At 37.2% G+C, this 139,952-nt stretch overlaps 3 protein-coding genes across 4 annotated transcripts; 2 read left to right on the top strand and 1 right to left on the bottom strand.

Moving 5' to 3' along the window:
* The first annotated feature begins 3,915 nt into the window (after positions 1 to 3,915).
* Positions 3,916 to 4,395, top strand: LOC105219097 (fibrinogen C domain-containing protein 1-like). Its single transcript, XM_029044764.2, has one exon. It carries the CDS (start codon positions 3,916 to 3,918, stop codon positions 4,393 to 4,395), a length of 480 nt encoding a protein of 159 aa, XP_028900597.2.
* Positions 4,396 to 12,682: 8,287 nt separating this feature from the next.
* On the bottom strand, positions 12,683 to 13,805 carry LOC105219099 (fibrinogen C domain-containing protein 1-like). The gene is made up of 2 exons (XM_011195024.2): positions 13,056 to 13,805; positions 12,683 to 12,972 (listed from the first exon to the last, which is right to left on the bottom strand). Exons 1-2 carry the CDS (start codon positions 13,712 to 13,714, stop codon positions 12,819 to 12,821), a joined length of 813 nt encoding a protein of 270 aa, XP_011193326.2. The 5' UTR covers positions 13,715 to 13,805; the 3' UTR covers positions 12,683 to 12,818.
* A 31,489-nt stretch (positions 13,806 to 45,294) lies between these two features.
* Positions 45,295 to 131,047, top strand: LOC105219100 (putative uncharacterized protein DDB_G0282129). Of its 2 annotated transcripts, none has more exons than XM_029044768.2 (8): positions 45,295 to 45,523; positions 59,471 to 60,211; positions 69,829 to 70,133; positions 71,924 to 71,996; positions 76,076 to 77,289; positions 99,480 to 100,128; positions 123,981 to 124,366; positions 128,477 to 131,047. In XM_029044768.2, exons 2-7 carry the CDS (start codon positions 60,124 to 60,126, stop codon positions 124,145 to 124,147), a joined length of 2,496 nt encoding a protein of 831 aa, XP_028900601.1. In that variant the 5' UTR covers positions 45,295 to 45,523; positions 59,471 to 60,123; the 3' UTR covers positions 124,148 to 124,366; positions 128,477 to 131,047. The 2 variants fall into 2 exon arrangements, with proteins under 2 accessions (XP_028900601.1, XP_028900598.1); XM_029044765.2 differs by having other exon boundaries at positions 59,378 to 60,211.
* The last annotated feature ends 8,905 nt before the right edge of the window (positions 131,048 to 139,952 follow it).

The following is a 139,952-nucleotide window of genomic DNA, read 5'->3' as shown; positions in this document are numbered from 1 at the left end:
AAGGTAAAGTAGATATAACAGCGTTAACGGCAGAAATGTTAAATTATTTGGTGCGGATAATGTAGTTCAATTTCTCACTATAATCTAGACATTTCGATCCCTTGAATTGGCAATAGAAGTCAAATTTTAAAAAAATTTATTTCCATAAATCGAACTTTTCGGCCAGGATATAATACAAAATTTGAAATTTTACTATAGAGAGGCAGGATTTTAAAAGAACCCCAAATATCGTATGGAAGCGAACAAAAAAATATGATATTAGCAAAGGAATGCGATAGAACCGTCAAGAGTCAAACAATAGCCTATCACAAACTAAATTACTGAGTACATACATACATAAAACAAATTATTTTTATATTCTCGCAACATGTTGCACAGAGTATTATAGTTTTGCTCACATAACGGTGGTTTGTTTCCCACAGATATAAAAGAGTTAGATATGGAGCTATACATATACATATATATAAATGATTAGCATGTCGAGTGGAGTAGAAATCCGGATGTCTGTCTGTCCGTGCAAGCGATAACTTGAGTAAAAATTGAGATATCTTAATGAAACATGGAACACATTGGGCGAAATCGGACCATTACCACGCCTACAAATGGCGGAAACCGAAAATATATAAAGTGCCATAACTAAGTCATAAATAAATTTATAAAAGTAAAATTTTTTACAAAGGATCGTACTAGGAAGGGGCATATCCGGATGTAATTTTTTTGGGGAAGTGGGCGAACCCCAAAATAGGTTTTTTGTACATATCTTGTACACTACTAAAGCTATATGAACCAAACTCTCTACAGTCGTTTCTTTTATAGGTACCACCTTATACAGTCCAAAAATGGAGGAAATCGGATCATAACCACGCCCACCTCCCATTCAAAAGATATGTTGAAAACCACTAAAAATGCTTTAATTCAGTAAGGATCATCAGAAAACTTAAATTTCATCATAAAAAAGGTACAGAAGGGCTGCATTCAAATTGGTATCGCCGAAATCGGACCATAAGCCTTCAAGGCCTCATATATCGAACATGACGACCTCAGTGCTTCTAATCTGTTTTTACCGAAAATATAGGAAAGTCTCTCAGATATTTTGAAGAAATTCAGAGCGAATATGTTAATTCTATGTCTCCGTGCCAAAAATGGCTGAAATCGGGTCATAATTTCACCTAGCTCCCAATTACATAATATTAGGGTTTCTCACTTTCAATGGACTTTATATCATATATACATATGACGAATATGTTGGTCAAATTGTGTATTATATTAATAAAATTAAATAAATAAGTTGTGAGAGTTCGGTCACAACCGAACTTTGCCCTTCCTTACTTATTTCGTTGTAATTTTATAACTTAAGAACGGGCTCACCGATCCAAACCAAATGTTTAGGCTTTGTTCGGACTATTTAGTAGATATTTATGTGAAGTTTGCACAAAATCGGTGGAGCGGTTCTTCATTTATCTAGGTATATATCTCCCTTCCGCCTTTTTGTCTTTTGAATTTCGTGGCTATGTATAAAGCGCTACAGAGATCGTATCTGGAAGGTCTTGACATAACCTACAAAACGACGCTATGTATGATTAGTTTGGATATTTCGTTTAACAGTTATAGACGTGTAACCATGGAGTCCACTAACTCCGAAATTCGCGCTATTTGAAAGTTTTCCTTCGTTAAAGGCAAATCCGCTAGAGAAACGTTCCGTGAGATTTATGGTGTTTTGGGGAATGGTACTCTATCACTTCGAACTGCGGAGGAATGGTTTCGACGATTCAGAGCAGGTAAAAACGACAACATGGATAATAAGCCAGCGGCGGAAGACCTATGGCGACGAATACCGATCAAATCATGGAAAACATCGAGTTAGCCCGGCATGTGATATCTCGTGATATCGCCCAGGAGATGGGAGTTAGTCACCAAACCATTTTAAACCATTTGCAGAAGGCTAGATATTCAAAAAAGCTTGATGTTTGGGAGCCGCATGATTTGACGCAAAAAAACTTTCTAGACCGAATCAACGCCTGCGATATGATGCTGAAACGGAACGAACTCGTCCCATTTTCGAAGCGGATGGTGACTAGCGAGGAAAAATTTATCACATACGACAATATCAAGCGAAAACGGTCGTCGTCGAAGGCCGGTGAATCGTCCCAAACAGTGGCCAAGCCGGGATTGAGGGCAGGAAGATTTTGTTATGTGTTTGGTGGGATTGGAAGGGAATCATCCACTATGAGCTGCTCTCATATGGCCAGACACTTGATTCTACCATCTACTGCGAACAACTGGACCACATGAAACAGGCGATCGACCAGAAGCGTACAGAATTAGCCAACATAAAGGGTGTAGTGTTCTACCAGGACAACGCCTCACCACACACTTCGTTGATGACTCGTCAGAAGCGGATGGGAGGTTTTATCGTATCTACCATATAGCCCGGACATAGAGCCAAGTAATTACCGCCTGTTCCTGTCCATGGTGAACGCCCTTGGTGGTGTGAAGTTGTCAAAAGAGACTTGTGAAAAGTGGCTGTCTTCGGAAATAAGGAGGGGGGGCTTCTACGAGGGGGGTACGAAGAAGTCGCTGTCTAGATGGAAACAGTTTATCGAACGAAACAGCACATATTTGAACTAATTCCGATCATTGTAACACTTTTTATGAAGAGCAAAGAAGCGGAAGGGAGATATTTGCCAATCAATATCAGGACCCAATGAAGATAGTGGAGTAAAACTTTACACAAAAACAGTATTTGAGCTGTGGCATCACTTCTGGAAAAATTGTCGAAATCAAACCTATTCAAGATCCCCGATATTGAAAATGAAGATCAAGGTTTACAACAACATAGCATTTTGTTACCCCTGCGACAACAACAACAACAAGCGAAAGCTTTTTGTGTGAAACATGTAAAAAAACTACCTTTGACTACCTCAGTATGTGAATATGTATCAGAGTACTTTTTAAAATATTAACGAAGTTCGGGATGGTTTGTGTTCTTATAGATTTGTCGCACAGCGTTATTTATTCATTTCGCTTAGCTTTGGTATTACCCAATTTATTCATAATGCGATACGTATGACCATTGCTATGTTTGACAGAATTTTTAAGCAGTTGTGTAAACTTCATAATAACATCTGATTGCTTTTCAAAGATACCCATTGTATCTCTATATCCAATCCCTATTCGCATAATCACTTAATAAAGTATTTGTATTTGTATTAAATAAATAAAATTTCCCGAAGCTAAAAACCTACACCATACTTATAACCACCATTCTAGAGAACGATATCAGAAGCATCAAATATATATGTATCAGGAGTGGATTGAATAGCGATAATGAAATTAATGTGTGAGGGAGAGGCAAAACTAAAATGGCTCAACAAATTTCGGTTCTCTTCCTCATGTGGTCGATAGGCACTGACAGTCTATCGAGATCAAACTTCTTAACCGGAAATTACCAAACATGTTGTCATCTCTCTGGTTAGTTTTCAGACACACACGAGCTCTACACATTTCCTGACCAAGATCGTAGTGCACTCTGAGCACTACCTAAACAATTTAAGACAAGTTCTAAAGTCCAACGAAGAGGCATTCACATAGAAACCATCGCAAATGAAAAGCTCTATATACCCCGAAAAAGTAGAGTTTATTTCCCCTAACATATTGTTGAAGTTCCGATAAAAGCATAATACCAGGTGTGTTTAATTGCAATGTTTATGCAGAATTAAATAATGGCTTTCCATATCTAAAGCTAAAGTTCCCCTCTTGAGGGCACAATAACAATAAAACCCTTTATATTCTTTATATTTCAAACTCATTCAACCTCTCTCTCTATTTGTACGCGTTTGTAATTTATCAAGAGAACATATAAATAGCGCTGTTGAATGTCTCTGAAAGGTTATTTTGGAAAGTAAATTTGCGAAGATGAGTAGACCGGAACGTTTCAAGATGTTTGCAGTTGCACTGGTGCTTTGCGGTGCTTTCGGCACCAATACGGCTAGCGATATGGTCAACACCTTCGATACAAAATATTTACCGGCGAATTGCAATGAAGCGATTTATTTGGCTGGGAGCAAAGCTAAAAGTGGAATATATAAAATACAATTGCCTCTACCATATGGTGATGGAAAATCGTTCTACGTTAACTGTTTGCTAGATCCATTGGGTGAAGAAGCCTGGACGCTAATACAATTACGACGAGACGAATACATGGACTTTTTTCGAGGCTGGGAGGAGTATAAGAACGGCTTCGGAAACTTGAATAGGAATTTTTTTATCGGGCTTGATAAATTACATGCATTAACGACTTCACAATTGCACGAATTATGGATCGAGTTGAGGGATTTCGATAATGTAACGAAACATGTCAAGTACGACAGTTTTGCCATTGCCGACGAAAGCTAAAAATATGCGTTGAGTATATTGGGAGAATATTCGGGCACAGCAGGTGATGCCATGTTAGGTAGACACGATGACGGCAAATTCAGCACTCACGATCAAGATAATGGTGAACGTGGTTTTAATTGCGCAGAATATTATAAAGACGGTGGTTGGTGGTATGGCTGGCATGGTTGTCACGACAGGTGCATTTTTTATTTTATCTCAATTTGCAGCCACTTAAATGGAGTCTATCTTAATGGTGTCAATAACAAATATGCTGAAGGTATAGTTTGGAGGACTTGGCATGGATATTACTATTCGATGAAATATGTGCATATGGCAATCAGACCAAAAGATTTAAGCATCAACAACAGATTCGTACATTAATATTGGATTAAAAAATAAGAATGACACCGGTTTAGCCATACATTGTATAAAGTTTAATTATTCTCCTAATAAATGAGAGTAGAAAATAAATAGCTTTTGTGTAGACTATACGCTCACTTAATAAAGATTCCCTCTGTTTAAATATAAATAGCTGAGAGCTTTACCGATATTTCGGTGAAAAATTACCACCCTTAGGCACTGAGTTCTTCAAGTTCGATATCCGCGGAATTGAAAAATTATAGTCCGATTTCGACAATTTTCCACATTTGCAACAGTTATATCCGTGCTGCGACGGATGGACATTAGGATTTACATATTTTTAGGTAAGTGGACGTGGTCACAGCGCAAAATTGACGTTTTGTATATATGTTCATATATAGCAAATCTATAAACCTAAAGAAAAACAATAAAGAGATATACATTTAGTAGAAAGGATGGTAGAGAAGAGCTGAAAGCAGTATACAAATGATATCATTACGGATATTAACGATTATCCAATAAATTGTCGTAGAAATGCTGGGAATGGTGGCCACACATTTAAAAATCGATTGTCAATTGTCAAAATGGGTGGTAAAAGAGTTTATATGCCTTTGAAAGTACAGACGTTAAGAGCCCAACAAAAACAAAGTAAATAAATAAAACTGGGTATATATCTATATTTTACAGCTTTTTGAAAAATTTTATGTTTTAGTGAAAATTCTATAATTCGAAGTTTCTCTAACTCCAATTTTTTTTTGTGGATTATGGTAATTCGAGTTAGAGAAGTTCTACTGTATGTAAGTGTAATTCAAAAGGTATAGAAAGAATCGGCTAAGGATCGACCAAATATGGCCGATGCCGATGCTGAATTTTGTGGCCGATACTGGACGATGGCGATGCCAAGCCGATTAATCGGTCGGACTCTACTTGGTGACTCAGCATATCCGTGCACTTCATACGTAGTCACTTCCTACAAAGATAATGGGCAAATGACACATGACCAGAAGCTCTTGCCTTTTTTCATGTACTCCTCTTTCTGCTCTATCCTCTTTGCGCTTCTGCAGTCGTTTTTTTAGCCACTTCCTAATACAGTCTAAAAAGGAAAGAAATCGAATAATAACCACGCCCACCTCCCATACAAAGCTTAGGTTGAAAGTTACTAAAAGTGGGTTAACTCACTAACGAAAAACAGAACACTAGATGGAAGCTGCACTCAGATTTTTTTTTGCAAAATGGAAAATGGGCGTGGCGTCGCCCACTTATGGGTCAATAACCATATCTCAGGAACTACTCGACCGATTTGTAACAGTTTCCTTACATCCCAATAATATTTTGTGAAAATAGGCCAAATCGCTTCACAACCACGCCTACTTCCTATATATCAGAACTTTGAAGACGATCAGAATCGTTTACAATACAATATATAAAGTAAGCACTAGTGAAGATATCGGTGCAGAACTTTGCACAAATACTATGTTTATAGTTCAATCATTATTACACCGTAGAAGCGATGTCAGGTCAGTTGCTTGGTGACTTCACAGCAATGGTCTATAAATAGTGACTGTGTAGGTGAGCACGAAATGAAAGATACCCTGTGAGAACTCTGTAACCTTCCATTTTAGGAATGTTAAGACAGACTTTGCTTTGTAATGTTTTTTTTAGTCAATTGACACTGTCGATGATAAAAATAAAATCCACCATAATCTTAAGTTAAAGATTGGGTCACCTATTATTGTTCTTCGTAATTTGTATCCACGTCGTGTTATGCAAGGTTACACGTTTGGTCATCAAAAAGATCATGTAAATATATTGAAGCAATAATCTTGACTTGAAAGTTTAAAGGGGAATTATTTTTGTTTCCACGTATACCAATGATACCGTTTTTACTTAAGTTACAGCTTGCCTAGACTGGCGGACAGACGGATGGACAGACAATATATATTTCCACTCTACTCGTTACCCTGATCACTTTGTTCAATAAACCACAATAAGCAAATTCATTATGCCCGGGCACACGTCCATGTTGAAAGTCAGAAAGCAAATACGCCTTTTTTGTCAAGCATGAGTGAAGGCTTCACTTTCATAAGAGCTGCCGACACCAATACTCTTTTACGCCACGTCCAGTGTAGAAAGCGGCTCAGGCGGTACGATGCGTTAAATGCGGGCTGTTCACAAATCCAAACATATATTGGCAAATATGGATGTCCAATGTAAGCAAGATTTTGCGATAATACGTGTATTTCGTAGTGATGAGCGATATTCTTCTTCTTCTTGAATGGCGTAGACACCGCTTACGCGGTTATAGCCGAGTCCACAACAGGAAGCCACACATCTCTCCACCTGGTCCTTCCATCGGAGTGGAGGTCTCCCCTTTCTCGGCTTCCACCAGCGGGTACTGCATCGAAAACTTTCAGAGCTGGGGCACTTTCGTCCATTCGAACAATATGACCCAGCCAGCGTAGCTGCTGTCTTTTTATTCGCTGGACTATGTCTATGTCGTCGAACAACACATACAGCTCATCATTCTATCTTCTGCGGTATTCGCTGTTGCCAATGTTCTGAGGACCATAAATCTTGCGCAAAACCTTTCTCTCAAAAACTCCTAGTGTCGTCTCATCGACACCGTGCACGCTTCTGCACCATAAAGTAGGACGGAAATGATGAGGGACTTGTAGAGTTTAGTTTTTGTTCGTCGAGAGAGGACTTTACTTTTGAATTGTCCATGTATAGCACCTGTTGGCAAGAATGATTCTGCGCTGGATTTTAAGGCTAACATTATAATCGGTGTTTATGATGGTGCCCAGGTATACGAAATTACCTACAACTTCAAAGTTATGACTGTCAACAGTGACGTGGGAGCCAAGACGCGAATGCGCTGACTGTTTGTTTGATGACAGGAGATATTTCGTCTTGTCCTCGTTCACCACCAGACCCATTCGCTTCACTTCCTTATCCAGGCGGGAAAAAGCAGAACTAACGGCGCGGGTGTTGTTTCCAATGATATCGATATCATCGGCGTACGCCAGTAGCTGTACACTCTTATAAATAATTGTACCTTCTCTGTTTAGCTCTGCGGCTCGAACTATTTTTTCCTCGTTTGGTATCGAACGGCTCGGAGAGGTCCTTCCCAATCATGACGGAGCTTTTAGTGTTGCTCAAAGTCAGCTTACACATCCGTATTAGTTTTGCAGGGATACCAAATTCAGACATCGCATAACGGTTATTTGTAAGTCCTAAAACTAAATGAGTTAGATATGGAGTTATGTATCACTTTGGTATAAAGGTGACAAGAAGAGGTATCGTAAATGGCCGCCCTTACTAAGCTTTTATACATATCTCATAAACTACTAAACCTATATCAACCAAACTCTGGAATCGTATCTTTTAAGCACTTCTTATACAGTCTAAACATTGAGAAACTGGAAACTGGAGCACTTTCTTCAATTCGAACAACATGACGTAGCCAGCGTAGCCGATGTCTTTTTATTCGCTGGACTATGTCTATGTCGTCCATACGCTTCGCTTCCTTATCCAGTCTGGAAAAAGCAGAACTAACTAACGGCGCGAGTGTTGTATCCAATGATATCAATATCATCGGCGTACGCCAGCAGCTGTACACTATTATAGAAGATTATACCTTCTCTACTTAGCTTTGCAGATCGTATTATTTTTTCTAGCATTAGATTAAAGAAGTAAGACGATAGTGAGAAAACTCGTTTTTTATCGAACGGCTCGGAGAGGTCTTTCCCGACCCTGACGAAGCTTTTGGTGTTACTCAACGGCAGCTTACACAACCGTATTAGTTTTGCACTTCTTTTGTGCTGTCGAAAGCAGCTTTAAAATTGACAAAGAGATGATGTGTGTCGTCCTCTTTTCATGGGTCTTTTCCAAGATTTGGCACATTGTGAAGAACTGGTCAGATGCAGATATTCCAGGTCTAAAGCCACATTGATAAGGTCCAATCAGTTTGTTGACGGTGGGCTTTAGTCTTTACACAGTACGCTCGATAAAACCTTATAAGCGATGTTGAGAAGGCTTATCCCACGGTAATTGGCACAGATTGTGGGGTCTCCCTTTTTGTGGATTGGTCAGAGTACACTGAGATTCCAATTGTAGAGCATGATTTCTTCCGACCATATTCCGCAAAGAAACTGAAACACCTTATCAGTTCTTCACCGCCGCCTTGAATTTCGATGTTGAAGAACCTGGCTTTGATGCGGATTGGCCGCTGTAGTAGATGTCACAAGGACCTACCTTCTTCCCTCCTTGTCCCTTCCATCGCATTTCTTGGAGGGCGGTGATGTCACCTTTATACTTACGAAGACATCAACCAGTTGAGCAGAGGCACTATGCCAATTAAAGGTCCGGATATTCGTCGTTTGCAGTGATCTTCATTGGGGTTTCTCATCCGAGGCTGTTGCTTCCTGCAAAAGAATCGTTACTGGCCCAAGTGAATGACAGTTCAAAACTTCCCTCACTTACGGGAACTTCTACATATGACTCCATCCTCCAAGACTTGAGTGAACGTAAAATCTTGGACACATGATTTTCGTTATTCTACTGGTCAAATTGTGTGTTATCTTAATAAAATTAAATAATAAAATTGCGAGAGTATTTAATGATCGGTTACAACCTATTTAGGTCTTCCTCACTTGTTGAATCGAAGATGGATAATGATATTTGACAGCGAAATATTTGTCTGTTGGCAGACTTATAGCGTGTAAGTCATTTGGCTGACTCAACCATAAATCAAAACCTATTTGTTTACATTCGCTATAAGCGCTGCATTTCAAATAAGTAAATTCTTGATCCTAAAAGCAAATCGTAAAGTCCATACATCGATAAATGCTTGAAGAGCTCACGAGCGAGGCACACAAATTTTTATAGGGCAACTTGCAATAATATTTACTTTATGATTTTTTTTGCATTTTTTGTTGGATACTTAAGATTTCCTCACGTGCGCCCCACAGATTACGCAGTTCGGCAGCATTATGGCTATAAAAACCTATGTCTTTGGAATTTGTGCTCCAGAAATGTATCAAAACAGCCGCCGCGAAATATAAAACGCAGACTTGTTTATGGACAGGTGCATGCGTGTGTGCAAATATAATTTAATATTATTATATGCGCCTATATGTAAAAGAGTGCAGCAAAGAAGCTAGTGATAAAAAGAGTGATTTACAGTCATTTCCACAGCGAAAAGGAAATGAGGTTTTCAACTCACTTTACTTATGTAATAAACTTGTATAGGCAATAAGTGTTCATATGCAGCAGGGTGTGGTGTGTATATGGGAGCGGTTAGATGAGGTCTGTAAATTACGAGAAAACTCTTTAAGAAATTTTGTAAAGCGGTCAAAAACAAAAAAGGAACAAAAAAAGAAAAATTGCGTTTTGATTATATTAAAGCCGTTAAACAAACTCGCTCAATTCTTCAGAGAACACTTCTTTTATATAATCTTGGATTGGGTTTGGTATTAAACTTCTACATTGTTTCCAGAATTGTTGTTGGAACCAACCGACTATATGTACTAATACTACTAGAGCACCTTTTAAGAGCTCGATCATAGAATGGAGGGAATAAATTTTAAGTTATCAGGAAAAGGAGGAAGAATGCGATTTTAACAAATCAACAATAACGAGGACAGCTAAATCAAAAAATGTCCTATACAGGGTTGCTGTGGAATCTGACAGTTGTCGGAATCAGAATTCAAACCAACAAAAAATTCTGGTTCGTGTCATGAATTCTGATATTATTGGTTTGATGTTCGAATCAGAAATTCTATTGGTTTAAGGTGTCATGGAAACCAATTTTATCGGTTTAACTATCAGAAACAAACCAAGAGCTTCAGGGCTGACAGATTTGAGATATTTTGTTCAAATTTATTTTGATTTGCCGTTAAAACGCTTTGGAAAAAATATAATTATTATTAAAAAATAAGATAAGAACGCTAAATGGCGTAATTATTGAATTCAACGGAAAAAAAATAAAATATTTTAAGAATTTTACAAAATAAGTAATTCAGATTAGATCATGGAAATATCTAACTTTTTATATAAAAATCAAATTTCATACAAATTTCCTTCCATAACTAGAAGTTCTCCATAACTCGAACTCTTGAAGTGACATTGAAAGGCGATTCCATACAAATTTCCTCGAAGTGTTTTGTGGATTATGGTGATTCGAGTTAGAGAAGTTGCACTGTATACATAGACTTAAATATGTACATTTTTACATAAAAATAATTACTATTTTTGACTTCCTTTGAGCATAAAGCGAATTACTGTGATTCCTTAAAACTTTCATTTTTTCGCGCTACTTTCATTGCCAAATAAAATAAAAGCTTAAATAATTTCTCATTTTAATTATATTTTTTCGGTTTAATGAATATTTTGAACTAATTATATGATTACAATTCCAAAAACATGTCTTGCTAATTTTTCCCCATGAATAAATAGCAGAACAGCTGATTCGAATATTGGTTTGTTTATATTCGAAAAGACGAAAATCCAATCATATTCTGTGACACCAATGAAAATCAGAATTGGTTTGCCCTTCTGACATTCAGCAAATCTGTCTTGGATTCCACAACACCCCTGATAGTCACATGATGCTCTGAAATGGCGTTGCCCTCATTTGGGTCCAAAACATATCTCAGGAACTACTCGACAAATTTAAGCCAAATTTCGTACATACTATTTTCTTGACACCTTGAGGTTACGGATTGAAAATGGTTTACAACCACGCCTACTTCCCATATTACTCAATTTTGAATTCATTCTGATCCTTTCACTGTGCAATATTTTCACAGTGAAGATGTCTGGAATAAAACTTTTAACAACTTTGTGCACTTGAAGACCTCAGTGGCCTGTTAGCCACACCTGTTGTTGATTACCGAAATATAGGTAAATTTTGGTAGACGGCTGATTATTGTATAAAGCGGAGCGCTCTCTGAGCGCACACTTAGTGTACGTGTGAAACACACATACTTGCAATTATTATTACACCATAGAAGAAATGTCAGGTTAGTTGCTTGCTGACTTCACAGCGAGCAAGACGTATGGTGGGATTGTACGCATGCATGTATCAACTCAAAATACAATGTTTTTATATATTATTTTATTTCTATTTTGATTATTAATTACTTTCATTATTTTTGCAAGTCAGTTCGTAAAAACACAACTAATAATTTTCCAACTTCATTCGCCATTTAAAATGTTAATAATAATTAATAATTGTGTTGTTAATTGGAAGTAGTACTACCGATTTTTTTTTGCAAAAATTTTCATACACATTTCTAAGCATTATTAACAATTGATTGTATGTGTAAAACTAAAGTAATTTCACTAGTTCTAATAAAGTTCGGGACCAGTAGAACATAGCACTTGGTCAGTTGAGTAGCTCTCAACACGCATACACTCTCACAAAATAAATTGTTTGATTGTATAAGTTTGCCGACCACTGGTATAAAGGCTACTAGAGAGAGAAATAATTTTGTGATTATTGGAATGAATGTAATGTTGTTGCTTACAGAGAAAGTCCTTGATGGAAAGATCAGTTAGCAATGGAATTAATAACGAAATGGAAATAATAGAGGTAAAGAAAGAATGCAGTTATAAATGTATATTGTTAGTAGTGGGAGTATTGGTATATGACTATATGTATGATGGCCTCCCAGTTTCTTAGGCATAAATGTCGAAATGGCATCAGGAGAAAGGAATCGAATTTGTTTCTTCATTATGAAAAATTTTTTAGAGTGGATAGATTAGGGTCTCTACGAGGTCGAGTTTACTAGATATTGTTACTGTAAAACTGTCGCTAAAACTTTTATTTGTGTTTCGATATTACAGCGGATCGGAATTGGAAACACATTTTTTCAATATTCTACCCATTGAGGAATGATTTTGAGAGCATACCCTATTAATCAGCATTTAACAACAAAATGGGTTTGATGTCTACTAGAAGCTATTTATTTATCTTAATTAATAATTACTTAATTAAATGTATTCTCATAGAGGTGTTTAATTCTACTCTCTTTCGCTAAATATTTTTTAACACGGCGCTCAGCCGTTCTAATCCCATATTAATTCACTAATTTATTATTGATGAGCAGATTTTTAGGTCTAATTGCCATTTGCACATATTTCAGCGAATAGTGATAGCCATGCCAAGGTTCCCAAACTACACCATCAGCAAACGATTTAGTAACACCATTAAGATATAGTCCATTTAAGTTGCTGTTAATTGAGAGAAATGCCAATTAATTTTTTATTTCCCTATATGCATGTAGGTTATTATAAAATAAGTTTACTTTACTCACCTTTTGTGGCAAGCACGTTTGCCATACCACCAACCGCCTTTATATAATTCTGCGCAATTAGAACCTCGTTCACTATTATCTTGATCGAATGTGGAGAATTTGGCGCCATCGTGTATGGTTAACATGGCATCACCTGCTGTGCCAGAATATTCTCCCAAAATACTCAATGCATATTTTTGGATTTCGTCAGCAATGGCAAAACTGTCATATTTGGCATATTTCGTCACATTGTCGAAATCCTTCAACTCGATCCATAATTCGTGCAATTGTGAAGCCGTTAGTGCATGCAATTTATCGAGACCAATGAAGAAATTCCTATTTAAGTTGCCGAAGCCGTTCTTGTACTCCTTCCAGCCACGATAAAAGTTCATGTATTCGTCTTTTCTTAGTTGTATTAGCGTCCAAGCTTCTCCACCCGATGGATCCAGCAAACAGTTCACATAGAACGCTTTACCATCACCGTATGGTAGAGGCAATTGTATTTTATATATGCCACTTTTAGCTTTGCTTCCTGCCAAATGAATCGCTTCATTGCAATTCGCCGGTAAATGTCTCACACTGAAGATATCGTTGCCCGATAAGGTCGCTGTATTGGCATCGAGACCACCGAAAATTACCAGAAAAACTGAAAGTAAGGCGAAACGTTGCGTTCTACTCATCTCGACAAATTTGCTTTAAAGACTAAATTTCTGAGACATTCAAGACCGCTATTTATATGATATCTATATACAAATTATTGTAATTGTATTCGGAGGCGTTTAGTCCGGAAACTGCATATGAACAAAGGTAAGTAAGGCCATGCATAAGCAATTTCTATTATAGCACAGAGTATTAATATTGTTTCTGTGCTAAAACTGGAGAGATAAGAAGAGTATAAATATTGCAAATATACACATCAGACCCTAAAGTCTGTTGTCGGTACTTTGGCTATAAATTAGGGCTGTACGTAAGATATATGAGGAGGAAATGTGTATTGTTAGGAATTTAAGGCGTAACATCTGCTTTTTCGTTAGGGAAATAATTACAGTGTTACCTTACCCTAACTCTGAGAAATCCAACGTATACCTGCAAATTAATTTCCTTATCGCTCTACAGTTTACCCCTGAAAGCATTTATAAATATTTGCTTATTCCCTTATCTTCCATTAGAATTGTGGTCATATGTTCCAGATACATATGATACAAGTATCATATGTATGTGTATAAATCAGGTTGTACTTTATAGCTCCCCACAAAATGTGTTTATTTGATACAAACAAAATTATTTATCAAGTATTTGTGCAAATATAGGGTTGGATATTGAAACACAATGGGTGTTTTCAGCAGCAAGCGGCTGTTATTATAAAGTTTACACAACTGCTTCAAATATCAATTAACAAATATAAGCGAAATGGATAAATAAAAATTTGCGACAATTGATTAGGGGAATTCAATGACGGACTTGGTTAATATTTTCTGGAAGTACTTTAATTATCTTATTATACATATTTAGGGTACACACAAGTTGTCAGAAATGAACATGTTAAAAAAATACGTTGGTCGTGAGCACCTCCTTATAATTATGTTGTGATAAATCTGAAAGAAAAACTGATTGACTGAAATACAAAAATCAATATACAACGAACAGAACACATCACTCACTGAGTCGGAATTGTGTAAATTTATTGTGTAAGCAATCCAAGAACAAATTTTTTAAACAAATGTAAAAGTTTCAAACTTTATAATTTTTAGACACTTTACAACAACTTGTCAGTACACCAGTTATGTTTTCGAAATCTCTATTAACTAGTATGGTCTATAATGTTTTGATATATTTTATATTCTATGCCAAGACATACACTATATTTCCTTATATTAAAGGTTGGCCAAAGTGAGTATCGGTCTACTGCATTCATTACTGGATGATATTCGACCGAATGGAACACGTCCAGTACGCAGTGAAGAAAATATAGCAGCCGTGGAGAGTTGATTCAGCGCCGTTCGCAGTAACTCGGAATGCCGTATGAAACGACTTGGCGCATTTTACTTTGAGATCTTAATTTGAAAGCGTACAAAATACTGCTTATGCAAGAACTGAAGCCGTTCGTCCTCCCCAAGCGAAATAGCTTCGGCCAATGGGCTCTCGAAAAGTTCCCAGAAAATCCGACGTTTTCGAGCCAAATTCTGTTCAGCGATGAGGCCCGTTTGTGGCTAAATAGGTATGTAAATAAGCAAAAGTGTCGCATTTGGGACGAAGAGCAACCTGAAGAGAATCAAGAGCAGCCATTTCATGCAGCAATGGCGACCGTTATCGCGCCATGATAACCGACTATGTGATGCCTGAAATTGAAGGTCGTAATCTCGATCATATTTGGTTTTGATTTAGGCCTTGGAGAAAAAAGTCACGCATGTCATTCGCCAGTTACCAATCAAAATGTTCGAACGAGTCATCATAAAAAAAGAATTAGAAGCTCTGAGGTCCTCATGTTCGATACATGGGGCAAAGTTCTGTTCCGATATCTTCACTAGTGCTGACTTTATATATTGTAAAGTAAACGGTTCAGATCGACTTTAAAGTTCTGGTATATGGGAAGTAGGGGTGATTATGAACCGATTTGACCTATTTTCACAACATATAATTGGAGATATGGTTTTTGACCCATAAGTGGGCGGAACCACGCCCATTTAAAATTGTGTGTACAATTTTGAATGCAGCTCTTCTGCGCCTTCTTTATAATGAAATTTAAGGCATTTGGTCTGTTGTTTTTAGTAGTTTTCAACGTAACCTTTGTATGGGAGGTGGGCGTGGTTATAATCCGATTTTCTTCATTTTTAGACTATATAAGGAAAAAAACGACTACTGAAGGTTTCGTTGATATAGGTTTGATAGTTTACGAGATATGTACAAAAAACTTAGTAGGGGGCGGGGCCACGCCTACTTTCCCAAAAAATGAAATCCAAATATGCACCTTGGCTTAGTTATAGCTCTTTATATGTTTTCGGTTATCGCCATTATGTGGGCGTGGCCCATCTTCGAACTTAACCTTCTTATGGTGCCAAGCAACACGTGTTCCAAGTTTCATTAAGATATCTAAATTTTTACTCATGTTACAGCTTGCAAGGACGGACAGACGGATGGACAGACAGACATCCGGATTTGAACTTTAATCTTCGCACTGATCATTTTGATATACATAACCCTATATCTAACTCGTTTAGTTTTAGGACTTACAACCAACCGTTATGTGGACAAAACTATTTTACTCTCTTTAGCAACCTTTGTTGCGAGAGTATAAAAATAAATGCGAATGATAATAAACATTTCCCATTGTAATTGAATTTTCTGTGTTGTTTTCTTCAAAAAATTAGGGAACATCAAAAGTATCACTATAAAGAAAGATTCTTTGATAAGAACGGTTATGTTTTTGTCTCAGTTAAAAGCTCCAAACTCCTTCATCTACATTGGCTCGATTATCGCCATTTCTTTTAGAATGAATTGTTCACAACGTATCGTAATATCTGGAGATCATGCAACTTGTCACAAAAATCAGTTTAGAAAGAATTCTCGTAGTATTCTATTCTATTCTAAGTATTCTCGTATGAGTTACAGTTTTGCTCCGCTAGCACCTGAATTGTATATTTTTGGTTCGCTATTTACTTATATGCTATCAAAACCGCCATTCTTATAAAAACTAATTAGTCCTAGGATATATAGCGAGCGTTTAATGGGCTGTTAGGAAATTAAAACAATATATAAGTATGCGTGTACAACATCTAATGAGTACACGTGTCAGGATATTAGGCAAATAATACAAATGTAAAAATAGACTTGTTTTGCATACCTTTTTCGTGGCGGCCATTACTCTAAGTAGCAACAAGCTAAACACACCTGTTTATTGAGGTTTTGAATAGTGTGTTAACAAAAAATAATTAAAAATTAAATGTAGAACAACAAAAACTACAAATGTCCGAGAGCAATAAAACTGTCAACATTGTTGTGCGGCCTGCCAACTATTAAGATTCGTAATTAAGATTGCGCATCTAATGCCTAATTCAACAGTCCAGCGACGAACGCGCTGCCAACAACGCTTCACCGCCTCGCTGTCTCAGTACCGTGTAACAGCTGATGGAGATGCCAACTCTGCCGCTTTGTAGAACTGAAAAATTCCCCACAAATGGCAGCCGTCATTAAGTCTGAAAACACAAATGCTGGGCGAATTACTGAAGCGCGAACGGACCGAACTTGTTTAAATACAGCTCAAGTGGCTAGATACAAATCTTATGAGGCACACAAAAATAAAGCAAACAGAGAAATTAAATAAACTTCAAGCGTTGGAAAGTGACAATGGCCATTAGTGGCCCACTTCCGGACCGTCAGCGCTGTGTGTGTGTGTTTTGGCGTGTGTGGTGGGCATTATGTTTTCTGGCTTAAAACGTGCGCTTAACGCCTGCGGCAAGTGGTGAATTGCGAACGGTGAATGGCACATGGCCAGTGGGTGTAGCACCGTTGAGGCAAATAAATCAGAAAACCACACATATTTTAGCAGCAGCAACACGAGTAACGCCACAGAGAGGACGCGCTTCGCAACGCCTGGTGAATTTTTCGGAGCTCCCCAGAGTCAGCGTTCAGGCCAAAAGCCAATTGGGACTGTTTGGCTTTGGCGAGTTGGAGGCGTGCGGTTTCATTTCAATACGCCACACAGCGACAAGCATGAAATTATTTCCGGTGACCTAGGCACTTGTTAGCGGCATTTTGTCAAACCCCTTTTGGCACACTTTACTCAGCGTTTTTTATTAACACTTTGTATATGGACATGGAGGCTTACAGCGCTGTGAAAACCTTCGATTTAAAGTTCAGTTATGTTGTTTTCTAAATGAATCGGGTCAATGTGGGGAATTCGTAAAAGCAAAACAAACAAATTGCTAAGATACCACTTTATTCTTACAGCTAACGAAGTATGTAAGCTAAGCAAAGGGTATTTCAAATAGAGTTTATTTCGTGTCTTATTTTGGAAGTACTATCCGTTAGTGTTTGATAAAAACGAGGGTTGTTATATAGATAATGTCCTTATATTGATTTACGAATATTTCGTTCATCCGACCATTATTCTCTCAAAAGAAACCATGAAAGGTCCACTATACAAGTCTCCAATAGTCTTCTTTATGTTCGATACACTTGACCCAGCTATGTGCAAATTTCTCTACACCGTTTCAAAAATACGTTTTTTGAAAGTAGGCTAAGTAGACGAAAAAGAAGTCACACGGAGCCAAACCTCAAGACCACGGTGGCTCATAGCCCAGTTCGACCAAAATCCTTGTGGGACGGTATGAACCGTTATAATGCCATGGTGAATGCCTTTGAGGTCATATGGAACGACCTAGTAGAGCCCTGCTCTCTAAGTATTCGATATAGATACAACTTGTGGAGTTAGGTGGTTGGAACCATAAAACTATGGACATAGTGATGTCCTGAATTATCTCAAACTAAACGTTACAAATCAGACTACATTCTCCCAAAGTTCTATTTCAATAGCTACTTCCATGTGAGGATAACATCTAGAGAATGAAGAAGAGGCTTAATAGGGGAGGAAGACACCATCTCAGTCTATACCGACGATCTTGATATTTCCCTCTATAACCGTCTATCGAACTCGACTAGCATCTTATAACCGGAACCGGCTTATAGAAGGTCTGTAAAGCTCTATTGAATAACTACGAGAGGATACCTAAAGCAACAATATACACAGATAACCAGGCGGTATTCCTAGCATTGTCGTCGCGCATAACTAATTCCAGCACAGTCCATAACTGCAAGAAGGCATTGAGACACTGGAAGACAAACTCCACCAAAACTTGGGTTCCCGGCCACAGAAACATTTTCGGTAACGAAAAAGCAGAGTTGGTAAAGGTAAGAGCTTTTCTAGATGAATCCGAGGCAATACACAATTTGAACAATTAGCTCAGAACAGCACATGCAAAATAACTAAACTGATATGGCCAAAATATTACAAGACAAAAACTAGGGACTTATTAAATACGTCCAGGAAAAGTATTTTCTGCCTTACAACTACTCTAACGGAGTATTGGCCATTTGGAGATCATGCGATGAAAATGGGAATGCCCTGCAAGAAAATTTACCATGGCTGTGGACTAGAAGGAGATAAGGAAACAATTTTCCACTTTCCATTGGAAGCCATGAGGTAGCAAACATTGAATGGATGTCCACAAAAATATTTAACAATATTCCAATAATCGACACATTTATTTTCTATTACAGACTTGAGGCCATAGCAAAGTTAAACAATCAATTAGTCCTTATAAAACATATAAAATATAATACAAAAAAATTTTAGAAAACATACATATAAATATATATTTATACAAATAAATATGACACTTTCATAGAAATTACTAAGTACTTTAACTACTATTAACTACATAGTTTACTTTAAGGCAACTATATGAAATTGAATAAGTAAAATCCTGTATAAATTATATTTTTTATGCTTACACGTGCGATGGAACCTCATCAATAAGCAATATATATGTCTGTAAACCCGTGCATTTGTAAACAAATTTGTATATTTTAATACAAAAACCACAGTCGTAAATGATGCGAAGCAAATAGCACATAAAATGAGATAAAGCTCTCACACGAAGGCCAAAGTAATTGGTTTGGTTTCACAAATACACAACCTCTATCCAAACAGGCAATAGAATGAGAACGGAAAAACAAACCGAATTCCAATAAAATGTCAATAAATCGTAGAATGTTCGGTCTTTCAGCAGCCACCAATGACAGTCGTAGACATGACAGCAACACTTGTCAAGCAAATTGCGGACAATTTGTGGTTCAATCAAGAGTTTGTTTTTGTGGAAAATGCCGCTCCACTGAGAGACACCGGTGCAAATAAATATGTGTAGTTCTTGAATAATTGGACTAGCATGCTTGTGACTTTAGTATTGAATATAAATTTAAGCTGGTATTCTTTCACACCTTATTTCAGCTCGGTATTTGACACAATCACATACATTTGACTCAGAAAGAAACTACATTTCGACTCAAAGAAAATTCTTTATAGATATTTGTGTTAAATCGATAATATATATAATAATTTATATATATTTATAATTTTCAATTAATTAATACGCTCTGGCTTAATAGTAGCCATTAACCGCACATCGTTTATAATTTTATCAGTACCGTTAATAGCCTACAACACTGTTGATTAATATTAACTTGCAAATATATGGATTTACATGCATGCGAACATTGCGGTTTTGAAATTTTATAAGCAGTGATCGATATCGCAAAAACCGTTATATTTTGCTACTGAAGCTAAAGCCTCGATTGTGTGGTCGCCACATAAGCGTTATCTGCAAAGAGATTCAAGGCATAAAGCTAAAGTTGAAGTGATTCTGTGGCAACATGTCATTGAAATATTAAAAAGTAATTTGCGAAATTGCTTTATAGAAAAGTAATTCGATATTAATTATTCGTTGTAATACTTTCGATGATAAATTTCTGCCAATTTTCTGTCATTATAAATTGACGGCTTGAAATGCAACAAGCGAATCAATAACTACCTAATTTTTTTTCATTATTGTGGCAGAAATATTTTATAAGACGTCCTTCCCTAGAAGCCAACCATATGCCAATCAAACAATAACATTACTTTTCAGATCTCTTCCGGAATATGTGAGTTTTCTCCTCAGAAACAACTTTGTGTATTTTTATCCTTGCCGTCAAATGAAAAGAGCTTACCTTTTGTACTGAAAAATCATGTTGCCAGCTCTGTTACTGAGTTCATCATTTATATATATCTAACGTTTTTCAAAACATGATTTACTCGCTATTACTCAATATCATTAATACCTGTATAGTCTCGAGTATAGTCTGATGTGCGTCTTTCCCTCTTGTTTTCTATTATATGGCTAGTTAGTATTTAGAGTAGAACCTAGTTTACTCTCAGATATACCTTTACAACGCCACCGCAGATGAAAATCTCAGATGAAAATCTGTTGATCTAGAACATATTGAATAGAACATTTGCCATGGTACGGTTTCGAAGAATAATGTGATGTATGCAGTTTGTGTGATAGTGGGGCAGACGCTTATTGAAGAAAACGAAATTAGTTTTAAAATTTTTGGAAAGCTGATCTATATGGCATTGGAAGCTATATAAGGTGCTTTCGAAGTGGAAGCCACTTTGAATAAAATTGTTAAACAAAACCAAAAATAAATTTAAAATCAACCAAAGTCAACATTTCAGCGGTCTATTAAATTTAAAATGTTTAACAAAGTTGCAACAACTTCGAAATAGTTAATTTTAATACGTACGCACATTAAACATTTCAGGCTTACCTTGCCATTTGATGTTTATTTCCATAATATATTTGTAAATTAACCATGCACAATTTCCCTTCAAAATAATCAGCCATAATTAATAATAGTCTTATGCGTACACAATGATTACATTACTCGCCATTAATTATGCATGATAATTGAAAGGTTTGCAACAATCGATGAACACTGACCCAATTTGATGAATTTGATGCGCCCATTAGCATGCAAACATATAAACATATGTATTAATATGAATATATAGTAGAAAATTGAAGGGCCCGGAGATATAGCTACATATATGTATTGTATGAAATTGCTTACTGCAGGCGTATCTATGTTATTTCTGTTTCTATTGTGACTTTATTTGCATATTGTATCAATTAACCATTACATTTGGTATGTCCTTCAGGCGACGCTGTTAAATGATGGATGATCGAAGTCGATATAAATATCCCATCTTAAGTATCGTTTATTTTCGTGTAAACCCGAACATGACACTTCAGTACAGTAGCGAGAACTTTACGTTATTCAAGGACCCGATCTTTAAAATGTTAAGTACAACAGTCTAAAACGACGCGAATAATATTCTCTTAGCGATGCACTGGGTCATCGGTTAGCTCTAAGCTTAAAAGCAATTATCAATTGCAAATAGTTTGGAAATTCAGTGGAGACTTAAGTATTATTAGCCAACATTTCTTCTAAATAGGCTCATCTCCCCATATGCTTGACACTTCTAAGGATATATTGGTGTGATTTGCTGATTCATGTTGAATCTAAGAGAGTACAATATACGTTATAAGATATTGTAGGGTTACATGATAGTCTGATTAATTTACAGACCTAGGTACACAAATAAAAAAAGGTTTATAGAACTTTCAATATTCAAAACCTTACTAATCTTTATCTCCGATCTCTGTACTCTACCGTAATAGTGGACTGAGGGCTGAAACTATCACATAACTCTCCACTACAACGGTATATTAATGGTATTCCTGTCGATTGCTACAAATTTCATTTCCCTCACTAAGATTACGTTAAAGTTGGCATACCATTATACAACTCGCAATGCCACTCTCACGATTTTTTTAACCGAACAACAATATTTTGGAAGCTTATTAAGGTAAACCGTGCCAAAGCCACATTTCACCAATTCAGCTGACGACGACCTTATCTCAAAGCGATTCAGGCGTAACGTATTCGTACATACACTATCACTTAGCACAACGAGCGGCACTGAGTTTGAATTGGTGTGAGCTAAATTGTGTGAGGCGCTGAAGTTCACACTTCAAGCCGACTGTTAGCTGAGTGATGAGGCGTTTCATTGTGCTTGGAGGCGCACAAAAGCGCCTAGCAAATATGTATAGGGCAGCGCCAAAAATTCACAACAATACACAGCACACACCGGTAAAACACATACACACGACACGATACAACGACTTGTGTACAACTTAAAATTGATTAAAATCGATCGCAAGCGAGCCAAGAAAATACCTAGGTTTGATTAAGACCCTGTTGGAATTTGGAACACAATTAACTTAAAGTCGTTTGCCGAAACGCTACAAATTGTGAAATAATCATTGCTTCAGAATCTAACGTATTCCTCGAGTCTGGACCTAGACCACAAGCTAGGTAGAGTAAGATACAATTTTGAACACAAATTTTTAAAATAAAAAACATCTGGTACCAAAAGCTAATAACTTGTAAGATGAATTTAATCGGGGTATTGCACTCGTTATTAACTTGGTTGAATAAAGAAATCTAATTTCGTCTAGAAAATATTTAGTTTTTAAAACGATGGGAACTGTACAGCTAGTCTGGTTCAACACTCACCCATCTAATGGGAGGCCAAGAATCGAACTCTTTCACTCCATAATTTACGACCTGCCTGCCGATTCACATGATTCCGACAAGTTGTCAATAACGTTTATTTACTTCTTCTCCAACTTCTGAAGGCTAGCAATTTGAGGACCTTATCACGGCTTTATACCTTGGTTATAATCTCGACCATGTACGTAGTAATGAAGTGCTAATTTTGGGGTTGTTAGTTGTCGAAATTTTAGTAGAATTTTATGATCGTTCAGCCAGCAATGTTGAGCAAGGTTGCTTTGGATTTAGCTGAGGAAAGTTTTACGCTTTAGCCGAAGATATGTCTAACATAATAGATCCAGCTACTCATTTCGAAGTTCATCCATTTCTAGATTTTTATCATAATCAATTGCTTTTCACCATTATTGAATTAGCAGAGTTTTGGTCAGAAAAATTTTGTACCTTTACTATGAAGCTTTCGGAAGTACCAACATCAGCGCCACTTAGGGAACCATTTTATTTAACAAATTAATTCATAGACTTCAAAGGTTGAGTCATAATATATATATATTGTCGATCCAGCTTATTATCCGCTGGATAGTTGCCGGCAATGGTTCGAGATTTTTTACTGAATCAAAACACCAATCACCGATTGCTGTGAACTTTAGAGTGCAACTGCTTATTTTCCCTACTGGGTAAGTAATCTATGTATTACCATTGTTTAGGTAAATCCATACATATTTGTACAGGATTCTAAAACTGACTTATTGATATACTATATCTGTGTTACTCGTGCCAGCTCACAAATATTATTACAACCAAGTTTAGGCGCCGCTTAGACGCAACTGGCGTTGTGTCCTTTGTTCAAGCATAAAAGCTGTCTATTTTCTGTTCACCTCTCCGCTTTGCTTGCATAATTTAAATTCAATTATCGAAAAGCAGCTGTGAAGTGCCTTTATTCACCTGGAAGTTTCACTTTATTTTTTTATTCCCTCTCCAACATCAGCGCATCGCTTTATCTGGCACTTCCTGTCATTTGCCGACAATCTTCAATTCATTTCGTTTCGTTTCACTTCATTTGCATAAATTATATATGACAAACAGTTAATTTAACTCATTGTTGAAGCAGAAAATGCGAATAAGTGCGCAAATATATGTAGATGTTTGTATACTTGCTGGCTTTTATATTGGTTTGTCTCTTTTTGAACAACGCAAAACATGCCTCAATCTGCTTAATTCGATTCTAAATCTGGATTTTTCTAATCGATGCCGAGCTTAAGTGATTTTAATTTGTAGGCACGTGTTTTATTAAGCAGTTCAATACAATGGCGATTTGTTTAACTTCCTTATTTCCAATTAGTTCTATAAGTTACTATACTGTTAGCGAAACTATTATAAACTTTAATCTTATACACTTTATTCGTCATCGGGGCGCTATTTCTCTACTCATTGTATTTAGGCGATGTACTCTTGTCAAATAATTACATTAAAAAGCAAAAACAAAGTTTGCCAACAAACAAAGAAGACACAGTTGAACCGTAGGATAGACAATCTGTGTAGACAGTTGACATAGTTTGTTTGATTCCCTACTCTCTAACGCTTGGCAAATCAAAGGAATTCTATTTGTTAGTCGTTGTCGAGACAGTGATAAAGGGATGTCTAATTTAAGCGTTTTTATAACATTCTGCAGTCCTACCAGAATTAAATGATTAAATTAATTTTATGAGATCCGAAGAGACTTTAGAAACTGAGGGCAACAAGAATGCATAATTGAGTTGATTTTTTTTAGATTTTCCTGAAAATATTGAAGATCTTGACAAATATTTTTCAATATATACTATTAACCACTATAGGAATCTTCTTGCTGCCTTTGTGGATTCTCTGGAATATGGCTTAAGACATTCATATATTATAATGATATATAAGAAAGACGGAAAAAGATAAAAAGAAGAAAATTACATTTCTAGCACTGAAACGTCTTAGACATAACACTCTATACCGGTAGATGTGCAATGGTAGAGAATTGGAGAGTGCTAAGTACACCGTCCTTCTCTGACCACAGGTACATCTACTTCTCTTTAACATCTGAACCGAAAATTAAGGTAGACGTTAGGAGAAATCCCAGAAATACAAACTGGGATCTCTATGTTCAAATACTAGAGCACAAAAGACTAAGACCTTGCGTGTTCAATTCTCATGAAGAAGTAGAGGCAGGCGTGAATCTATTAACAAATACTCTCAATAAAGCATTTCATTCCGCGTGTCCAACTATACGAGTAAAGCGCAAAACGAAGCCTCCTTGGTGGAACAAGGAGCTCGGATTGCATAGACGAATGGTACGTGATATGTTCCACTGGGCCAAACTAGCAGAAAGTGAGGACTGTTGGAACGAGTACAAGGATCTTTTAAGGGACTACAAAAAGTTGGTGCGCAGGACCAAACGACAGTCCTGGATAAACTTTTGTAGCAGCTTGGAAAAGACCAACGAGGTAGCGAGGCTCAGGAAGCTACTATCCAAAAGCCCTGCCCCGCTCGGTCTAATTCGCAAAGAGGACGGGGAGTGGACGGATAACTGTAAGGATTCGTTAGAAGACCTGTTCAATGTGCACTTCCCGGGCTGCAAGAACACGGCTAGTCCCATTAACGAAGGGAACAGGGGTGTAAGTGTACCCGAAAATATTATAACAGAACGGAGGATAGAATGGGCAATCCAGTCCTTCGACGCATTTAAATCACCCGGTACGGATGGAATTATTCCTGCAATGCTGCAAAAAGCTCAATGGCTAGTTGTGCCGTGGTTAAAAACGATTTTCAGGGGGTGCTTGAGGTTCGGCTATGTACCGCATTCATGGTGAGAGGCTAGGGTTGTGTTTATACCAAAGGCAGGTAAAAACAACCCAACCTACTCGAAAGAATTCAGACCCATAAGCTTAACTTCCTTCCTCTTGAAAACGCTAGAGAAAATACTAGATGCGCATATCAGAGATGCAGCGCCTCCCGGCAGCTTGTCTAAAGCGCAACATGCTTACACAAAAGGCAGATCCGTAGAGACTGCACTCCATTCGCTGGTACTCAGCATCGAAAAAGCCTTGGAATATAAGGAATATGCCCTCGGAGCTTTCCTGGACATCTCTGGAGCTTTTAACAACGTGTCAACGGAAGCCATTCTGAACAGTATCGAGTCAATAGGCGTTGAGACTGCAATACAACGGTGGGTCAAAAGCCTCTTGACTTCAAGAAGGATAATAGCAGAATGGAATGATGCCAGAATGACCAAGGAGGTCCGCAGAGGTACCCCACAAGGTGGGGTGCTATCTCCGCTCCTATGGACATTAGTCGTGAATAAACTATTAAGGAAGTTGGACAGCAAAGCCCCTAAGATAGTAGCATATGCGGACGACATTGTCATCTTAATAACGGGCAAGTGTCTACACACTATTAGCAATATCATGACAACAACTCTCAGTACTATACTGAACTGGGCAACTCACGCAGGCTTGGGGTTGAATGCGGAGAAAACTGACTTGCTTGATAGTGGACGAGATTGCCAAACGAGGCGTAGAACTGTCATACGAAAATACGATGAAAATTAATAGACCTATACACTGTCTATATGATAATCTAGACAGAAACTTGGTAAAAAAGTTCGAAACGCGCTGACTACTCCTCATTAACCAAGTGACGACACTCCATCTGGTTTCACAAAGGACCAAAACTGGTCTATGTGTGGCGTTGTAGCCTGCCAGAGTAACCTAACCTAACCTAACCTAGCACTGAAACACTAATTTCCGCCCACCAGCCTTTAGTTTGCGGAGGCAATTAGTGCATATGCCCTTATTCGACTATGGTTTCTAATTCAATGATTTCATTGTAGGTTGTTCATGTAGTATCGAGCTATATCGAAATTTTGATCTTTTAAAACTTGTGATCGCGTTCTTTCAGACCGATTTCTACGCTAGTATTTTCTCAAAATAATATTCACTTTCTAGCTAATAATTTTTCTAACATTTCCATACCCACATTAAACAACTATCGCGCTTTTCACCGTAAAACCGCCCGAAAATGATAACCGACAACAATTTTCCACAAATTTGCATAAATATTTATTCACACAACATTGCCGGGTTAAAGCAGGTGAGCTGTCGCATTACCATAAAGTACACACTTGGCAGGCGCACGACAAGATTATGCACACAAAAATGTATATGAAACACAAACAAGCAAACACACACACACACATGCAGTGCCGGCCAACAAACACAACGAGGTGCGAAAATTAACACACAATCCGAGCTAACTGCCGCTGCCGTGAGGTGCACACAAAGGCCGTGGGGTCGGAATAATGCATAATTTTGCGAAATGAAATGAACTCTTGACCCACAGCGTTGGCGACCTTATTAACATTGCATGTTGAATGCAAGATATAGCTTGAACTTGTTGCTGCTGTTAACGCGCTTAGCAACACGAAGTGGAAATCGGTCAAAGAAAGTGGGGAAAACAAAGCACTCAAATATGCGTGATTTGCTTCAAATTTAAAGTGAGGTCTTCCAACATATTGGGTGTGCGTTCAAATGGAAAAACAACAACAAGTATTTGTTTAGTTTAATAAAATTCACAAAGCACTTCAATAAAGTGAACTTGGAATTTATTTTTTAAACTTAAATTTTTTATTTAAATTTGTAAAATTATATTATATTTAATTTCAGTATAGCTTTCTCATACGCACTGGCTCACCACATTCTTAAATTGTGTTCTAATCGCTTCATGTAAAACCGCAAATAAGAATTTACTCTAAAACTGAAAAGTTATCTTACTTTTCTTCGGAAAAACTTTTTATAAATAAAATTAAATAAAATTTTTAACATTCGTAAGTGAAATTTGTATTTAAGTCTGCATACATTTCTGCCATATTTACACGAATTCTTTACAATTCAAAGCACTTCAGACAATTGTTTACGAATTTCTTACTAACGAGCAGAACACTTTTTTGCAGTTATGTGTTATGTATGTGTTGAAACATGTGGTCACAAACTTTTACGTTCATATAACGGGTGATTTTTTTGAGGTTAGGATTTTCATGCATTAGTATTTGACAGATCACGTGGGATTTCAGACATGGTGTCAAAGAGAAAGATGCTCAGTATGCTTTGACATTTCATCATGAATAGACTTACTAACGAGCAACGCTTGCAAATCATTGAATTTTATTACCAAAATCAGTGTTCGGTTCGAAATGTGTTTATCGACAAATTTTGTTCAGCGATGAGGCTCATTTCTGGTTGAATGGCTACGTAAATAAGCAAAATTGCCGCATTTGGGGTGAAGAGCAACCAGAAGCCGTTCAAGAACTGCCCATGCATCCCGAAAAATGCACTGTTTGGTGTGGTTTGTACGCTGGTGGAATCATTGGACCGTATTTTTTCAAAGATGCTGTTGGACGCAACGTTACGGTGAATGGCGATCGCTATCGTTCGATGCTAACAAACTTTTTGTTGCCAAAAATGGAAGAACTGAACTTGGTTGACATGTGGTTTCAACAAGATGGCGCTACATGCCACACAGCTCGCGATTCTATGGCCATTTTGAGGGAAAACTTCGGAGAACAATTCATCTCAAGAAATGGACCCGTAAGTTGGCCACCAAGATCATGCGATTTAACGCCTTTAGACTATTTTTTGTGGGGCTACGTCAAGTCTAAAGTCTACAGAAATAAGCCAGCAACTATTCCAGCTTTGGAAGACAACATTTCCGAAGAAATTCGGGCTATTCCGGCCGAAATGCTCGAAAAAGTTGCCCAAAATTGGACTTTCCGAATGGACCACCTAAGACGCAGCCGCGGTCAACATTTAAATGAAATTATCTTCAAAAAGTAAATGTCATGAACCAATCTAACGTTTCAAATAAAGAACCGATGAGATTTTGCAAATTTTATGCGTTTTTTTTTTTAAAAAGTTATCAAGCTCTTAAAAAATCACCCTTTATATATCCTACAGTAGGATTTCGAACTAGTCAGGAACTAGACATTTTATCTCACATCTTACACAACTAACTAGACACATAACATCAAAATCGTATTATTTTTTTGAAATTGTGGTCTCTTACGGAATCACATTTTCATGATCTAAAGAAATTATCCTAAACATAATAATTATGTATGCAATTCTATTGAACAAATTAGTACAAATGTGATATATTAGAAAATATCAGCTTTTTCTTCCGAATCCACAACAGCGCGCGACGTATCTTTCCTTTTGGCAGTTTGGCGCCTGGTCCTTCCATCGGAGTGGAGGCCTCCCTCTTCCACGGCTTCCACTGCTTTCATCAGCGGGTACTGCATCGAACACTTTCAGAGCTGGAGCACTTTCGTCCATTTGAAGAAGATGACCTAGCCAGCGAAGCCGATGTCATTTTATTCACTGGACTATATCTATGTCGTCGAGTAACACATGCAGCTCATCATTCCATTTTCTGCGGTATTTGCCGTTGCCAATGTTTAAGGGACCATATATCTTCAGCAAAACCTTTCTCTCGAAAACTCCTAGTGCCGTCTGATCGGATGTTGACATCGTACACGCCTTTGCACCATAAAGTAGGACGGGATGATGAGGGACTTATAGAGTTTAGTTTTTGTTCGTCGAGAGAAGACTTTACTTTTCAATTGCCATATCCGAGGCTGTTATGTGGTGGGTCCCAAACCCTATGCACAACCGCATAAGCGGGAATCGCCTTCTCACTTTAGCTCGCCTTCAAACGGATGTCTGTTGGCTACCCAGAGGATACTTGGTCTAAGACCGGAAGTCGTGAGCCACTTGAGCCACATGCAAAAGAATCGTTCCTAGCCACTCCCAAGTGAATGGCGGTCAGAAACTTTCCTCACTTACGTGAACTTCTATATATGACTCCATCCTCCCAGAATCAGCTGCTTGTTCAAAAATGGTTGTTCGGCTGATTAGTTGGGGTTGCAATCCGTATTAATTGTAAAGCAGTTTTTTACTTGTTGTTTTTACTACAAGATTTATTTGAATAGCAGCTCTCTGCTAATAAAACTTAGTTGCATATGAACATATAAGGCTAGGAATTAACTCAATTGGCGATTTTTATACTCTCGCAACAAAACTTGCTAAAGAGAGTATTATAGTTTTGTTCACATAACGGTTGGTTGTAAGTCCTAAAACTAAACGAGTTAGATATAGGGTTATATATATCAAAATGATCAGGGGTCATATTTGGATGTAATTTTTTTGGCGTGGCCCCGCCCCCTACAAAGTTTTTTGTACATATCTCGTAAACGACTAAAGCTATATCAAGGAAACTTTCTAGAGTCGTTTGTTTTCGGTACTGCCTTATACAGTCCAAAAATGAAGAAAATCTGATTATAACCACGCCCCCTCCCATGCAAAGGTTATGTTGAAAACTACTAAAAATGCTTTAATTCAGTAAGGAAAACCACCAAAAACCTTAAATTTCATTATAAAGATGGTACAGAAGTGCTGCACTCAAAATGGTATACAAAATTTTAAATGAGCGTAGTTCCGCCCACTTATAGGTCAAAAACCATATCTCAGGAACTACTCGACCAATTTCAGTGAAATTCGGTTCATAATATCTTTCTACCTAATACCCAATGATATGTTTTGAAAATACTGTAAATCGGTTAACAACCACGCCTACTTTCCATATACCAGAACTCTGAAGTCGGTCTGAATAGTTTACTTTCTTAGTACTGTTAAGATATCGGAACAGAACGTCGCTGAAATACTGTATTTAAAGAGTGCCAACACCCTTCTAAAAATCGTCGAAATCGGTCTAAAAGTTTTCAAGACCCTATACTATATATCGAATATGAGGACCTCAGTACTTCTAACAAATTTTTTACCGTAATTATAGTTAAGTCTCTCAGATATTTTGAAGAAAGTTTTAGAGAATATCTTTCTTTTAATAATATGTCTCCGTGCCAAAAATTAGTGAAATCGGGTCATAACTTCATCTATCTCCTATATACCTAATATTAGGGTTTTCAAACTTTCAATGGACTTATACCATATACATGCCGAATATGTGAGTCAAATTGTTTGTTATATTAATAAATTAAAATATATAAACTGAGAGAGTATAAAATGTTCGGTGACACCCGAACTTAGCTCTTCCTTACTTGTTTTATTTCTACTTATCACTAATTCAGTTTGATACATAAAAAAACAGGGGCTATTTGTTTGTTGGGCCAATTTAAAGTAACAGAGAAAAATGGTGTCTTCCGGTCAGCTGGTTGGCATACCGCATACCGCTCGGTCACTCAAGCGAACTAATGTCACACTTACGAATTCAAATCACACCGGCTGCCGCAAAGTCAACATACCTTTTCTAGCTGCACGGTAACCCGATCACCTAAGTACACATATCCATTTCAAAAACACTCCTCACAAAATTCCCTACCGAACAAATAATCAATCACACAGACACATACAAACTGGTGCATGAGGGGTCCTCAATATCAGCAACGAACTTTAGTAAGCCCTCTCCCCCCATCTCTTCAAAGGTACTGCTTTACCTGCGCACATTTTGTTTACTCACCATTAGCACAATTTATGCAAATTTGTACGTGCTCTCGCACTTGTTTAGCAGCAAAACCACATGTGGGCGTATGTGTATCCATACTCTTGCCAATACATACCAACAACAAGGAACTTCAAAAAACCTCAAAAATATAAAAACAAAAAAATTGAAAATCTAAATTCGTTTGATTACCCTAAGTTAACGGTGAGATTTGCATTTGTTTGTTTTGAACTCATCGACAGACATTTCGGTGGAGCGCTGAGCAGCTCAAAAGAGAGAGGAGAAGAGGGTGTGTGTGTTTCTAAAGGAATGGCTGCCTTGGCGTGCTCATGCGTGTGCAGCTATGTAGTTAGTGTTTTTGTAGTTGTTGTTGTTATTGTATTTGTTTGCTGTTTCTGATTTAAGTTCATCTTTAAAGTAACGGAAATGCTTGATTTCATGCAAATTGAGCGACAGCAAAACTTTGCGGTGATTACTCAGTGCAAAAAAACACACGCGAACTCACATGCAAATGAGCTGAAGAAACACACACGTATGCATACGAGTACGTATGTATGTATATGTTTAGTATATGCATTATACATCTCATATACTATTTGACTAAGTACTTGGGGTCTGTGCAAACTTTTACTTTCTCTTATTATTATTTTCTCGGCAAATTATACACACTTTCCATTTAATTTCTGTGATGGGCCGCAGATGTCTGCTGATTGCTGTGCTGCCTGCCTAAGGCGTAATTCTACTTTCGGATGCCATTTGTGACTGTCTATGCTAAGGTTTATATTTATTAATTTTTTGTTACTTCTCTTCATTGTTTTTTTTGTGTCTATGTAACTTCAAATATTAATGAGGCTTTGAAGTAGTTTTAAGTGATTGAATTCATTGAACTATGTTGGATATCCTTCAGTCAATATTAATGGATAAAGTTTTTAACAATATCTTCAGATTAAATATTAGTATAAGGTACGAAGGATCACATTTCATTCGGGTGTTGCTAACCAATTCCAAGAGGTGCGGTCTATAACAAAATGAAAAGCAAGATTGTGAGGGTTGAGATAATGTATAATTTTGCGATATGAACTAAATATTTCTGTGTTAATAAAAAATTCTATGAATTCTATGCAGAAAATAAAATAATACAGAAAATTCAAATACAAATAATGTGTTTAAAAGTTTACATGTTTTCTCTGTCGGGTGTTTGGTTTAGAAATGTGTACATTCAAGTAGCAAATTAACAACAAATAGTCTTGCTGATTATTTAAATTCAATAACTTAAAACAAATGTCTATTAAACCAGTAAGGAAAGGGAAAATTTCGGGTGTCACCGAACATTTTATACTCTCGCAATTTATTTATTTAAATTTATTAATATAACAAACAATTTGACTCACATATTCGGCATATATGTATGTATGGTATAAATCCATTGACAGTTTGAAAACCTCATTCTAGGCAGGGACACATATTATTAGAAGAAACATATTCCCTTTGAATTTCTTCTAAATATCTGAGAGACTCACCTATATTTTCTGTAAAAAATTTGTTAGTAGCACCGAGGTCCTCATATTAAATGTAAAGGATCTTGATCCAATAATATATAGGATAATATAATCAGTAGTACTAACTTTATATATTCTAAAGTAGACTATTCAGACCAACTTCAAAGTTTTGGTACTTCCCATAGTAGGCGTGGATTTGGACTATTTTCACAACAAATCATTGGGAAGGTAGGAAGATATTATGAACCGAGTTTCATTGAAATTGGTCGAGTAATTTCGGAAATATGGTTGTTGACCAATAAGTGGGCGGAACCACGCACATTTCAAATTTTGTATACTATTTTGAGTGAAGCACTTCTGTACCATCTTTATAATGAACTTTAAGGCTTTTGATGGTTTTCCTTACTGAATTAAAGCATTTTTAGTAGTTTTAAACATAACCTTTGTATGGGAGGTGGGCGTGGTTATAATCCGATTTCCGATTGGTACACGTGTTCCTTCATTTTTGGTCTGTATAAGGTAGTACCTAAAAGAAACGACTCTAGAAAGTTTCCTTGATATAGCTTCAGTAGTTTGCGAGATATGAACAAAAAACTTTGTAGGGGGCGGGGCAACGCCCACTTGCCCAAAAAAATTACATCCACATATGGCCCCTCATAGTGCGATCCTTCATACAAAATTTTACTTCAATAGCATAATTTATGGCTGAGCTATAGCTTTTTATATGTTTTCGGTTATTGTCATTTTGTGGGCGTGGCAGTGGTCCGATTACGCCCATATTCGGACTTAACCTTCTTATGGTCCCAAGAAATACGTCTTCCAAGTTTCATCAAGATATCTCAATTATTACTCCAGTTACAGTACAGTACAGTTGGAGGATGGGATCATGTGTAGAAGTTCACGCAAGTGAGGAAAGTTTTTGATTGTCACTCACTTGGGAGTGGCCAGAAACGATTCTTCTCCACATGGTTCAAGCAGCTCACGACTTCCGGTTTTAGACCAAGTATCCTCTGGGTAGCCAACAGACATCCGTTTGAAGGCGAGCTAAAGTGAGAAGGCGAAGCCCGCTTATGCGGTTGTGCGTAGGGTTTGGGACCCACCACATAAAAACACCCCCCAATGAAAAATCTACGAAAGCCTCGGATGAGACACCCCCCTTTTGATGACGACCCCTGCAAACGTTTTAAGGATAATGATATAAGGGCATGCACCTGGAATGTCCGGACCCTTAATTGGGAAGGTGCCTCTGCCCAGCTGGTTGATGTCCTCATACGACTTAAGGCTGACATCACCGCCATCCAAGAAGTGCGATGGACGGGACAAGGACGGAAGAAGGTGGGTCCTTGTGACATCTACTACAGCGGCCATATAAAGGAGCGCAAATTTGGTGTTGGATTTGTGGTGGGAGAGAGACTCCGTCGCAGAGTCCTGGCATTCACCCCGGTGGATGAACGTCTGGCCACAATCCGCATCAAAGCGAGGTTCTTCAACATATCGCTGATTTGCGCCCACGCCCCAACGGAAGAGAAGGACGATGTGACCAAAGATGATTTCTATGAGCGCCTAGAACGCACCTATGAGCGCTGCCCCCGCCACGATGTAAAAGTCGTGCTTGGTGATTTTAACGCCAGGGTGGGTAAAGAAGGTGTCTTTGGCACAACAGTCGGAAAATTCAGCCTCCATGACGAAACATCGCCAAACGGCCTGAGGCTGATCGACTTCGCTGGGGCCCGAAATATGGTCGTCTGTAGTACCAGATTCCAGCAAAAGAAAATACATCAAGCTACTTGGCTGTCTCCTGATCGAAACACGCGGAACCAAATCGATCACGTTGTGATAGACGGAAGACATGTCTCCTGTGTTTTAGACGTGCGTACGCTCCGAGGACCAAATATAGACTCGGACCATTATCTGGTCGCAGCGAAGATACGCACCCGCCTCTGTGCAGCAAAGAATGCCCGTCAACAAACACAAGGAAGGTTCGACGTCGAAAAGCTGCAATCGCAACAGACAGCCACGAAATACTCTACTCGACTTGCACTCCTGCTCTCTGAGAGCACTCATCAGCATCTCGGTATAAGGGAACTGTGGAACGGCATCTCAAACTCACTGCGTACCGCTGCAGCCGAAACAATTGGTTTTCGGCAACGACAAGAAACAAGCTGGTACGATGAGGAGTGCCGTCTCGCAGCGGAGAGAAAACAGACTGCCTACCTCGCAACATTGCAAACGACCACAACACGTGCGGGATGGGATAGATACCGAGAGCTGAAGAGGGAAGCGAGACGCATTTGCAGACAAAAAAAGAAAGAGGCCGAAATGCGTGAGTACGAAGAGCTTGAGAAGCTGGCAGACAGAGGGAATGCTCGAAAATTTTATGAAAAAATGAAGCGACTTAACGAAGGTTTCAAGACCGGAGCATCCTCATGTAGAGACCAAGGTGGTAATCTGGTAACCGATGTCCAGGGCATACTGGGATTATGGAGGGAACACTTCTCCGACCTGCTGAATGGCAGTGAGAGTACAACACCAGGAGATGGCGAACCCGATCCCCCAATCGATGACGATGGAACAGATGTTCCATTACCCGACCATGAAGAAATTCGAATAGCAATTACCCGCTTGAAGAACAACAAAGCAGCGGGGGCCGATAGATTACCGGCAGAACTATTCAAATACGGCTGCGAAGAACTGATAAGGTGCATGCATCAGCTTCTTTGCAGAATATGGTCGGAAGAAAGCATGCCTGACGATTGGAATCTCAGTGTGCTCTGCCCAATCCATAAAAAGGGAGATCCCACAATCTGCGCCAATTACCGTGGGATCAGCCTCCTAAATATCGCATACAAGGTTCTATCGAGCGTACTGTGTGAAAGACTAAAGCCCACCGTCAATAAACTGATTGGACCTTATCAGTGTGGCTTTAGACCTGGAAAATCGACAACTGACCAGATATTCACCATGCGCCAAATTTTGGAGAAGACCCGTGAAAAGAGGATCGACACACACCACCTTTTTGTCGATTTTAAAGCTGCTTTCGACAGCACGAAAAGGAGCTGCCTTTACGCCGCGATGTCTGAATTTGGTATCCCCGCAAAACTAATACGGCTGTGTAAATTGACGTTGAGCAACACCAAAAGCTCCGTCATGATTGGGAAGGACCTCTCCGAGCCGTTCGATACCAAACGAGGTTTCAGACAAGGTGACTCACTCTCGTGTGATTTCCTTAACCTGATGCTGGAGAAAATAATACGAGCTGCAGAGCTAAATAGAGAAGGTACAATCTTCTACAAGAGTGTACAGCTTCTGGCGTACGCCGATGATATTGATATCATCGGAAGCAACAACCGCGCCGTTTGTTCTGCTTTTTCCCGCATGGATAAGGAGGCGAAGCGAATGGGTCTGGAGGTGAATGAGGACAAGACGAAATATCTCCTGTCATCAAACAAACAGTCGGCGCATTCGCGTCTTGGCTCCCACGTCACTGTTGACAGTCATAACTTCGAGGTCGTAGATAATTTCGTATACCTGGGAACCAGCATCAACAACACGAACAATGTCAGCCTCGAAATCCAGCGCAGAATAACTCTTGCCAACAGGTGCTACTTTGGACTGAGTAGGCAATTGAACAGTAAAGTCCTCTCTCGACGAACCAAAATCAAGCTCTACAAGTCGCTTATCATTCCCGTCCTGCTTTACGGTGCAGAAGCTTGGACGATGTCAACATCAGATGAGACGACACTAGGAGTTTTCGAGATTTTGCGCAAGATTTATGGTCCTCAGAACATTGGCAACGGCGAATACCGCAGACGATGGAACGATGAGCTGTACGAGTTATACGACGACATTGACATGGTTCAGCGAATAAAAAGACAGCGGCTACGCTGGCTAGGTCATGTTGTCCGAATGGACGAAAACACTCCAGCCCTGAAAGTGTTCGATGCAGTACCCGCCGGAGGAAGCCGAGGAAGGGGAAGGCCTCCACTCCGTTGGAGGGACCAGGTGGAGAGCGACCTGGTTACACTTGGGATCTCCAACTGGCGCCGAACTGCGAAGGAGAGAGACAGGTGGCGCACTATCGTCGATTCGGCTATAACCGGCTAAACGGTTGCAACGCCAATCACATACATACAGTTCAAAGTTCAAAGTAGGTGATCAGGATGCCGATTAGATTTGAAATCCGGATGTCTGTCTGTCCGTCTGTCCGTGCAAACGGTAACTTGAGTAAAAATTGAGATTTCTTAATGAAACTTGGTACACATGTTCCTTGACACCCAGATTGGTATTGTATATCAGCGTAATCAGTATTTATTATAAGCAATAAAAATATTTCACTCGCTATTGTAAAGGGTCACAAATGATCTTAAGCCAACAAAAAGATAGGAAACAATTATATTTTTTTGACACCGTTGAGGATTAAGATATATACAACACAACTATGTGTGTCACAAACACGAATTAAGATAAGGTAATTCCGTAAATAAAATAGCTCTGGGGAAACCAAAGCTGAGTACTATTTGAAACACGAAACTCGACTTAACGATTATCATGTCGTTTATCACATAGTGTCACCTAGCCCGAACTTAATTATTTGCTAGCCTATGTCATATTGGTACGAGGGCTGCTATATATATTTCTGGCCTAATAATGAAAATAGGAATATTTATCAACGAAAATGGTTTTATTGTTTTTCAAAATATTCTCCATCAAGATTTATACACTTTTGCATGCGCTCAAACCTTTTTTTGAGCGAATTGTGCAGGATCCAACGAGAACAAACCTTTTTTACGGCCAGATGTTCATGCAATATCGAATGTATGCTGGTGGGAGAAATGCATAGGCATGCCTCTATCTTAAGGTATATTACATGACGGTCTTACATTATCAGTTCACGTACGGCATCGATGTTTTCTGGCACAACGGCTGTTTCTGAACGACCTTCACGGAATTCGTCTTTGAGCGAGCGTCGGCCATGATTGAATTCGTTGTACCAGTTTTTCACAGTGCTATAGGATGGTGCTTCATAGCCATACAAAGATTTTAGTTCATCGATGCACTCTTGTCGCGATAATCCACGTCGAAAGTTGTGAAAAATGATCGCACGAAAATGTTCACGAGTTAATTTTAATTTTTGGCCGAGATGATTTTTTTAATTCCCTGTAAATAACGTTCTGAGTGATGTTATGCTAAAAAATGACAAACTTTCCAATGGAAATGTCAGATTGCACCTGGCAACACTTAGTGTTGCCTAGGCCAGAAATATATATAGCAGTCCTCGTACCTCTTGAGCGTAATAAAAGCACCAAAGATGATATAAGGTTGAAAAGGAATTTGTACGACTAGAATGGTGTAAAGTGTCTGAATATGGATTGCATATTAACCATTTATTATTTAAAGTATTGAATAAAATCTGTACGTGAACAAAATTAGTCTTACTCACAGCTCTCTACTCTTACAATAACAAATTTACAGAACACTATACGCAAAATCACATTCACAACCATTCAAAATTTTCCAAAATTATACCAGTAATTTTCGAAATATAAAGCTTTTATTTTTTTCGAACATTTTCGAATAGCAATGAATTAAGAATAAAATTTGAATTATCTTCATCTTTGTAATTTTTTTGTAACTAAATATATTCTTTAATGAAAAATAATTATTTTTAATAAACCTTTTTTCGAACTTGGGAGGCAAATATTTCGATTTCAGAGGCTAACTTCGGAAATCGAAGAACTCACGGTTTTTATTTATGATTCAAAAAAAGAAACAGTTAATTTGGTTTAATTTGGCCAGCCAAGTGTGGGACAGTGTAATGAATGAAAGTATATTAACACATAATTGATAAATTGACAATCAGGAAATAGCCATCACATAACATCTGCTAAACTATAATGAGCTATACACATCGCAGAATTGAATTTTTGATATAGCTTTGAGTGAAATGTTCTAAGAAGAGTTATCAATAAAGGTACACAGTTCAGTTTAGTTCAGTATGGCTTGAGATTAATTCCGCTAGATGGTGTCAGTAATTATAGATATCTCAATAATGTATTCGTGGTCCTACTTCGCTTGAATACTTTTATTTGAAATATCTATTGGTCCTTCAAGTTATTGCCCGTCTGGGATCATATTCACAATATATGTATGTACATCGCCAATGTTAAGTAAAAAGTTAAATTTCACCAGCTGTACAGGCAATTGAAAATGTACTACCATTAAAAATATTATTCTGTGGTCCACCAAATTCCAATTTTTCAGCAAAGTAATAAATAAATGGAACAGGTTGTATCAACTCGATCATATAGTATTGAGGAATTACGGATTATGGTTAGATCATCACTATTAGGGCATGAATTGTACTGCAGATAAGAAATTAAACATTCCACTTTTGTACTTCGTAACTCGAACTTTAATTTAGAATGATTTTACAATATAACTATTAATAGCAATGAAGGTAGTATTTTTTCTACAAAAATTTCAATAATCCATCTTGAAGTTAGTATTTCTTTTTTTACAATGAAGCAAAAATAGTGAAAATAGGTCGTTTTATACAGAACCTATGTAACCCTGTAAGTAACACTTTATGTGACTCGTCCAAACAGTTTCGTGTATATAAGCTTCATTTTCCTTCAAAAAGAAATACACTTCACAGTACCTCAACGTTAAAATAGATCACGTGTTATGCTGTTGTTGCATCTGTATGTTGTTGTTGCTGTAATATCGAATGCATTTGCTATTGCATTCCCCGAATTGTTTATAAAAACAGTTGCCGTTATGAATATTAAGTTAGCGCAACGGCTGCGAGTTATGACAACCGAAGCGCGGCTACAACAGCACCACAACAACACGTCTATCTACTCTTTTACCCCCACATGACAAGCTATGATATCCTATGCGGTTGCATGCGGAAGGAAAAACTGCGATTATGAAGAGAAACTGCCGAGCAAATCAAAACAGCAAATGTGATGCTGGCAAGTGACTCAGCTGGAAGCCTTAACTGATATATAATGCCATTGAAAGTGCAACTGTAGCAGTTGTTTTGGTCTCGTTGTTGTTGTTGTTGCCGTCATCATCTTTAGATGCACATTTGCCAAGCGAAAAGTGCAAATGTCAACAAAGCTTTCCGTCACGTGCGCGTCGTTACGGCACGGCGGAGCACGACACGGCAGCTTGCCAGGGACTCCTTGGCGACGGCGCTCAAGAAAAGATTTGAGACAAAACAACCAGATAAGCGCGGGAAAAAATTAAATAACAGAAAATGGCAGATTTGCTGGCAACCAACGCCGGCTGCAACGGAAGACGCAATACATAACCTCAGCGGCGGCATCAGAATTAGAGACGACAGTTGGAAGTGATATGCTGCAGCCCTCGGGCGATGAAACTGCTGCTGCTTGCGATAAGACAACACATCATAGATCCACATTGTCCCGTCGGTGGTTTGGTGAGCAGCGGACGTCAAAACAGCGCACAGCAAGCGCAATAACAGTTACGATTCAGTGACAGCACAAACAACACTGACAGTGGCAATGACAGCGGCTGTCGATGGTTGAAGGCTGCAAGTAGAGCTTCGGCGCTGCTGCTGCATCTGTGCACTTGAGCTGTTACGCCGGAAATTGCTAGCAAAATATTTGATTAAGAAAATGCAACGAATACAAATTGCTACAAAGGGGCCTTGGAGGGAGCATGCAGTGGCAACAATTGCGTTGAAAAGTGTTACTGGAGTGGTAGTGGAATTCTGTCTGCCATTCGTCACTCGCATTTCCTCGTCTATGTCACGAAGTCAAGCAGCCACAGACGTCCATGCAACAGAGCAGTGACTGCCACAAACAGATGCCGCTTGTGACTGAATTTGTAGATTAGTCTCAGTGTGAATGTGCTTTGCCACTCGTTTGCCAGCTGGAAGTGCATGTTTTGTTTGACAAACAATCGAGACGTTTGAAATTGATAGATAAATTTGGGAATTGCAATACTGTGACAATCGACTTCAATAATATCCGAAACGTGTTCGAGGTAAGAATGTATTTATAGCATTTTGGTTGCAACGATTGTGCCACAAGTAGTTTTACCTGTGCAAATAACCTGAGATATGAAATTCAAAGTTTTCATTTAAATATTGAGGGAATTATTGAAAGTTTTCGATGCAATTATGTATTAAGAGTATGAGAGAGAACAGATTATAAAATACGTAGCAATCTGGGGCTTAGTAAATTTTTACTACGTTGGCCATGTTATATACATAGTTCTGAACTATAGCTACATTGGCAATGACATACCTGCGTGTACATAACTCATAGACCGTATTCCTGTTTGTGGTTTCTATAATCATGTGGACTTACGATGGCCCCCAGGCTGATACACGGGCAACAGAATTTCCTTTGTGTGGGTTGACGGATACCGCATATGTGCTCGGTCCGCAGAGACTCGTTAGCGGCAGGGATCTTTAAGTCTTTACGGGCTGTGGGTGAGCTTGTCTCTTGGAAAGGAGAGGTTATATATTCACATCACTCCCCCATTAGATCACCCCTTTAGTGGCCTTATGTATATATAGTATAAAAAATCCCTAAACATTTTTAGATTCATTCCTTGGAGGTCTCCTAGAGCAAATACATAAAATTTGACAGTTTTTTAAGAAGGTTTTCTTTCTAATATCTCTCAGTTCAAAGCAACACTTGTTATATGTTGAAATTCATTCTGCTGCTCGAATTATATTTTCCAACACTGGATTAAAAGATCTCTCGTAGGTCAAATTGGGTCATAACTTCCCTTTGCAACCACTATTACTAATTTTCACATAACCTTTATTTTTTTCAAGATTAAGCTTCGCCCGCCCATATAATCTGTCATATAAGCTTGATCGAAAAATGTTATACATCATTTGAATAAGAAGAAAAGTTACTGTTTTGGTATCATATATACTATAATTAATAATGGCGGTTTCTGCAAGTTTTACCTTTTAAGAAACTTTACTACGATCTGTTGAGTAAGTTTTTAGGAACATATACACATAGCCAATAAAATCTCCGTTCACCCATTTTTTCACAATTTTTGTTTTTAAGTGAAGTAAAAACACAATATAAATAATTAATTATCTTGCTCTTATGAATGTAAAAAAAAATTAATGTAAACAATTTTAATTACTTATTTAAATTGTGTTTTTACTTCACTTAAAAACAAAAATTGTGAAAAAATGGGTGAACACGGAGTTTATTGGCAATGTGTATATGTACAGTACTATGTGTACGAGTGCTTACATTATAGTTTAAATTACACGGTTTTAAGTAAGTTTTAATCAGAACTCTTTATGCCTTAAATAGGTAAGTATATGTAAATTGAACACATTTGCATTGAGTTTGGTAACAAAAAATCTTCACCAGCGGCATTTATGACACTTTCAACTTATTTATTCATAGTCGGCTGCAACACCCTACACACATGCACTCAAATATATATATATATAAATAAAAATGGTACAACGCTTCGTTGCGACCCGACCATAATATTTACATTTAACGGAAGTGTGCCAGCCGTTAGGGTATTTACATGGCCAATGATGTCCACGAGCATTTTCGTGTTAATTAATGGAGTGAAACAAACCCAAAATAGCGGCGTTGCATTTTTACACCCGAAACCGACTGTGTTGAAATTACTAGTTTACACAAGCGCAAGATTCACAATTACGCAAGTTCATGTACAGGGTATGACAGCTTTTATGACGATAAGGAGACATTGAGGTACTTTAAAATATAGAAAATTCTTGTTAGCAGCAACAACAAAATTCCATTCCATGGACATCAGATATTGACACTTTGGTTAATTTACCGACCGTAAATGAGCCCAAGTCTGTATGGAACCATAGACAATGTTTAAAAAAATAATTGAAAATACAACAGAAAAAGTGCAGCGTTGAATTTATGAAGGCCCAAATTCAATATTTTGTTTCTATTTAAGTTTATATATCGACTAAGTAGATGGCACACCCTATCTAAGGTGGTTCTATATATTCAGGTATTAATTTTTTATACTTTTTTTTTTGGAATGGTGGTTGATATTTCAGATGCATTGAGGTTTTTATTCGATGCATCAATGTTTTTTGTTATGGGATTTATCTTGATGGGAACTTGCTTTAAAATGACAGCTTTAAAATACAGGCAATGCACTTCGATAATTCTCTAACCAAGAATATGCAAAAAGATTTACTGAAAGAAATTCATAAAAGAATGAGTGTTGTAGAATGCGTGACCCCACTGGCCATTGCCACCATTTTAGATCCTACATTAAAAAAAAAAAATGAATTTTTCTGCATGTATGAATGCGATTAAAAAAATTATGAGCGTTTATGGTATTGCAGAAGGGATGGACATGGACTCTTCAGGCAATTCTGATAATACAGAAAACTCGTTTAGTATTTGGACTGATCATCAAAAGTTAGTCCAAAAAATTGGAAAATAAAAAGAAACAATTTGTTGGATATGCCAGACAAGATATCCACATATTTGCGCATCCAGTTGGAAGGCTAGCAGAAAATCCATTGGAAATTTGGAAAGATTTACAGACACAATTTCCAAAATTATATAAAATAAATCAGTTCCATCCGAACGATTATTTTCGAAAACTAGTCAAACAGTATGCAGTTAGCGGAATAGAATAAGTTTTTTTTACCTTATACTAAATTTATTTTTATAAACTTAATCTATTGAATAACATAATTTTTAAATTCTTTAATAATAACTGTTCTACTTAAAATCTATTTAGTTTTCTTTAATAGTATTATTTCAAGACTTAAATAATTTTCAGTTTTACTGCTGTAAAAGAAATGTTTAGTAACTTTCGGTAGAAGTGATACTTTTGATGAGAATTTAGGACTCTATTTTTGTGTGCAGTCTAACGAAGAAAGATTTAGTAATTTAGTATAAGTTAAAATACATTTGAACTTCTTTAAACCAAATAAAATAATATCGATTCTGTCGATAAAACTCTGACTGCATGATATAAAAACCCCATAGTGCAATTGATATAATGGAAAGTGAGGTACCCATCAGCACTGAATTTTTGAATATTGTTACTTCCATATCAATACAAATTTCAGGAGAACTCTCCAGAATCTAGACAAATGACGTGAAACTTTCGGAGCAAAATACGAAGTTGATACGAAAGAAAATCGTTTAAACTTAGTATCAACTTCAAACAATGTGAAAATAAGATTTAAAGCCGACGATGATGACAATATATAGAAACGCCTTAAATTTAATCTGTCAATTTCAATGTATCTGTCAATAGCTTTATGAGTTACAACTCCACCAGTTTTTAAAAATATTATACAATTTAGAGATAATTGTAACTCTCCCAAGATTCGCGATTGTTTTCCTCTTGTCAGTACATGCTCAGAATTCTAGTTTACCAAAAAAAAAAAATTTTGAATATTCTGTATGAATTTCTCTTTTATATTGCTAGTTCCGTAATATTTAGCCTTAGTAGGGTCAATAGGTCTATAAAAAATATTTTCTTCCCACAAAAAAATATCATTTCCTATTTTTTACTTCCTTTTTATTATATACTTTCATAATTTACTATACATATTTTTGTTATATTGCCAAATGTTTAAATATAAATTTTAAACATTTAATCAACTATCAAATATTATTGAAAACCAGCAACATGTTGCTAAACAATATTTATGATTGAGCGCAGTCTTTCTCTCTGCAGCAGCTGTGTTATTCACGCTCTCTCGCAATCTCTACATTTCTCTCGCATACGCTCGCTACACACACAGCATCCGGAAGTCATTCAAAAGTAGCCACACGCAGTACGCTCGTCTGCACACTAAACACAGCTGAGCGAATGTCACCGAACAAACGAGACGAATACTAAGTGAAGCTGGCTATATGTACGTGCTGTCGGCGATAACCACGCGTTGCATCTCATGAGAACCAAACAGCCGACGCACACACACAGGCACATAGGCTATGCTGTAGAAAATCTGCGAGACACTACTCAAATATTCACCGGTCATTCGGCAAACGGCTGTTGCTACCACAAAAGTGCAAAGCATTGCCAGCATTTAGGCGCTCAAGCAGGCGACAGCCAGCGAGTTCAGCTGTGTGTAAAGGCTGCTGTGTGTTATCAGTGAACGTGCAACTGTCAACGGCGTCAGACGTCAGCAACGGAAGCTGAAAAAGTGAAAAAGTGTCTAAATGAAGAAATAAAATTGTGTGTTGAAACACAGAAATTCATTGATTTTCAGAGGTCAATTTGTGAACGAAATAAAAACAAAAGAAACGCAAAGTAAGCTCTGCAATTCTTAGCATTAAACAAGAGAGTGTGTATAACTGCAAATATTCAGCATACGGTGTGCAAGATTTCGTTGTGAAAAGAAACCGAGACGCCACTGCTACTTAATGTAGACAACGCAAACAGCAGTGTGTATGTAAATGTGAAATGTGTAAAAATACATGAGGGCAACCGAAAATGCGTTTTAAAGGGCACTGTGTGTGTGTGGAATGATACGCAAAAGCTGGTGACATGTTACGGAAATTAATAACGCCCACAAAGCGCACAAAAGCAAAAGTGTACTAAGAAATTAAGCAACTAAGCATTTGAGAGCAATAAAGCAGCTGTGTGAAAGCTTACTTGCAAACAAAAATATTGCAGGACAACAGCTGGAAGCAACCCACAGGGCAGCTTCCACCCCACATTATGACCACCCCTGCCTGTTGGTGGCCTAATCTCTCACACACAAAATTGTATATTGCAGTGTGTGTTGGCAGCTGTCAGTATTAAAATGTAAAAGTCCCTGCATTGGTAGAGACAAAAGCCACGGGCCGGCTGTTGTGGTCTCCAAGTGAAACTTTTGAATGTTGCTCATACGCCCCGTCGCGCGACTTTCAGAACTTGTTTGACCATTTCCCATTGCTGGCATGCAAATATTGTGCACAGTCCCGCTTTTAGCATTGCATAAATAGATTTACTTTTATTAGTAAGCACATAAATAAACTGCAAAAACAAAAGAAAAAACAACAATAAAAACGAAAGCCAAAAAAGTAGAAATGAAAACTTTGGCTTGACGTTGATGAGAAATTGAAATCGAAATGGTCCGGAACAAGTGGGAGGCAAATAAACGACAATGCCAACGCAAAGCTAGCGCAATCTTGCACATTTTGCTTCCTCTACTTTGTTGTAATTTTTTATTTATTTTTTCACTTATTTGCTGTGCTGCTCTGTGGGAATGGACAAGTTTATTTGACACTTGACAAGTTGGCTTACTCGGGGATATGTAAATCATTTTGTATTTTCATTTGGATTAAAAATAACTGTGTCACTTCAAATTAATGAGCGAACGGAAGTCAGGAAATCCATTATGTGTTAAGAGGTGTTTTTTTGTTTTTTATTTTTTTTTTTTTTTGTTATAGCGGTAGCATGTTTAGAAGTAATAAGTATTTTCGATTTACTTTGCTACTTCTCACGCGTCTAATTTGTGATAAAAAAAGCTTATTTTTTCTTTTAATGAATACCATAATGAATGTAATTTAATGCGAGGTTTGCTTATTTACAGCTTAAGTCATTTAAAAAAAGAAAACGTATTCTATTTTGTTATTAGTTTCCGAATTCTTCACACAGACTGAAGATGATCGTGTGATTGAGATTTCATTAGATATGTCTGTGGTTTGATACTTAAGTACAGCTATCGGACAATTGGAACTTAAAATAAAGATTTTGAGTCAGGCATGGTTTGGTATTTTGAAATAGTTAAACAGCATGTTCACTTATTAATGAAACGCTCTGACTTTTTGGAAATAATTTTACTCCTGACAAACATCATCTTCGTGAGTGTTGTCTGAGGTTGAAGCCAGCTGAAGTCACCTAACGTGAGCGGTTTTCAAAATTCTGCCCAGATCATATAATCTGTGATGACGACATTAATATTAACTTTAACTTGTAGCATACTTCGAACAGTATTTACTTTACTTTTCTGTAGATCCTTTTCCATGCAGAGATTATATTTTTTCTTAATTTCGTGTCTATTGAAAATGTATTTTCAATTTCGCTATTCATTTCATTTTAGCATCACAAAAACTTCGAAAACGAGTCAGATATTTGAAAACTTAATTTTGAGATGTTTTTCTGTCCGAATAATTACACATTACGGTACATCCATAGCATTTAAGAAAGTCGCTAGTCGAAACTTCCATTTCCTTCAAAAGTATCAGGGAATATGAGTATCATTATCATGTCCATCACGTCCAAATTTAGATTATTTAGAGCGGCAATCAACGAAAAAACATAAAATAATAATAAGTAATGAATAAATATAACTATACTAAATATAATTAGCCTGCAGAGCTCAGAAAATTTGGTACATGAGGGAGAAGTATATAGCAGTAAGGCATTCAGTTCAGAATCCATTCAGTTTAATTAGGGAATGTTTCACGAATAATTTGAGTAGTTTTATTGTTTGTTTTCACCTACTTCAACACAACAACACTTCTTTGGTACCACAAAAATTATAATTTTAACAACAACGTTATCGATAACAGCTACGTTGATTATTGGATGAGTTATGTTATTTAAATAGCATACTTCAGCTGGGATTTTTTGGGTTTGTTTTAGACGAGTAGTTTGTAATGAGGCAATCCTTTTTTCGGAGTTAGTCCTTTTAAACAGCTGTTACTTAATTTATAGTGAGTTTGGTTTTTCATGTCATAATGAACAGACATATTCAGAAACAACGGAACAAGGAACGTTTATTGCTTACATACGGTCCCAACCATATCAGGCCTCTCGGCTGAAATTCGTGCCTCGACGGTCACTTGCCCGAAATCCTTTTAAAACATAATGGCAAACCCTTATCTTATCTTATCTTATTTATATTAATAATTTTATATTAAAGCTAAAGTCTTGGCCATTTCATTAAATTATGCCTTTAATTTCTTCTTGAAAAACATATATCTAAAGAAACACACTTTGTATTGGGAAATAACTCAAACTTTCTCCTTCTTCTTGACTGGCATAGAAACCGCTTACGCGGTTATAGCCGAGTCCACAACAGAGCGCCACGCATCTCTCCTTTTGGCAGTTTGGCGCCAATTGGTAACCAAGTAAAGACAGGTCCTTCTCCACCTGGTCCTTCCATCGGAGTGGAGGTCTCCCTCTTCCTCGGCTTCCACCAGCGGGTACTGCATCGACAACTTTCAGAGCTGGGGCACTTTCGTCCATTCGAACAACATGACCTAGCCAGCGTAGCCGCTGTCATTTTAATCGTTGGACTATGTCTATGTCGTCGAAGAACACATACAGCTCATCATTCCATCTTCTGCGGTATTCGCCGTTGCCAATTTTTAAGGGACCATAAAGTCCGTCTCATCGAATGTTAACACCGTCCACGCTTCTGCACCATAAAGTAGAACGGGAATGATGAGGGACTTGTAGAGTTTAGTTTTTATTCGTTGAGAGAGGACTTTACTTTTCAATTGCCTACTCAGTCCATAGTAGCACCTGTTGGCAAGAGTGATTCTGCGTTGGATTTCAAGGCTGACATTATTATCGGTGTTGATGCTGGTTCCTAGGTATACGAAATTATTATTATGTTTGATGACAGGAGATATTTCGTCTTGTCCTCGTCCACCACCAGACCCATTCGCTTCGCTTTCTTATCCAGGCGGGAAAAAGCAGACTAACGGTGCGGGTGTTGTTTCCAATGATATCGATATCATCGGCGTACGCCAGTAGCTGTACCAAACTTTCTCCGAGTAAGCATTTTATCAACAAGGTCGCAAGTCTTCAGCGAGTAAAATAGACAAATAGTTTTAATTCCACGTAGCAACAACACAAATGGGAACTCGAATAAAAAAAGTTTTAAAATAAGTATAATGGGTTATTAAACAGCAAAAAAGAACGCAAAGGGTGTTATATTGTCTTAGTAGCAATATGATCCTTTCATATTGCTTCAAAAGTCAAAATAGTTACCTTGACAATAGAGAAAACAACCTTGATTTGGAAACTAAATGTGGATTTTAAAATGCCTCATATCTTGTTTTTTTAAAGAAATTTTAGACTTTTTATTTGAGAACCTTAAGGTCTTCAATGTTATACAAAGGTAATATAATCTTTCAATAATATGGGTTACAATTTTCAGTAAGCAATTTTAGAATATATTATAATTTATGAATAAAGTTGATCTAAGAAATGGTATATAGGACATATATAGATATATACCAAGTAGATCAGAAGATGTACCTAATGAGGCATGTTACATATCATATTCATACACCTGTTTTAACCTGAAAGTTTATATGTAGTAATTATCGTTGTAATATTTCCTAAATAATATAATTTGTAGTCCTCACTGGATATAAGTCCGGGTTTTTTACGGTTTCGCAAACCCGACTAATTCTGCCTATTATATCTCTCATCGCTCAAAACCGTTCCGATACGAACCTTTCTCAAATGATAACAGTTTCTAAAAAAAATTTTAAAGCAGCCAATTTAATTTTCACCTGTCGTTTTTATTGGCAGTTCATGAAAGTAATTGTAATCTCAGTAAGCCAGCTGAGCCCAGCGCTACAATGTTCTCCTCAGTTGTGTACATAAATATTATAGACTTTCATAATTTATCTTTTGTCGCTTTATTTTAATCAACACTCGCTAACTACTAAAGTAAGCAATAAAATGGCGCATGAAAAAAGCACGAATAGAAGTGAGCACAACGCGGAGCAGCAGCGCCACAATGCGCGGCGAACGAAGACAATAACAAAGAGAGCTGGAAGAATGCAATAAAAGGAGACTTAAAATGAAATTAAACTCGAGAACTGGCAGCGGTGACAAAGATGGCGGTTATTGTTGTCGTTGTTGTTTGTTGTTGTATGTTTTGTGTTATTTTTTGTTGTTATTTGTGTTTTCATTTGTATTTGACTGCTTGCTTTTCTTATTAGTTGTACTTGCTGTCGTTTGTTTTAGTTGTTGTTCTTTTTTGTTCTGCTCTTCACTGCTTTCTATGAAGATAGTAGCGCAAGTGTAATACAAAACTTTTGCAACATTTTGCAGAATGTATGTAAGATTATGTAATAACCATAGTTTCGCAATTACTTTGATCTACGATAAGCGGAGTGGAGAAAAGTGAGTGGTAAGTGAGGGTGGAAGCAAAAAGCAAACTTTTAGGGAAACCCTCACTCTTTCGTAACATAATGGGGAAAGCCAATCCGAAAACAATCTCAGATAAATACACTTAAATTTTTACTCTACTTAGTTATGGACATGAGGGTGGTCCTTAAAATGTTAAAAGTGGTTAAATATTTCTAAATTTCTGCCATTGATTTAATGGAGCCACATTTAAGGCTATTACGTATAAATCTAGATTCGCCAAGCGAGTAGCGAATCGAACAAACAATTCAAGTCATTCAGAACAGTAAAACATTTCTAAAATATATAAGAAAAAAATTATAATAAATAATAACTTTAAAGAAGTATCCGTTTACTCTCTTGAATCGAAAGAGAGCAGCGCCCAAAGATAGTGAGCAGAGAAATGGCGAATAGAAGACAGGTTCGAGGTGGTTAAGACCATAAGTTTCAACATCTTTCAGCCATGTCTAGTCATTGTCCAATAGGTGCACATGCGGTTAAATTAGAGATCAAGGTATACGCTAGTTGCCAAAGCTGCTTAGAGGAAGACGAAATTCCAGCATTCACCACTGTAAGGATAAAACACCTTATTTCAAGAAGAAATAAGCAGAATTCAGCTTCATTATAAATTTAAGGATAGTAGATAGTATACGCTATTTAAGAACAATTATTCGAATTTAATCCTAATCTCATGTCATAATTCAGTTCGAAAACATAGGGCCACCCTAGCAAACAAACACAGATATCGAAGAATAATCTATATAAATGACAATACAGGTGCTCTAAGCATGACAACACAATCACTAGAAAAGACAATCAATTCGAAAAGCGCTGTAGACAAGCTATTAATGCTTCCTCTATACTAAAAGCGTCCGAATAATAGCTAATGGGCTAGGACGTTATAACAGAGCTTAGCAGCAAGGAGAAAATGCAGGAGTAAAGTGAAATGCCAGCGAAACAATAAAAGCCACTTTTTGTCAGCAGGTATTCGCGGCGACTACACGGCCCACCACCATCCTTCGCGCGAAATGTTGCCGAAAATCCATTAAAGTCGTCCAAAAACGCGCAGTAAGCAAGCTGAGTAGTCACGACCACTCATACTTAGATGAGCACGAAGTGAGTGACTAGTTAAAGAGTTTCGCTGCTCTTGAGCGGGAAACAATGAACGCAAATTACAGACAGAAAGTGGCGAGTAAAACACAAAAAGCTGAACAACGGCAAAGCGCACTGGTAAAGGAAACTGCGCGCCGCTGTCATTAAAAGTCAGCCAAATGGATGATCATCAGCTGAGTAGTATCGCAGCGGCGAGCGGAAAGCGTTTTAGTGCACGGCAAGGCATGAGTTGTTGAAGAAGCATGTAGACTCCATGAGATAAAAGCATGTGGGCTGCGGTGGAAGCATAAAATTGCGATACCGTTCGAGTGGCATATGCGCTATTAGGGACACAGGTACAACAGGGAGCCGGGGAGGGGGTAGTTGACGCACTGAGATGAGTTGCCAATTTCTCGTTTGTTGCGTTTATGCCTTTGTTCTTGGCAGACAACAAAAAAGCACATTTGTCGACGAATGGGTTGCGGCGCTTTCGAAGGCGCTGATCCATTTTGATTTATGTGTCGAACGACGAAACAAATAAATGTTTGGGATTTGCGATTTTTGGCATTTCTTTCTCGATTGTATTTCTATGAGAAATGACTCAGTGGCCACAGCAGACAAAGCACATACCTAGATACTGTGGCATGACAAACAATAAATATTGTCTAGCAGTCTTTCGACAGCACTCCTTTGTCCGCTCCGAATCTACTTATTGCAGACAATCATAATGTATGTGTTGTAATGTGTTGCTGTAGAAAAGCAATCAAAAGCACCAAAAATAACTGCAATCAAATACGAGTCTGCTAGAAGGCGAGATGCCTCCGCAATGGCAACACATACAACTATAGAAACGTCGATAATGGCTGTCATGGGATATGTGAAAGAAAAACAAAAAAATTTGGGTGAGGTTCTCATTCTATTAACAAGCCCAAGGGCTGCATGTATAAAAACTGGCATAGATAATCACTAGTTTGGAAACATTTCTTTTAGACAAATACATACTTAAGATGAGCTCAAGTTGTATGTATAGCTATATCCTATGTGTATAATGCATTTCTAGACTTCAACGAGTTCTCTGAAAGATTGCTCAGGATCATCAGATTCAGTGTATTCGCTAACATTAGGAAAACTGACTCTATCTTGTTCAGTGAGAATAATTCGGAATACATTATTCTGACTACACAGTTAGATATGGCTAATGGTTCAAGTTGATGAAACAACTACGACTGATCAGATATCTAACTGATAGATCGGTTTTCCCTAGAAACTTATATATGTATAAATATATGAATTTATCAATTAACATTAGATATTCACAGCATGTCTGGGCACCTAAGAAACCACAGTTTCTCATAATCTTCACTCGTGGTGATATCACTTTTAAGCTTTTCTTTATAGCTTAACGCCATTTTGTGGGCGTGGCAATGGTGCGATTTCGCCCCTCAAACAATCATTATGTGAACAAAACTTTTATACTATATGCGCAACATGCTACGAGAGTATAAAAAGAGACAAAGGATTATCCTTTAGATGAAGAGTATACAAAGAGCACTTATGCTGTTATGAACAAATTATTTTTTTAACAGACATAACTGATTTTTTTCCACTCTCCATTAGCCTTGGCGAAATGTGTTGACCTATAATTCGGAACACTTACAATCCACACTTTCTTTTTATATTCTATGGTGGTGAGAAATGAAACTCAGCCTAAAACACGGACATAAAGCACTTAGAAACACCTCATCAGCCATTCACTGCCACTCGGAAACGCTAATGAGATTCAACGAGAGTGTAAATTGCGACTGAAAGGGTCAGTGGTACGCAAACTAAACACAAATAACGAAAGTAAAGTGGAAATTACAGAAAAAATGTGTATTAAATTACAACGAAAAATTAAGCAGAAATGAAATGAAATGCGGCTGAAAAAAATATTTGAAGAGATTTATACACTTTTCTTCCAGTAAATTAGAAATGCAAACTTTTCATAAATGTCCGTTGGGAATGAATGACCGTGCAAGGAAGTGAGTTAGCGAATGAGTGAGCGAGGGAAAAAACTTGAAGTGAACGGTTTGTTTTTTTTTGTTTGGTTGAAATATGAAATGCCAAATAACGAACTTTGTAGTCAAAAGTAAGCCCCAAGACCTTACAACCACATAAGTCAACGGCTTTGTGATTGTATTTGTAGCACATTGGTTGTTGCACTAATACTAGCATAGACGCATGGTGTTTATATTTAGGGTTTACTACACACAAATCCGCTTCTGATGGTGGTTTGCCACTTGGAAAGTATTTTAGGCAATATTTCGAAATAAATTTCTTCAGAACGGTCTCTAACACACATTTCTTTTATAAGTTCTTTAAATTTTTATGTGATTTATTTGACACATGTAAGACGTACTATGTTTTGGACCAAGCTTTTGTCCTCATATGATTTTGAGTTATGTTACCAAGTCGACAGTACTTTACCAGGTTACGTAGATCCGAAGTAGAAAAATAGTTTTAGAAATGATAATCCTGGGCCTGATCGAACCTTTTGTGTTTTTTTTTTTTTTCAAAAATAAAAAATGGCGGTCCAGGAAATTGTTTTCTATCATCAGGCCCAGGATAATCATGTATTCTAAAAGCTGTTTAAGTTTCATTAAAATCTAGTTAGCGGTTTTCGAGTTACAGTTGTCACCAGTTTAAAAAACATAGTTTTGAGAAAAACACATTTAAAGTTTTACACTAGCGTTTTGGAGTGCCCGAGCGCTCTTTTTTATTTGTCGAATAACTCGAAAAGTAATTATTAAATATTAAATTATCAAGGTAACGTTTTGAAGATATTACACTTAACGAAAATGCAAAATAAAATTAACCCCTAACTCTAACCCTTAATAGAGTTTTACTAAATAAAACTGAATTTATTTGCGTATATATTTTAGTAGATTTTAAAAAATTAAATTATTTATAATTTTGTATAAAACTGGGTTGCCTCAAATTTCATAATTTATATTGGAGCATCATTTTATCCAAGAAACCTAAGACTTCACAAATCCCCACAAATTAATCGAAATATGTACTTTTGGCAACAGTCCTTTAAATATTAACAAATAAAATATTAACTAGGTGGCAACACTGTTGCACTTGTAGCATATGAATATTGAATGACGCCAAGCACTGCACTGTCACTGTACTTGGCAGTAGATCAAATTCAAATGCAACGCCATAGCACAATAAACCCACACACAGACGCAAAAATATATTCATATTTACACTCACAGACAGTGATGTAGTCATGGTGCATACGCCGTGGACGGAAATATTCGCAAAAGTGGCAGCAAAGTTGCAAAAATCACTGCCGTTATGCATCCATCAGCAACACAAGGCAAAAAAAAAGTAAAAGCGCAATTTAAATTGAGCAATTTGCGTATGCCGCTTTGTAGCTGCACTTATGTAGGTGTGAGTGTGTGTGTGCGCGCGCTGCTCCTTTGGCAGTTTGGCCAGTTTCTACTCAACTCATAACTCACCGACTCAACTTGCTGTGCGGCAGTGCGGGTGTGCGGTTGAGCTAGGTTTATAACTCTTTGCAAGTCTTTGTGGGTGCGTGTGTGTGTGTTCGTGCGCGCAATTTTGTTATTCGGCGCACTCATTCACTGGTTTGAAATTGCTTGAAATTCGAAAGTTTCCTTTTTCTTTTCATATCTCTTCTCTACTGCTCTTTTATTGTTGTTTTGTTGCTTGCTGAAAATTTATCTACTTCAAGCGCTTTTCCTCTGCACAGCCGCTTCCGCCTCTGCCTTCATCAAACTAACTTACTGACAATTGCCGACACAATGCTCTGGGAAGTTTGGAGTCTTCACTTTGTTAGTATGTGTGTGTGTGTGTGCGTAAGTCTGGCAAAGTTATGTCAAAGTATACAGTCAAATATGCAGAAGAATAGACTGGAGTTGAATAGTTGGAGAGGAAACTGCATTCGCAAAGTTTCGCCTCGGTTTCGACAATATATCAAATCTCCTAAGCGGCCAACTACAAATAACGCACACTAATAATGCGCATAACAATGCAAGTATCCGATATTTTTCGTTATAATAATGCATAACAGTAAAATGTGCATAGCAGCTCATAAAGTTTTGAGAATATAATAAGTTATGGTCAGCAATGCCCGGCGGTGTGGTGCTTATGGCTCAAATAACCAAATGGTTTTTGGATATCTGTCTTATTTGTCCTCTGAAATGTCCTCTGTAAATACAATGTTAGGTTAATTTAGAGTCACTTAAGGTGTTCTTTGAAGATCATAATTTGTGCATTTATATATACGATGATCTCATCTCAATATATAAATAACTCTTTCTAAAAAGTAGTAAGTTACTTATTTATTCAAGTATTTTGGGATTCTACCTATGAATAAATTTATAAAGATTCGACAAATTGTACACATAAAATTTGATTAATAAATTGTTTATCCAACAAATTTCGAACAAACCGCCCCCATTCAATTCTCCTCCTTGCCAATTGGAAATACCAAGCAAAACCAGTCGCTCTTCGCCTGGGCCATAAACCTTCTGCAAAACCTTGATTTGTAGAGTTTGTTTTTAGTTCGTAGAGATTAGACTTTACTTTTCAATTGCCTACTCAGTCCAAATTGGCACCTGTTGGCAAGAGTGATTCTGCGTTGTATTTCGAGGCTGATATTGTCAGTGTTGTTGATGTTGGTTTCAAGGTAGACAAAATGGATTCTAACTTCAAAGTTATGACTGCCAACAGTGACGTCGGAGCCAAGACGCGAATGCGCTGACTTTGTTTGATGACAGGAGATATTTCGTCTTGACCTCACTCGCTTCGCTTGTTTGTCTAGCCTGGAGAAAGCAGAAGTAACATTGCGGTTGTTAAGACCAATGAGCACTTGATAATGTGTTGACTAATAAATTTGGCATACGTATATAGAGTTTCTAGAGACGTCTACCAACCACTTACTGCTCATTGACCAATTTAAATTAAATGGTGGGCGAAATCATTTCATAATTTGTACTAGAACAGAGCAAATGGAGCTCCCTGGTCATTCTTTAAGCTATCAATTGGAGTTTTCGATTTTTTTTATACTCTCGCAACAAAGTTGCTACAGAGAGTATTACGAGGGCTGCTATATATATTTCTGGCCTAATAATGAAAATAGGAATATTTAACAACGAAAATGGTTTCATTGTTTTTCAAAATATTCTCCATCAAGATTTATACACTTTTGCATGCGCTCAAACCAATTTTCGAAGCACTTTTTTTGAGCCTTTTTTTGAGCGATTGTCAAATTGTGCAGGATCCAACGAGAACAAACCTTTTTTACGGCCAGGTGTTCATGCAATATCGAATGTATGCTGGTGGGAGAAATACCTCTATCTGAAGGTATGTTACATGACGGTCTTGCATTATCAGTTCACGTACGGCATCGATGTTTTCTGGCACAACGGCTGTTTTTGGACGACCTTCACGGAAATCGTCTTTGAGCGAGCGTCGGTCACGGTTGAATTCGTTGTACCAGTTTTTTCACAGTGCTATAGGATGGTGCTTCATAGCCATACAAAGATTTTAGTTCATCGATGCACTCTTGTCGCGATAATCCACGTCGAAAGTTGTGAAAAATGATCGCACGAAAATGTTCAAGAGTTAATTCCATTTTTTGGCCGAGATGAATTTTTTAATTCCCTGTAAATAAAACAATTCACGATTAAATGACAAAACGTTCTGAGTGATGTTAGGCTAAAAAATGTCAAACTTTCCAATGGAAATGACATATTGCACCTGGCAACACTTAGTGTTGTCTAGGCCAGAAATATATATAGTAGCCCTCGTATAGTTTTGTGCACATAACGGTTGGTTGCAAGACATAAAACTAAACGAGTTAGATATATGGTTATATAAATCAAAATGTAGGGGTGAAGAGTGGAGTGCAAATCCGGATGTCTGTCTGTCCGTCCGTCCGTGCAAGCTGTAACTTGAGTAAAAATTGAGATATATGGATGAAACTTGGAAGACGTATTTCTTGGCACCATAAGAAGGTTAAGTTCGAAGATGGGCGTAATCAGACCACTGCCACGCCCACAAAACGGCAATAATCGAAAAAATATGAAGAGCTATAACTAAGCCATAAATTAAGCTATTGAAGTAAAATAAAGTATAAAGGATCGCACTATGAAGGGGCATAAGTGAATGTAATTTTTTGGGGAAGTGGGCCCCTCTCCCTAGTAAGTTTTTTTGTACATATCTCGTAAACTACTAAAGTTATGTCAACCAAACTTTCTAGAATCGTACTTTCTAGAAGGTACTACCTTATGCAGTTAAAAAATGGAGGAAATCGGATTATAACCACGCCTCACATACAAAGGTTATATTGAAAACGACTAAAAATGCTTTAATTCAGTAAGGAAAACCACCATAAACCTTAAATTTCATTATAAAGATGGTACAGAAGAGCTGTACTCAAAATGGTATATAAAATTTTAATTGGTCGTGGTTCCGCCCACTTATAGGTCAAAAATCATTTCTCCGAAATTACTCGACCAATTTCAATGAAATTCGGTTCATAATATCTCCCTAGTTTCCCAATGATGTGTTGTGAAAATAGTCCAAATCGGTTCACAACTACACCTACTTCCCATATACAAGAACTTTGAAGTTGATCTGAATCGTTTACTTTACAATATGTAAAGTAAGCACTAGTGAAGATATCGGAACAGAACTTTGCAAATATATTCTAATTCTAATAATATGTCTCCGTACCAAAAAATAGTAAAATCGGGTCATAACTTCCCTATCTCCCATATAACCAATATTAGGGTTTATAACTTTCAATGGACTTTATACCATATATATGCCGAACATGTGGGTCAAATTGTTTGTTATATTAATAAAATTAAATAAATAAACCCGAACTTAGCCCTTCATTACTTGTTATATATGAGCGCTATAATTTGATATACTCGTTGTATTTAGTGCTCTTTATATATGTTTTAACTCTTTATTTACTTATGTAAAAACTTAAAGAAACATTAAAACAGTTGTTGAAACAAGAATTACAGAAATTCCTTCAAAGTCATGCTGCGAAATGTGTTCAAATTTGCAATGCAACCCTGTGCCATGCAACTCTATGAAAAGTTGCACAATATTTTCATGCTTGTGAGTGGTATTTTAAGTGAACAACAATAACGTCATGCGTGCTCATAGGGAAATACCTGAAAATTCCCTTGTTTAATTTAATTTCATTGCTTATAATTCACTGATCACTTGTTTGGAGAAATGCTTTGAGCAACAGCTAAGCAACAATATTTCAATTAATTAAATTTATACGCGCATAGTAAATTTGAAAATAATTTGCAATCTTTAAAACAGTCTCTAAATTATTCGAATATTTTATTGTTTATTATTAGTTGATTCTTTGAGTGATGCTATAAAGAAGGCTTCACAAAGTAGAGAAGAGAGTAGTTAGGACAATTTGATTGAATCCGCAAAAGTATAATAGTCGATATTCCCCACTCAGTATTTTCAAGATAAGAATTGCCTTTGTTAGCTTCCATACTGTACCCAGAATCACCAGTTTGGAAAAGGATGCATCCTCTCCAACCTCCTCTTGACTCCTGAGTAGATCTTAAACTCAAACACTGACAATTCAAGGAAGCAGCAGCCTTTGACTACGAAACTCGGTCTCGTATCTTCCACTGTTACGTATTCAGTAGTCGCTTAAGTAATGCTGCATATGTATGTTATGTAATGACAGTGAAATTTCACAAAAATTTAAAAAAGTGGAAATTTCGTACAAAGAAATGTCAGTGAACTTCAAAAAGGCTCCAACACACATACACGCAGATGTTTATTTGTGCTGAAACTTTCGAGTAACCAAACAAGCGAAGGAACGTGAGATTTCGTAATTTTCGTAAGCTCATACGTGTGTTTATTTGTATGTAGGTGCAGCAGAGTACAAGTGGCAACAAAAAAATATAACTGTAAACACAAAGAGCAACAGTAAAATAAGCAAAAAATTTACTTTAGTTTTTCAAGAGAAGTGATAACAAAAAGTGACGGTGCAAGAGCGAATGCGAGCAGCAAACATAGAAAAATAAATAATGTCTGAAGCTGTGCTGGCGTAAAAAAGAAACAATAAACAAAACAACAAAAATAAAATAAGAGAACATTTCTTTACGAAAAAAAGTTAAATGAAAAGTGTAAAGTGTAAGAGCCATTGAGAGCGCGAGTGTGAAAAAGTGTGAAAATTCATTTTAAATACACACATGTAAAAGCGTCACTCACCACCTACTTCGCCATCTTAACTAAGTGGCAACAACAATAACAATAAAGGCATAACTACAGCTACAAAACGGGCAATGCCACGCCACGCAGAGGCGATGCACATTCGCACACATGCAAATGCTACAAAAGAGCTGTCAGTTTAAGACCAAAATACATGTGTTACAACAATAGCAACAACACAAATCGTAGTAGAAACGGCAAACGCCGCTGAGACAGCAACTAAAGCCGCCACACACACAGTGGAGGAGGCAGAGGAGGAGAAGGCAGTCGAAAGCTGTAATAATAACCAGGAAATATAAGTGTGCAGCAGAGTAGCGAGTAACGGGGAAAAAAGCAGAAGTTTTTGTCTGGCATTCGTTGTCTTGTCTTCCTGTGACGTTAAGTGAACCTCGAACATTAGCAACATGTTGAAGTTTCTGCGGATTATTTGCATTTGGATTTGCTGCGCGTTCTGTCTGCTGGAGCGTATACAATTGCCCGCCGCCACAGCCGGTAAGTATACAATGAACCATAGATATATGTATATGGACATATACGTGAACAATATTAGAACATGTTCACAGACATGCACAAGTACTGTGGGAAACTTACAATTATTTGAGATATGTTTAAATTTAAACAGTTTAGCAGGCTATTTACCTAAATCCTATGTAAAAATTATACTCGTATTTATATGGTACATACGATCATATCTGCCCCATACTAAGTAAACTATCTCGTAAACTACTAAAGCTGTGTCAACCAAACTCTCTAGGGTCATTTCTTTAAATCACTTCTTTATGCAGTATAAAAATTTATTATAATTGGATTATAACTACGCCCATATCCCATACAAAGGTTATGTTGAAAACTATTAAAAATGCTAGAAAACACTAGAAACTTTAAATTTCAAAAAGGTAAAGATGGCACAGAAGGGCTACAGTCAAATTTTGCTACAATTTGTTTAAATGGGCGTGGCTCTATGGGCCAAAAACCATCTCTCAGAAACTACTCGACAGATTTCAACGAAATTCGGTTTGAACCATTTTCTTGGCATCTCAATTCTCTAGTTTGAAAATGGGCAAAATCGATTTACAACTACGCCTACTTCTCATATACGACAATTTTGAAGTCCAACTAATTGGTTCACTTAACAATATATAAGTTAAACACCAGCGAAGATATCGGAACAAAACCTTGCACAAATACTTTATTTCTAACAGTGACATTTCTGTGCCAAAAATGTGCAAAATCGGGTCAATCTCCCTATATACCTTAATTATCTGTAAACATAAGCAATGCATAATATGGACCTTAGGAATTGACGGGAAAGGCATATGGAAAAATTGAAACTCAGACAGACAGATCTAAAGTTGAAGAAATTTGTTAACATTTTCGATTGTTAGGAGAAATAAAAGCGAAAGTCAACGACAAAATTAATTGCTGGTGTTGCCATAGAAAAATAATGAGTTGAGATGTATGTTTATATGAAGTACTTCATCAGGGTAAGAAAGTGAGCAAGGTAAGAAAATTGAAGAAGTAATATAAGAAGTACACGAAGAGTAGTCAGGAGAGACAGAGAGTAGGAGAGTATGTAGTAGCAATACTAGAAATCAATTATGGCGCTAAGAAAACCAGTTGGAATTTAGTCTCACCTTATACCCACTTAAAGCATTGCTGCATTAACCATTAACAATTTTTGCTTAGTTAACGCTGTATACTATTGCTCAAAGTTCAAATAAATATTGCTTTAAATATGATAAATTATGCTGGCGAAATAAGCTGGACGGTTATAGTACAGTCAAAAGAAGGACAATATAAATTTATGTTTTTTGATGAGCCAAATGCGATGCGTGATTTATGATGATACCCTTTTCATTTTTCAGTCTACCATCGTCCTTTTCTCTCCTGCTTTCCACCGCTGGTTTGGTGGCTTTTTATTAAGTTGATTCCCTGCGGCAAAGTTTTCATTTGTGCGGTTGCATAAAAATTTATTTGTGTTTAACAAATTATAACAATGATAAATTACTGTAACGGTAATGTTCAACTATTACAATGTATTTCGTATTTTATTGGTGGGGATTGCGTATTACAATGTGAGAAGGTCATTTTTCAAAATATGCTGTTTAAGCTCAATGTGTTGCGCCGCTGACAATAGCTTTTAGACTACTGCGAAGTAGTCGCCAATAAATCCCGTTGTTAATAAGTAAAAGTGTGAAACTATGATTTTGGAATAATAAATAACTATAGTGAAGAAAAATTATTGCTAAATAACTAAGAATTAGAGATACTGAATAACAAACGAATTATGCTATGATATGAATATCTCATGACACTGGGTGACTGCTAACAATATAATTCTCATTTAGTTCTTGAAATTAACATTAATATAATATCTAGTTCCGTTCAGTCAGTAGCAGTACTGTTAAGTTGTTGAACTATAAATAAATCATCAGAGATCAGAGATGAGAATTACAATTAAATCAATTTACTTCTCAAACCAAAAAAAGCATAAAAGCATTAGGGTTAACCAAACTATTATGAACCATCCTCTGTGATGCCAATTCAACCCCTTCACTTAAATTTAAAAATCGGATCCAAAAAGAAATGTTGGGAAGATTCTACCTCCTCATCTTCCAAGCAGCTTCTTTCGCTAGCTTCCGGTAAAAGAACTCCTATGACTTTGGAAATATTGACCTTGCTGAGGGCGAAGAGTTCACTTCATGCGATTTACTTTGAGCCAGAAGGATCTAGCGAGAGCTAGCTATCTAATATTTACAGATATTAGGTTGTTCTTGTAATTTCGTCTGTTGACTCAAATTACTCTGCTCTCTGGCTTACACAGACGCTGGATCTACAGGGCGATCACAACTTGAAGTGTCTGTTTCGAAAAACGACATTGGCAGATAATACGAGTATCTCATAGCAAATCGATCACAATCTCGGTCATTCCATAGATATAATTGCCGTTTACTTGTCAAAAAAGATTTTGGAAGGTATAAGAAATATCGTATCAATTACCTCTACCATAATATATGTATATGTATTGTCCAATTCTGACTCATCAAAGAACTAAAACTAAACTAAACAAATTTGGCTGTACTATAAGCGAATACCTTAAAAGGAAGCAATATCGTCAATATCTTGTGAATAAGAAAAAAAATATAGTTTACAGTAGAATACATCGTTCAATTTATCATTCGTACGCTTTGTAAAGCAGAAATAAGCAATGGCTTTGAGAAAATATTTTGCAAAAAGCGCAATACTGGGAAACATATGTTATATATGAACACATGCATACTTACTTATGGATGGATCTAAGTAGAAGACTGTAGCATTTCAAGCACTCCAGCTGAGTGCATATATAGTATTTACATCCCCATATATGAATATATAAATCACTTCAGCGCGTACAGGACATGGTGAGTCTCACATGCAAAGCTCTCTGCTTTTTATTTTTTATTTACAAGTGCTACTTTGTAGCCGAAGAAGCAAACAGAAGAAAATGTATTTCCTTTGCAATGAGTTTGCTAAAAAAGTGAAGTGAAAGAAAACATAAAAAACTTACGCAACAATTTCATACTGCTTTGGCTATTGTTGAATTTTACAACTCAATACAGGGAATATCAAACGGAATTATTTATACGCAAATACTCGTACAATACACGATTTATTTCAATGACAAATGCTCAATATAATAACAATAACAATTCATATACATGGCGAATAACATGACGACTGTGTAAGAACCCAATAAAACACATGGTTTTTTTTACATCAGCAACACAAAAGCTTTCACATAACCTCTAGTCAAATGAACTAGGTATGAAACGGCATACTTTACAACTAGTTATAATCGAAGGCTTCAATTGTTATTTTTTTTATAGGAGTACTGTATTTTTGAAATGATGTTTTCTGCTTAATGGTTTCTCACTTCCAGACTAGGTAAAAAAGCTACATAAAGGAACTAGTTCAATTTATTTTTTCGATATTATTTTCAATTGGATTTTGTACAAGTCCTTTTTTTTATTGATAAATATTGTTTAACCGACGTAAAATGGCTCCGTTGTCTTTCAGTCTCAATCAATTTTATAAGACAGGAAAGTCTAGTTCTGAACTGTTATTTTTGCAAACTAGTTTGACATTTCACTTCAGAATACCTACAATCATCTGAGTGCGCTTGTACTCCCATATCGAAGGCCATGACAACATAACATTTTACATATTGTTTATGTGCCACATTTTTCATATTTTTCCGTATTTGTTTGTGTGCACACCAGCTTTATGATTTATTTGCCTCCACAATTCGAGGGAATGTGAAAAAGAATTACACATTTTTATTTCCATCACTATTGTGTATAGAAGTGTCTGCGTACAGTTGACTTTAAAATGACTTTTGAGTATGGAACTCAAATATCTGCACATTTTACAATCGATTGGTTTACTTATTATTCGAAATAGTATTTTAAATACCGCAGTTCATCCGCAGTTCAGTATCCGAGCATTTCATATTAAATTACAGAAAATACTTCATATTTATGATCTAGGTCTAAAGATAAGTTATTAGTATTAGGCATCAGTTTCGTATAATCCAAATATTTATGTATTCTTGCTGATATGTACATATATAGGATGTCTAAAAAACGAGGACACATTTATTTATTGACGCATTTTCTATTAAAAAGCAAACACTGGCTTATGCCTGGATAAGGTATTATCCTCCGCTGGTGATAATTGTTAAAATTCGCAGGAATGTATATTGAGCTATCACGACCCTTTGTGAGGAAATATCATGATCTGCTGAAAAAGTATGGCATGGTATGGGTTAGGTTGTATGGCTGTTCACTAGAGATAAACACACTTGGACTATAGCAGACAGTCTTTTGTGAATTCAGGATTACCTCCTTGATTAAATATTAAAGACACGACAAGAGTCCTGTTCCTACTACAAATCTGCAGAGGCTTTTCACTTCTACTTCTGCTTGTACGCGCGGTTGTTCAAAAAAGTGAGATCCAAGAAATGTTTGTCTTGATCTCGTAAAGGCGAGACATTCTAGAAGAAAGTGATGTCATGATTCCACGCAACTTCTACTGCTAGTATCCACTTAGATTTTTATTTTAATAGCGTGAATTCTGATTGGACAATGGTCCGTTGGAACCCCCACAACTTAAGAGAGATGAACTTTGCTGAGAGCGAGAATTCCTACACCTCTTGCGATTCACGTTAGTCCAAAAGAATATAGCGACTGTTGTTAGTAATTGACCAGCGCTTGTCTAGTTCAGCTGAGGCAGAATAGTCTAGTAGTAAAACACAATATGATAGCGGTGTTAAGGTACAGTCGTGTGTTGTTTATCAAGCCCTAGTTACATTGAGGAATAGTTGAACTCACAAGTTCTTGGGGAATGCATTGATGACCATCCATTAGTTTAGGATTTGCAAAAATATTTATTTTTTAAAACAACACCAAAATAAAAACATTGGCACTGAAATTTGTGGAATAGATATGATCGATATATCTAAATTGGGAAGATCTGCAATTAGTCTATAAACCAAAACTTGGAAGCATGGAGGAAACTGGTTATATGAGGTATTCACTTATTGATTTATATCAAATTCAGCACGATGATCGACATAATCGCATTGGCGGGAAGCGAGTACAGTAAATTTTTCAATTCTCGGAACTAAATGTTAATTAACTAAAATTAAAATAATAAATTCATGTAAATTAATATAAAATCAATTTTTTAGTCTGAATTGCAAAAAAAAATCTTTATTATTTTAAAATGGTTGATTAAAAATAATATGAAGAGTATCAGTGATACATGATTTATAGACTTTCCAATTCCGAATAAAACAAAGTGCCACTTTCAGGGGTTTTCGTACAGGTACCTTAAGATCTTGGCGTTCCTATTTGTCACCTTATAGAAAATCAAACAATATTTATTACCTGTTGAAAGCACTTAAACAAAGATTTGGAATAGAAAGTGCACAGTCGAAAACGAAATATTTCTCTTGAAGCAAAGAAGTATTCGGTCATATTTAAATAGTATCGATTGCCAGTTATGCACAGACTTCTACTACAACGCAGCTTTTGCATATAAAGTGTGCCAAAAACCAGTGAAAAAAACTGGCATTAATACAATAAAATAAACATCCTCCGCAAAAGCTGTCACCGAACGCCATGACCATTAGAATGATTTATTGCCAAGTCAGCGCCATTACCAGTATTGTCATTGCCCGGCCGCCTTTATTGTTTTAACCTTTGTGCGCATTTTGCATTCCGAACATTCTCCAGCAGCCAACGATGATGACAATTCCGAACTGTCACTTTTGGGCGATTTTTTCCTGTTTCCACGACATTTGTTGCCCACAAATGTAAGACTAAACACAATAAAACTTAAAAGCAAGTATGAAAAGGGTAATAATATTCGGGAGAAAAAATTCAGCGCCAAATAAAAAACCAAAAATTCAAAAAAGCATGCAAAATGCCGCGCTCGATATGCCCACGTGCTGAGCGATTGCCAGCCAGCGAAGCAGTTAACCCATTCAGAAAGTTAGAGCGCACAAAAAATCGACGAAAAGTTGGCAAAGCATTAAAATAGATAGAAAGTATTTGGGAAAGCTTCGCCTCGGCTGAATGCCAGTAAATTGTGAAGAAATAAAATAAAATGAAATACTATGAACAATGAATGGGATTTGGGTGGAGTAAGGAGGAAAAATGTTTACGCAAATACTTTCAGGGCGCTTTGCGACGTGACTTTCTTGCATTTTATGTCCTTTGAATGCGTATGTATACACACACACATACACACACACACAGAGACGCATAGATGCTGCTCTAAATGGCGTATTGATGTGGTTGGCTGACGACGCGCGTTTGCATGGAAATCAGGCGCATTTTTTATTGCGCCTTTTTATTTTATGCTCATTATTTTATTGTGTTGGCAAAGCGGTTTAAATATATTTATTTAAGAAGTTTCTTTATTTTATTTCTTTATCAGAGCCCATACGACGCACGTAATTCAATTGCGGCAGTGATTGTTGGTGCCAGCGCCCGGTGGCCGTCGCCATGCAAGCGCTCAGGGTATTTGCTAAGAAACTAATTGTTGGAAAAAAATGTATGGATAATACACTTATAGGCATTCAGTTTTTGTTACGTGCCTTATTCATAATTAAATACGTTACTCATACGCCCTGACAACCAAATTGGGGCAATCAGAATAATAGGTTATTTATAATTTTTTACGGCAATTCGCAATGTAACGTGTATTTGTTGCCACAGAAAATCTGTTTAAATACAATTTGAGTGACTAACATTAGGGTTGATTTCGTTATTATATACTGACATGTTTGAATCCATTTTAAGGTTCGTCGAACTCATCATGTGTTCAGCGCAATAAGCAAACGATTTATATCGATACAATGAGGTTAGAACTAGGGCACTTAAAATTATTCGAATAATCTGAAAATCGATTATTCGAATATCCTGTGTTGGGAGCAAAATACTTTATCCTAGGGGTATACAAATTTAACCAGCTTCATGGGATCAATCTACTTGGTGGAAGATTTTACCTGAGACTATACTGTCACATTGGATATTAAATGTCCTGCTGGCCGATTCTCTATACCGGATTAGGCTACTCACAAGCACATTATTCGCATTGGTGGGATGAAGCTAAATATGTATTTTCTGTTAATTGAGATACAACTTACTCCGAAGTGGAATTCGTGTTCTCGTTGTTGACAAGAGACAAAGTAATATATTGCTTTAATGGTAAAACAAATTTCTTAACTGAAACTATTCCATCCTCATCATGCAAGTGTTGTTCGAAGTAATTTAATGAAGGCGCAAAAAAGAAAGGTTTGAGAAAACCGAAGTTCGAGTTCCTCAAGAAGAAGATGGGTTCGTCGAACATAACCGCTGGCATTCTTAGGTGATTCGTGGTTAATACGTTGGTGCTTTTGACTTCGATGGACATATTTCGTGCAATGAAGGAAAATACAACGTGTTAGAGCTAATTATTGATTTTACTGATATTAAAAGTGAAATCTTCAGAATATTAGGCGATGGTCAGCCTCTGAGGTTTATTTATTTATTTTGTTTTATTCTTCTTGGCTTAAATGAATTACCTCGAAACACTAACACTAATTGGCTCTCAAAAGTTTCACCAATGTTTAAGCCTTGACTATTGAGGACTATTTGAAAGAGAATCCCTCTCCTGGAACGTTAGTTTGCCCAAAATCAATCAATAAAATATTGTGGAACTCAATTTTTAACTGGAGGAAGTGAACTAAATGCACTTTTTGCTGTTAGTACATTGCTTTCTTTCATTCTTCTTTACTTTGTTTTCTCTGCAAACATATAACTTCCTTTATTTTAATAATTTTGCATTTCTAATTATTATAATTGGAGTATAAGTTTAAAATACAACTATGTCCTAATAATATTTTTTACCTGAGCATATGATAAACGTTATTTGATGTTCTTAGTGATGCTATGTTAGAGTAAGACAGAAATAAATGACCTTAAAACATGCGCGTTACGTATCAGAGGGAGGGGTTATTATTTTCCTTACACCCGCCGATAGAGTGATAGTGACTTTTAGAGTTTTCGCGCGCTTACAATAGTTCTCTTGTTCGCCGTCCATTTATTTGCTCAATCGAATTTTACAGCTGGAATCGGGAAATTTACTGTAAGTAGTATATGTGTAGTTTAGTTTGTAACTGTAATTAGTACTTATTACTTGTCTTAATAGCAGAAATATTTCTCAAGTTCAAACATGACAAATGACGGACTATCCTGTCTTTGGTTTGCCGGAGAAGATCCGACAGTTCTTGAAATATCTGAAAGATTGGGAATTCTTTTTGAAAGGGTGTTGTGCTCCCAAGAAGAAAGTCAGTTTCTCATGTTGGTTTTCTCGTACCATCTAGTCCTAAAAAGACCCAGAACAGGTTAAAGGAAAAATATCACCACCTCTTCAAAAAAGAGATTAAATTTACCGTCATTAGCCCTTGAGTGTGATCGTACTGGAGTCTCCGACAGACACACTGCCATCATAGCTTCTTCTGTCTTAAAAGACGTTTCATCGAACGATCCAAGTTGTGTCATTGATCGTTCAAATTAGCGCCGTGAAAAAACTAATCCCATCCGAGCTCCCGTAGCTTCTGACGAGTCATCAACGAAGTGAGTGGTCTGGCGTTGTCCTGGTGGAACACTGCACCCTTCCTCTTGGCCAATTCTGGACGCTTCTGGTGGATCGCCTGCTTCAAGCGATCCAGATGTTCGCAGTAGATGGTATAATTAAGCGTCTGGCCATATGGGAGCATAGTGGATGATTCCCTTCCAATCCCACAAAACACACGGCCCTTCCTGGCCGTCAATCCCGGCTTGGCCACTGTTTGGGACGATTCACCGGCCTTAGACCACGACCGTTTTCGCTTGATGTTGTTGTATGTGATCCATTTTTCGTCGCCAGTCACCATCAGCTTCAAAAAGGGGTCGAGTTCGTTCCGTTTCAGCAGCATATCGCCTTCGGTCCAGAAGGTTTTTTTGCGTCAAAACATCAAGTTTTTTTGAGTATCCAGCCTTCTGCAGATGGTTTTAAATGATTTGGTGACTAACTCACTAACTCCCATCTCCTGGGCGATGTCACGTGATACCACATGCCAGTCTAACTCGATGTTTTTCATGATTTGATCGGTATTCGTCGTCACAGGTCTTCCGCCGGCTGGTATCGTTTTCAACCGCTCTGAATCGTCGAAACCATTCCTCCGCAGTTCGAAGTGATAGAGTACCTTCCCTCAAAACACCATTTTTCGAAGGAAAACTTTAAAATAACGCGAATTTCGGCGTTAGTGAACTCCATCATGCATAGCGTCGTTTTGTAGGTTCTGTCAATACCTTTCCATGTTGTATAGTATTGCCAGATACGAGCTCTGCAGCGCTTTATACATAGTCAAGAAATTCAAAATACGAAAAGGCGGAGATATTAGACAACCTTATATGTATATACATAAGCTTAACTTACATGTGTGTTTTTACCTCACATACATACTGCTCAATTTCCTCCCACACACCCACTGTGCACATGACTACCACTTATTGTGTTTTTTTCTTTTCCCTTTTCAGCCATTGCAGCACCCTTCGAGTATTTCGAAGATCACGACCAACTCTCCTACGACTTGGATACCGAACAGTCAAAAGCTAAATATGATACACGTCTGCTGTCCGAGCAAATGCTGAAGTTGGAAAAATCCACTGAACGCTATGAAAGCGCTGACAGCCATGCTAACGGCATGGGTAACAGTGCGACCAATTCCGAACTGGACGAAGACACCGAGTCGGAAGCAGATGCGGATGTGGATGATTTGCAACCGCATGAACGTGCGGCTTCGTGTCACAACAATGGCCATAAATACACACACGGTCAAAAGGTAAGTCACGTTGAAGTACATGAGTCTAAGCCAGTGCCTAGACATGTACAAGCAGGCTTTTTATCAGACACTTGGTTAATGGACCAATAGGGATAACCCAAGGCATACAAACATTTTTCAGTTTATAACTCATAAATTTTTTAGTTAAAGAAGGATATAAACCGAGGAAATATATTTCTTTTCTTATATGCCATAAGATTTAGTAAATTGCCGTAATCGGAGTCGACATCTTGTCAAAATTCTTAGATCCTCATTCAATTCAAAATTAGGAAAATTCTTTTTCCTTGAAATTTTCCTACATGGCTCTTATACAAATGTGTGTAGCGAATAAACCCCAGAAAAGTAGAAAGGAAAAAGTCAAAGCACAGGTGTGGTGTACCTTTTCATTGTTGACGTGCTGCTGTGGCATATGTCGGCTGCGCATAACAGCCCTATAATTCATTGTGCTGCTTTCTCTAATCCCCTACTCTCGAGGGCGCACAGAAATATCCAAGGATGTTGGTACTCTCACACGTGGATGCTGATGTATGCACGCTGATTTGGCTTTATTGCGGCTACTGCCGCTTGCGGTATTTAACTTTGTAGCGACACTTCCTTTAGTGAGACACCGATTCAACATCAATAACCGTAGAGTCAGCGTATTTTTTCATTCAAGTCGAATATTACTATACATGTATCACACTTGGAAGTATAGTAGAACGTTTTAAAGACAAAATGGAGGCGAAACGGCAAGATTTGAAAAAGAAGTGGATACAATTTCAAGATACTGCACCACATCTAACATACATATGGAACCGATAGTTGCTTGAAATCCGATGAACGGTTTAAAGTTCAAATGTGCTTTCGTATATTTATGGAATTAAGCTCTGACGGAATGAACCGACCGTTCTTTCTCGATTAAGAGCAGAAGAGAGAAAATGAAATAATAATCGTTTGCCTTCATATTAAGAAGAGATAGCTGTAGAAGTAATGGATGGAACTTTCAATTTTTAATTTAAATAAAAAAAATTTGAAACTTATCAATAAATGTCTGCAAAGCTTTAAAAGAAGAAAAATAAAAGTTTCCTTAGACCCGAATATTGAAACATATTGAGTAACTTGGTGGAGGCAGTTAGCGAAGATATTCTGGACCTTCTCTGTCAGACTTTTGGAATAAAAGTCTGAGCAAAGCAAGCGAGACAAAGTGCCCTTTGGAAGTACCCCAAGTGATGATTAATTTCTGGCTATGTTCAAATGAAGCGATATAGCTGTGATAGCTTTTTTGATTGGAAACCCCTTCATCGTTAATGAAGGAGGCTAGGACGAATTCCTTATTGTCTAAGGATTATTCGGTGAAAATCGACATACCTCTAATACGGGTATATAAGATGTATATTTTAATCGTTTATTGATAAGATTGTCACAATTACTCTTCAGATTTTTTAAAAGAATGTGGACTAACCGGTCAATACAATTTTGGCAAAGATTTGTTTTCCCGATTTCATAATGAAGATAATGTGGACTCCCTGCCATTTAATAATAATATTGAACTATTTTGCAGTGAAGCAGTAAATATACAGCCCGTTAAGGCTGTAGGATAAGATTTGATGTCAGTCAGACAGTAGCCTATGTAGTAGATTCTAGTTTTCTACATCGTCAAAAAAAACTTAATTTCAACTTTCGGTCTTTCTTTCTCAATTTCAACTTAAATAAATAATAACGCGCACACATTCCTCTGTTTTTACTTTATTTACTTATAGTCTTTATAGTATTTTCAGTCACAAAAATAATCACTTGTTTCTATTTTGCAGGTGCCTCGAATTGATCCATGTGAAGTATGTCTCTGTATGGATGGTGAGATATTTTGCTGGTGGGAACTATGTTGTAAGTATCAGCCAAGATTTCAATTTTGGTAAAAAAAAAACAAAAAGTTCGGTTGAACACAGGACTTTTTTAAAACAAAAAAGGCATAATGGTCTATGGAACATTTTTAATTAAATGTGTCTGTATGCATTATTTTATATGTAGAGTACACCAAAGAACACCCGCGATATACACTTTTTGGTTACACAGGCTTTAAGCTGTCGGAGACTCACACCCACACACACACAATGACAAAGTACTCATAGAAATTTACTTGTGCTCGTATGCCTGCCGGACATGTTGACGTTGACAGTGACGAGCTGACAAGTTAACAGCCGCACAAAAAGTAGCGCAGAAAGTACAAGTATAAAAGAAACACTGTTACGCTCCATACAGCTCAACAAGTGAATGCCAATGGATGGCGAACAATAAAAAAACAGTCATTGCAGTTGCTTCGGTACTTTCAACAATTTATTTATTTTTTCATTTTATGTGCGTTATGAAAAACTTTATACGAGGTTCCAATTAAATTGAAAATAAATAATCGCCCACATACTTAAATTATAGACGGTCCGATTTCGCCATGTCTCACAGACTTTTACGCCCAGCGACTTTTGAATGGAGTCATTCAAGTGGAGAAAATAATTTCGTCACTTGTATTGCATGTCTACGCTTTTCTTTTCGAGATATTTATTTATTTCTATTAGTACTTATAAAGTTAGCTACATTTGTGTTATATTCTTGATTTACTCACTTTCGCATGGTCGAGATGTTTCCTTTTGTATTTCTGCTTACATTTGAGTTTTCATACAAGCGCGCTCAAGCGGCTAAATTGATTATGCACACTTCATTGGACTAAGCTTTCGTAGGCAGCCTATTTTTGTCGAATCAGTTAGCAGTTAGGAGAGCAACATATGTCACTGAATTTCTAAAATTAATATATCAGCACAGCTACAGTTGACAGGAAAAAAATTAGTAGAGGCAGGGTAATGGAAGGATTAGCGGTGAGATCGAAAAAAAAGTGTAGTGCGGAATGAAAAAAGCAAAATATTTAAAAAACGTGGTGTCTTGATTCAAATCCGAAATAGACAAATAACTAGTCATCATTCGAACTGAATTTTAAACAGCATCAAATGTCATCAAAAATACTCATATGTAAACAGCTTGAATTAAACAAAGAAATTTATGAAATGTGTTTGAGGTCTTAGTCCTATTCAATATAAAATAATACAACCTAGTTTTGAAAGCCTAATAAATTTACAGGAGTCCAAGCAATGAAAAAATTTCTGCACGAAGGGTGTTTAACACGCCAAACAGTGTTCACGCGAAGAATCATATCTCGGAAGTTGCTGGAGATATTGATTTTGTTTTTTTCTAACTCGGAGGAAATGTGAAACAATACATATCCTTATAAGAATGGACAAAATTTCGATTAATAGGTGATCATTTTTAACGTCAAAATTTAGACATTTTCAAAAATCAGAAATTGTATTTTCAAAGCTCTCCACCAAAGTACAAAATAAGAAATACGAGTGAATTAAGTCATTACTGGTTGTTGTAAAGGATTTTCTTAACATACAAAAACAAAAAATGTATATATTCTTAACCCCCTGAGACCGTAGAGCCGAATATACTCAGTTGGATATTGAAGTATCCATTAGGCAGATGCGTGAAATTGAAATTTCGTTTTTGTTTAAAAACATAGTTTTTGTTTAAAAACATAGTTTTTTAATCGTTTTAATGTTAATTCATATTAAATCTAACCAAAACTTATAAATTTATTGATTACACGTCTATCCAGTTTTGGTACGAGGGCTGCTATATATTTTTCTGACCTAATAATGAAAATAGGAATATTTATCAACGAAAATGGTTTTTTTGTTTTTCAAAATATTCTCCATCAAGATTTATACACTTTTGCATGCACTCAAACCAATTTTCGAAGCACTTTTTTGAGCCTTTTTTTGAGCGATTGTCAAATTGTGCGGGATCCAACGAGAACAAACCTTTTTTACGGCCAGGTGTTCATGCAATATCAAATGTATGCTGGTGGGAGAAATGCATAGGCATGCCTCTATCTGAAGGTATGTTACATGACGGTTATCAGTTCACGTACGGCATTGATGTTTTCTGGCACAACCGCTGTTTTTGGACGACCTTCACGGAATTCGTCTTTGAGCGAGCGTCGGCCACGATTGAATTCGTTGTACCAGTTTTTCACAATGCTATAGGATGGTGCTTCATAGCCATACAAAGATTTTACTTCATCGATGCACTCTTGTCGCGATAATCCACGTCGAAAGTTGTGAAAAATGATCACGCGAAAATGTTCACGAGTTAATTACATTTTTTGACCAAGAAGAATTTTTTAATTCCCTGTAAATAAAACAATTCACGATTAAATGACAAAACGTTCTCAGTGATGTTAGGCTAAAAAATGTCAAATTTTCCAATGGAAATGTCAGATTGCACCTGGCCACACTTAGTGTTGCCTAGGCCAGAAATATATATAGCAGCCCTTGTATTAAATGAGGGAATCCGTCGTGGAACGGTTTGAGTAATTAAAGCTTCTGCAATTTCCACACGGAAGTCAAATTGACGCATAACTTTGGAGTTGTCATATTTTGCACATAAAACCTTTAGCTTCCATGCATTTCTATGTACCTTAATGCGGTAGTTGTTCATAACATTGGCGTATGTGCCAAAAAGCTGCTCATCAATGTTACAATCTGTAGAATATAAAAAAAATCAATAAGGAGACATAGAATGGAATAGTTTTAAACTCTGTATATTACTGAATTGTCATTCCAGCGCACTGCTAATATATTATTCGTTTTGCCGAATACAAAATCAGATGCTCCCCGTGGCTTCCTCTTCATTTCTTTCAAGCCTAATATAGGGACACGATTGATGCGATTGTCATGCACAGTACCAGTTGCAAAATATCCAAGCGTATTTAATTGACATATCAACTTGTGCGATTGCGATAGCAATTTTAATTTTCACAAACATCTTGCAAATAATGGCGTCTATAATATGGATTCATTTGTTCGTCAATAACAACATTGTGCGAAAATACGCCAAACTTCCTGTTTACCAACTTATTTAATGATGACACTTTGATAATTTGTCTACCAATCTTTTCATATAAATTCTTAGTCATATTAGCATTGTTGTCGACAGGTTGATTCCTTAACTTGTTCTTTTTGTTACGATGCCATTTCGATGGTTCAATTTCAGCATCATTGCGACTGACACTGATGTCTTCCTCGTCTTCAAGATTTTTATCAAAACTTCAATGTTGCCTACTACTTTGCATGGAAACTCATCACTATCGTTCATAATTTGGACATTTTCGTCGAAATCTTTGGAGGCACAAGAATAATATTGATTTTGTCTGCATACAAGATAATTTTTTTGTATGGTAAATCGATATAAATCAGCGCATTATTCGAGCAATGGTCGATTCTGTGTGAAAAGGCTATTAAATATACATACATATATGTATAACAAATTAGACCTTACTTAATGGAACAAATTAGTAAAGATATAACATTAGATTATCAAACTGAAATTGTATTTAACTTTTCAATATATTTTTGTTCCACAAATATTTTTTACTAATCCAAAATAAAAGTATGTTTCAACAAAAAAAAAACCTAAATAATTATACGAATTCCATTAAAAAGCTTTTCAATAAAATGTTTAATTCTTTTAAGTTAGTTTAGTTGCATTATAAGTCATCCACTTCTAACACACTTGCAATAATACTCACCACGAGGTTCATAATAAATGAGTCTTGATTTCTGAAATATCGTCCTAAAAAATCATACATATATTCATATAAAAAAGATCTTTATTTTTTAAAGGCTCTTGCATCTACAAACCTTTCTACAACGCTAACTCGAAAGTTGGACTATGCGTTTGCTCTTATACAGCGAAAGCACTCATCAAGAAGATAGTAAAATTAATTTTATAAAATTAGTACCTTATTTTAAATTGTTCCTTTTGTATTAATATTTATTTATGAATCATAAATTTGATGCCACCATTACTAATAATCCAAACTTTTAACTCTCTCGTTCTTTTGTCATTTAAAGCCAAAAAGCCTGAAAACCAAATCCCAGCCGAATATCACGCAAACCCACAATACGACACTTCCACTGTCAGATTGAATGCGTTGAGCAGTACTTCAGGCACGACAGCACAACCCACCGTTGACACAGTGAAGCTGCAGCAACAATACCCGGATCCACGCCCCTACGGCAACACCTTCGAACTAAGTGCACCGAAACATGAACACCACACTGAGAGTAGTAAAAGCAAGCAACAACAGCAACAAATACAGGAAACAACCATAACCAGCTCCACCGCCACCGGTGGCACTAAGCCCTCCGCGCACGCCACCAAATCCTGGCAAAAGAAGAAGACCTACCAACAGCAGCAGAAGCAAAAACACGAACAGCAAAAACAACACCAACACAAACATGCACACGACCAGGCCGCATACTATGCCTATTCGCCGTTGCCGTCATCGGGGTCGGCCAGCAAAATTCTCAGCTTCCCCGAGAACCTGCCATCCGTGTTGTATCACGACTACCGCACCGAGGAGCATCAACACCACCAACATCAACATCACCAGCAGCACTTGAAGCATCAGCAGATAAAGCTACAGCTATTACACCAACAGCAGCAACTAAAACGCAAGCAACAAATGCCGCGCACACACGGTCCGCGGAAGAGTGGAGAGCGCCAGCCATTGCAACATCAACACGGTATTTTTGCGGGAAAAGCGGCGGGAGCGAGTGCATATGCTTCATTGCCACCACTGTATACCGGCAGGGACAGCAGCAACTCGGAGCTGAACGCCGACTGGGGGCTGGTTGGCGGCAATGAAAACATCTACGATGATATCGAGACGGACAGCGATATACTCCCCGAGCCGCCGACAAAGAAACCGAAAATGACAGCCACAGCGGAAGCAACAACAAATGTTGTTGAGTTGGCAACAACAACAACAACAACTACCGACAACATGACTGCCAGCAAACCAGCTGGTGTTGCAGCCGACGAGCGTGCGAATGTTCCAGCTGCAGGAGGCGTTGCGGGTGGCGTACAAGCGGCCGGACACGTGGGTGTGCAGCAAAGTGACAGCTTCGTCGTCGGCAACGAGAAGTCATTAAAAATGAATGCTGCTGATGCGTCGTCGCTTTCGCTCTCCTCATCGTCCCCCACCTACTCCACGTCAACGCCAACATCATCAGCTGTGGTTAATGCGGCCACACCGGCGTATCCAACGTCCAACAAAGTAACGGTAAGTGAAACTTGTATGTACAACTCAGTTGCGTTATCTGCCTGAACGGCGTGTGGAAGCATGTGGATGAGGTGACGGATAGTTCCATCCGTAGTGAAGGGAGCGCCTGTGTGTGTGCGCCCGAGTTTAGCATTCATGTAATGCGACTGCGAATTATCACGGGGACAACTCATAAATTCTTAGTATTTGCAGTGAAGTGGCTAAACTTTGTGGCAATTGCGCTCGACGGTGCAGTTTGGCGAGTTAAGCGCTTTAATAGATAATGTCAATTGCATTTCAGTTGAGCACTGACTTGGGAGCATTCGCCTGAAATTTTGCGAAAGTTCAGAGTTGATCACCTTACGGTGCATTGACGCGTAGTGATAAGCAATTTTCGTTCATTAAGGTGAGGTCGGTAGATGAGAATGACGTAAATCTCAAATCTATTGACTACTGTTTAGCGCTAGAATCTAAATATTCCAGTTGCCGTATCTTATCCGATTTGCAAATTTCGTCAACAATTTTGGGGTCGATTTTCATTATTTCTGCTTGTGGTTTAATTGATTAGATCATCGCACCCGATCCTAGTGCTAAAACTGGCATCGAATCTCCAAACTGATACATAGGCAACAGATATTTCTCTGTGTAGGTTGACGGTTAGCAATCTTTGCTGGCTATAGGTGAGGTTGTCATTTAGAAAGAAAAGGTTATACATATATACACTTCACTCCCAAATTAGAATATCCAATCACATATTTTGCTTGGGATGCCGTGTTAAATACAGTGCCGGATTAAGCCAGCGTGGGCCTGTAGCAAATACTGTTAAGAGGCCCTTGATTTGTTTTAGGTTGTCAATTTAAGGTTATTAAATAAAACAAAACTGTTACAAATAAACTTTTCTTTGGATTTAATATGAACAAAATTTAGAGATAACACTTTCAATATCGATTTCTCTAAGCAAATAATACTTTATATGCAACCAAGTGAGATTATAAAGACGTTCTTGGTCCATTGTGTTTCTCAACTAATTTTGTATGGAATTATTTAATTATTATTATAAAATTGCAGTTCCAGAGGTTTTTGTTTTTTGCTGTCAGTAGTCACATCTGTTTACAGCAGTTCAGTGCACTGCACTAGTTCGTCGTGCATTTCCGTTCTTTAAATCACCTTCGTAAGCACTGACACCACTTGAGGCGTTTTCCAAAATCTCTTCTGTCGAAATACTTCATAGACACCAGTAATTTTATGACATTCTTCCTTCATATGTTTAGTTAAAAGATATAGACGTTATCAATAATGACAATATACGCCTTAATTTCCAAACGTTGTACAAGAAATCGAGAAAAGTTATGCTTCAGTACGGCAGTTTACAGCTCTCTTAGTAAACAAGAATTTAACGAATAAGTAAGACAGAGAATATATTTTGCGTACTTATTTATTGCCTTGATTCGTGCTTGTATTTCCCATTCATGTTGCTGGCATTATCGTTGCCAAACTAGGTTTACATTTATAGTAGAATGAAGGTAATATTAGAATTAAGTTCGTAGACTACTTTCTAAAAAAAACTAAAAACTAATATTTTCTAGTAACTCCCATTAAAATAGCATGAAAATGACAAAGATCTCAAAATTTCTCCAAATGTTATCTGTATCATTGAAAAGAAACCAAAATATTTCTGTTAAAAGAAAAGCACAAATACCTGAAGATGCGACAAATCAAACTTTCAATCGGAACTTTCTAGCTGCCAGAATTTTAAAATGTTATTTTTGTCGTAATCAAAATCGTCGTGAAGTAATTTAGCATAAAAATTTAATATCACTGACAATAACAATTAGAAATTTAATAGTTTTTTCTCAGCCTCAAGCTAAAAAAGCAATTGCCCTTTGCAAAAGCTAACAAACGAACACACATAGGCACACGCAAGTAGATACCCAGCTGCCAGCCTCCATCAATTTCATTTACGCTAGATTGACAATAATGATAACGGCAAGCCATAATACACGTTTAGTAGACGGAAGGAAGAAAAACGTCAGCCTTCATTTCCTTTTTTTGTTGGCTGTTGTTGGCGCTGCCTTTGCACAACCACTCAACTCATAACCACTGGCTTAACGACACAAATAGCCACACACACACACGTGCATACACACACTCGTAAGCAGCGAGCACAAAAACATGACCAGCAACAGTGTCGGCAGCAATTCGGCGGTAAACGGCGGAAAAGTACAGCGAAAATGGTGAAAATGAGCCTTGAATTCTGCCGGCGCAGCGACGTGCTGGTGCGAAGATCACAATCTGTGATGGCACTAAAAATAAACCTTACACTTGGCTTCTGATTAATTGAATGAATACGACAGCGAGACTGACAGACTGACAACGTCAACAAAGTTTGTTCGGCCAGCGGGGAAGTGTGTGTTTCCCTTTGGGCTGGCTCAATTTTAGTAAGTAGTTCTGGTAGTGTTGTTGGAAATAGAGGAAGATATTAAATTATTGAGTGATTGGCAAAGGAAACGTAAATGAGACTATAGATAAAATACATATCATCTATACCGAATCTATTTGAATTTGTGCGGAAAGTCACTAAATATATTTAGGAAAAAACTGATTTTTAACATTCGACTATACTTTTTCTACAAATTGCTTTAGTTGCATTTTTAATATTTCAAACAATATGTACCATTTAAATTAGCTTAATCATAACGGGCTCGAGAAACTGAGTTTATAAAGGTTTAGCGAGGTAACTATGTATATACTGTCAATTAAATAAATTGTGTTTCTTTCACATAAAATTGTTAATTGAGTAGGGCTTAAAAATAGAGATAAACAAGTAAGGAAAGGCTAAGTTCGAGTGCAACCGAACATTTTATACTCTCGCAATTTATTGATATATTCTTATTAAGATAACACACAATTTGACCCAATTTAAAAATCCTATAATTAGGTATATGAGAGCTAGGGAAAGTTATGACTCGATTTTAACCATTTCAGGTACAAAGACACACAATGAGAAGAAAAACATTTCCTCTGAATTAAATTAAGATACCTGAGAGATTTACCGAAATTTTCGGTGAAAAATTACCATGGGTTACAGAATTCTTCATATGGAAGTTGTCGTGGTTTTGAAGCGATTTCATCCATTTTCCACACGTGTCATCAGGGTGTCAAGAAAATATTATATACCGAATTTCATTCGAATTGGTCGAGTAGTTCCTGAGATATGGTTTTTGACCCATAAGTGGGCGATGCCACGCCCATTTTCCATTTTGTGCTTCTGACGTTTTTCGTTAGGGAGTTAACTCACTTTTTGTAATTTTCAACTTCGTATGGGAGGTGGGCGTGGTTATTATTCGATTTCAACTATTTACATGGTGTGTGGTGGGATACATAAGCGAACAGACTGCAGAAAGTTTGGTTTATATAGCTTCATTGGTTTGCGAGATATATACAAATAACTGATTTGGGGGCGGGGCCACGTCCACTTCCCCAAAAAAATTATATCCAAAATGCCCCTTCCTTGTGCGATCCTTTGGTCCAAATTTTACTTTTATAACTTTATTTATGGCTTAGTTATGACACTTTATGTGTTTTCGGTTTTCGCCATTTTGTAGGCGTGGCAGTGGTCCGATTTTGCCCGAAAGCAACCCTCTCACGGTTCCAAACAACATGTGTTCCAAGTTTCATTAAGATATCTCAATTTTTACTCAAGTTATCCGTTGCACGGACGGACGGACGGACAGGCGGACAGACGGACGGACAGACATCCGGATTTCAACTCCACTCGTCATCCTGATCATTTTTATATATATATAACCCCATATCCAACTCTTTTATTTCTTGGTGACACAAACAACCGTTATGTGAACAAACCTATCTTAGCAACTTTTGTTGCGAGAGTATAAAAACGGCACACACAAATTTAGAGCTTTGTGTTCTTTGTGAATAGTTATGTTATTTCAGTTGTCAATATATTCATTATTTTATAAGTCGCTTGTAAATTGGAAATTTATGAGTCTTAAATAGATCACAACCCAAATTTTCCAAAAATAAATTTCTGATATGATTTCTATTATACTTGTATTCCATAATTAACTATTGCCAGAACAACTCCATTTTTGGTAACGCTGTTCTGAAAATATCATAAAATTGAGTTAAGTTGTTACAAAGGCTGAAAATGAGACACTCTTAACTAAAGTTGCGCTGGTCAGAAAATACTACTTTATAACTTGATCTATTGCCCTGAAAACCCACCAGTTCGGAGAAGATATGACTTGAGGGCAATATATACTTAAGACCTCAAAGTGCTCACCGGATAGAGATGGATAAAAAATATCGTCGTTAGCAGCTTAGCCAAAAAAGTTATTGATCAATCTTTCTTTCCCATTTCTTTTTCTAGTGTTTTCTGTAGGGTTTAGTGGAAATTTTCATCATCAATGACGTCTTATATTTTTTTGAAAGTGAAATCCAAACTCTCGTAAAAAAATTAGAAGAAAGAAACTTGAAAGCTGATCCATTAAAGGAGCTAAGAAATAATAAACGGAAGAAGATTCATAAACCAAATCAGCCAAACGTTTTAACGAAAACCGAAATCACAAACCGCCACAACGCGCTATAACCTGGAAATGAGAAACGATTGGCAAATAATATTGGATATTACTTGAATAAATATTAACACTTGAATTAAAAATTCCGGATTAGGAAAAAATAATTAACTCCAACTTGTTAACCAAACTAAAGAGGTAGTTTGTAGTTCCTTCAAGTGTCAGCTAACCCATACCCTTGGAATGCTTCGTTGAATTTGAATATTTACTTAACTGCTTGTATTATTGCTTCATTAACACGGATACACCACTAAACACACTCACACTTGAACACTATTCCATATATAACGCCATTTAAACATTTAGATGTATATTAGTATGCCTTATCCCTCTCCTCAACTCTTACGCTATATTCACATTAAATCGCTCCGTCGAGCGTCTTTCAAGTCGTTTAGCTCATTGTCGCCACCCGCTGCCCCTTGTTCGATTCATTTCCACAGCCATTTGACCTTAATTAAGCGAGAAATGGACATTGGCCGCAAATGTTTGCTATGAGCTCAATTGCTCGGTCGGCTGGCTTAAAGTGTTTCGGCTTGCTTCATTCTCGGCTCCCTGCTCTTTTCCTGTAATTTATTTTTATTTTATGTGGAATGTGTTGTGCAAGAATTATTAACGTTTATTGTGACACTTTCACGAGACATTAGGCGACTTTATGAAGAAAAAATTGTTTGTTTATTCTAAATTAACTTGGTTGACTTGGGTCCTTCCTTTGGTGTTGCAACGAGTGAGAGAACGAATAATGTTATGGTAGGGCAGAAATTAATGTGTACGTGATTGGCGTTGCAACCGTTTAGCCGGTTATAGCCGAATCGACGATAGTGCGCCACCTCTCTCTCTCATTCGCAGTTCGGCGCCAGTTGGAGATCCCAAGTGTAACCAGGTCACTCTCCACATGGTCCCTCCAACGGAGTGGAGGCCTTCCCCTTCCTCGGCTTCCTCCGGCGGGTACTGCTTCGAACACTGTCAGGGCTGGAGTGTTTTCGTCCATTCGGACAACATGACCTAGCCAGCGTAGCCGCTGTCTTTTTATTCGCTGAACTATGTCAATGTCGTCGTATAACTCGTACAGCTCATCGTTCCATCGTCAAAATTTTCATCTCGAAAACCCCTAGTGCCGTCTCATCTGATGTTGACATCGTCCAAGCTTCTGCACCGTAGAGCAGGACGGGAATGATAAGCGACTTGTAGAGCAAGACGCGAATGCGCCGACTGTTTGCTTGGTGACAGGAGATATTTCGTCTTGTCCTCATTCACCTCCAGACCCATTCGCTTCGCCTCCTTATCCATGCGGGAAAAGGCAGAACAAACGGCGCGGTTGTTGCTTCCGATGATATCAATATCATCGGCGTACGCCAGGAGCTGTACACTCTTGTAGAAGATTGTACCTTCTCGGTTTAGCTCTGCAGCTCTTATAATTTTTTCCAGCATCAGGTTAAAGAAGTGGCACGAAAGTGAGTCACCTTGTCTGAAACCTCGTTTGGTATCGAACGGCTCGGAGAGGTCCTTCCCAATCATGACGGAGCTTTTGGTGTTGCTCAACGTCAATTTACACAGCCGTATTAGTTTTGCGGGGATACCAAATTCAGACATCGCGGCGTAAAGGCAGCTCCTTTTCGTGCTGTCGAAAGCAGCTTTAAAATCGACAAAAAGGTGGTGTGTGTCGATCCTCTTTTCTCGGGTCTTTTCCAAGATTTGGCGCATGGTGAATATCTGGTCAGTTGTCGATTTTCCAGGTCTAAAGCCACACTGATAAGGTGCAATCAGTTTGTTGACGGTGGGCTTTAGTCTTTCACACAGTACGCTCGATAGAACCTTGTATGCGATATTTAGTAGGCTGATCCCACGGTAATTGGCGCAGATTGTGGGATCTCCCTTTTTATGGATTGGGCAGAGCACGCTGAGATTCCAATCGTCAGGCATGCTTTCTTCCGACCATATTCTGCAAAGAAGCTGATGCATGCACCTTATCAGTTCTTCGCCGCCGTATTTGAATAGTTCAGCCGGTAATCTATCGGCCCCCGCTGCTTTGTTGTTCTTCAAGCGGGTAATTGCTATTCGAATTTCTTCATGGTCGGGTAATGGAACATCTGTTCCATCGTCATCGATTGGGGGATCGGGTTCGCCATCTCCTGGTGTTGTACTCTCACTGCCATTCAGCAGGTCGGAGAAGTGTTCCCTCCATAATCCCAGTATGCCCTGGACATCGGTTACCAGATTACCACCTTGGTCTCTACAAGACCGAACCTTCCTTGTGTTTGTTGACGGGCATTCTTTGCTGCACAGAGGCGGGTGCGTATCTTCGCTGCGACCAGATAATGGTCCGAGTCTATATTTGGTCCTCGGAGCGTACGCACGTCTAAAACACAGGAGACATGTCTTCCGTCTATCACAACGTGATCGATTTGGTTCCGCGTGTTTCGATCAGGAGACAGCCAAGTAGCTTGATGTATTTTCTTATGCTGGAATCTGGTACTACAGACGACCATATTTCCGGCCCCAGCGAAGTCTATCAGCCTCAGGCCGTTTGGCGATGTTTCGTCATGGAGGCTGAATTTTCCGACTGTTGTGCCAAAGACACCTTCTTTACCCACCCTGGCGTTAAAATCACCAAGCACGACTTTTACATCGTGACGGGGGCAGCGCTCATAGGTGCGTTCTAGGCGCTCATAGAAAGCATCTTTGGTCACATCGTCCTTCTCTTCCGTTGGGGCGTGGGCGCAAATCAGCGATATGTTGAAGAACCTCGCGTTGATGCGGATATTGGCAAGACGTTCATCCACCGGGGTGAATGCCAGGACTCTGCGACGGAGTCTCTCTCCCACCACAAATCCAACACCAAATTTGCGCTCCTTTATATGGCCGCTGTAGTAGATGTCACAAGGACCCACCTTCTTCCGTCCTTGTCCCGTCCATCGCACTTCTTGGATGGCGGTGATGTCAGCCTTGAGTCGTATGAGGACATCAACCAGCTGAGCAGAGGCACCTTCCCAATTAAGGGTCCGGACATTCCAGGTGCATGCCCTTATATCATTATCCTTAAAACGTTTGCAGGGGTCGTCATCAAAAGGGGGGTGTCTCATCCGAGGCTTTCGTAGATTTTTCATTGGGGGGTGTTTTTATGTGGTGGGTCCCAAGCCCTACGCACAACCGCATAAGCGAGCTTCGCCTTCTCACTTTAGCTCGCCTTCAAACGGATGTCTGTTTTCTACCCAGAGGATACTTGGTCTAAAACCGGAAGTCGTGAGCTGCTTGAACCATGTGGAGAAGAATCGTTTCTGGGAACTCCCAAGTGAATGACAATCAAAAACTTTCCCCACTTGCGTGAACTTCTACACATGATCCCATCCTCCAAGGGGCAGAAATTAATAGTTTCAGGAAATGAGGAGAAATTTAATAATAGTGGAGGATTTATTTAAAATTAGGTTTATTTACGAGAAAATACATATTTTTGAGGATTTCGAATACGCCACCCCATAAAAGTTTTCATATGATATTTTGTATTTATGGTTTAAGTGTGATGTATACGAAAAGGTTGTATATTTGGTCAATCCATCTAACTTCCGTCAATCTTTAGAGCCAAGTTTGTGTCATAACCGCCTTCGATTCGTCTTATATCCGATTTTTCAAACGGTATTTGAAGTGGTCATTAAAGTGTTGGAACCTCTTTCTGTACTTTCTATATTTGATTATTCCACCACACTATGGTATATATTCTAAGACCACAGATGGTATAGGTGCCGGGCTCGCGGGACCACGTATAAATCTGTCAATGCCCATGGGACACTTTCCCAGTATCTTTCAGGCTTAGGTCTATGCTATTAGCAAATGCGCTGAAATAATTTCAGACAGGAACTATCACGGCAAAAGAATTGCCATCACCAGTGATAGACAGGCGGCTCTCCAGGCACTATCATCCTTCGAAATAAACTCGGGCTTGGTCCTGGACTGCATTGGAAAACTCAATAGAGTGTGCAGCAACAACAAACTAACACTGTTCTGGGTACCGGGACACAGAGGTATACAAGGCAACGAACTCGCAGACCAGCTAGCTAGAAAAGCCGAGGCTACCAGACCGGTGGGGTCAGTGCCCTCCGTTGGTCCGCAATCCCTGAGAAATGGACTACTCGAAGCAGGGACTTCGCTACTCGAAACTGTTCCTAGGGGGGTACAACTGCAAAGATTCAAGCAACTTATTGCGCTCCCAAGAAGCAAAATGAGACAACTAGTGGCACTCTACACTGGCCACTGCAGACTAAGGTGTCATCTGAACAAACTCGGGATCTGCTCTACGGACCTGTGCAGAATCTGTGATTTGAAAGCGGAAACACCTGAGCACCTACTCCTGGAATGTCACGCGATTGCGGGTTTAAGGAGGAAGGAAATGGGGTCTCTATATCCCCATTATTCTAAGAGAAAGTATCGCGACCACCAGCACTGCAGCGTTACTAAGTTTTCTTAGAGCTACAGGACTGGACGGTATTCTGTGATAAATAGGAGAGGGCACAATAGACCGTAGGTCGCAGTGCGATCCTCTAATAACTCTAATCTAATCTGTGATTTATACCAGTGAAGATTTCAGTATTAAATTAATTTAAGAGTATCACATAAAATTAAGAAAATCAAACTCCCCAATTTTATAACTGGAAGCTGAGTAAAACTATAAAATTTAAAATTTCAATTTCTTATAAACTAAAGCCCAATTCAATAATCTCTTGTTCACTCTATTGTATGAGAGAAAAATTGCACAATAAAAAGAAAGAAAGACATAATTCAATTTTTACTCATTCAAATTGTGTTGTCAGCAGAAAAACGTTTTAAAAATTACAGCTGGGTGGATGAAGCAACCAACGGTGCTATAACCAACTACCATGCTTCCATAAAATTTACGCTCATAGGCCAATAAAAACTGCATGGACTGAGTAAAATGCGAACGTGGCCATTAAAGTGAAGTACAGAGCCACACCTGTTGGGTATGCGTACATACGCGCGTATAAAGTTTGTAGTTATATTTGTATAATCACAAACACCAACACACCCAATATATGCCACATAGTTCACTCTAAATCATTTTTATAGAAAATCGTGTGACCAAAACAAATTTATTAGATTGCTGATTGAATTGTCACAACAAATTTAGTGTATAAGCGTACTGGTCGGTCACTTTGAAGTGTACATGGGCAAACTCAATACAATTTTTACATTAATAAACTTGAAAGTTAGCTACCGAAGTGTGTTGTGTATATAAACTTAAACTTTTATGTTAAAAAATATACAAGAATATATCCTTAAGTAAAACCCCAATGGGATTGGCATCCTATAATTTTTCGTATATCCATATATGTATGTATTTATTTTCCAAAGAGATTAATAAATATTAGTAAACTGCAATAATGTCAACACTTCTAGATCAACTACTACGTTGAGCCAATCGATGACAGCTACTTTTATACATGTCAATGACCACAGTTTTAATCACATTTAAGAAACTACTGCAATGGATAGACTTCGTTAGTGAAGATAAAACTTGAGTGGTGTGGTGTGGTCCACTGAAGTTAAAGTGTAAAATATAAAAAAACTTTGTTCCACGATTAAATGTTTTTAAAAACGTGGGAAATCTAATTGCAATAATGGCAAGACTATTTCCGCAAGCACCATTTTGCTGTTTTATGTAAAATATAGACTATTTTATTTAGCAATGAAATCTTTATTGGCTACAGAATAATAGTTCTTGGTTAGATTAATGTACCACTGCATAGTTCTTCTTTCTCTAGACACCGCTTACGCGGTTATAGCCGAGTCCACAACAGCGAGCCACACATCTCTCCTTTCGGCAGTTTGGCGCCAATTGGTAATAACAAGTGAAGACAGGTCCTTCTCCACCTGGTCTTTCCATCGAAGTGGAGGCCTCCCTCTTTCTCGGCTTCCACCAGCGGGTACTGCATCAAACACTTTCAGAGCTAGGCACTTTCGTCAATTCAAACAATATGACCTAGCCAGCGTAGCCGCTGTCTTCTATTCGCTGGACTATGTCTTTGTCGCTGAACAACACATACAGCTCATCATTCCATCTTCTGCGGTATTCGCCGTTGCCAACGTTTAAGGGACCATAAATCTTTCGCAAACCCTTTCTCTCGAAAACTCCTAGTGCCGTCTCATCGCATTATGACTTCGTCCACGCTTCTGCACCATAAAGTAGGACTGGAATGATGAGGGACTTGTAGAGTTTAGTGTTTGTTCGTCGAGAGAGAACTTTACTTTTCAAATGTCTACTCAGTCTATAGTAGCACCTGTTAGCAAGAGTGATTCTGCGTTGGATTTCAAGGCTGACATTATTATCGGTGTTGATGCTGGTGCCTAGGTATACGAAATTATCTACAACTTCAAAGTTATGACTGTCAACATTGACGTGGGAGCCAAGACGCGAATGGGCTGACTGTTTGTTTGATGACAGGAGATATATCGTCTTGTCCTCGTTCACCTCCAGACCCATATGCTTCGCTTCCTTATCCAGTCTGGAAAAAAACAGATCTAACGGCGCGGGTGTCGTTTCCAATGATATCGATATCATCGGCGTACGCCAGGAGCTGTACACTCTTATAGAAAATTGTACTTTCTCTATTTAGCTCTGCAGTTTGTATTATTTTCTCCAGCATCAGGTTAAAGAAGTCACACGATAGTCAGTCTCTTTGTCTGAAACCTCGTTTGGTATCGAGCGGATCGGGGAGCTCCTTCCCGATCCTGACGGAGCTTTTGGTGTTGCTCAACGTCAACTTAAACAGCCGTATTAATTTTGCAGAGATACCTATTCAGACATAGCGGCATAGAGGCAACTGCTCTTCGTGCTATCGAAGGCAGCTTTAAAATCGACAAAGAGATGGGTATTTTCACGGGTCTTTTCCAGGATTTGGCTCATGGTGAATATCTGGTCAGTTGTTGATTTTCCATGTCTAAAGCCACACTGATAAGGTCCAATAAGTTTGTTAACGGTGGGCTTTAGTCTTTCACACTTTCACACTCGATAGAACTTTATAAGCAATGTTAAGGAGGCTTATCCCACAGTAATTGGCGCAGATTGTGGGGTTTCCCTTTTTGTGGATTGGGCACACTGAGATTCCAATGGTCGGGCAAAGAAGCTGATGTATACACCCTATCAGCTCTTCGCCGCCGTATTTGAATAGCTCGACCGGTAATCCATCGGACCCGCCGCCTTGTTGTTCTTCAAGCGGGTGATTGCTGTTCTAATTTCTTCACGGTCGGGCAATGGAACAACTGGTCTATCGTAATCGATTTGGGAATCGGGTTCGCCTTCTCCTGGTGTTGTACTTTCACTGCCATTCAGCAGGCTGGAGAAGTGTTCTCTCCTCAAGCACTGTATACTCTGGTCATCAACAACTAGATCACCTCTGGGCGTCCTACAGGAGTGTGTTCCGGTGTTGAAACCTTCTGTTAGTCGACGGTTCTTTTGTAAAATTTTCGAGAATTACCGCTGTCTGTCAGCTTGTCAAGCTCTTCATACTCACGCATTTCGGCGTCTCTCTTCGCTCTTCAGCTTTCGGTAACTTTCCCATCCCGCTCGTGTTGCGGTCGATCGTAACGTTGCAAGGTAGGCAGTCTGTTTCCTCTCCACTGCGAGACGACAATCCTCATCATACCAGCTGTTTTTTCAACTTTTCCGAAAGCCAAGGGTTTCGATGGATTGGAGGGATTTTCTTATACTTAACTAGTACTACAGACAACCATATTTCGGGCCCGAGCGAAGTCGATCAGCATCAAGCCATTTGGCGATGTTTTGTCATGGAGGCTGAATTTTCCGACTGTTGTGCCAAATACACCTTCTTTACCCACGCTAGCATTGAAATCGCCAAGCACGATTTTGGCATGGCAGAGCTCATAGGTGGAGCGCAGAGTTCACTAACATAAATATCAAATAAAACATTGACGGAAGGAAAAAGATCGAGAACCTTTCAGTTTAGATAATTATTTTTAAGAAACATAACTTTGACATAGATATATAGATAATATTATGAGGTGTACACTGCGACCCATAGTCTATTGTGCCCTCCGTCTTAACGCATCAACTCATCTAACCCTATCCCGTTAAGGAATCTTAACAGCTATAATTTGACTTCTTCTTCTAGTAACTGCTGGGCAATGGTGGAGTAGATGCTCCGTTATCTCCGCTGCGAACTCGCAAATCTGTAAAGTTCTGTGGCACAGTGTCTCATTTTGTGTAAATGACATCTTAACCTACTGTGTCCAGTGTATACTGCCACCTATTGCCACAATTGTCCCTGCGTAGGGTGATGATTTCTTCGAACCGTTTCAGGTTGTACCCACTCAGGAATAATATGCAATGATGTATTCTATATATTTGCAGTCAGTGCCGTTCCCTACCCCGCTTTTCTACGTTCCTGAGCCCTTCTTTGGTGGCGTATGGGCCTACCGCAAAGATCTCAGGTTCTATAGGCTTGATTGTGGTCGCTCTTTTAGCCAGCTGATCAGATACTATGCCGTTATGGCCATATTAAAATTATCCGATTTCTCGAGGTTATCTTGTTAAGTTGTTCTCTGCATTCCAGTACCATTAACGATATGATTTCAAGTAATGAAATAGCCAATGGCTCTTGACGGTCTCTGGAGATGGCGATTTGTTCCCCGTTATAGTTTTTCTCTGACATAATCTCTGCGCCCTAACTAATCGCATTTACCTCGGCTTGAAAAATGCTTGGAAGGCAACCCATGGACACTGACTAATTTGGTTCTCGGCCCGATTCCTTTCGCTGTTTTCGAACCCTTTGTTCACCATTGTAGTGTGCTTTGTGCTCTTTAGATTGGAGTCTTTTCAATTTCTTTTATTGCCCAAAGTTATACTAAGCTTATTCACAAACAATGCTTAAATTTCTTGCAACCATGGCTCTAAATGACATTTCAAACGCTATACCCGTGGTTGTAGTAGGCCGGTACATTGCGACAAAGATCGTCATTAGCGTGCATCCCTTATCTACGAAGCACGAAGCTCAGGGAGAAGGTAGGGAGGAGTATTTTGTCCGAAGCTCTCAATTAACTCCAGTTTTCGTCTGCCGGACAATTTTAGCGTCTTTCAGGCAGTGGTGGCTGCCATTGAGGTAGCAGTAGACAAACTGCGGCATCCTTTAGATAGGTGTGTATTCACGCCGATAGCAAAGCGGCAATACTGTCCTTGACTTTAATGACACTACGCTCTAAGCTACTAAAGGAGTGTCTAACATCGTTATCAGCAGATTCAAACTAAAATGTAATCCGACTTATGTGGGTATCCTCCCACCTCCAAATCGCTTGAAACTGCTAAGCGGATCAGCTTGCAACGGAGAGGAAGCGTGTTTATAGACCGTTGTCCACTTGTGCTAGAGCGCTGGATTCACTGACTTCGAGCTGAACAACCAGCGCCTGTGCAATAGCGAGGTATTTCTGGCCTGCAGTGGATCGAAAACGGTCCTTCCAGCTGCTGTCCCTTATTAAGACTCAGCTCTCGGCAATCATTGGTATGCTTACTGGTCATTTTCCAATAGGCACACACGCGGAGAGGTTTGGAATCAAGCCAGATGCTAGTTGCCAAAGCTGTTTGGAGGAAGGCGAAGAGAAATCCAAGCACTTCCTCCTTCAATGTCCAGCATTCGCCAGACTTTGGTAAAAGCACCTGGTAGGCACCTCTTCGGCGAACCCAGTGAATTACTGGAATCGACATTAGTCGACTTAATAATTCTTTATAATAGAACCCAAGCGCTTTGACGTATCATAAGGGTCTTAGAGATCCGTCAGAAGTATCCGGGTATCACAAAGGACAGTCGAATCTGTCTGTCCAAGTGAGATTATCTGTATTTGCGGAGATCTACCCCTCAATCTAACCTGGCTGATGCAAATATTATAGAGATTTCTATTGAAGAAATTTCCAAGCTTAAGGTAAAATCAATTGAATAAAAATTTTTATCTTCATCATCATCGAGGACTTTCCTATTATAGAATAAATTGTTAGTTGGAATCCAAAAACCTGCTGACCAAATAATAATATTTGACGCCGTGTAAAGCATCAAAAGCTATTCTAGTATGGAACCCAAGTTACATTAGCGTTTTCTCGGAAAACTTGTCGAGATCATCGAGTTAATATTTCGTCAGAATGTTATTTAGTTCGCTTGATTGCTTTAGAGCAGCTAAAATGGAAAAAGCCTTAACCAGCTGGACATTCTAGGAAACACTCATGGCCACTGACTATTTGTTGAGGTCAAAGCTTCAAATATTTTAAATGATTTTTTGCATCCGTTCGGGAGCTGTTGATACCAATTACTAAGTGTCAGAGTGTTGGCAATTACGCGGAAAAACAGGGAACGCAAAGGAGTACGAGCAACAAAAACTTCTGACAATCACAGCGAATACCAGATTTCCACGTACACAACATGCGTGTAATTAAATTCCGTAACTCATGGCACTATTTTTAGTCGCTGTTGCAGCGCTCTTAACTCAAGCGTCAACAACAACATGCAACAGCAACAACGGCACAACTATCAAACCGCCAACCGCAGTGGCATACGTCGATTGACTAATTTGGTTTGTTGTACGCGCAATCGTGCTAATTTTGTGGGACGGGTGAAAGGGGGGAGGAGGGGTTCGAATGCAAGTTCGCGTGCGTATAATGGCGATTACTCGCGAGTGTGTGTGTGTGTGGGAGCGTGCTTAATGCCCTTTGTTGCCACTGAAATTGCAACAACATTGGTAGATCGCATGAGTGCGTTGTTGTTGTTTTTGTTGTGCAACAACACTCACGTTAATAGGCATACAGACATACACACAACCACGACAATATTGCGTGTTGCTTAGTTAAAAGTTGTCCGCACTCGTGAATTGAACTGCGTCGAGGCTGCTTTACGGCAATTTGCTGCATGAGAGGCGCCGATATGGAAAGTGCTCGTGGTTTAAGCATACTTTTGGGAGTAATGTCATGTGTGCGAGAAAATTGATGAGCAGAAATGCGGCCTAAGAGGCAGCAAAGCAGCTAGCGAGTACGCATACAGTTATAGTTGATGATTGCTGCTGTTTATTTGCGTCACGCTTATGACAGCCGATTGCTTTTGTTTGCGAGTGTGCATGTATTGCCATTATTTTCAGTGTTAAACGCTAATAGCCTCATATGTCAGGAGCGCTCATATACATACATATGTATATACATATGCTTATAATATTTCTGTTTTTGCTGATATGCATGGTAGCGTGAAATGAGCTTAGCGATTATGATCTCGCTCTTGTGAGTTTTATTCAACTCACATGTATATGCCGCTGCCTACTTCCTATATATTCTGCTACATACATACATATAGTAGGTGTTTGTAAATATAGTATGATATTATGTGGATCTCAGCGCAAAAAATAGGTTGCGGGTCTGCGAACAGCCGACGAAACTCATAAATCATCAGTTCAAAAATTAAAGTAAATTACTGACAAATACACTGCAAGAATTCACAGTTAAGTTCTTTAAGTCATTTTTAAATTATGAAAAGAGTAAATAATGGCGATGTTGTGATCTAAATTTTGTTCAAATTGGTCACCTAGTTTGTGAGATTAAAATTTTCTTTGATTTAAATAAAATTGTTGGCGTTATTTCTCAGGTGGTTATCGCATTTTTGTAGTTCCCATTATTGTTGTGTTTATTATTCGATATTAAGCAGACAAAGTACATATCTCGAAACTAAAACGTCTCACCATACTCTTGAATAATAAATAAGCACACCAAAAAACAAGTAAGGAAAAGCTAAGTTCGTGTGCAACCGAACATTTTTTGCTCTCGCAATTTATTGATATAGTTTTTTTTTTAAGATAACACACAATTTGACCCATATATTCGGCATAAAGTCCAATAGAAAAACGAAAATCATCATATATAGTATGTGAGTGCTGAGGTAATTCCTGTACTGATTTCACTATATCACGTTTAATCACCAATATACATTATATCTAAGATTATATGCTTATTTAATTTGGATAAGATATATTCGTATTTTTGAAAATCCTATAATTAGGTATATAAGAGCTAGGGGAAGTTATGACCCGATTTTAACTAATTCTGTTACAGAGACACACTATTAGAAGCAAAAGATTTCCTCTGAATTAAATTAAAATACCTGAGAGATTTACCGAAATTCTCGGTGATAAGTTACCATGGGGCACTGAGTTCTTCATATTCGATATCAGGGGCCTTGAAAAGTCATGGTTCGATTTTGACAATTTTTCCACAAGTGATGTCACAGCTCAAATACAGTATTTGTGTAATGTTTTATTCCGCTATCTTCATTTGTTCCTAATGTATATATGTATTATAAAGTGAACGAATCAAAAGAATTCAAAATTGAGTTACATAGGAAGTTGTCGTGGTTGTGAACCGATTTCATCCATATCCCACATGTGTCATCAGGGTGTCCAGATAATATTATATAACGATTTTTTTTTGAAATCTGTCGAATAGTTTTTGAGATATGGTTTTTGACCCATAAGTGGGCGATGCCACGCCCATTTTCCATTTTGCAAAACAATCTGAGTACAGCTTCCTTCCGTCATTTTTCTGTAAAATTTAGTGTTTCTGACGTTTTTCGTTACCGAGTTAACGCACTTTTAGTAATTTTCAACATAACCTTTATATGGGAGGTGGGCGTGCTTATTATCGGATTTCAATGGTGTATGATGTGGTACGTAAGGGAACCGACTGCAGAAAGTTGTGTTTATATAGCGCCATTGGTTTGCGAGATATATACAAATAACCGATTTGGGGGCGGGGTCACGCCCACTTCCGCATTCCGTTATAAAAATAACATCCAAATGTGCCCCTTCCTAGTGCGATCCTTTATTCCAAATTATATTATTATAACTTTATTTATGGCTTAGTTATGACACTTTATGTATTTTCGAAAGCAACCCTCTCATGGTCTCAAGGAATATGAGTTCCACCTTTCATTAAGATATTACAAATTTTACTCAAGTTATCCGTTGTAATTGAAAAGTAAATTCCTCTGTCGACGAATCAAAATCAAACTCTACAAGTCGCTTATCATTCCCGTCTTGCTTTATGGTTCTGAAGCGTGGACGATGTCATAATCCGATGAGACGACTCTTGTGGTTTTCGAGAGAAAAGTTTTTTGCAAGATTTATGTTCCTCTAAACATTGGCAACGGCGAATACCCCAGACGGAACGATGAGCTGTACGATTTATACGACGACATTAACATAGTTCAGCGGTAAAAAAGACTGCGGCTACGCTGGCTAGGTCATGTTGTACGGATGGATGAAAACACTCCAGCTCTGAAAGTGTTTGATGCACTACCCGCTGGAGGATGCCGCGGAAGACGACGACCTCCACTCCGATGGAAGGATCAAGTAGAAAGTGGCTTCACTTAGTGTTTCCAGTTGGCGCCAAAAAGCAAAAAGGAGAAACAAGTGGCGCGTTCTGGTGGACTCGGCTATAATCGCTTAAAGCGGTTCCCATGTTAAAGATATACATATACTATATGTGCACGTTTACTTGAAAAAAATATTAATTCTTTTTATACTCTCGCAACAAAGTTGCTAAGAGAGTATTATAGTTTTGTTCACATAACGGTTGTTTGTAAGTCCTAAAACTAAACGAGTTAGATATAGGGTTATATATACCAAAGTGATCAGGGTGAAGAGTGGAGTTCAAATCCGGATGTCTGTCTGTCCGTCCGTCCGTCCGTCTGTGCAAGCTGTAACTTGAGAAAAATTAAGATATCTTGATGAAACTTGGCACACTTATTTCTTGGAACCATATGAAGGTTGCTTTCGAAGATGAGCAAAATCGGACCACTGCCACGCCCACAAAATGGCGAAAACCGAAAACACATAAAGTGCCATAACTAAAGCTATAGAAATAAAATTTGGTACAAAGGATCGCACTATGAAGGGGATATTCGCATATAATTTTTTTGGAGCAGTGAGCGTGGCCCCGCCCCCTACTAAATTTTTTGTACATATCTCGTAAACTAATTAAGCTATATCAACCAAACTTTCTAGTAACGTTTATATTAGGCACTACCTTATACATTCCAAAAAGGAAATCGGATTGTAACCACGCCCACCTCCCATACAAAGGTTATGTTGAAAACTACAAAAAATTCTTTAATTCAGTAAGGGAAACAACAGAAACCTTAAATATCAATATAAAGAAGGTACAGAAGGGCTCCACCCAAATTGGTATACAAAATTTTAAGTGGGTGTGGCTCCGCCCACTTATGGGTCAAACACCATATCTCCGAAACTACTCGACCAATATCAATGAAACTTGGCTGGTATTATTTTTCTTGCATCCGAATGATATGTTGTGAAAATATGCCAAATCGGATCACAACCACGCCTACTTCCCATATACCAGAACTTTGAAGTCGACCTGAATAGTTTACTTTACAATATATAAAGTAAGCACTAGTGAACAGAACTTTGCATAAATACTGGATTTATACTGTGGCAGGCCCTATCTAAACATTGGACCAGAAATTTTCAAGGCCCCATATATCGAACATGAGGACCTCGGTGCTTCTAACCTAATAATAGGTTTTCCAACTTTCAGTGGACTTTATACCATATATATGCCGAATATGTGGGTCAAATTGTTTGTTATATTAATAATATTAAAAGAGTATAAAATGTTCGGTTACACCCGAACTTAGCCGTTCCTTACTTGTTATTACATATCATTGAGCTAACAAAAATTTGAGTTGAGAAAATATGGTTCTTTAAAGTTTTGTGTGATAGATGGGAAGCAAAACAAACAAAGTACAAAATCGTATTTTTTGCATGTTGTATTTCGTCACATCGCCTCATATTTGCGATTGGATTTAGATAGTGACTAGTATGTCATTGCACAGGACCTCAGAATTTCTACGATGAGCTCGGCAAAGGATCATCTAAAATATCGTTTGAAGGAAATCTGCTAGATTGCAGTAAGTATTGATTCGCCTACCATTTTCAAGCACAATTTCACATCCGGCTTTAATTGATGCGAGTATACATTATCAAGAATTCCACCTTCATTTTCATCATCATCTTGCCCACTAACATTCCCATCTTGAAAGAGCGGCTAGATATAGAGTACCTGGATACTGGTTGGAACATAATTCTTCTAAAAAATCCAGTTCCAATTCAAATCCAATCAAGAATTTTCATAATCCACAAGTTACAACAGAATAATAAAACACAACAAACAAATTGAACTTATACCAGTGGCCTAGCCTGTCTGGCGTTGGCATATGGACTCATTGAAATATAATTTTTTTATAAAAAGCTTATCAAAACTTATTTTATATTTCAAAAAATTTTGTTGAAAAAAAATATTTAAATGTGGATGTCTGCAATTTACTAAAACTCAATTGAAGTTAAATTCCTTTCACCTAAACATGGTACTGTTTCTCTTCGAGCAAATGCATATAGTACAATAACTTGAGAACCCTTAAGAGAACATATCTTCATTCATAATGTTGTAGTCCTGCAATAGTGAATTTAGTGCTTGTCTAATCTACGTCAGTTGCGATTAAAACATACCAATATTTACAATACTCATCATTAATAACATTGTCTTTTTATACTCTCGCAACAAAGTTGCTAAAGAGAGTATAATAGTTTTGTCCACATAACGGTTGTTTGTAAGTCCTAAAACTAAACGAGTTAGATATAGGGTTATATATACCAAAGAGATCAGGGTGGCGAGTAAAGTTCAAACCCGGATGTCTGTCTGTCCGTTCGTCTGTCCGTCCGTCTGTGCAAGCTGTAAGTTAGCTGAAGGGGGATATTTGGATGTAATATTTTTGGGAAAGTGGGCGTGGCCCCGCTCCCTACTAAGTTTTTTGTACATATCTCGTAAACTACTAAAGCTATATCAACGAAATTCTCAGGAGTCGTTTTTTTCCATATACAGGCATTTCCTTATATGTATAGTAAAAAAATTTTAACCACGCCCACCTCCCATACAAAGGTTACGTTGAAAACTACTAAAAATGCTTTAATTCAGTAAGGAAAACCAATAGAAACCTTAAATTCCATTATAAAGATGATACAGAAGAGCTAGATTTAAAATAGTATATAAAGTTTTAAATGGGCGTGGTTCCGAAACTACTCGACCAATTTCATTGAAATTCGGTTTGTTATATTTTCCTCGCATCCCAATGATATGTTGTCCAAATCGGTTCACAACCACGCCTACTTCTATCTATATACCAGAACTTTGAAGACGATCTGAATCGTTTACTTTACAATATATAAAGTAAGCACTAGGTATTGGAACTGAACTTTGCACAAATACTACATTTATATTGTGGCATCGCCCTTCTAATAATCGCCGAAATCGGGCCATACATTTTCAAGGTCCCATATACCGAATATGAGGACCTCAGTGCTTCTAATGTTTTTTTACCGAAAATATTGGTAGGTCTCTCAGATATTTTGAAGAAATTCGGAGGAAATATCTGTATTTTAATAATATGTCTCCATGCCTAAAATACATGAAATCGGGGCATAATTTCACTTAACTCCCATATACCTAATATTAGGGTTTCCAACATTCAATGGACTTTGTACCATATATAAGACGAATATGTGGGTCAAATTGTGTTTTATATTAATGAAATTAAATAATTAAATTGCGAGAGTATAAAATGTTCGGCTGCACCCGAACTTAGCCCTTCCTTGCTTGTTTTTATTTTGAATGTGGTAAAATGGATACCGGATGCCTAACTTACAAGGGACCAGGTACCATTCTTTTTTATGTTACTAAAACCTATATATGAAAACTTTCCAACTAATTACAAACATGTAATGTAATTTTTGACAGTTAATTCAGATTTAAAACTTTCGGAATAGAACAATGTTTTATAAAATTTGTTAAACAGATTGGTAGTATTAATAAATAATAAATACATACACATTTTATGACAACAACATGATTTTATTTCCTCTAATTGACGAACTTTATTAAGTCAGATGTCTAGAAAAAATCTCAACTCGGCTGACCTTTTGCTTCTGCTTTTTCCGGACTATTAAAGCTTTCTAAAAGTTTAATCATTTATGGATTTAATCGTGGAAATATCACAAAATAATATTGTTCACTTAAAGGGGATCTAAATGCACGACTACCTCTAACTTTTCCATTTGAACACCTACTACTTTAATCTTGCTAAAGAAAAGCATTTGTTATAATTTAATGAAAACTTCTATTCTAAGTTCACTTAATGTTAATTTCATCCACTACGAATAATTAATAGCAATACCAATAAAATTGTGTTGCAAAAGGCTTTAGCGATACTCAGAGCAACCCATTTCATTAGAATTCAATTTAAATGCATTAAGATTTAATTTCCAATAAGCGACAAATAAATTCAGCCAACGTAACAACCACACACACACACTCATACTATCGTTGACCCATCTTTTCCACTCGCTTGAGGGTCAAAAAGCACTTAATGTCTACAATCGTCATGCCAACGCGTCGTCGCACAAAAGTTTTCACAAAACTTTCCCGGGCACTTAACACAAATACGAAAATCCCCGCCATTTACTCAGCACATTCTCCTTTTGATTCTCCCGTTGCAGGACAACATAGCGGAACTCCGGCAGCAGGATGTGTTTAATCGCGAAAGCAGCGAAGAAGATCAGGATGACGCCTTCCATCGCTGGCTCACGTCCACCGAAATTAACGCCAACAACAACAACAACAGCAGTAATAAGAACAACACAAACAGCAACACTGATAATAATAACAATTCTATGGATTTAGAGAGCGCGACACCAGCACGTCGCACAGATTTGTTAGGTCTCGCCGGGACACAAACTATTAATGCAACGACCGCAGCAAAAACAATAAACGACACGCATGCAGAGTCGAAGGGCGCGGACGGTGGCGGTGGCGCTAGTGGCAGAAATAATAATAATAGCAAAATTGATAACGTTTACTTTCGCAGTTCCTACAATGACTACAGCAGTGAGTACAATGGCAGCGTGGTGAATATCGATATATTGCTCACCACGGCGGATGAGCAACAGCAAGCTCAACAGCAGCAACAGCATAAGACCGATTTGATTACGCAGTCAAGCAGTAATTCACAGCAGGCGACAAGAGACGGCGGCATAGCGGCAGCAGTTAGCAACAATTCCAGCACCGTGCCGCCAAGATATGCAATACCAACGATACCAATTCTTGGCTATGATACGAGGAATCCGGACCATCAGTGCAATGTTATGGGTAAGTCAAGTCTCAAATATGCGTGTTTGTGTCCACGCATGTGCATTAGGGTGGTTCGAAGGAGTTGTCACGTTTCATAGAGGTCAAAGGCGAAGAACTTTGAATTTTATGTAATCCTTGATACATTTCAGCAGCACCCTAATGTACTTACAATATGTTTATATACATTCGTTTCAAATGCTCAATTGAATTTCAATGCGATTACCATGCGTATCGGTGGCATTTGTCAACTCAGCTGCCGCTCCGATACAAATATATTCAATTAATAGTTAAATTAATCGATTGGTGTGTCTTAGCAAAGTTACGCACAAAATTTGTGTATTAACAATGCTTTAATTATAGTTAATCTGAGTTCAGAATATCTAGAATTCTTAAATTAAACTTCTCCCATTTCTCACTGAAATTGGACGCCTCAACTAGTGTTATTTACACTTCTCTTACAACTTTAGCAGATGTGTTCACAAAAAAATAAAAGTTTAGATAAATAGCTAAAATTCATGAGACATTAAGATCGGTTTACTACCTGGTACGATTTCGAAACATATTTGAAAAAGAATAAAGACATTATTAATTTAATCTTTACAAAAAGTTCGCGGCCATTATACGATATATCAGACCAAAGGTTTTATGTCCCAGTGTAAAAGAATTTTTATACTGTCGCAACAACAAAGTTGCTAGAGAGTATTATAGTTTTGTTCACATAACGGTAGTTCATGTCACCAAGAAATTTCTATACTCTTGTAAGATGTTGTACAGAGTATAATAATTTAAAACAGCTAACCACAAATTTAACTATAAAAGTAAAACTCGGTACAAAAGAGCACACTACGCGGGTCTTCTTTAATGGCATTTTCATATGAGAGTGGATGTGCCCCGCTCCTTATTAAGTTTAAATATGAAATCGAAATATAAACCGAAGTCCCTGAAAAGAAAAATTTCTTCATTATCTCGTGATACGATATGAAAATGGGATAAATCAGTAAATTGTATAGAAAAAATTATATGAAAGAAACTAAGGTTGTTTGGGTGACATCGGTTCACCACCACGCCTACCATTCAAATGATTTTTTCACACCGCTTACGCGGTTATAGCCGAGTCCACAACAGTGCGCCATTTATTGGCAGTTTTGGCAGTTTAGCGCCAATTGGTGAAGCAAGGTCCTTCTCCACTTGATCCTTCCAACGATGTGGAGGTCTCCCTCAGAGGGTACTGCATCAAACATTTTCAAAGCTGCAGCGCGTACGGCCATTCGAACAACATAATCTAGCCAGCGTAGCCGATGTCTTTTTATTCGCAGAACTATGTCTATGTCGTCGTATAACCCGTATAGCTCATCATTCCTTCGTTGGCGGTATTCGCCGATGCTAATGTTTAAGGGACCGTAAATCTTCCGTAAAACCTTTATAATGAAAACTTCTAGTGCCGTCTCATCGGATATAGACATCGTCCACGCTTCTGTTCCATAAAGTAGGACGGGAATGATCAGGGACTTGTAGAGTTTGGTTTCTCTTCGTCGAGAGAGGACATTACTTTTCAATTGCCTAATCAGTCCAAAGTAGCACCTGTTGGCAAGAGTGATTCTGCGTTGGATTTCGAGGCTGACATTGTTATTACTGTCAACACTGGTTCCTAGGTATACGAAATTATCTACGATTTCAAAGTTATGATTGTCAACAGTGACGTGGGAGACAAATGCGAGAGAGGTCCTTCCCGATTCTGACGGGGGTTTTGGTGTTGCTTAACGATAGCTCTCGCATTCGTATTAGTTTTGCCAAATTCATATATCACGGCATAGAGGCAAATCCTTTTCATGCTGTCGAAAGCAGCTTTAAAATAGACAAAGAGATGGTACGTGTCGTGTCTCTTTTCACGGGCCCTTGCAAAGACTTGGCGCATGGGAAAGATCTGGTCAGTTGTACATTTTCCAGGTCTAAAGCCACACTGATAAGGTCCAATCAGTTTGTTTACGGTGGGCTTTAGTCTTTCACACAGTACGTTCGATAGAACCTTATAAGCGTTGTTGAGGAGGCTTGTCCCAAGGTAATTGGCGCAGATTGTGAGGACTCCCTTCTTGTACACTTAGATTCTAATCGTCGGGCATGATTTCTTCCGACCATATTCCGCAAAGAAGTCGCTCAGCCTCAGCCATTTGGCGAGGTTCCATCATGGATGCTGAATTTTCCGACTGTTGTGCCAAAGACACCTTCTTTACCCACATCGTCCTTCTCCTCCGTCGGGGCGTGGGCGTAAATAAGCGATATGTGGACTTTTGCACATGACTCCATCCTGTTGTTCACATTACAATATATAAATCAAGAACCAAATACTGCTATAGAGGTGTAGGATCGCTCACCTATAACTAGTTGAAATCGGAATATAACTTTTCTAGGTCATAAATACCGAATATGAGGACCTCAAAAATATCCGTAAATATTTCCGATAATTAAAAAAAACCAGAGAGAATATAGGTTGTATTTATTCTAGCAATATATCTCTGTTCCGAAAATGAGTAAAATCGGGTCCTAACACCCTCTAGCTTCCATTTTACTAATAAAAGTAGTAAAGGTGAACTTATACCGTATATTTCGGTTAATACAGTGATCCCACTTAAGTGCCCTCCCGTTTAAGTGCCTTTGCAGCTTAAGGGACCATATTTTGCGGCACCGTTGTTTTCCTCTAAATTTACATATAAAATTCCCCGGTTAAGAGTCTCCGCTTAAGTGACTGTAATATTTAAACCACAAACACAACCTTTTCATATTTTTGACATTTAAGGCGCTGAGTATTGTCAAAAGGAAAACATAAACACAGTTTTGTAATGTTTTTTTTTTATATTTATTGTTATTAATAAGTATTTTTGTTATTAATAATAAATAAATGTGATTTTTATTCTAAAAGAAAAAATATTAGATCGAAATATTTGAGAAAAAGCTTGGTAAGTACCTCGATGCACTTGAGCGGGATTAATTTAAGTGCCTTTTTCGCTTAAGTGTCTCAAAAGTCTTGCATGTTAAGAATGGGGCACTTAAGCGGGGATTACTGTATGTTAAATATTTTAGCAAAATTAAGTGAACATATAATCCGGGATATAATGTAGCTTGGCGGCAAATTTGGGTAACATTGTTCCAGGAATTACCCAAGTAATTAAATGAGATCAGTCTAAGAATAAATCATTGCTTTTTTATAATTAACATTACAATGTTTCCAGAAACTTTTAATCATCTCACGAAACTAAGTGAAGGCACCTAAAGTTTACTCAGGCATCTCAAAGCCTGTGTTGTAACCATGTGGAAAAATAATTGAATTCATTTAAAATCTAGAGTTTACATATACTCTCGCACTCAAAACAAATTACAATTCAACTGACGTATTCATTACCAAATAATTTAAAAATTTCACTTTTCGACGCACCCCAGAGTTCAAGGAAAAAATTTTTGGAAAAGTTAGTAAAACCTCAACAAAAAATTGTGTCAAATGCTTTTGTATGAAATGTCGACATTTGTAATTTTCTAATAACATTGAGGAACAATAACAAGGCATTGCTTTTGGTAAGACCTCCGTACAAAGACTCTTTTTCGGTGGTTTCATTTTCTGGTTCTGCACTAAACGTTTTACTAGAGTAAATTGCATGAAATTTATACGGTCGTATATACTTATAAATATATACACGCGGAACTCTTGGTTATAATTTAGCAGAGAAAAATTGTTTGTATGTATTTAGTTTGAAGTTGAAAGGCTCGCGCAGGCAGCAAATGAGTTCTTGGCACTAAAAAGGTGGGAACAAGCGAAACACACTTTAAAAGCAAACAACAACGACCTTGAACTGCGAGCAGTGCCAAAAACTGCTCGCTGCAATTGGAAAGCGCTCAGCGGCGCGTGGGCAAAATTATGTTCGTTTGTGTTTGTGGTAGTAATTTCAGCACACTCCTTTTGAGTGCTTGGAAGTTAACTGCCGTCCACTTGAATTTCGCCGCGCCAGCTACTAAGCGTTTGAGGAGTGAGGTTTACGAACCGAAAGTATATTGAAGCGACAGCCTCTCCCTAGAACCACGTTATTAAATTGCTTCAAATAATTTGTGTGAAATAAAAATGATTTTTATTTAATTATATTATGTTGCTTTATTTCGTTCACTCACGGTCGCACTTCGCGTTAATTTTATCAAATTATTTATGATCAGATTAGTTAGCAGCAAATATCCATATAAAAACACAAATTGATTATTGAAACCACCAGCGTAGGCGTTCATTTCATAAAAATGAAAACAAAAAAAGCAAAAAGCTATTAGCAAAACGAAAAATACATCAGTCAAAACATTTTCATTTCATTCGATAAAAATGGAAAAACAAAATGCAACTGACAAAAAATATAATGTTGTCATTGGTTGAATATTTGAAGTTTTCGCATTTCGAGGATATCGATGATTCCTACCAATAAGACGTAAGTTTAAACGACTTCAATTTCCGATCCATATCTATAAATATTAACAAATGACAAGGTAACCTTGAAAGTTGATTATCAAACGGAAAATGTCGTCTATCACAAGGTCCAAGACTGGAGAGTACAACCCATGCATGCTGCTAACTAATAAATAATCTTTGAAATCCTTTATTTTTCATATTATTCTAATAAAAAAAAGAATTTAATAAAATCAAAAATCTGCTCCTTTATTGCCTCTAAGGCGGAAGAAACTTGTCCGCTGGGTCAGCTAGTTGGATATAAAAGACATCCAATGCATCGCCTAGAAAGCTATCAACAAATCTTTTCAAATAGACAAACCCTTATAAAATCAGTTTCTTTTAACTTAAAAGCAACTCCTTTCGTATAATTTGTTTGTAGCATTCTGCTGGTATGTGACTTCTTTCTTTGCTTTTTAGTAGTGATCACAACCATATCGGTGTTATATATTAGTTTATATCATCCATTGGCCGATTATGTTGTATTTTGCAAGCAAGACTAGTCATTTCACCATTTCTGCAAGTTAATCTTAACGGTCACCGTATATCTGATAAAAAATGTTATTCGCTTTTGGAATTTTGATACCATTGTAACTGTCTTCTCTATTTGAGAAAGAATCGGGTGATATTAATTCCCTCTATTTGCCCCTCTTTAATTGAACATTTCAGATTTTCGATTGTACTACACATTTAACAGCATCGCGTGTGTTAGAAGCGAATACGTTTAGCTTATTATGGAACAATACATTTTCGGCAAACTCAATATAGTTTCTATTATTTTCCTATACAAAACCTTACATCCCCATATGTAGAAGATGTACGTAAGTCTTTCCTACTCCTTGGCACCTTCTACAGCAATCATTATATGGTATCCCCAGTCTGTTGGAGATAATTATTTATTCTCATATCATTCCTTTTATTTTCCAATAATCGATTATATTTATACCTACGACATATTTGACTCTCAAATATCAGCACGACTATTCTAAAACGTGAACAATAAACGTTTCAATATTTTAATGTATTTTTTATCGATTTTAAATAACTCTGAACTGGAGGAATCCCTTAATAGTGTGTAAATTACTACTTTTTTTGTCGAAATGCATAGTAATTTACAAAAAGATCCAGTTTGACGTTCTTAGTGAAGAAATATAATGTTGGTAAATCCACGAATTGTAGTATTAAAATGAAAAGACATGAGATTTTAAAACTCGTAAACGACACATTTTCTTGAACTAACTAGAATGAAAATCACAGCGTACTTCAGAGTTGCCCAAAATAGAGAAAGACTTTCTTACTAGGGCTCTTAAAATTATTCGAATAACCCGAAAACCGATTAATCGAATATCCGGTTTGTAACCGTTCGTATGAATATTAACTGATCCGTAACCTTGGGACTATTCGAATAGCCGTTCTACTACGGTACATTATATGGTGGTAAGATGTGATTTAGCAGGAACTTATAATAAGGTGAAGCACAAAACTTTATTTAGCGTAATTTTAGCCAAAACTAATTATGTACGTATAAAATAAACATATCAGATGTCACACATAATGAATTTCGTGTGAAAATATTAAATAAAATATTTAGAGTCTTAAAATGGTGGAATTGATTAGCTTTCACAGTTACTATGGTTGCTTTGACAAGGCTTCCTTCCACACACGAGCGCATATGTAGGCGCACACTCACATACACTCAGATCTTACTAAGTATGTGCCACATACTTACAGCTAATGTTGTTGCTAATACTACTGCTATTTCAGGTTACACCTTAAGGGCGAATAAAATTTAATGCGAAAACTTTTGAACGCATTAAACTTGTGTAATTTCTTTCAACTTCTCTAATAACATTTAATTTTTCCATATTGGATTGCGTGCAGCGGTGCAGTGCTGCCGCGGTGTGGCGTACAGCTCCTCTCCTTGTATAAATACATATATATATGTATGTGAGTTGGCATACTCTTGAACTTGTCTATATGCAAAACTCAGCTGGCTCAAAAGTTCACCTCACACTCTCAGCGCTGGCCGACGGCTGGTCTATGGCTGACGCACTCAATTCCACCCAACGGAACTTAAGCAAAATAAATAGGCTCTTCGCGCAAAACTTTTGTCATTAACGTGTGCATTTAATTATTAAAATCTCGCTGCAGAAAATACAAAAACGAAGTGAGTAAGGCAGGTATAAAATTCCGCTCTCATTGAGTGTGTGTGTGAGGTGGTGAGAGCGAAGTGTCGGTGCTCGACTGTGAATGATTAATTTGCTAGAGGCATTTGTGTTGCTTTATGTATTACGCAACGTAACATACGTGCCACAATGCCATATGTTATGTTCAGATGTGAGTTTCGTATATTATTTCAATTATTTTTGAACGAAATGGCAGGGCAAACACAAGCGCAGCAAGAAATGTGAATTATGGTATACCCGTACTACACAAAATAACAACAAATTACAAACAAGTTCTTATAGTATCAATTCTAGAAATTGCATACACATACCACATATGTCCATGAGTCCATGTTGCCTTGCAGCTTATGTATTAATTTGTCTGTTGTTTCAGACCTGCTTGTCCCCTAGTTTTTACTCTACCCCGCTGTCACACAAAGTTAGTTCGGTCAAAACAATGCGGTATTGCAGTTCTTGCATTACTTCGGAAACTTTATTGATACGTGTGTTTTTGTTGTTTACACCAAACAGCATATGCAGATGTTAATGTCCATGTAAAGTCCCCAGCTTTTATTCGCTCGCCAAATTTACAACTTTGCCAAACTCGACAAACACGTAGCGACTTGCTGAAATATGTTTTCGAACTTCGTTTGCGTTATAAATCTAAATGTTTGGGAAACTTTGTTGTTTTTTCACATTCTACAAGAAACTGCTGTCAGCGATAGGGCGTAACAGTTAACTCAGAGTTTTAATTAGAAAGTTTCTCTAACGAAACACTAATATTTTTATTCTCACAACATGTTTTTCTATCAATTAAAATTAACAAAAATATATAGACGTTTACGGGATCAGTCTGATGAGAACGGACCCGCACGTTGGTGCTACTAAAACTATATCAATTTACTACCACTTAGTACATTTTTATACTATCCCTCGCTGGTGTAAAAATCTGACTCGTAGTTTTGCTTTGAAAATGGTCACAGAGCAATATCAGTAAGTGACACCTTTTTTGAGTGCAATTAAGGAGGAATGAATGTTTTGATGTGCCACATCTAGACACCCTCGAAGCTACCACCTTGGAGGATAACCTGACGAAAGTCCATAATCTCGTATTGACACCATGCTGGTTGAATGGGTTCGAGAAAGCTAAAACAGTAAGCATATTAAAAAGCTATGGGTCATATCATGCATAAAATATTGGTACAGATGTGGACGAGAAGAGTTCTGCGTTTGCTCACTTCAGATCACAAGCTCAACCACAGACCACACTATATGACGTTGCTTAACCGTTGTCTAAAGAACTGGACTATCTGAAAAATAGATTATAAAAGAGATAGATGCTGATTCTGAAAGCCTTACTGATATACTTTCTGGTTAAGGAACCACAGCATCGTCCAGTCTCAGAAGGGAATCATAAACTCTAATTTGTATTCATGACCAAAGGCTCCGAAATATCAGTCCGAATCTGTCAGCGCTATCTATATAATCCATATATCTTGGAACGACAAACGCTGGAAACCTCCTTGACCCATGTTATAGCATAAGTGTATCTACCTAATATTATTGAAATATCGAGGAAGCCGGATATAACGTAGTCAAGTTGCGCTATTGACAGAATAGAGTATATTATTAGATATCCTTGATAAACACTGATATCCTTCAGTGTTTACATCTAATGTCTTATGCACGAATATCATGAATGTCCTACATTCAGTTTGCTTCATTGTGGTTCTCTATTCTTGCTTTGAGTATGTAGACCATCCTGAGTAGACTACAACCTTTTTAGTATTTACCTTAGCCTTTGACACGCATCACCTATAACCATTATCCCTTTAAGTAAGTAACATGAGTAAATTAAGATTAAAAAGTAAAAATAAAAATTATATTATATTAATTCTTCTACTTCATATTTACAATGTAAGCTTTTGTTTCGATGAGTTTGTAATTAAAATTTTAGGTTTTAAATTTAACACGTGACCTCCCGAGGGAGGGGGGGAAATATTCATATTTTATATGGATTGAAATGTTTCAATAGAAATGCTTTCAACTGTCCTATTTTACTCATAGTTTACTAACTTCCTAATTAATGAGTGTCCTAAGAATTTTTTAAAAGGTGAAATGTTAAATAGCTGCTGAATATGTGGAAGGGAAAGTGGAGAGTACATTACTCTCACTTCCATACACATAATGTGTGTATTTTTAAATTACCATTAATTACAGCAGTAACTTTTCAAACGGCATTAATACCTCCATACATATTTATATACCGTTATATATTTATATAGTATATAAACAAGTGCCAAAGTACAAATTAGCTCAATGGCCGCCTGTTCCAGTTACACGGCAGAACGTACAAATAACAAGTTGCCTAGTGGATTACACGCTTTGTTGCACACATAAATTGCGAAGGCGCTTAAAAGTGTACCCACATCCACGCATTTACATATTTTTAATATGATTGCAAGTGCAAAAATCAAGTAAGATAATACGCTTATGTGCACATCCCTGTAATGAGTGCTGAAACAAATTCCTAGTTGTAAGCCTTCAGCAGCAGTCAATGGGAGCATGGTAGAGCGGGAATAAGTGCACGACATGTGACAAATGCAAAAACCGGGTATAAATATGGATGGAATAACCGAGCTACACACAGAGCGAGAACCGGCACAGAAGTCTAAAGCCATCACATGAGTATGAAAAAAATTAAAAAAAAAATGTCTGTGATTATGCTTTTGTGCAAACTTAAGCCGCTTTTACGCAAGCCACAATGTATACATATATGTACATTTGTATGTGTGGAGTGACGATATGTGTCTTTAGTTTGCCTCACCCGAATACAATTAAAATGGGGTCAGCCTAGTGCAAAGTCTTGTCATCGGGTGGGTATATACCATATACGACTTGGTTTGATTGTTGTCATCTTGAAAGTTACACATTTTCCACACACTAAGCGGCTGCAACGGCTTACCTCACTCATAAGTATGTGTGAGTGCGTTTTTATACCAAGCGATACCATACTGCGCAGATATATATATATATATATATATATCAGTTACATTTATATGTATATAAACTTATGTAAATATATAACCAAGTATGTATGTATGTTGTTAGCATCGCCACTATTTATTTGTTAGCTAGTTGGCTTACAGCGAGTAGAACTCCCAATTCTCAATTGCCACGCTAAGCGTGTAAAGCATTTATGCACACATACTTTCACATGTACATGCTTATGTTGGCGCAAATCCGCATGTGTAGGTGGTTTTGTAGCAAAAAAAGCGTTGCAGATAGTAAATGCCCGCTGCGAATGTTAGTGCTATGGTCGTTGTCGCAGTGTTTTCGCACCCATGGGAGGCCTGTCAGTGATACTGTTATATGCGTATGTGGCGCATAATTGAAATTATGCAAAACGACTACAGCCATTACTTAACGGTCGTTCGTGTTCTTCGTATCGCGTTCATTTGCTCTTCTCATGAAAACTGCATGAAGTGCATTTAATTATTCATCCAGTGGTGTTTGTTCGTTTCAACACCTTAGGTTTAAGAAGTGTACGGAAATACAGTTGAACTTCTATAAGTTGAACTCGACTAAAACTAACTAAAACTCGAGGTCCATAAGGTGGCAATAGAATTCAAATTTCATGCAAATTACTTTCCGTAACTTGAAAGGTTTTTTGTGGATTGTAGTGATTCGAATTAGGGAAGTTCAACTGTATATATGTAAATATGTTAGAGATAAAAATCAAATTAAAAAAAAAAATCGAACGTAAACACGTATACTCAAAGCTTGACAGGAAATAGAAAAATTTTAAACGTGGTATAGACTGCTTTATGCCCGGTTATACCGTATACCATGGAAATAATTAGCAAAAGGTCGATGAATACGTTCTTCACAGAAATTTCAAAGAAATGTTTTACTTTTGTCTAGTTGTTTGCTGGCACGCTTAAGATCGGTTTTTCCTGCTCAGAGACTAAAAAGTAAATCTTAGTAGTAACTTAAGTTGATTAGATTTTAGACTTTAATCAGCACAAATTTTTATATTTTTTAGCTTAGGCCGGTTTGTTTATTTCTCTCAGAATGTCGATTGTATATTTCAAGTTAAAAAAATATTTGTTTAGGGTTTTCTATATATCAAATGAGAGTTGATTTATTATATTTATATATTCGTTATAAGCCTAAATTCTATCATAAATTTACAAGCATGGCCAAATTCGTTTACAATTAAAACTTAACTCCATTCGGAGCGTTCGGAGAACGCTAAAAACTTTTTTTTATCTTTTTAAAGTAAGATGAGCAGCAAAACTAAAAGGAAAGCTCCTATATATTGTAAGAATTCGAATTTAACACTATAAATATAATAAAAAAATATATATACCAGGGGACCCAACATAAGATGTCCTTTAAATGGGTAAGGGGTAGTCAGAAACACGTAAAAATGAGAATTTTCAGTATTTTTTTGCTATTAAATCATGTTATTTGACCCAGTTTCATAAAAAGGTTCTTGCGGTGACAATCATAAGTCCTTGGAGATTCATCTAAAATCAATCGGATAAAAAAGTTAGTTTCATAAATAGATAGATAATCTTGGGCCTGATTCGAAGCTTTTTTGTTTTTAATTTTTCAAAAATTAGGAAAATGGCGGCCTTAGGAAAATTTTTTTAGATTTTCGGGAAAAAATTAACAGTTAATCGGTCTTAAAAATTATTTGTCGAATAACTCGAAAAGTAATTATCGGATCAACTTCAAATTTCCAGAGAATTTTTTTTTTTTTGAAAATTCTGACTACCCCTAACCCCTTAATATTTTCATTCAAATTATCATTAAAATGTTATTTAAATATTTAGCATCCTTCCCAAATGAAATGTAGATATTGTTTTAATTACAAAATTAATTTTGTTTAATAAATGCGAAATTTAAATTTAATTTCAACTCTATATCTTATAAGTAGTATTGAATTTAATTTACACAAAATATATCGGGAACACGCAATTTATACTTTGACGGAAGAAAAGTACCGTTTCTCTAAATCTTAGCCACAAATTGTCATTGATTGGCGATGTGCCTTAGTGGTTCAAGAGTGTTGCCATCATATCATCAAAAGTATATATATTCTGCCCATGTTAACAAAACACTAATTACACTCTAATGTAATATTTCACGGAAACACACGAAGTTTCTGAATTTGGGTCTTTCGGATCAATCAAATTATACAACATTCCGAAATCTAAAATAATTTATAAATTTATAATTAATTAAATACACTATCTAAATTGCACCGAATTGTAAATCGATCATGTTTGCTAATAAACTGCTATTCTCTCTATTGTTAAACTTTAGATAACTCGAATAATATTTTAAAGATTAAACTTAACTTTTATAGATTGGAAATACTAAAAATGGAGAGTATTTAACCACACTTCTTAGTTTTCAATACAACAATTAGCAATAACAATTACTAAAAAATATTAACAACTATGTAATAATTATAAGCAACTTATGTAAGGAGTATGAAAAATTAGTAGTCCCATATTCTCCTCTCAATAATTATTATAACCAAAAAGCCTTTCATGTCTGGGCCCCTGTAATGCCTTATAACAACAACAAACAATAACTCTTAAATTACAATTCGAACACTTCATGCCCCACATCCACCAGATTCATGAAGTTATATTGGATTAGACCCTTTCAGGTCACTCACAGTATACTTTTTTTTTGTTTTGAAGACTAAAAATCCATTCTTTCATGCACATACATTAAGGCTTCATTAATTAAACACTTTCCTGACAGGAAATTGCGCCACAACAACGAAGGCTCCGAGCAAAGCGCTCGGCCCCAGCACCCACCTCACTAAATCCAACAACACTGAGCGCTGAGCCCGCGAAAGGTGTGAACTTGTTGACGCAGCTGCACGCGCTCTGTGTGCGGTAACCGCGGGCGTATGAGCAACTAAAACAGTGCGTCCGTTGTTATATATTATCCTGCTGTTAAACGCACAACGCGGAGCAAAATTAAAATCAACAAAATAAATTAGAAACAACACGCACTTTTGTACAAAAACAAATGCAAAAAGCAACACATGTGTGTGCGACGCGCTAAATAAATAAAAATTAAACAAAGCGCCAAGCCACATGCACACTCGCAGTGGGGCCGCCCTAAACCAAAATGGCGAACGGCAAACGACAAATAAATTGTTGAATAAACAAAAAGTAATGCCTCGGTGATTGCGTAATATCATGGGGTTTGCAGGTACGCATGCAGACACACATCGCCGCTGCATATGCTGCTTATGTGTTAATGTAGGTCCCACAGTGGCATAGGATATGGCGCAAGGAAAATGAGAGAGGAAAAATCCGGTGTTTGCTAAACATTTCGATGCTTGTATTGTGTCTGCCTTGTGTCAATGTGTTGACAGCTTTATACACACATATGTCATTTGTGGATTTAGCACGCCAACACTTAGAGTTATGAATGCTGATTTGAACAGCGTGCCAACAAGGCCGCCTGTTAATACTTAATATTTAGGTTACATACATTCATTTACATATATTCACATGTATTTGTGGACATCTAATCGCAGGTATATGTCACTGCCCCAACATTTAACCGTACATGAATGGCATGGTTAATCTGTGGTTAAATCCATCATGCGACATCTGCTGCTTTATTGTGCTTTAATAGGCGAAAAGTTTACCTATGAGAATATATTTTATATAATATAATTCTGTATATAAAGTGTGCGAGTGCAAATATTTTTTTAATCTATCATCCTTCACCTCACATAAGTAAATGTTTTCAACTGTTGATTAAGCGGTTAGCCAGCCTAAGATTCATTATTTTGTTTTTGAATTAAAATACAATATTATTTCGTTTTGCCAATCGGACAAATCCAAGTGAAATTTTCACCCTAGTTTTGAGTAACATTAATTATTAAATCCTTGATATGTATCGGATATGTAACATGATATGTAACAACTAGAGACCGACCGATTAATCGGCCTTGGTATCGGCATCGGCCACAAAATTAAGCATCGGCATCGATATTTGGCCGATTCTTAGCCGATTCTTTCTACTTCTTTTGGATTACACTCAAATACATCTTTTTACTTTTTTGATTTCTTTCGAGCATAAAATTTGAATTCTTCTGTTTACCATATAAAACACAGTGAATCACATTTGACTAAACTAATAAATCACCACGATGATAATTTAAGTCTAGTATAAAGAAATTCAATAATTTTGCATTAAATTGAAGGTTTTATTTAGCACTGCTAGAAACATTCGATTAATGTCAAATATACACAGTTTTGTTTAAATTTGTTGAGATTTTGAAGATTTCATAAAGCCACTATTATAGAAGCATTCGTAACTAGGTTAATCTCTTTTTAAAAGTTTGCCATAGACAGGATCAATTAATATTGACTTGGTGCTAGCCTGGACTATAAGGTGCATGGAAAAGATCCTCCCAAACAATCTTCCGAAGTTTCTATTGCCTTTCACAATGCGAGATATATATGATAAAAGTCATCTCTTTGAAAATAACGGATTTTTTTTACTAGACCTACTATTTTCGAATATTGGCCTTAATGCTCATATTTGTCCTTAAAGAAAAAAAGCTATATTGCTGATTGCTGATTCGCTTTTAGAAAACGCGAATAATTAATTTTTTCTATCAACTTATATCTTATAATAATAATTTATTTAGTTTTGAATATTAATTAAATGCATAAACAACTTCATATTTACATATGAACTGAGTTGTTTATTTATTTTGTGATGTTATTTGTCTTTGTTTTTTTTTTTTTTGTTAGTATAGTAGTAGTAGTAGTAGTATAGTATTTACTAAATAAAGTTGTTGTCGGCATCGGCCAAAATTTTGGTATCGGTCGGACACTAGTAACAACTATAACTAAACGAGGTAGATATGGTGTTATATATGTACTTATATCAAAATATATAATATAAAATATAGTATATGAAAATGATCAACATGGCAACATTGGCATTCTGAGGAAGATTTAGGACCACTGTAAGGAGTGGCATCTATGGATAACATATTATTTTGGGAAGATGGACGTTGCCCTGAATGAGTTTCTTGTATATGTCTCGCAATTTACTAGAGTATAATTTACTAGAGATACCTCCCATTGGTAGTTATTGCTCTCATATGAAGTGACCACACCCACTCCCAGTAGAAATCTTTTATTGAAAGAGCGTTAATTCAATAACGAACGACCGAAGTAAATCTTATCGTTATGAGGATTCAGAAAAGCTATACTCAAATTGGTTTACAAAATGACAATGGGCGGTACGCCAATTTCAACCAAATTATGTGCATACGATATTTTTGAGACCCTGATGCCATCCATGAGAAATGGGCGAAATCGGTTCATATAACACACCGATTCGTTCACTTTACAATATATGCATCAAGAACCAATGCAGATATTGGAACAAAACTTTACACAAATACTGTATTTTTAGTGGGGCATGGCCTGTCTAAAAATCGTCGATATAGGACTATAACTTTTCTAACTTTCTTTGGACTTCATACCGTACAAATCGGTAAATATGTTAATATAATATGTCTTGAGTGCGCGTAAAATCTTGGATATTAAGTAGCTTGGGAGCAAAAATGGTCCAACACCCATATACTATGTATAATGATTTTCGTTATTCTAATAGACAAGATTTGATTATTCAAGATTCAAGGAACTGATATTACACAGCATTAGTCTCAACCAGTTCGCTTATCTTGGTTCTCTATTATAAAAAAATTGTATCCACCAACAACTAACATAACTTTCCTATTATGAAAACATATTTTTATAAAATTTAAAAATGAATTTTGCTAACTTATTTATATTAAATTTAAAAAAAAAATTGTTGTATTTGTATTGAGTATGTAAAGGTTTATGACATCTCTTATTGTTTGCTAGCAAGCGAGAGGACTTGCGCAGATATTTACTTATGTATCTTGTATGGAAATGCATTATGTACAGTTTACATGCTGAAGTTGGAAATATTTTTGTAGTTGTTCAAGTTTACCATGTATATGTGAATAAAAATCACCTCATGCGACATGTGGTACAAAGCAATATTGCCAACACGAGTGTATATCATATCCGTTTACACTGTAAATAGCTCGCTCATGCAGTTCGTCATATATTTTAATATAAAACTGAACAAATATACAGACACATTGGTGTACATTCAAACATATGTACATTTAATCCCGCTGGAGCGCAAAGTTCCGCTTCACTCATTGCAACACTGTCACATTGTCACATTTGGCTTTCAACCGGAAATTTAAGCTTTCGCAGCTGTTTTCTGCCGCTGTGTTTGATTTTAAGCGACAACAAAACAATTGTAGCTGCCATTCGAAATAAAAAAATCAGCAAATAAGCACAAATTAATATTTACATAAGCTGAACGTACAACAAGGTTTATATGCAAACAGAGTTATTTTGAATATGTGACAAATTTTAGGTGGCCTTAGTACGTTGGAGTATCGAATGAAAAATTCTTCAATATTCACAATATATTTTATTCTCATGCCAAAATGGTTTTGGGAATGTGTTAAAAAGTATATTTTTCAGTACAAGAGTAATAAAATAAGATTATATAAGTCCATAGCAACGCTCAAAATACAAAAATTATTTAATATTCATCCACTTATTACCACTGCCAAGGAGAGCGATGAACACCTGTAGATTTTTAAAGCACATCATAACTTCTATGAAAATTTTCGCAGCAGCAACGCTTTTCAAATTGTTCCGGTTAACGAATCAAAACTATCATTAATGTATTTTGATGTTAAAGGTATTTATTTCATCTTTTGGAATTAATTAAGAACGTGATTTGTGTTTTTTATGAAATTAGTGTTTTATATCATCATTTTTCGATTATAATGGCTGTCGAAGGGCTGTGAAAAAATTAATGGTATTAAATTGGTTGATAATTTTCTTTTTTCCTACATGATTTTTGGATGTGATATTATTCTTATATGTGGAATATAGGGGTTGGATGGGGGAAACTATAACGAAAAATTATATTCAGATTTTTTTTTTTAATTTTTCTTAAATATTTTTCAAAGCCTTACTGAAAGTTTTGACGCTCCGATCATAAGAAGTATTTTTGCATCATCGCCATATAAGTGCAATTACTGTGTTATGTGAGCTATAGGATCTAAAAGTCCGATGTGGTCAACTTTTTTACTATATATTTAAAATATTTTTCCAGATATTTTTTGAAATTTCATAGCGATATCTCAACGGGAAGTATTTCTGACCGAGTCCTTCATACAAGTCGAACCACTGTGCGCTGTTAGCTACTTACTTTAAAAAGTTCTCACTCTTGGCTCTTGCCTCTTCATTGACGCTAGATTTATTTCCAGAGTGCAAGACTTCAAGGTCTTTAATCACGAAAAAGTCGGTATGTACCAGAATATTATTAGTGAAAAAGCAGTTTCTTCAATGCTTTATAATAGCCCTTATTGACTTTGCAGGATAGTTCGTCTAAAATTGTTGCATGCGTTCCCAAAATATAGGTTGCAAACTTTGCCAGATGACTATTGCCTTCACTTACTATGATGAATCAGCTGAATTCGAACTTATTGCGATTTAATATATCCGAATACTGCTCACAGATTTTCCCTCCTATGGTATTTAAGTTCGATTTACCATACAAAAGAAAAATCGTAGTTTATTACATTTATGTATAATTGAATACAAATCGTATTGAAAATACAATGCAACTCTGCGGGTTGTTGTCCACGCTGAAAATTTGGATGTGGTTGTTGATAAAATAGCAATCCGCAGATGGAAAACAAAAATCTATATCAGCTGATCGTTAATCGAGTAGTCCGCTGTGTGAAAGACAAAAACGGGTTTCTCGTTTATAATTTTAATATACTAGATGTAGTTAGCTTCTAAATTTTGTAATATCAAAACATACATTATTGAAAGGCTTTATCTCAAAAACCACTTTTCCAGTATGTTTGTTTACCACTGGGATGATCAATAGATCCGCTTTTAGTTTCAAAACCGCAGTTATGGCGTGAACTTATTTCGTCGGTTCTTTCAGTCTTAGCGACAGTGGAACCGATAGTCTACGTATAACATCCTAAAATGGAATGGTATATAATATTCTGGGAATCATAATAACAATTAACAGGTATATTTTTGAATAAAGAAAAAATATAAAATATGAACATGATATGTATACACAAATGTCAAAATATTTTATACCAAAAAAAATTTCGTCAGCTACCTCTTCCGACTCAACATTTGTGTAGTTGCAATAACTTAAAACAGTTAACGAAACAAAAAACATTTTGCCACGCAATAAATTAATATTTATTAAGTGAAACTCACAATCCACCGCGCTTATGCAACGGAAATACTCGAAGTGTGACCAATAAAACGAACAAAGCCATTGAGCAACTTGCAAGGGTAAATAAATTGATGGATGTGTGTGTGTTTCAATGGATGTGTGTCAGTGAGCCCCAAGGTGTTTCCACTTCCACAAATGTATTCACATTCACGCACACACACGCAACTGTTAATCTGTGAGTTTCCGCGTGTGTATGTATGTACGTGTGTAAGGTAGTGCAGAGTACGCACCAACTAGGCGTTTAAGCGTAAAAATTTCACTTTCATACGCTTTCTGTTTTTTTCACTCTCTCCCGACGTGAAGGCTCATAGTAGTTATGGCCAATAATATTGGTTGTTATTCAACTGCCGCTTCCACTCTTCGCCCCTGTTAAATCAACCAGCTGGCACTTAACCCATATGGCAGTTATTCCGGCTGTAAGTCAGCCAGTCAGTTTGTCGATATTGACTGCTGGCGATATTTTATTTGTAGGCACACTGTGCGCGAGCTCACTCAATCACCGAACGGATGTGCGCCACTGATGCGCGCATTTAAATTATTCGAATTATGCGAAAAGCAGTTGCGCCAAGTCGCGGCACAGCAGCACTACCTGCAGCACTCACACATACTTATACGTTTAATACTTGTGCATATGTGTGTGTGTGAATTGACAGCGCTCGCAGGAAGCACATCAAGCAAACCTTTGCGCCAGCAGTTATGCGTACTTCCTGGCGCGAAGTGTGAAGGACTTGCGGTGGCACAAAGCATTTTCGATTTTATTAAATATTTTCTCTTTTTTGCTCTTTAACGCCTCCACTTTCATCTCGCTTCCCTGTTGCACACGATTCTTCTCTACTTCTGCATTGATTGTTCGATGCGCGGCGTAATTTATGGATCATTGGCAATTTGTCGGCACGGAGATTGATTTTTTCCATTTTTTATCGCCCTCACAGTTTTATCGTTTTTGCTTTGTTTGGTGTAATGCTAATGGATAACTGAGCGTGTTGTTTACGGTAGTGAATATTGTAATTTGTTGAAACGAAGTTAGTTCTCGTTGCAGCAGGGATTAGGAAAATTCCTTAAGCTAATCTGCAGGGGTCTAGAGTATGATTTACTTCGTGTTGTTAAATTCTGAAATATGCTGGGTAGTTAACAAAGTTGGTGGATTCTTTTGTTTGTTAATGGAAAAATAATAAGTAAGAAGTTAGTCAAAATATATATTATTTAAAATTCAACCATACGACTACAATAGTTACGTGTTATGCAAACTATATTGTCGATGCAATTTTGACCGCCTTTTCTGGCATAGCCGTCCCTATGTGGTCCATAACGGTCTGCACAGATTTCCGACTTAATGTACCCCAAACATTAGTCATTTAAATTACGTTTTTTGTCTAATCCCCACGAAGTAGGTCATGAAGAGCAATTGGAGAGTGTAAACACAGGTCCTTTGCGGCTATCACAACTCCAATGAAGTGTCTTATCGATTATCAATTCAAGCAATTTCGTTAGGTTCACCGAAAGTATGACATAAAATTCAACTTCACATTCCAACTATACGTAGGAGTAATATGTGTAATTGATATGGTCTAACATTGTTGGCCTATGAGAGCAGCTTTTTTAAACGTCCGCCCCGCGCTCTTCACTATTTGCGTACCCCATACAACTTAGTAGGTAACTATGGTTGCATAGAGAAAATATACCATTTTTGGTGACATTCGTACCATTCTTTCCCTATAGCTTTTCTACAGCAGCTAGATCATTTCTTCCCACCCAGTTAGGTGCTACTCTGAAGTGCCCATGAGTTATGACGTAGGCCCTATTTAGGAATTTTCCTTTTACCATAAGAGCTACGTTATTTCTGGGCGACAACCTTGTTCCTTGAGTTTCTCCAGTAGGTCTATAACCAACAGTATCCAGCATTTTTCATAAATAGTCCGACCGACCTTCCTTGCTATAGGTAAGTCAAGTTCATACTAATTTATTGCTTGGTATTCTATTGCTAATCCGCTTATTCCTGGACTTCTCTCACATTTAAAATGGAAGCGAGGAGAAGTTTATAGACCTAAAATACTCGGAAATGTAAAGTCTCGAATGAACAACCTGCTTAAGATTTTCAAGAGGAATTTCATCATTGCGAATGTTCAAGTCATCAACCAAATTAGTGACTGCTAACTCATTTCAGAGATACCTCCCTGAATGTGGAAGCCATAATGGCAAGTATTTTCTGTCTTTATCGTAGACTTAAAGATAACAAGTCCCACCTATATTACCTGGAGGCTCTAATGACCGATGTTCCATAGTCTATCAAAGGGGTTAATCTTTGCCTGTCTGAGTTTTCAATGGACAGAAGGTATAGACTGCGAGGACCTTGATTAGTACTGTTCTATTTGTGAAGTAAATCATCAACCTCATTGTATGTATGTGATTGGCGTTGCAACCGTTTAGCCGGTTATAGCCGAATCGACGATAGTGCGCCACCTCTCTCTCTCCTTCGCAGTTCGGCGCCAGTTGGAGATCCCACGTTTAACCAGGTCGCTCTCCATCTGGTCACTCCAATGGAGTGGAGGCCTTCCCCTTCCTCGGCTTCCTCCGGCGGGTACTGCATCGAACACTTTCAGGGCTGGAGTGTTTTCGTCCATTCGGACAACATGACCTAGCCAGCGTAGCCGCTGTCTTTTTATTCGCTGAACTATGTCAATGTCGTCGTATAACTCGTACATCTCATCGTTCCATCGTCTGCGGTATTCGCCGTTGCCAATGTTCTGAGGACTATAAATCTTGCGCAAAATTTTCCTCTCGAAAACTCCTAGTGTCGTCTCATGTTGACATCGTCCAGGCTTCTGCACCGTAAAGCAGGACGGGAATGATAAGCGACTTGTAGAGCTCGATTTTGGTTCGCCGAGAGAGGACTTTACTGTTCAATTGCCTACTCAGTCAATTGCCTACTCAGACGTGTTCGTGTTGTTGATGCTGGTTCCCAGGTATACGAAATTATCTACGACCTCGAAGTTATGACTGTCAATAGTGACGTGGGAGCCAAGACTCAAATGCGCCGACTGTTTGCTTGATGACAGGAGATATTTCGTCTTGTCCTCATTGACCTCCAGACCCATTCGCTTCGCCTCCTTATCCATGCGGGAAAAAGCAGAACAAACGGCGCGGTTGTTGCTTCCGATGATATCAATATCATCGGCGTACGCCAGGAGCTGTACACTCTTGTAGAAGATTGTACCTTCTCGGTTTAGCTCTGCAGCTCTTATAATTTTCTCCAGCATCAGGTTAAAGAAGTCGCACGATAGTGAGTCACCTTGTCTGAAACCTCGTTTGGTATCGAACGGCTCGGAGAGGTCCTTCCCAATCATGACGGAGCTTTTGGTGTTGCTCAACGTCAATTTACACAGCCGTATTAGTTTTGCGGGGATACCAAATTCAGACATCGCGGCGTAAAAGCAACTCATTTTCGTGCTCTCGAAAGCAGCTTTAAAATCGACAAAAAGGTGGTGTGTGTCGATCCTCTTTTCACGGGTCTTCTCCATAATTTGACGCATGGTGAATATCTGGTCAGTTGTCGATTTTCCAGGTCTAAAGCCACACTGATAAGGTGCAATCAGTTTGTTGACGGTGGGCTTTAGTCTTTCACACAGTACGCTCGATAGAACCTTGTATGCGATATTTAGTAGGCTGATCCCACGGTAATTGGCGCAGATTGTGGGATCTCCCTTTTTATGGATTGGGCAGAGCACGCTGAGATTCCAATCGTCAGGCATGCTTTCTTCCGACCATATTCTGCAAAGAAGCTGATGCATGCACCTTATCAGTTCTTCGCCGCCGTATTTGAAGAGTTCTGCCGGTAATCTATCGGCCCCCGCTGCTTTGTTGTTCTTCAAGCGGGTAATTGCTATTCGAATTTCTTCATGGTCAGGTAATGGAACCTCTGTTCCATCGTCATCGATTGGGGGATCGGGTTCGCCATCTCCTGGTGTTGTACTCTCACTGCCATTCAGCAGGTCGGAGAAGTGTTCCCTCCATAATCCCAGTATGCCCTGGACATCGGTTACCAGATTACCACCTTGGTCTCTACATGAGGATGCTCCGGTCTTGAAACCTTCGTTAAGTCGCTTAATTTTTTCATAAAATTTTCGTGCTTTCCCTCTGTCTGCCAGCTTCTCACGCTCTTCGTACTCACGCATTTCGGCCTCTTTCTTTTTTTGTCTGCAGATGCGTCTCGCTTCCCTCTTCAGCTCTCGGTATCGAGTAGAGTATTTCGTGGCTGTCTGTTGCGATTGCAGCTTTTCGACGTCGAACCTTCCTTGTGTTTGTTGACGGGCGTTCTTTGCTGCACAGGGGCGGGTGCGTATCTTCGCTGCGACCAGATAATGGTCCGAGTCTATATTTGGTCCTCGGAGCGTACGCGTACGCACATCTAAAACACAGGAGACATGTCTTCCGTCTATCACAACGTGATCGATTTGGTTCCGCGTGTTTCGATCAGGAGACAGCCAAGTAGCTTGATGTATTTTCTTATGCTGGAATCTGGTACTACAGACGACCATATTTCGGGCCCCAGCGAAGTCGATCAGCCTCAGGCCGTTTGGCGATGTTTCGTCATGGAGGCTGAATTTTCCGTCTGTTGTGCCTAAGACACCTTCTTTACCCACCCTGGCGTTAAAATCGCCAAGCACGACTTTTACATCGTGGCGGGGGCAGCGCTCATAGGTGCGTTCTAGGCGCTCATAGAAAGTATCTTTGGTCACATCGTCCTTCTCTTCCGTTATGTTGAAGAACCTCGCTTTGATGCGGATTGTGGCTAGACGTTCATCCACCGGGGTGAATGCCAGGACTCTGCGACGGAGTCTCTCTCCCACCACAAATCCAACACCAAATACCTGGGCAGAGGCACCTTCCCAATTAAGGGTCCGGACATTCCAGGTGCATGCCCTTATATCATTATCCTTAAAACGTTTGCAGGGGTCGTCATCAAAAGGGGGGTGTCTCATCCGAGGCTTTCGTAGATTTTTCATTGGTACTTCGTTTTTATGTGGTGGGTCCCAAGCCCTACGCACAACCGCATAAGCGGGCTTCGCCTTCTCACTTTAGCTCGCCTTCAAACGGATGTCTGTTGGCTACCCAGAGGATACTTGGTCTAAAACCGGAAGTCGTGAGCTGCTTGAACCATGTGGAGAAGAATCGTTTCTCATAATTGACTTCGTTGAGACATTTAGTTGCCTGAAATATCCATATCCACTCAGATTTGTGTAGACGAACTGATAATAATAATATTTACTTCAAGTCTGGCTTATGCACTTCACCAAGTTTATATTCGATCGAATGCATGATTATGTGTGTGTTTTTAAAAAGAAAGTAAAAGATAACGGTTAACTAAATGTGAGAAGAGTGGATGGTATAACGTTTCTCCTCAGCTTCGTGTACATAGGGTATAAAAACCACTAAAATTCTCCCAAACAACAATTGCTTTCTAACTCATACGAGTTTGAGTAGATGGCTGTTAATGCCCATTTTTTAGTGTTTCCACTTCATGAGCGCTTACAGTAATGTATTCTATGAGTACTGCAAAATATTTATATTCCCTAGATATAAACAAATATTTATGTGCATTTGTATTCGGTTAGCCCGCCTGAGTGAGTGTGAATTTTCCGCTCTACTTAACAAACATTCGTTTTACTATTTGCACTGAACGTTAAAATGCAAAACTAGATATACATATATATATCGAAAATACATTAACACTTGCTGATCACCCGCCATCAATACCGGTAGCTAACGCCGAGGATTCAGCATATAAACCCACAACTTGGCTATGCGCTGCGCTCATTTATATTTTCTATTTATATACTTTGCAGGCACGTTATACGATGTTGGCGTTGTACTGCCACAGGATACCGGAAATTGCCTGCAATGTGTGTGCATGGATGGCCCGGGTAAGAATGACCCACCGCGCGTCACCTGCAGTCCGCACAATTGTCCGCCCCTGGTGCTGCCCGATCTATTCGATGCCACAGGATATTAAACGGACCAACTCACACTGCGGCCGCGAGAGTAACCAGCATCATACACCCAAACACACACGCACACCCACACATATAAGGCACCAGCGATACAACAAAAAAAGGAAAAGAAATCGTAAAACTAAAGCATCACCCTGATGGCGGCAGTAATACCAGTAATAATGATGCGTTTCGCTGCCAGTTCATCAACCAAAGCAACCGATGTCGCTGAAAGTTAAAAGGTAAATTGCTTATAACATCAGACAACGTGATTTATTGACATTCTATCCACGCTATGTGTAAATGGGGGCGGGCGCGTCAGGTATTAGTTCGTAACAACCAGTGAGACTGGATGCTGCCAGCTGTAGCAAAATAAATATACGCAATTTTGCATTATCCACCAACAGGCGCTTAAAATATTAAACATTATTCATGATAAAGAGATGTATGCAATAACAGTGTTGCTTGAAAAAAAAGCACCCTTAAGCAATTCCTTTAGGCGCTCAATTCTCAGATTCCATATAAGATATGTAGGAAGAAGAAAGCCAGAAAGGATAAAAAAGGAAGGAAAGGATATGATAACCGTATTCTTGTAGCAAAGAACAAAAGTACCGGAAACGATTCCACAAAGTGCAAGAAAGTAGTTAATCCCCAATTAATATTAGTTCTGGAAGAAGCTCAATCACTTTTAGGTCTTAAACTTGTTTACAATTTTACCTGATTCACCTGATTTTACATGGTGAGAAATGTTACATTATAAATATAGATGATTGTCTTAAATTTCTAATTTGTCGAATAATATCTTACATTACAAATCGCAGAAGAAACTCGGTAAATCAAAATTTGCAAATTTTCCATAAAGGCTTCACAACTATTTAAATTTATAATAGGACCTCCATCTTTATTATATATGTATATGACCGTACTTACCTACTCATCTTACTTCGGATGTCTTAAAAACCCTAAACCCCTTCCGAATAGTTGAGGAATTTCATGAAAAGAAGTTACAGTTCTTTTACAAATAATTTTAAATTCACTTCTCCACCCGAAACCGAATGCTACGAAGTAATACATTTTGTAATATTGGGAATATTGTTTAAATAAGTGATTATCTCTACAAGGTACAAGGAAATGTACAATCATTAAATTTTTTTAAGATATATCGACCTTGTTGCTATTTAGTAATTTTTTCTTCATAAATAGTTTCTTTAGAATTGCCAATATGTATCTCGATTATAAACCAAATGGTACAATAAATATGAAATTTATTATGGACTTGAATCCAGCGGCACTAACGCGTTAAAACCCATTCCATTATGTTCAACTATACACGCAGCTCCTGATCGTACTATTATTTTCCACAACAATGTATTTTAGTGTCGTAGTTGACGCATGGGACGTGCATCAGTTGTGCAACTGAATCCATATAACTACTGAGCGACTCACTGCACACTGCTAATTCCTTTCTATATGCAGCAGCATGCATTTATATGCGGGATACTTATTTATAACCGTGCTTGTCTAGTTTTTGTTTTTTCTTTATATTTCCTTTTTGCATTTTGTAGTTGCATTTGCTGGAACGTTGTGTGATTTTATGCTTTCACGCTTTGTTGATTTCGAAAATTACAGACTCGACGTTAACTAACTGCACTGTGACTGGCTGCTCGCCACAAACACTGACAAACGCGTGTGTTTGTATGTCGCAGATCGTGTGTTGTTTAAATATGCTTATGTGATTTCATATTGCATTTGATAACCATAAATTGTGTGCACAGCATAATTAAGGCCAGAGGTTAGGCCACAAAATAGATGAGTTGGTAAATCACATATAGTCGCGTGCTTACAGCCGGCAAACAGTTGAATTATTTAGAATGAATATAATATCCATATATGTACCTCAATAGCTATAAAAATAATAATCGAAAGGAGGAAATGGAACGATGTCGAATATACTTTAAGTTAATCAATATTTGCGTATTCTATGAAGGATTAAATCTCACCGTCAAAAATGTCTACGATTGAAACGATATTTATAACATTTGGCAAATACTTGACAAGTCTCACTAGGAATGTACGCTCACCATCTATTTTGTCATTGAATATTTAATTTTCTTCGAAATGTAGTTTATGGTGTTATTGCTAACGGACACCATTGAGCGTCACAAACAGAGAATGAAAATAACTAGCCCAGGTTTCAGGTATCTTTATTATGATTTACTATCTTCTTATTCTTCCTTATTGTTCATATTGAGTAATTAACATAAAAGAACGCTTAACAAATCCGAGTATTTTGAGGAGAAGAACAACCTCAATTATGTTATAAAATACCCAGTTTTCATTCCCTTAATACGATTTACTACAAAACAATTTACTTTCACCACGAATCCCATTCCGAATTTGCTCTACTCTATATGTGCGCTGTAGTAAATGCCAAAAGGACTTACTCGGCTCAGTCCTTGGCCCGTCCATCGCATTTCTTGAGCATCACCACCTCAGAAGCGGACTTGCTTGCAAACGGATGTATGTTGGCTACCCGAGGAATCTTGGTCTAAAACAGGAAGTCGTGAGCTCCTTGAACCATGTGGGGGCAATGGAAATCAGAAACCGTCCTTATCCATCCTCCATTCGTCTCGGTTCAATAGTCTCTGAGAAAAGGCGATGATACTTGGAAAACAGGTCGTGAGCTGCTTGAACCATGTTGGGGAAAATCGTTTCTGGCCACTCCCAATTGAATGGCATTCAGAAACTTTCCTTATCTAACCTCCATTCGTCTCGGTTCATTGTTCCAGTTTGATGAAATTAGTATTACATATGGTTATTATTCGGCAAAAGATCCAGAAAGTGACAGTGGAATAAAGACACTGCCGAAACTGTTAAAAGTGCGATATGTATCTACGAATATTAGTTTTTCGTACATATGGGCTTCTCCTAGCTATTTACTAAATACAAATATAGTTAATATAACATCTTTATAGTATTTATTAGAGTCCTACCGATTAATCAGCCTTGTCATCTCTAATAAATCATTGTTTTACATTTTATTTTTTTGGAATTCTATAGTTAATAAAATATTAATTCTTCTGTTCACCTTCACAGTTTTACTTATCTGACTTAAATCTAGTATAAAGATATCATTTGATTTTGCTTCAAATTGAAGTATTTATTTAGCATTTGCTCTGTTCGTTTTTTTCATTTTGAAAATATGCCAATCTTATAGAGAACCTCATTATATCTTATTGCCAAAAAACTTGCACAGACGATTTTTAAAGGTATCTCTTGAGTTGAAATTTTCACTACCAACATCATTCGCCATCGACAGAAACTTGGTTCCATGCTCACCGAGCTTTTGACGAGTTACTATCAACATGTGTGTACTGGCGTTGTCCGAATGGAATACAATTCTTCCCCGGTTCGCCAATTGCTTTCTTCAAACGGTCCTATTGTTCATAGTGTAGGTTGGAATTAAGTTTGGCCGTAGTGGGGTAGTGCAAAGTAAATTATTCTGTGCCAAATCCGCCATTTGACTACGGCCGTTTTTTGCTTGACGTTTTCGTGTATGAACCACTTTTCATGAAAAGTAAGCATCCGATTCTGAAATGTATTACTTTTGTAATACAACGTAAATAACGTAAACACCTCATCAAAAATACCGATCGTACTTATATAACGCAGGATACAAATAACAAAAACCATTAAAAAAAAATCGGTTCGGTACCTACTATTTTCGAATATTGGCCTCAAAGCTGTTTTTTGCCTTAAAGCAAGAAGATAACAGCAAACATAGCAACTTGATTGAAAACAACGCGAATAACTATTTTTCGCATCATCGATGCATCGGAATCGGCCAAAAATTGGGAATCGGTCGGGCACTAGTGTTTATCTTAGTGTTAACTTTTTTAATTTTTGAATAAACCTTAACGAGAAAACGAATGATATCGAGTGACAATTTTGCAAAGATTAAACAGGATCTCTTATTGCTTTCTTTGTCATGCGGTAACATCACATTATAGATCTTTCAGCGATATTAGCACCCTTAAGAGAATTTTTTAAATAAATTTAGTGTAAGTTCGCATGAAGACATTGAACAGGCATTTTATTTGAAAGTTGAGTGTGGAGATACGCATTTAGCAAAATAATACTCCAGAAATACAATTTATGATCAAATACCATGATTAATTGAAGAAAAATAATATAATCAACAACCATTGCCGTATGATGGTATGTTTATATTTCCGATTGATTTTGTGTAAAATTACTGAAGGTATTTATAAATAAAAAAAATATTTTTACACACACATACTTGATGCCATCAATTTTCAAAACCAAATTCCATTTTATTTCATTTTTTTCAGCTAATTGATCAACAACATTCGGACGAAGTAGAATGCAACGCCTAGGCATATCCTGCAACAAATCATACTTCCAAAGAAACAACAACGTTAAACGTACACCGTTACACGCACATATTCATATACTTAGAAAAATATAAACTGCATAGACCATAGTCCTTCCACGTACACTCACGTATAAACCAGCACACAAATATATTTAGGAAAGAGCTGAAATAATATGAAATAAATGAAAACCAGAAATTTAGTGCTAAGTCGAAAGCTAAAACCACACACAACTACAAAAAGCGTAGTAGAAAATTTCAAAAATTGTATGATAACGGTAAAAGAATATATTTTTGTTTGAGTTTTCAGCTTGCATGAAATATTAGACGGCTGCACAGAAATGGCAGAACGGTAAAAAGTAAAAAAGCAAAGCATAATGAGGCTACCGACTACAGAAATCTTAATGCGTTAGTGTTAGTAGCTCAACTGAAGTGCATGTATAGGATAAATGTATACATATTTAGCGGTATTTATATGCAATATAAGCCAAAATATGCTGATTATTTATAATACACATATACATATATATAATACACATATATATATTTGATGCAGTATTTAAATAATAATAATGAATTACTTTTAAGATGATAATTAAATGATGGATTAAAGTTAGGTGAAAAATACCAAAAAAAAAAAAAAATAGAAATCATATAAACTTATATATACCCCTATATATATGTAAGTATATATACAACAATTAAAACTGAGTACAGACAAATAATTTAATTTCTTGAAATTTACCGTTAATTAAACTAGGATTATAACCGAAATGCATAGAAAATAACAAACATAGAGAAATTGCAAAATACATGATTTGCTGAATTATTTAAAATATTTAAATTATTAAACAGAAAGGCGGAAAATATTTGCGGAAATTGCGAATTCATAACTTTTCACATACAAATACCAGTTTCACTGCATTGCAGCAAACAGACAAAAGCGCAAACGAAATAATTTATTTAAAAATGTTCATAAATGCGCTTTTCCATTTGCACACACACACACATTTGCGCAAACATAAAACGTGTGTAAGCATATTTGCATATTAATATGGTCGTACATTTGTACACTTCAAAGTGTGTGCAAGTGCAAAAAAGTTGCGTATACGCCACCGGCCAACGGCAGCGGCTCAATGTTAATCACTTCAACAACTTAATTAAAAGTAATCAAAAGCATATAAACTATTTTAACTACAACAACAGCGGCGGACAAAAATTTCACAATTTATTTCATACGCAATTTAGCGCACTGATTTATTGCCTTTTAATTATGAATTGTCGTTTTTTTCGCCCCGTTTTTATTAACGGCATATAATAATTATTTTGTTTGCATGCGAAGCTCAGTGTACACAAGCTTTTCTACGAAATCCCACTAGAAGCTGATGGCAAAATTTATGCTAAACATTAGCAATCACTAACAAGCAGAAAAAATAATCTGCAACAACAGTTTTTAATTCTATTTTCATTAATTTCGAAATTTGTGTATTTGTTTAATTTAAAAAGATTACAAATTGCGAAATTATTTAAAAGCACGCCACCGTGGCAAATATCACTTTATCAATGCCATATTAATTTAGTAAGCTTCACTAAATTTCTGCAAATGCAATCCACAAAATTTTATTCATTTTGTGTGTTAAATTAATTATTTTTGGCTGCATAAATATGCAGCTGGATTTTTTGCTATTGATATGCATATCGTAGCGCATGAATATTTTGAACAAATTATTAAATATTTATTTTTTGATTTTTGGTTTAGCTTTCATTGCTGTTCGTGACATATTGCATATTGCGAAAATTATAATCAGCGAGTGGAGAAGTTAATTAAAAGTGTGAACATCCATGTCCTCAAACATTCCATTTGAGCTACACAAAATTTAAACCTAATTAAACATTTTAAATACAGTTTTTGATGAAACAAAAAAGATAAGAATTTATTATCTTTATATGTTCCATAGTCATAGAAAGAGTGGAATCATTATAGATGTTGGAATTCATCACTTAAAAATGCCGAAGAGCTTCCCTTTTAAACCCGAACCGGAGTTTAAAATTTCTACCATTTTCTCTTTCTCAATATAGAAATTCCGAGTGAATATAGAAGTTCTTATATTGATAAGAGCTAATATCAATAAACTTCGCAAGTGTGATAGACCTTTAGAACAATATCTTTCTCTCAACCATCACAAATGTTGTCAAATTGGATGTTGTTCCTTTAATCCTTCTTTACTGCAAAATTTCATTACTGCAAACGATGAAAGATTCATGCAGATTAATTAATCAATGGATGGTGAGAAATTCTAGATAGGGCATTAACAACAATATTGTCAGAAGACTTTTATCGCTGGACTCTTTCGCTAGTTGTTAATCAATAAGTTGTTGGATATCGTTACAAATTTTCCTTGGCTTTTGGTGTGGAGAATATTCATTTAATTGCAAAACTCAAATATTCACACTACAGTAGTTAATCCAGATTGTGGTTCCACACTTTTCATGAATACACTCTAAAAGCAAACTCAATTTTCCGGGGGAATCTCAAATGAACGTTCGAATTAGTAATCAGTGTTTCATGGATATGAGCTTCCAATATGGCGAATGCATGTCTGATATAATGAAGGTATGCCTTTCATCTGCCACAATATGATCGACATAGTGATGCATTTTCGATCCACGGACAACCAGGTGGCTTAAGGTACTACGAGCAACCCTAATTGGTCCCATTTGTGTTAAATTTGATCACCGAATATTCATCACGAATGCTGTAATTTTTAGGACAGTACAATCGCATATCTTCCGTGGCGTTGAAATTACCAATGGAAATTTTGGATTCGAGACGAAAGCTCTTAAGAGCACATATAGAAAGTTCCTTTATGAAAACGAACGGTGAGGCGTTCATTCGATGAGACTACAGTATCTCTTCCACCAAATTTATTATTATAATTAGTTCGGACCATTATCCGCTAAGGATTATAGGCAACATAAGCAGCTGTTGCACTTTTGTTTACACACACTCAATTCATAAGCTTGTTTTTAAACCGACATTCCACGAATTCATGAACCCTTTGAAAAAACTATGTTAATGAAATTGAAATAAATAAACAATTTGTGCTTGCAATAAATGAGCAACGAGCAGTTATTTGTGTAACACTAAAAAATGCAATAAAAACATTTGCAAAAACCGCATTTGATGACTGAAAAAATGGCAGCAAAAAGCAAAAAAAAACGAGGAAAGCGTGCGCAAAAAAATGAAAGCTGAAAAAGCACAAATATTTAATTAAGAAATCTACATTCATTTACAACAACAAAAAATTGCATTATTTTTAATGAACTGCTGTAATAATGAATGACAAGCGAGCCATTTTAAATACTTATTACAAAATGAATGGAAAAGAGAGAGGGGAAATTAAAAATTAACAAGTTTACACAGATGGAGCGCAAAAAAGCAAAAAATGCTGCAAAAACAACAACAAACACAAACTTTATAACTAAAAAAAAGAGAAGATAAATATTAAATAATAGCGAATAAACTAATAGACTTGCATTTATCGGCATTGTATCTTGACTTAATTATAACTGTATATGAATATCATAGAAGAGCTTACCAGTAAGTTTCCGTTATGTAAATGTAGTTTTGCATATAAACAATAATTGTAATTGTAATTGTAATTGTAATGTATATTGATACTTCAAAGTAGGAAAAAGTGAAAATTATACGAAATTTAAATTAAGAAATGTGTAAACTTCCAATTACTGCATATATAAATGCATACATATATGTGTATGAACCAGTTGGTATGTAATGACTGTATGTAATTAGACATACAACCACTTGCGTTACATACATAACTACATATAATGATATACAATTAAGATTATTTACTCTATATTTATAGGTGACAAAGTGTTGAAGAGAGCTAGTAAAACTTTTACGTTTAAAACGATTTGAATATATTTAATTATGTAACACAAGCAACAATAAGTAATGACATCATTATTGCATGTAATGAATCCGAATAAATTACGATTTGAAAAATATTGAAATTGATTTTGTAATTTGTTTGCAGTGAGTATTTTCTACTAGATTTAGTTGTAAACCATTAATGATCACTAAGTTGTTTTCAAGAAACTTGAGGATCGATCATGCTCAGCAATTGGCACATCGCTATCTTTACGTGAAGGTTTAAAATCCAAAGTTAGCGAAACCATCAGAACAACACGCACCTAATGGATAATTTAGAGTGGAGATCTTTCTATTGGTATTGACGACGAAGTTCGAACCAAATATTTTTTGAGACTCCTCAAAAACCTATAAGATAGTTGAGAGGACATGTTGTAGCTGACCACAAATTGAAGTCCAATGGATTCAAATCTGCACTTCCAGATAGTCAATCATCGGCGATTATGAACCCAGGAATATTGCTTTAAGCCACTGCTGGGTATTTTTTGTCTTGTGAGTTGCAGCAGAATATTGTTGAATGATCCAGTGTTTTCTACTGCTTACGGCTCTTTCTAAAAAATCATGCTGACGCACTTTCCCCCTAGGTGAAAAGGTGTACCGCGTTTACTGGAGACTCCATACCAAAGCATTACTGCAGCTGGATGGCGACCACCTTGAACTCTTGGAAAAGCATTTATGCGTCTTTGGGAGTTTATACGAAGATTTTGTCGTTTTGCTTATTAAAAACTTCTTCAACAGTGAAACATTTTTCATCCGTAAAATGAATACGTCTATGTTGACTTCGTGCCACTGAAGGAGCTCTTTATACTCATTGAGCCTAACTAGCTTCAAACGCGTTGTCAGAAGAACACTAGTTGACCAGGAGGGAGGTTTTCATGTGGATATCATCTCAAATAAGTCTTGACATTGATATGATCGATATATACACTTACCTTGACATAATTTCCTGGGATTACCGAGAATGCGTTCGGGAAGTTTTGATGGCTGATTTGGTTCGAAATACGCGAAAATTACTACTTCTATACAAGCAAAGTTATCCCCGCTGTGTCTGTCTGAACTCAACTTCCATTCCAATTTAGTTATAATTAATGTAATAATTGGTATTATTTACTCCATGACATCTGAAGGTACGAAAAATAATCACAAGTTTTGTTTGACAGATAAGTTTTGAAAAAAAAAGTATTCAAGTCAATATTTGTTTTAAAAGTCGGATCAATCGATAAAGATAAGAACTTAACCCTTAAATGCATGGCGTACCATATATGGTACTTATATCATGATCTGTATCGCAGTTTTGTTATATAAAAACAAGTAAGGAAGGACTAAGTTCGGGTGTAACCGACCATTTTATACTCTCGCAATTTATTTATTTAATTTCATTAATATAACACACAATTTGGCCCACATATTCGTCATATATGTTATATAAAGTCCATTGAAAGTTGGAAACCCTAATATTAGGTTAGAAGCACCGAGGTCCTCATGTTCGATATATGGGACCTAAAAAACCTATGGTCCGATTTCGGCGATTTTTAGAATGGGGCTGCCACAATATAAACGTAGTATTTGTGCAAAGTTCTGCATCGATATCTTCACTACTGCTTACTTTATATATTGTAAAGTAAACGATTCAGATTGTCTTCAAAGTTCTGGTATATAGGAAGTGGGCGTGGTTGTGAAGCGATTTGGCCTATTTTCACAACATATCATTGGGATGTAAGGAAACTATTACAAACCAAGTTTCATTGAAATCGGTCGAGTAGTTCCTGAGATATGGTTTTTGACCCATAAGTGGGCGACGCCACGCCCATTTTCCATTTTGTAGACCATTTTGAATGTAGCTCTTCTGTACCTTCTTTATAAAGAAATTTAAGGTTTCTGTTGGTTTTCCTCACTTAATTAAAGCTGTTTTAGTAGTTTTAAACATAACCTTTGTATGGGAGGTTTTTTTTTTTTCAATATTTGTTTATTTATTGAATCTGCTCTTTGGAGCCTAACAATAAGTTATTAAATCTTAATTCTAATTAAAACTAGACAAGCTCAACCAAGTGATTGAGTTATTTTGGTGAAACGTTGCTCATCAGTGTGCTGGCATATCTCTTCTTTTTAGACGTGATTGATTGCAAGAATGTACTAAAGCGTTAGCCAATGGGTTTGGGTGGTCTCGGAGTTTGGATAAATATTTGTGTCTGCTGTTCTCCACTTCTTTCTTTACCATGAGAATACCAAGATCTTTATGGATATTTTCATTACGCATGTACCATGGTGAGCACGTGATTGTTCTAAGCATTTTTGATTGAAATCTCTGAATTATATCGATATTGGTTGCACAGGTCGTACCCCACAGTTGAATGCCGTACATCCAAATCGGTTTTATTATCGCGTTATATAACAGAACTTTGTTGTCTAGGCTAAGTTTTGATTTTTTGTTTAGAAGCCAATTTAAATTTGCAGCTCTTATCTTCATGCAGGTTATTTTGCTCGATATGTGTTTTCCCCACGTGAGCCTTCTATCTAAGTGAATACCAAGATATGTTACTTCAGTCGCTTGGGGCACTAAAATATTGTTCATTTTAACTGCCGGGCATGTTTTTGGTCTTAGGGAAAATGTAACATTCTTGCACTTTTGTTCATTTACATTTATACGCCAGTTGGCTAGCCATTCTTCGACAAAAATCAAATGCTCTTCTAATACTCTTGATGCTATAATTGGGCATTTGTTTCGGCTCACTAAAGCTGTGTCATCCGCAAAAGTTGATGTCAAAACATTACTTGCTGTTGGAAGGTCTGCTGTATATATTATGTATAGAGTTGGACCTAGAACACTGCCCTGCGGTACACCAGCTCTTATTGGTCGTTCTTCAGATATGAAGTCTCCTACTTTGACAGTAAACTTTCTATTTTTTAAATAAGACTCCAAGGTTTTATGCATTTCGAGTGGAAAGCTTCTTTTAATCTTATATAAAAGCCCGTCATGTCACACTTTATCGAACGCCTGAGCCACATCTAGAAATATAGCAGAACAGTACTCTCTATACTCGAACGCCCTTCTGATTTCGTTAGTAATTCTATGTACTTGTTCTACAGTGCTATGTTTTGCACGAAAACCGAATTGGTGCGTTGGTATTACATTATTTTCATGGAGGAAAGGAGACATCTTTGATAGTAACACTTTTTCAAATATTTTAGAAAGACAGGGTAGAAGACTGATTGGTCTGTATGAAGACGGCTGTGTCAAGTCTTTACATGGTTTCTCTATCATGATTATCTGCGACTTTTTCCATGAAATTGGGTAGTACCCGAAACTGAAAATAGCGTTAAAGAGCAAGGAGAGCACTGTTAAAGCAATATTTGGTAACTCAATTAGCATTTTTGGAGTAATTTTATCGTGTCCTGCCGACTTTTTTGGATTCAGCTCTTTTATGATTTTAATAATTTCAGAAGATGACGTTTGAATAGACCCAAGCGACTCGTTAGCGCTATTGGAGATGATTGGCAGCTTAAAGCTGTTCTTTGGGCAATTTGGTTGAAATACCTTTTCTAGGTGATTTGCAAAACAATTTGCCTTATCCTCGTCACTTCGTGCCCAGTTTCCACCCAAGCCTCTTATAGGCAAATTGGAGTCGACTGGAGGCTTCATTGACTTTTGGGCTTTCCAAAGAGAATTTCGTTTGTTTGAGTTTGGACACAGTTTCTTTATATAATTGTGAGTGTGGTATTCTTCCTCACGTTTAAGCGCTGTTTTTAATTTTCGTACAGCATATTTTAGTTGAAGCTGAGTAGAAGGGGAGCGATTTAACTGCCATTCACGTCTAGCTCGCCTTTTTTCATTTACAAGCTTTTCTATTTCATTATTAGTGATTTTTCTTCGGCTAATTGGTTTATTATTTCTGTTTGGTGTTGCTATGACAGCTGCATTTGATATTACATCATTAAATTCTCGTATGCTTTCATCAATATCTCTTTCTGTATCTATTTTTAAATCAATATTAATGTGACTACTCACATATTTTTTATATTTTAACCAGTTCGTTTTGTGAGATGTCAGACCCCCTTTTGGCTCAACGAATATAGGTTGTTCACACAACTTTATTAGTACAGGTGAATGATCAGAAGAGAAGTCTGTACATGTATCAGCTGTCACAAGTGATCTATCTATATTTTTGGTTACAGCGAAATCAATTAAATCTGGTATTTTGTTACGATCACTGGGCCAGTATGTGGGCTTACCAGGAGATATTATATCAAGGTTATTGTGGTTCATAATGGTTAGGTACAACTGGCGTCCTTTCGGATTATTAAGACGTGACCCCCAGTACATGTGTTTTGCATTATAATCTCCACCTGCTAGAAATCTATGACCTAGCGTTCCAAAAAAGTCTTTAAATTCGCTATCTGTAATTTTAAAACGAGATAGGCAGTATATAGCCGTTAGATTTAAATCACAACCCCGATTTTTTAACGATATTGTTGTAGCTTGTAACTGTGGTGTAGCATTAGAACCCAGAGTATAGTGGTTTAACCGATTTCTAACCAATACTGCCGTTCCGCCATGTGCTTTTCCTTCCGGGTGATTTGTAACATACAGTCTAAATCCGGGTATTTTAAAATTGTTTTTGTTTGTCAGATGAGTCTCTGATATTAACATTACATCTATATTTTTTTCAGACAGAAATCTAATAATCTCTAGTTTATGTTGGTTAACACCGTTAGCATTCCATATATGTACAAATGTTTAGTATGCTCATTTTTTACTTAATAAAGTTTGCAGCATTTGGTTTTGTGATTTTATTAAATCTTGTATCATATTTTGCATAGTAGACATAAATTGTGTCATACATTGCGTTAGATTTATAATCATGGTTTCAATACCACCATTTGGTGGATTTTGTGGTAGTTGCATTTGTACAGTGTTGCCTTTTACAACATTGGCATGGGAGGTGGGCGTGGTTATTATCCGATTTCCTTCATTTTTGGACTAGTAGTTTACGAGATATGTACAAAAAACTTAGTAGGGGGTGGAGCCACGCCCAATTTTTCAAAAAAATTACATCCAAATATGCTCCTTCCTAGAACAATCGTTTGTACCAAATTTTGCTTTCATAACTTAATTTATCGCTTAGTTATAGCTCTTTATGGGTTTTCGGTTATCGTCATTTTGTGGGCGTGGCAGTCGTCCGATGCCGCCCATTTTCGAACTTAATCTTCTTATGGTGCCAAGGAATACATGTTCCAAGTTTCATTAAGATATCTCAATTTTTACTCGAGTTACAGCGTTCACGGACGGACAGACAGACATCCGGATTTGAACTTTACTCGTCACCCTGATCACTTTGGTATATATAACCCAATATTTAACTCGTTTAGTTTTAGGACTTACAAACAACCGTTATGTGGACAAAACTATAATACTCTCTTTAGCAACTTTTGTTGCGAGAGTATAAAAATGTATTACATTGTTTGCCCAACAAACATTACATATTTAGCTAAATATAGTAGTGTTTATTTTAGCTAAAAACGATGAATAATGATGATGTGAACGTATCAATGTGTGAAACTTCTAGTATCACCGGATGACGAGCCCGGGTCAGTAAACTTATCTACAGTGCGACCAGAATTTGTAATATCTTCAAAAAAGAAAGTTACTTTTATCAGCACCCGTACTTTTTGGAATCTGTTTCTCCGAAGAGATTATACGCAAAGAGTGCTGTAAATATGAAAATAATGTTTTTGATACAGCGTCTTTTTTTTGGACTTTAAGAGAATTCGATGGAAAAAGATAATTTACAGTTTAATCAAGAACAAATATTTTCCCTAGGAAGTTTAAAAGCCAGATGCAAAGGTTATGATAAAAATGAATTAAAGTGTCTCAACATAGTTCATAACGACAATACATGGTGTGCTGATAATGTCTGTATCCTGGAAGGAAATCTACTTTAGATGGGATGAAACGGGTACATAATGTTTCAATTATGCAGATACTAAAACGAGAAGAAAGTCATAACTCCAAACCAACTCTTGCCTCCAAATCATCAAAGATTACAATATTCATATGGGAGGTGTGGACCTAATGAATGCTCACCTCGTGGTCGTGCGAAATGAAACATGTTATGTTGGTGACAAACACGTGAACAACCGTTCACTTTTCCAATGCAAAAAATTTAACATACATCTTTGTTTTAATGATAATGAAATGCAACATGACATATTTTACTGATTACCGTATTTTATTTCCATTGGGGTTTCGAAGTTCAACAGATTGCTTTCCGTAAAGCAAGCTTTATGACATTCTAAATTCCATTTTACCAATCGCCATTGTCATATAAGAGCTTGAATGTGCGTATGAACGGCGCAATCAAAGCTTTAATCAACAATATGGCAGCACGCAGCTGTCGTAAACCGCAAAGCATTATTATTTTGTGTAAAAGTATATTGTGACCGCATATCCGAATGCGAGACTCCCGGTACTGTGTAGGCATACAAACAGACGCGCATATGGCATATTGCTTTTTGTTTAAACACATACGAACAAGTGAATGCCCTGCGCTGTCGAAAATCCGAAAATCCACAATGCCACTCAAAGTGACGCCACTCGTTCGAGTACGCTTTGGCAAACGATTTCCGCTTGCGGTGCTTGTGGTTGTTCGAAAACATCGTTAGTATTATGCGGTTTAAGCGAAAATCGATTTATATATAAAAAAGCGAAAATAATGTAATTTTAGCTGATTGAAATTTGAACGCCTTTAGCTATTTTATTTTAATTTAGCAAATCACTTAATGGCAATTAAATGGTCTCCTGTCAATTAATATAAATATTTTTTCATGTTTAGAGAGGTAATCAGCACCGGAGAGAGTTACTAAATACAAAATCAAACTCACATGGCAACAAAGTTGATCAAGGATGTGGAAGGGATAACGAGTTCATATTCACAAAATCCACTTTTATTAGACGTCTACCAGAAATTTTTTTGGTTTTCCACTGGAAAATGTTTTTGGGTTTCAAAAAAAGAAGAAGAAACAAGTAAGGAAGGACTAAGTTCTTAACCGAACATTTTATAATCTTGCAAGTTAGTTATTTATTATTATTAAAATAACATACAATACGACAACAGGAAGTTAAGGAAGATAAGGAAAACATATCCTCTGAACTTCTTCCGAATAAGAATATGTGAGATTTACCGATACTTTCATTATACAATTTGCTCAAGCCCTGAGGTCCACATGTCCGGTATCTGGGGCCTTGAAATGTTATAGTCCGATTTCGCAATATTTGTGCAAAGTTTTTTCCGATATCTTCACTGGTTAATTTATAGACAGCTACGTGAACGAATCAGAATGACTTCAAAATTGTGGTTCATGGAAAGTAGGCGTGGTTGTGAACCGATTTCTCACATTTTTGCCCCTTCCTAGTGCGATCCGTTGTACCAAATTTTACTTTTATTACAATATTTTCGGATTTCGCCATTTCCATTTTATAGAC

This window comes from Zeugodacus cucurbitae, chromosome 6 (assembly GCF_028554725.1).
Source record: "Zeugodacus cucurbitae isolate PBARC_wt_2022May chromosome 6, idZeuCucr1.2, whole genome shotgun sequence".
NCBI classification, from domain to species: domain Eukaryota; kingdom Metazoa; phylum Arthropoda; class Insecta; order Diptera; family Tephritidae; genus Zeugodacus; species Zeugodacus cucurbitae.
The sequence above is the reverse complement of the archived record's forward strand: the minus strand, read 5'-3'. Positions and strand labels throughout refer to the sequence as shown.

Coding starts and splice junctions, on each gene's coding strand:
- LOC105219099 (XM_011195024.2), bottom strand. CDS start 13,714: ATGAGTAGAACGCAACGTTTCGCCTTACTTTCAGTTTTTCTGGTAATT. Junction 12,973..13,055: donor AAACGTGCTTGCCACAAAAG/GTGAGTAAAGTA, acceptor CTCAATTAACAG/CAACTTAAATGGACTATATC.
- LOC105219097 (XM_029044764.2), top strand. CDS start 3,916: ATGAGTAGACCGGAACGTTTCAAGATGTTTGCAGTTGCACTGGTGCTT.
- LOC105219100 (XM_029044768.2), top strand. CDS start 60,124: ATGTTGAAGTTTCTGCGGATTATTTGCATTTGGATTTGCTGCGCGTTC. Junction 77,290..99,479: donor CAACGTCCAACAAAGTAACG/GTAAGTGAAACT, acceptor CTCCCGTTGCAG/GACAACATAGCGGAACTCCG. Junction 100,129..123,980: donor CCATCAGTGCAATGTTATGG/GTAAGTCAAGTC, acceptor TATACTTTGCAG/GCACGTTATACGATGTTGGC.